General features: G+C 46.1%; 1 protein-coding gene and 2 pseudogenes across 3 annotated transcripts; 2 read left to right on the plus strand and 1 right to left on the minus strand.

Annotated features, from left to right (window-relative positions):
* Positions 1 to 27,554: 27,554 nt before the first annotated feature.
* LOC311176181 (terminal nucleotidyltransferase 4A-like) lies at positions 27,555 to 30,232 on the plus strand (annotated as a pseudogene). Its single transcript has 2 exons — positions 27,555 to 28,507; positions 28,731 to 30,232. The product of its transcript is annotated as a terminal nucleotidyltransferase 4A-like (transcript).
* Positions 30,233 to 36,087: 5,855 nt separating this feature from the next.
* On the plus strand, positions 36,088 to 36,989 carry LOC311176182 (olfactory receptor 2T27-like; the record flags this gene model as incomplete). Its single annotated transcript, XM_084241488.1, is given in 2 exon segments — positions 36,088 to 36,886; positions 36,889 to 36,989. Coding segments are annotated over 2 exon segments (900 nt in total).
* Positions 36,990 to 39,272: 2,283 nt separating this feature from the next.
* On the minus strand, positions 39,273 to 119,119 carry LOC311176183 (olfactory receptor 2T27-like; annotated as a pseudogene). The gene is made up of 3 exons: positions 118,547 to 119,119; positions 40,033 to 40,953; positions 39,273 to 39,307 (listed from the first exon to the last, which is right to left on the minus strand). The product of its transcript is annotated as an olfactory receptor 2T27-like (transcript).
* Positions 119,120 to 144,179: the final 25,060 nt, after the last annotated feature.

Raw genomic sequence — 144,179 nt, forward strand, 5'->3', positions numbered from 1 at the left:
CTTAGATGTTTGACACACGAAAGTCAAATACTTGACTCCACCTACATACCAGGAGAAAGCCATAGAGTGAAGTGATTTAGGGCTGAATTATATTCATCAGGTCTCTTCACAATATCTCAAGTATGGTTGATAAAAAAAAAAAAGGACAAAGAAAATAACTATACAGTGCCCCAAACCATCGTCTTGAACTCTTATTTATTTTTTTAAAGATTGATTTTATTGATTTATGCATACAAGAACAGAGGGGTAGGCCAGAAGTGTACGGGGTGAGAGGATTCCCCAAAGACAGAGTGCAGAGCAGAACAAGCAGATTGAAACACACTGCTGAGGGGAGCAGCAGATAAGTCAGGAGAGGTCTGCTGTTTCATGTGGTCAGCTCCCTGGCCAGGGACCAAACGATAGCTTCATAGTGCTGTTACTTAACCCTCTGCACCACCAGGAAGGCCCTCAGACTTTTCAGTTATGCTAATATTTAGTGTTTTAATGTTGGCTTATGTTCCATAACAATTTTATGACTTAAGGAATGTAAAGTGTTTCTCACTTCCTGCTGTATTGCAATATCTTAATATGAATCTAAATTTCATTGTAAAATACTTAATCATATTTTCACTTCTTTCAAGTTTCCAGTATGAAAACCTGGTGGCTTCAAAATTCATATTTGGACAAACCACTCATCACTTTCCATTTACAGTTTCTCTTGGTTTGCACTCTCTGATGTTTAGGGTGATCTGACTTCTGGTTAATCACTTTGACACTTCTGGTTAAACTTCTGGACTTCTGGTTAAAGACACCAAAGTTGGGACCTCACTGGTGGCACAAGGGGTTAAGACACAACCTATGTAGCTATACGCAGCCACTGCAGTACGAGTTGGATATCAGGTCAGGGAGCAACCCATATGGTGCAGCAGGCCCCTCCTGTCTCGCCTGCTGCTCCCCTCAGCAGTGTATTTCATTCAATAGGCCTGTTCTGTTCCCCACCATGCCTCTCATGAATCCTATCACACACACCCACCTCTGGCAGATACCCCAGTTCTTGTATGCATAATAAAATAAATCTTGAAAAAAAAGACTAAAGTAAAAAAATTGACTTCACAATTTTAACATTTCTCTCTGATGTTAATTCTCTAATGTAGAGTAACACTTGACTTGCGGTGAAAGGCTTTGCCACATTCTTCACATTTGTAAATTTTCTCCACAGTATGAATTCTGTGATGTTGACTTAAATGTGATGGATGGTAGAAGGCTTTGCCTACATTCTTCACATCTGGAAGGTTTCTCCCCTGTATGAATTCTATGTTGTCGAGTAAGACATGACTTATTGTTAAAGGCTTTGCCACATCCTTCACAATTGTAAGGTTTCCCCTCAGTATGAATTCTGTGATGCTAAGATAGTTAAAGGCTGACAGTTGTTTAAAGGCTTTCCCACACTCCTCACATCTGTAAGGTTTCTTGTTGGTGCCTTACCTCGTGGCATCAGGATACTTCCCCCTTCCGTGATTGGCTGTGCTCCTTTCGGCCCAGTGCACATGACGACCTCCAGCGCACCAAATAAGGGCATGTGCCCTTCCGGGATTAGCTTCTTTTGGCCCAGTGCGCATGACGGCCTCCGGCGATCCGTATATGTGTTTGATCATTGGCTAGGCACTGTTGGCCTGCTTCTTCCGCTTCCGGTCCCCAGCTATAAAGCCCCACCGAAACCGAAAGTAAACGAGACCTGTGATAGCTGAACGAAGAGTGCACGTATCTCCCTCCGTGGTGTACCCCTGTTCTTCAGGTCGCTGCTCTCCCCTCGAGAACATCGTTGAACAGTCCGCGGGCTGGGCAGTTTCTCCCCTGTATGAACTCTCTGATGTCGGGAAAGGTGACATAGCACAGGAAGGTGTTACCATAATCAGGACGCGTGTAGGCTTTTCTCCAGCATGAATCCTTAGATGGTTAGTCAGCTGTGGATGCCAATACAAGGCTTTACCATGCTCTTCACACTTGTGAGGTTTCTCTCTGTGATGTTCAGTAAGTCTTGGCCACCATTTGTTAGCTTTGCCATATCCTTTACAATTGTAGATTTTCTCATGAAGTACACGATGCTGGAAAAGTATTGAGGACTTTTCAATAGGATCCTGTGTAGATTTTTCATATTCCTTTCTAATTCTCTGATGTTGAGAATGACATGACTGAAAGTTTAAATCTATCCCACATTGACAGTGTTTTGAATAATCACTTGTCCTTTATTGGGAATCTTCATTGCAACAACTGTTGTGCCCTTCACATGTCTCTTGACATGTCTGGTCTATCAATAATTGTAAATTCTCAAAGGTGCCAATTCATCTCCTCCCGGGCCCACATTTAGCAACAAATCTTCTGTGCCTGACTGTGGCATGGAGACCTGGTTGTCTTGAGAAGACAGGGCAGGAAGACAACAAGGAAAAACTACCCCACACACAGCACTCAAGACAAAATACTTTAAATATTTAAGACATAAAATTAATACCATATAAAGACCCCCGACATGATGTTTGGATAGGTAACATCAGCACTAGACAGCAAGAGACATGCTTATGAATAGGTAACATCCTTAGGGAAAGGTAAATACATAGAAAATACTGATATAACCCTATAGTAAAAATATTGTTTCTGCTTCAGAATTTGGAAATATGGCATACACAAAAAAAATCATAGATTCATGTTATAGAATACAAATATCATGAGATATAATTTGTGATGTCAGTAGGGGTAGAAATGTTAAAGAGTGGAGTTTTGATATGCAGCTGAATTCACATGGTTTTCACTTTAGAAAATACTGTCATAACTATTCAACATGCTATGGAATGCCCGTGAGAAAAAAAGATACCGTAAAATACATGGAAAAGAAATGAAAACAGAGACTGATGTTATGTGTACATAGGTTGGATGACAATGCTTTACAATGTCTGTAAATAATATTACAAACCAATATACTTCCATTAACATCAAAATGTGTGAAAGTGGAGGGAAATCACCAACAAGAAAGGAGAGAGGAATTAAAGCATATAAGAAAAGGTCAAAAAATATACAGTAATGCAGGAGGTTGGAAATGGGGTATAAAATGGCTGAGAATACTGCATCCGCAGTGGCGCAGCAGTTGAGTGCTGGGACACGAAGCTGCCTGCAGCCTCTGCAGTGCTGGTTAGATCTCTGGCCACCAGTGAGGGAGGGTCCCACATGTTGCGCAGACCTCTCATGCCGCCCACTGCTCCCCTCAGCAGTGTACTTTGTCAGTCTGCTTGTTCCGTTCTCCGCTCTGGTTCTGGTGAATTCTCTCACCCCCCCCGTGCTTCTGACTGCACCCCGTGCTTGAATAAATAATAAATAAATCTTACAAAAATTAAAAAAAATAAAATGACTGAGAATAGAGGAACCATTCTCTAATAAAGTTAACGCCTCCCTTTCAGTAATACTTTGGTGTAAATAAAAGTCCACAATACAATGGGAAATGTGTCTGAATGAATTAAAAATAACACCAATTCAATCTTACCTATATAGCCTTCAGCTCACTATGTAGAATGTAAGGATGGAACTAGATTCTGTAAACACTAATCATGAAAATGGAGCCGTGTGGATCACTCTAATGATATGATCTGAGTCTAAAGCATCACAGAATGAAAAGAATGACCCCAGAAAATAACAGAAAACTACCTGTATTGAGAAGTCATTGTAATATTACCTATACACTAAGATGAGGTCCTGAATGTGTGCCACAAACAAAGACAGAACTCAATGCAGAAGATGAAAACAATAAAATCAAGGAGAGGTTCAAGGCCCAATTGCAATTGGAAGGAAAATAATGTTATAAATTCAGGAATCAGAGTTGACAAACGGGTGAAAAATAATTTGAAAAGAAAGATGTGGTATATAGACAGGGTGAAATACTACTGAGCTATGAAAAATGATACATCTGGCCATGTGCAACAACAACAATGGAATGCTGGGGGAGGATTATGCTCAGTGGAAAGAAGCAGAAGGAGAAAGACTTACTGGATGAATTCACTCCTATTTGGACTTTGGAAAAACAAGGCAAAGTAACTGACAATACAAACCAAAATAAACTCTAGAAATAGGACTGCAGAATGAGGGTACAAGGAGGGAAGGACAGTGGGTGTGAGTACAAAAGTGGCAGGGGATTCAAAGATTTATGGAGAAGCCCACAATGCACTGGTGGTGGGTATGGTGGTGACAGACATCTGAGGATATGAGAATTTGTTCCCTGAATCACAAAGAGTGAGGTAAACCCATGGTTCCTCGTTTCAAAAATACTGAGCAATACTGAGAAAACAATGCAACAAAGCAAACCCCCCAAAACTTGTCATTCAGAAAACAATACTAAGAGGTAAATTTAAAACATTAAACAATTACACTAGCAATAAGAGAGATCTCAGTTGAGCAATGTAACTTCACACCTCCAGGAATTAGAAAAAGAACAATTTTAGCTCCATATTGGCAGAAAGGAGGACATTGAAAAAAATAAGAAATGCATAAATAGAACATTATGGCCAAAAAGCATTTGCTTCTCTATGAAAGGAAGTCTGATTTTGAAAGATCAACAAAATGGACAAAACCTAAGTTCAATTCAGTAAGAAGGAAAGACAGAGAACTCAAGTGTCAGAGAGGAGACACCCCCAGGGAGAGCAAGACTAAGACTTCTCTTCACATCCCAGGGCTCCATTATTTTTTGCTCTAACAAGATGACCAGCTCAGGCGTAGACACAGCAAGACCTGTTTATTAGTACAGGTGATATGAGATGGCCTGAAGATTCTCAAATCCCCAATACAGTAGTGTGTTCAGTAGAGGGGACAGTATAGAAGGTTCTGGAAAAGGATCACTGCAAATACTTTTTCTGACAGCACCTTTACCAGAAATCATTGAAATTTTCATATCCTAAGAACCATTTCTACACCTCTGAGTCCTAGCAATGTGATAGAGAAGCTGGGATTTTGCTTGTAGCAATAACGCTTAAGTCACATATTTTCTTGATTGAGCACTCATACAGAGAGCAGGCTGCAGATCATCCTAAGACAGGAGAAATTTAAGCCATGATGAAACATCATGAGACTTTCCAACAAACCCACACTGTTTTTCTTTAAAATAGGGACTTAAAAGTATCCGACAATCTTGGGAATCCCTAGAGCACATCCACACATGGTACAGGAAACACTGAGGGCAGATGGGGAAATCTACAGGGATATTCTCCTCACCCAAGGACACCACATTTCTGTATGTCTCTAGCACCACGTCCCTGTACAATTTCCACTGTAGCTGGTCCAGGCCCTCCTGCTCCTTGTGTGAGAATTCAATGGCCACATCTCTGAAGGTCAAGGGTTCCTGAAATCAAATTAAACTGTTACTACATAGCCACCAGCAGAACTCTACATAGGACACAAGGTGAAAAGAGATTTGTGAGGGGACCCATGGTGGCACAAGGGGTTCAGTCTCAGCACTATGAAGCTATGACAACCACTTAAGGACAAGTTTGATCCCTGGCCAGGGAACTGACTCACATGGCGCAGCAGACCTCTCCTGTCTCGTCCGCTGCTCCCCTCAGCAGTTTATTTTGGTAGATCTGCCTGTTCTGCTCCCCACTCTGTCTCTGGTGAATCCTCTCACTCCCCCAAACCCTCACCTTTGGCCCATACCTCACGAATTTATGTATAAGTAAATAAAATAAATCTTTAAAAAAAAGGGGGAGACCTGGTTCTGAGAAAGAAGAATGCCCTTATGCAGTGACATCCATGTTTACACAGCAACAGTCTAATGCACCCACTGAGCCCAGAGGATCACATATGCCCACAAAACCACTGTGGACACTATAATTTCAGTGACGTCAAATCTGACCCAGGGAACACATCTGTACAACAAGGAGGCAGGACAATTGGAAAATTCATAGTAGAAACGGAGATGAAAGACTGAAAGGAAATTGTAGGTAATGATCAAATACTAAGCAAAGCGACAACAAAAACGATCATTTTTAAAGATTTGTTTTTATTTATGCATACAACAACTGGGGTACAGGTCAGAGGTGCGGGAGGTGAGAGGAGTCACCACAGAGACAAAGTGGGGCGCAGAACAGGCAGACTGACCAAAGTACACTGCTGAGGGGAGAAGCAGATGAGACAGGAGAGGTCTGCTGCGCCATGTGGGCAGCCTCCTGGCCTGTCAGGGATTGAACTCATGCTGTAGAGGCTGCGGACAGCTTCACAGTTCTGTGCTTAGCCTTTGCCCCACCAGGGGGACCCCGTTCCCACAGCATTCATTAGACTCATGTATGAACCAGATATAATTTTCTGAGCTTTTAATATCCTTTATCTTTTATGTAACCATTTCCTCAAACACCCACAATATTACAGACCAGGGTTTTCCCTACAGATCTGAGCTAAAATGAATCAAAGAGGACCTTAAATGAATGAGCACAGCTGGTTTTATAGCCGGCAAGAATGGTTTGGTTAAAAAAGGGAAAGACACAGGATACAGTATATAATGTTACGTTTCAGTTAATAAAAATGGGACCACATACATACTACATGGATGAATGTAGTCTTGTCAACGAATTCAAGATTATCCAAATACTATGAAGGAAACCGAACTGTGGGTGATACTATGTGCATACTTCAAACCCACTATGTAGACATACACTGTGGAATCCATTATAATAAAAGCTACTGTTTTGAGTGTAATTTCTCAAAAAAATGTTACATTATGTAGGTTCAACTATTTTAAAATTTTACTACAATTCAAAACATGATAACATTTTTGGTTCACTTCTCTGGAAGTATAAACAAGCTATGAGAGAGAACGTGTGAGAAATGACTGGCATTTCCATGGACATTCACACCAAAAGGAATGAAATAACTGTGACTGTATCATTCAAGTGAAAGAAGGAGGTGAGGGACCTGAACCCTGAAAATTAAAAAAACTCTATTAAAGGAAATAAAAGACACAGAGAAATATAAAGATGTCCCATCCTCCTAGGTGGGGAGAATTAACATCATAAATGGCCTCATTGTCTAGAGCAATTTACAAACTTATGCAATACCTACCAAATACCAAGGACGTTTTTTATAAGGAAATAGAACAATCCCCACATTTATATGAACCCACAGAAGGTCCCAAATAGCAAAAAATCTTGGGAGAAAAGAAGAAAATGTAAGTATTACATTTCCTGACTTCAAAAATATATAACGCCAACAATAATCACAACATTATTTTACTGGAACAAAACCAGAACTCATAGCAATGGAAGGCAACTAAAAACCCAGAGAGCAAATGATATAAATATGAAGAGTTCAATCTTGGATAAAGGAGCTAAAATCATACCATTCAGACAAGACAGCCTCTTTAATAAATAGTACTGGGATGGGCCCCCTGGCGGCCTAGGGGTTAAGAGTCAGTGCTATCACGGCTATTCCAGGCCAGAGAGCTGACCCATACGTGGCACAGCCGACCTCACCTGTCCCTCTCACTGATTCCCTGAGGAGTGTATTTCAGTGGATCTGCCTGTTCTACTCTGTACTGTGTTTCTGGCTAATCTTCTCAAACCCTGAACATCTGGTCTACACCCCAGTTCCTCTATGCATACATATATAAATATATATTTTAAAAAAATGGTGCAGGGAAACATGAATAATGACTTGCAAAAATAAGAACCAAGACCCATTCAAAACTCCATACAGAGCCTCCCTGGTGGCACAACATATGAAAGTATCCATAGCCACTGCTGCATGAGTTTGATCCCCAGGTAGGGAGCTACCCATATGGTGCAGCAGACCTCTCCTGACTCGCCCGCTGCTACCATCACCAGTGTATTTCAGTCAGTCTGCCTGTTTTGTTCCTCACTCTGTCCCTGGTTGTGATACATATTGAATCCTCTCACCCCCCACACCTCCGGCCTGTACCCCAGTTCTTGTATGCATAAATAAATAAATCTTTAAAAGAAAAACTCCACACAGAAAACTAATTCCAAATGGATTAAAAGTTTGGACACCCTAAGAGCCCAAAGCATGAAGCACTGAAAGAAAATAAAAGGGTACACTACGGGACATCTGCTGCAAAATGTACGAGGGAACACAACCCCAACGCCAAGGGAAACAAAAGCAAGTTTCACAAGTGGGCCAACCCCAAATCTAAAAGCTTTTAGAACTCAAAAGAAACCAGCACAGAAACAGAAATGCATCCTACAGAATAGAACACACGCAACACATCTGACAAGGGGTTCATTCCAAAATTTGTAAAGTTCCCAACCAGTGTGAAAAACCAACCAATGAGTCAACTGAAAAGGGCAAAGGAAATAAACACTTTGCTAAAGAGGAAATTCTGAGGCCCAACAGACATAGGAATGTTCACCTTAATTTATTGTTAAGAGAAATGTCAATTAAAACCACACTGAGATGCCACCTCAACACTTGAGAATGGTCCAAATAAAAAAGAGTGAAATGAACAATGCTAGAGAGGGTGCAGAGAAAAGGGAGCTCTCACCCATGGCTGGTGGCCATGAGAGTTGTACAGTCCCTGCAGATAACGGGGCAGAGAATTCTTAAAGAAATAAAAATGGAAATTTCATATGTCAGCAATACTTCTACAAGTTATTTATCCAGGGCCTCCCTGGTGGTGCAGGGGTTAACACACAACCAATGAAGCAATCCACAGCCACTGCAGCACAAGTTCGATTCCTGGCTGGCCAGGGAGCAGCCCACATGGCGGGACAGACCTCTCCTGTCTTGCCTACTGCTTCCCTCAACAGTGTACTTCGGTCTGTCTGTCTGTTCTGTTCCTCACTCCGACTTTGGTGAATCCTCTCACCCTCCTGTGCATCTGGACTGTACCCCGGTTCTTGAGTAAATAAATTTAAAATATAAATAAATAAAAATTTAAAAAAAGAATGAATTATATATTTTGGAAAAAATCAATTGACTTTATTAAAACCTTCATTAGGGTCACATATAGTCTAAATATTTAAATATCACTGTATGTTCCATGCTGAAAATAAAAATGCAGGCATTTAAGAAGCATTCTTGTTCTTTTGAAACCAGGATCCCTAAGTTGGTGGTCAACAGAGTCATTACGTAGCTACTGTGCATGCACAAATTCTATACCCAGTACGGGACAGTCACCTCTTCTGTCATCATATGTCTGTGAAGTTTTCTTTTGGCAGTGATATCAAATAATATTCATCTCTCTGTTAATACCATAAAGAAACATCACAATTTTATTAAACTGTCCATTTCCTCAAGGAGTTCATCGTGATATGATTTGACATGTTCCTCTGTCTGACTTCAATGGCAACATTAAGGCCCAGAACTCTTCTTAGTGATTTAGATCAATGTTTTGAGTCAACCAGAAGCAGCATGTCCATTCATATGTTCCTGATACATGGCACATTACTGTCCTAAATTTACCCTGCAAGTTAGATATAAACAAATCCATCGACTAGGACAGTCTCTCAGATGTTTGAGGCAGCAAAAAAATAATCAAACACCGGACTTCACATACACAAGGGGACAAAGCCAGAGAATGAACTGATTTAGAGCAGAATTATATTCATCACCTCTTCATAATATCTCAAGCATGACTGACAAAAAGTATGTGGAATGTAATTATACTGGTCCCCAACACATTGTCTTGGACATTTAAATGATACTAATACATACTTAGTGCTTTAATGTTGGTTTATGCTCCATAAAATATCTGATTTAAATATCAGTGAAGTTTTTGAATTATTATTGTACTGCAATTTTTAAATGTACATTTAGAGTTGATTATTATACAACAACTTAATTTTCCAAATCTTTACTTCTTCAAAGTATCATGCTAGCATGAAAATGGTGGTTGCAAAATATCTATTCGTACAAACCACTCATCACTTTACATTTGCAGGTTTCTCCCCACTGTGCATTCTCTGATGTGCAGAGTGATTTGACTTCCAGTTAAACAGTGGGCCACATTCTTCACATTTTGAACATTTCACTCTTATATGAATTATCCGATGTTGAGCAAGTTTTGCCTTCTGCTTAAAGGCTTTGCTGAATTCTTCACATTTATAAGCTTTTTCTTTCACCTTTGTATAAAATCAGTGACGATGAGTAAGACTTGACTGCTGGTTAAAGGCTTTCCCAAATTCTTCACATCTGTATGTTTTCTCAGCATTATGAAATCTCTGGTGTTCAGAAAGGTGACACAGGTAGAGAAAGGCTTTACCACAGCATGGACATGTGTAAGCCTTTTCTCCAGTATGAATCCTTACATGTTTAGTGAGCTGTGGATGCCAACAAAAGGCTTTACCACACTCTTCACATTTGTGCCATTTCTCTCTCTGATGTTGAGTGAGTCTTGAGCACCATTTGTTAGCGTTGCCATATCCTTTACAGTTGCAGGGATTCTCCTGAAATGTGTGATGTTGGAGTAGTTTTGAGGACTACTCAATATGATCCCACATAGATTTTTTTTTTATCTTCCCATTCGCATTTCTGATGTTGAGTACTATTTGACTCAAAGTATACACCTTCCCATATTCACAATGTACTGAATGATTATTGCATGATGGACTATGGGACTGCCTATATGTTCTAACTGTCTTCTCAGAGAATATGTATTATTAAAAATCTGGTAGAGATCTCTGCTTACAGAAACACCCTTATCTATGCAAGGAACAGACATAAAATGCGGCTTGACCCAAGACATTTCACACACATGATCTTTTCTTGTGGGAAGAGTTGTATTCTGGGTCACTGTTCCAGCTTGGCTATCTTCATTTCAACAAATGTTCTGCCATTCAATTGATATTTGGCGTGTCTGGTCTTCCACTAATTGCAAATTCTCAAAGGCACAGATTCCATCTCCTCCCAGTTCCATATCTGGAAGCAAATCTTCTGTGCCTGACTATGGCATGAGGACTTGGATGTCATGAGAAGAGATGACTGGAAGAAAGCAAGTGACTATTTACCACATTTACAGCACTCAAGACAAAATACATTAAATGCATAGTCTACAAAATTAATATCAAGTAAAGGACATAGGCATGATGTTAGAATAGGTAACACTATGACTTTGCTCCTCCTATAAAGCCTAAAGGATTCTAGACAGCAACAAAAAAGTTTATGAAAAGGTACTATCCTTAGGGAAAGGTAAATTCAAAGAAAATATACAAAATTGCATGATAGAGTCCTGTAGTAAAAATATTGATTCTGTTTGAGCATTTGGAAAGGCCACGTCAAAAATACCCATGGAATTATGTTCTGGAATACACGATGTAGTGAGATGTTGTGATGGCAACAATGTTGGTGTAGGGTAGGAATGTCAAAGAGTTGAGTTTCTTGTGTGCAATTGAAATTACATTATTTTCAGTCTAAAAGGTTTCATAGCTTTTCAATATGGCATGTAATGCACATTATAACAATAAAGACACCAGGAGAACACATGGGAGGGAAATGAACATGGCTTTGTCCTGTGCACACAGGCTAGATGTCCTGTGCACACAGGCTAGATGACAATACTGTACACAATAAATAGTATTATGAATCAATATACCTCAATAAGCATAAAAAATATGATGACATATTAGACAAAAATCACCAGATAAAAAAGGAGAAAGGAATAAAAGCATGTCACAGAAAGTCAAAGAAACATAGAGATGCAATCGAGAGGAAATGAGGTATGAAAAAGGCTGAACATAAAGGAAACATTTTTAAATAACAATAACTGGGCCTCCCTTTCTGTAATTAGTTCATTCATAAATGAAAAAAAATCCACACTGAAATGACAATGTGTCTGAATGAATAAGAAAACGACACCAATACAATCTTATCCACATCACAACCACCAAAGATTTAAGTGCACCATGAGGAATGGAAGATGGAACTATATGATGGGGAAAATGATCATCAAATATGGAGCTGTGTTGAACACACTAATATCAGAAGAATATAAACTGAGTCAAAACCATCACAGAATGTAAAGTAGATCACAACAATAGAAAATGACATATTTTGGGTAGTTATTAAAAATATTCCACATGCACTAACGTGAGGTCACTGAATGTGTGCAGACCACACAGGCAGGACTGAATGCAGAAGAGGAAGACAATATAATTCTAGGAGAGGTTCCAGCCCCAATTGCAATTAGAAGGAAAATAATAATGTAAGTTCAAGAAGGTGAGTTGACCAATAGGGCCAAATTTAAATCTGAAAGCAAGGTACACGATAGAGTAGAGACAGCTAAGCTATAAAAAAGGATGAACTCAGGCTATTTGCAACAACAGGATGGAACACAGCAGGAGCACAGCTAATGTAGAAAATCAGGAGAAAGACATTTGCTGGATCACTTCACTCCAATTTCAAATCTGGAGGAAAAAAGAAAGGAACCGACAAACCAGAACAAACTCTAGAAATATGACTGCAGAATTGTGGGTATTAGAGAGGGATGGAGAGTGGGTGTGGGTACAGAGGTGGGAGGGTGTTCAAAGATCTATGGAGAAGGCCCACGAGTGCACTGGTGGTGAGTGTGGTGGTGGCAGACCTCTGAGAAGATGAAACTCTATTCCCTAAATCAAATGTTACCTCGATTCAAAAAATTAAAGAATATATTGAAAATATGGAGATGAAACAAATTTCCCAAACACTGTGGACACAGAAAACGATAAGATGTAAATTTCAAGCACTGACACACTAACAATAACACGGATCTCAGCTGCTTAAATTAACTCTAAAACTCAAGAAACTAGAAAACGAACAATCTAAGCTCTAAATTTCCACGAAGAAGGACATTTCAAAATAAAGAAGAAATACATAAACGTAACATGATCGCAAAAATGTTTGGGCTTCTCTATGAACGGAAGTCTGGAATATGAAAAAAAAGCAATAAATTTAACAAAATGATAGTTCAGTTCACTGGAAAGGAAAGGCAGAAGACCAAGAAAATCAGAAAACCCATAAAGATATTTCCTTAGTTTTTATGTCTCCTCGGCACTGGCTACAGTCATCTGCAGATGTTTTCAAAGGCATGTACTTCCCTTCATGGCAGGGAGCGACCTTGCTGTCAATTCTTATTTAAATGTTACATCACGCGCTGCTCAGAATGACAGCATATGCAGCAAACTCTGCCTCATCTTTTGTCCAACTTTCTCCTGCTCATCGAAGGGAAAAAAGTTCTGCATCCAGCCTGTGGTCGTCACTGTGAAAGGCTTTCTGCACATCCTTCTGACATCAACACTCCTTGGCTGCTACTGGAGTCACTGCAATACTTGGTACCTGTTTCTACGTAATTCATAGCAGCTCAAGTTTTTATCTAGTATGTTAGTTGCACTATATCATCCTTTCACTGATGCTTTTGCTTTCTTCCAGATGATTCCCACAAGAAGGTGGAATTGCACAGATCAAACTGCTCCCAAGGTATGAGCCCCCAACCTGAAACTCTTGGTTCCATGGCTTTAGAAACCACAACCTTAGGTTTCCCCTCGCATGTCAGAACATCCCGTCCCTCACTGAATGATTTCAGAGTTCTCCTCAGCCTCACAAAGGCTGACTGAAATCCACTGCTGAGGGGAGCATCAGACAAGACAGATGAAGTCTGCCTTGCCATGTGTATAGCTCCCTGGCCGTTCGGTGATGGAACTCATGCTGCAGAGGCCACAGATAGCTTCACAGTGCTGTGCTTAACCCCTTGCACCACCAGGGAGGCCCACATTTTCCTTTCTCACAGCATATCATTCAACAAAGCAAAGACCACTTCCATGATTACTGTTCTTATCCCCACTCATAGATAATTTATCACTGTCAAAAACTTCCCATGAACATAGCCACATCCTCCAATGACACCATCCCCTGTGAGGGAACGTTTCTCCTCATTTCAGGGCCGTCAGCCTGGTTCACACAGCAACAGTGTAAACGCTCCTTCTTGTGCTCTTGTACAGGAGGCACCATCTTCCTACTCATACTGTGTTGTGAACAGAATTCTCAGGGGAAATAGTCTTACCTCTAGATTAACCCATTTGCTCCTAAAAGAACCACAATAGTTTATCATACAATTTGGAAGTGTCTTTCAGTGTATGAATACAAGGATGAATAAAATCTTCTCCTTGAAGAGCTTATCACCTGGTTGGCACTTAGAATAGACACAAATGTGGAATAACGTGCTATGTAGTGGTATGAAAAGCCTGCTGAATGCAGACACAGTACAAAAGAAGAAAAACCAACACTTTGTAGTGCTGGGTTACACATCTCTGAAGACCCAAACACTTAGCTCTTCCTTTTAAATCACACTGTCATGAGGATGAGACAACAGCAGATGTCATAGAGTGAGAAAATAAAAAACACTCACCATGATAACTTAACTGCAGAGAGCACGCTGCCAGGCAGAGTCCCTAGCAGTAAGGCATTACCCCAGGAGCGAGAGGAGGGAAAGCCGAGGGAGACAAGGAAAGGGAAGTCACGCGGCAGCGGCAGGTGGCAGTGTCAGGGGCAGATCCAGAGGCACCCTGAGGCCCCAGTCCCTGCACACCCTCCACTGGCACTGCCATCTGCTGTGTGCGGAGCAAACACCCCCTCACGTGAAAGCCCTGCCGTGGAAAACAAAAGGGTTGGGGTGCAGGGGAGAGGAGAAAGGACAGGGTTAAACAGTTTCCAGGGAACCAAAGCCTCCCGGGCATGTGGGGTCAGTCCCATGACCCCCACAGTGATGACCCCAGCTTTGGGCACCACCTGCCACATCCTCTCTGCAAGTCTCCCCTCCAGGGGCTGTTGGGGGAGAGGACACACCTGCCCTGACCTCAGGCTCCTGAGTTTTCGGGGACTTGCTGTCGGGGTCTCCGCCGTCTCGCATGTCTGTCCTGGAACGGACCTGCCCCAACAAGGGGCCTGAGCCATGAGTGGTCTCTGTTCCCCTCCACCCCCACCTCTTTCAGTCCTGCCCATGGTGCAGAGTGAATCCCAGACCCACTGCGGGGACATCCCTGGGGCAAACACCTGCCCAAGAGGGTGGCTTCTGCACGGGAGTCTCCAGTTCGCCAGGGAGGTCCTCGGGAATGTGGAAGGGGAGACTCAGCAGGCGGCACCTCCGTGCACCCCTCTACCTGCAAGGGAGCAGAAGGCAGGAACTGAGACCTAGAGCGCAGCATTTGGGGGTGGGATCCAAATAGCTGCGGGCATAGTGCCGTGTGAATATGCAGCAGACACAGCACCCGGCTTGATGGACAGCCCCTGTGTTGAGCCCTCCCCCCCTTTTCTCAGAGAACCACTGGGGAAAAGCACAGGACAGCAAGTGCAGGTCTCTGGTGCCACCCGGTGACTAGAACAAAGCCACCGATGAGCTGATTCCCTGCTGGAACTGAGTAAACACAGTGGGTGGGAACCGCAAGGGGCAGAGCCCAGCAACAGGGCATCAGCGCCCTGGTGGCGTTTTGGCTCATGGTGCTGGATTCGGTCTGTGAACAGATGTCAGCAGGTTGACTCTGTGTTGAGGACTCTCCAGGCCAACTATATGGAACTTAAGCATCTGTGGACTTCTGCTATCTGCTGGGGGTGTGGCGGTGTCATTCCTAAATCCAATTCCCCCAGATACCAAGGGATGACTGTAAAGTTTCTGGGGGCTCAAAAGTCATACATGGATTTTCCACCGCCCGTAATCAGCACCCCAACTCCATGTTGCTTAAGGGCCAGCCAACTGTAAAAGCAAAACCAATCATGAGAGCTGAAAATACATGTGGTTCTGCTGGCAGGAAATCACAGACACTGCTGCTACAACTGTAATGTGATGCCACCATTAAATAAAATGCTAAATTTCAGTTAGAATTAGGGAAAATCAAGATGCATTTTACCTCTTCCCTGATTCCATACTCCCATCTAATTGAAGGATAAAGGGCTGAGTTCAGTGAACAGGGAGTGTTCAATGTGGGGAATCTGAGCAGGCTGGAGACCAGCTCCAGCTAGATGTCCTGTCAGGGATCTCAGCAGGAGAGGACACCTTGGTGAAGTTTTTCGGTGGGCTGAGGGGAAGTGGAGCCAGGTAGGAGTGAGGAAGACACAGACACCGTCTCTCGTGCAAGTACCTCCTCCTGAGTGTCTCAGCAGGTTTTTTTTATACCTTAAGGCCAGCGGTGAGATGACATCAGCATAAGCATCATAGCAGAACATAGACAATCATTACATATTTTCTCATGAAAATACAAAGACCCCCTTGATCTCATACTACAAAAGGACACTTCCTTAATCTGATTAAGAAAATCTACAGGGACAATGACTACCTTAGGTACAACTCTTTTTCTAACGTAATCCATTGTCTAAGACATTACAATGTTCAGTAACAATCAATCACCCTGTCAAGCCTTCCGAATTTCTGAGTGGACATGAAAGTCCATTGTTATGCTGTATTACTAAAATCAACCCATTCCCTAGTACTCAATTCCTCTAGCCAATTATCAATTACTTCAAAGTGATCTAAAGGAACTCATCAATACTCTTCAGTTCTACAAAAATCTAACTTCCGGTCCTCCCCGGTGGCACAGCGGTTGTGCGCTGTGTTGTGAAGCTGCCTGCAGCCACTGCAGCGCCGGTTCGATCCCCGGCTTCTCCCAGGCCACCGGAGGGGGGTCTCAAATGGCACGCAGATCTCTCCTGCCGCCCGCTGCTCTCCTCAGCAGTGTACTTCAGTCCTTCTGCCTGCTCTGCTCCCTGCTCTGGCTCTGGTGAATTCTCTCACCCTCCCGTGCTTCTGACTGTACACAGTGCTTGTCTAAATAAATAAACCTTTAAAAAATATCTACCTTTCAACAAGAAATACCGAACGTCCACACAACCTGCGCACTGTTAACTTTTTGCATACACCAGGAGATGTACTGTTGCCCCAAATAGGTACCCCCAGGTTAGGCTATGGTTTCCAAGCACAGCTGGTTCAGGGAAGCTTGTTCTCCATAGTTCTCAGGGCCAAAACCTTTCTTTCCTAACTATACCTTTAACAATTTTTACCTCTTTTGTGACAGTTCATGCATAAGAACAATAAGCCAGTTGTCACCTGGTTCCCAATTAGGTTTTCACAGGCCAATGAATAACTAAGTTACTTCAGCATTAACCAGGAACAAAGAGGAGAGCTTTAGCAGGCTTTGCCATGGAGACTCCCTTGTTCAGATCTTTTTTGGGAGGTGCAAGAACTGCCGTCTTCTGGGAAGTAGAACTTTCCCTCTTCAGGGGAGCACAGGGACCCCGCTTCTCAGAGTCTCTCCTAATGCCCCGACGATGTCAAGAGACAGCATGGGAGGTGCAGCCTCCCGCAGAGCAGGCTGGGAAGGGTGAGACTAAGTGATAGAATAGAGGGCTGCCTTCACTTGCTCATGCAAAGAGGAGGATACCAATGTACAGAAATGTCCAGAAAAACAGGTCCGGAGGCACATGTCTGAGGCCTGAGTTCCAATGAATGAAAGCAAGAAGTCACTATAAACAAGTGGGGGACACACTTGGAGGTCACAGGCCAGCTGGTGAGAGGGAAGACCCCGGAGAGGTCTGAGGACAGAGCAGGGAGTCTCAGGACAGCTGAGACCAAAGACTGACACAGCTGAGGCATGTCCACTCCTGCTGGGCTCTTCCCAGGGATGCTCTTCATAAATGCTCTGGTGCAGTGGCACGGGATGAAATGTTACTCAGGGATCAAGAAAGACAAACTCTCGCCATCTGCGGTAACAAGGATGGAGCTGGAAGGGTACACTAGCCCATGGAGTCACAAGGAAGAAGATAAATACCGGATGGTCTCACTGATATGTGGAATATAGAGAAAGCAAAAAAAAAAAAATCAAGAAAAAGACAAAACTAGAAAACTGACCACAGAGCTGAGGTGCACAGGAAAGGAAGGAGAGTGAGGGGGGCGAGACAGGAGAGGAAAACACGGTGATGGTACACGGGTGATGTGGCGGTGGGAGAGCTAGGAGGACTACTGAAAGAAAAAAGAAATGCTTTGGTGCCGAGTGAGGCCTGGAGGCAGGGCACCTGAGAGCTGAGAGGAGACAAGAGGCTGCCCACACAGAAGAGCCTTCATGACTGATGCCTGAGGGGAAAGTGTGTGCAGGGGCCTGGGTTAAGGGACTGATGGAAAGGGTGACGTGGCAGGCGACGAATACTTGAAGACCTCGGGTTTGGGAAAATCACAACTGGAAAGCACCATAAAGGGAGGATGTGATCCCAGGTCCACCCGGGGCGTGTGGCACTCCATGTATGGCTGGTGTTAAAATTCTTCTAGCAAACGCCAACAGCTTGGTAGCTTTGATCAGCTCCAGAAGTGAATCAGCCAGACTTTTGAAAGTTCCCGGAAGAATTCCTCCCCCATTCCTTCTCCTGTGTCATCCCCCTCATGCAAGCTGCTCTCAGAACACAGATAAAGGCCCGTCAGCCAGAGAGGAGCCATGCTCCAGACATCTCATGTAATGCTCACTTATCTCCAGAACCTTCCATGTCTTAGATGTGCCTTTCATCTGTCCCCCCCTGATCCATTTACCCTTGGCATGGACTCCAGGTCAGCTCTTCCCTCTAGCGCCCATGCTGCCTCCCATCACCTCCAGCGATCCTCTTTCCTCATCCCTTCCCTCCCACTGCTTCTTCTCTAATGCATGTAGTTCTAGCACTTCAGAGCCAGACTGATTCACAGCTGCTCTTCCTAGATACTCTTTGGTGCCTGAGGAAACCTAAATGTCAAGTCCAGATTCCTTAGCCCAGCACACTGAAGACTGACCGACTTCTCCAGGCTCCCCTGTGAACGCCCATGTTTCAGGTGGGCAGTCTCAGAAGACCTAGAAAGACTGGGTCACAGGTCTTGTTCCCACCAATAATCTCATTAGCTACTGTTCCTGCTGGTCCTTGATGTTGGGGTCACGAGTGATTCACCAGGCCCAAAGCAATCTCAGATACCCCATGTCTGATTTCCACCCCTCAGTGTGCTCTGAAAGGATATTAGAACTTGGGGGAATTCAAGACTGAGGACTGCTAAGCGCCCGCAGGCTTTGTGGACATAGGCCCTATTAGCTGCTGTTACTAAGGACCCCTTGGTGTTCTTGAAAATTGCCAGTATGGGCCTCCCCAGTGGCGCAGGGGGTGAGTGCTGGGTTGCGAAGCTTCCTGCGGCCTCTGCAGTGCCATTTCGATCCCCGGCTGCTCCACAGCCACTGGAGGAGGGTCCCACATGGCAGGCAGACCTCTCCTGACGCCTGCTGCTCCCCTCAGCAGTGTACTTCGGTCCTTCTGCCTCCTCTTCTCCCCCCTCTGTCTCTGGTGAATTCTCTCACTCTCCTGCGCTTGACTGTACCCAGTGCTTGTATAAACAAAACAAACAAACAAATAAATAAATAAATCATGCCTCTATTAAAAAAAAAAATTAAGGGCTTCCCCAGTGGTGCAGCGGTTGAGTGTTGGGTTGTGAAGCTGCCCGCGGCCTCTGCCGTGCAGGTTCGATCCCTGGCTGTTCCCCGGCCACCAGAGGAGAGTCCCACATGGCGCGTAGACCTCTCCTGCCGCCCGCTGTTCCCCTCAGCAGTGTCCTTCGGTCCTTCTGCCTGCTCTGCTCCCAGCTCTGGCTCTGGTTAATTCTCTAACCCTCCCACGCTTCTGACTGTACCCAGTGCTTGTATAAACAAACAAACAAACAAATAAACAAATAAATAAAACATGCCTCTATTAAAAAAAAAAAGATAAGAAAATTGTCCAGTATGTCCTTCTTCCAAAGCATTGATGGCCAGTGTGCACAGGTCAGAGACAATGGGACTTACATACATAGATGTTCTAGGACATAATTCTGGAGTGGAACCCCCATCAAATTTGAGCACAAATATTGATCAAGAAATGAATTAATCTGTAATTGCTTAAGAATCACTCCTAACATTTTTTAGTGTTTCATTTTCACTCAAGGCTGAAGGGAGCGTTTGGTTGTTCAAAAGAAGACAGAACTCGAGTAAAATCAGGAGAGAAATGTGTTTCCAGAATTAGGACGCCATTCAGAGGAAGTCCAAACACCAACTTCGATATGGTGATCTCATTTTGCACAGCCTTGGCTGGGCCACATCCCTGCTGCAGAAGCAGTCACAGGTCAAGTCACCTCACAGGAATTCACCCAGCAGATGTAGACTCAGAGAGTGTTCAAGAAGAAGCCTGAACTTGAATGAACATGACAAAGGACTCTGAATGTTGTGCATCAGCATTTCTGTAGAATGTAGACGTTTTGGTCACACACGCCGTACAACATCTACCTGGTTGTGACTTAGCCCAAACTCTGCGAAATGACATCTTTGTCATCTGTTGTCTAGAATTCTCGGACAGTCTTCTGGCAGGGGCCACTGCAGCTGCCAAATGTAGAGATGGCCCAGGTATATCTAGGCAGAGGGATCTTCTCTGCTTAGATGAGATTAAGGTAAACATGGACTATAAAGTGGGAGCCTACTACTTGGAACGAGGTGAAGTGATTTTTTCTTCATTTCTACACAAAATTCGACATACTTTGTATATGTGTAATTCATTCTCATGACAACTACTGCAGTCATGTCATTTTTCATATGGAACCACCCAGACTTGTCACACCAGGTGCTAAAAAGGCATAAGAGAAAAGCAGCAGGAAGTAAAACTGGAAACTGGTTGTCCCTTCTCTGTGTGCAGCAGGAGAGGGTGGGGGATACATGGGCATGGCAGGACACAGACTTCTCTTTGACCAGGAAACAAAAACCTGAATGACTTGTAGTATAATGCATGCGTTCTAATTAAGCAAGTGCCCCCAAACTATGGAAGCAACACTGATCTAGTAGAAGAAAATATAATTCCTGGTCTCCAAAACAAGAATTGGGCCTAATTTGAGAGAAACCAACATGACAAACAAATTCCAGATTTGGGAAGGAACGACGAGCTCCTGCATTGGATCTAAAACTTGGGACAGTGGAGTCTTCCATCAAGGGCTGCCTTCCAGGCCACCCCGATGGACAAAATTCATCATCACATTTTACTGTTGAGCAGTTGGCACTTTGACCTTTTGTAACTGGGTGGTCCCCAGGAAAGGGGGAGGTTCCAGGTTCCCTGCCCCACCCAAGGGAGGGTGGAGCTGAGCAGGGAGAGAAGAAGCTACAGAAGACTGAGGAAGGAAGGAAGCAGGATGGAGCCAGGAGACCTGGAGGTGGCGCATGGAGCCTAGAGACACGTGCAGAAACTGCACTTGTCCTTTGGTCGTGGACGGGGTGACACATATGTGGGTGAGACCCGTGGGGAGGTGACCATGGCGGTTTTTGTCTTGATATTGATTTTGCTCTTTTCCCTCCAGACTTGTCTGGTTGTTTCTGCTCCTTTTCTGTGGGTCCCCACTGGAAGGTGCTTTAGACCATGGCAGGCTTTGGGGCCTTGCTCTGGGCCAATTCCCTTTGGATGGAATTTTACCCACGAGGGGACGGGTCACTTTGAGTGCTTGATTTAGAAACTAGTTTCTTTGCCTTTCCTGTATTGTTTCCTAATTGTATTAAAGTTCCATCCCATTAAAGTCTCATATGTTTTGTGCTGATGAGGCGGTGGCTTTCTCTTGTGCCCCGCCCCTTCCCTCCCTCCTGCAAACCTGCCGCACTTTCTAAGTCTTGAGACTCCTCTCTCTTTTCGCCCTCTCCAGACCCTCTTCTGCATTCTCTGATCCTCTAGATTCTCAGTCTTCACCTCCTCCAGCTCCACAATCCAGCCCCTCCCCCCATTTATTTTCACCTCCCAGCCACCACACCCTCTCCCTGCTGATCCTCTTCTCCCTCCCCGCAGGGAAGTGGGTGGGAACTGGAGGAAGAGTTAGAGTCCATGTCCCTTTCTCTGTCTGATCTCTACCAACTTGAAAAGCATCTTGGCTCTTTCACAAACGATCCCACTACCTACACCTAAAAGTTTCATCATCTTACCCAAGCCTATGACCATACATGTCATAATTACATGTTCACTTCTCTTCCACCCTGACCTCTGACCTGTCCCCTAGCCGGTCTCCAACCAGCAGCGCCTAAACCTATAAACTTTCATAAGCTCAGAAAGATTACCCCACCTGCCTCAAAAAACCCTCCTGATTTCCAAAGGCTGAGGACAGTCCTCAAACCCCTATCCGGGACCTGCTGAACATGGCCTTTACCGTATTTAACAACCGGGAGGAATGGGACAGGGCAGAGAGGGAACTCCACAGTCACCAGAAGGCTGAGCTTCAAGCTCAGGCCCAAGTAGCTGCCTTGAGACCGCCAGGCCCTGCTCCTCCAACGACCACAGTGCCTGCTGCCCAACAGAGGACGACAATGGGCCCCATGGGCCCCAACCAACCTACCGCTGCCAAAGCCTGCTTCAAATGTGGCCAAGAAGGCCACTGGTCCAGACAATGCCCAAACCCCCGCCCTCCAACAGGACCGTGCCTCATCTGCAACGTCCAGGGTCACTGGAAAAGTGACTGTCCCTCCACACCTGGCTGTGGTGGGCCAGTCCTTCCAGTCCCTGCAACTCTTGCCACTGGCGGTCTTGGGTTTGGCGGCTGAGGACTGAAGAGGCCTGGACTCATCAACTACAATAACCTTTGAGGAGCCCAGGGTAACGGTCAAGGTAGCAGGTAAGTCCATCTCCTTTCTGGTTGACACGGGGTCTACATTCTCTGTCCACCCCTCCTATTCCGGTCAAGTTTATCCTTCTCAGGTCTTGGTTACGGGTGTTGACGGCCTTCCTTCTCGGCTCAGGACCACTTGTCTGCTCTTTCCTAGTCATGCCTTCTTGCCCCACACCACTCCTGGGTCACGATCTTCTGACCAAACTCAGGGCTACTCTCTCATGGTTCCAACACCCTAGCGCTGCTCTCATCCTCCCACAACTCCAAACATCTCCTAATCCTTCTCAGGACTCCCCACTGTCTCCTTCCACTGTCAACCCCATGTTCTGGAATATCTTTATCCTGATTGTTGCCACCCATCTTACCCCAGTCCTCACTCGCCTTAAGAATACCTCTTCTTTTCCCTCTCGCTCCCAGTTTCCAATTTCCCTCACTCACCATCAGGGTCTCAAACCCATCAGCCAACGACTCCTGGGAAAGGAACTCCTTACTCCTATCAACTCGCCCTGTAATACTCCCATTCTCTCCATTAAAAAGCCTGATGGTTCTTATCGCCTAGTTCCAGACCTTCGCCTCATTAACAAAGTCGTGGTGCCTATCCATCCCGTAGTGCCGAACCCCTACACCCTTCTATTTCATATACCGTCTCCTACCACAAACTTCTCTGTGCTTCACCTCAAAGATGCCTTTTTTACCATCCCTCTGGATCCTCAATGTTACTTACTATTCACTTTTACTTGGGAAAACCTGGACACACACCTCCCAGCAACTGGCCTGGACAGTCCTGCCTTAGGGTTCCCGGGACAGCCCTCATCTGTTTGGTCAGGCATTAGCCAGTGATCTCTCGACATGTCATACTCCACCCTGCACTCTCCTCCAGTGAGTTGCTGACTCCTCCTCCTCTGCCGTCCTTCTCGGCCACTGTCTCAGCAACACACTGCACAACTCCTCAGCTTCCTGTGCTCCAAAGGATACTGTCTCCCCATCCAAAGCTCAACTTTCTGTTCCCACAGCCGTCTATCTGGGTCTTCCACTAACTCCTTCCTCCAAACAGCTGATGGTGGACCACAAGCAGACAATCCAGGACCTTCCCTCCCCTGAATCAGCAGAACAAATCCTTTCTTTCCTAGGTTTGGTTGGATTCTTCTGACACTGTATCCCTAATTTTGCTTCCTTAGCCAAGCCAATATATGATACAGCAAAAGCCTCCCTGAAGGACCTCTCCAATCCCCTGGAGGGTCCACAGGGTCACACATATCCTTCTTCAGGCACCTGTCCTTACCCTTCCTGATCCAGAAAAGCCTTTGCTCCTGTTCACAGACGAACGTTGGGGTACTGCGGCAGGTGTCCTTTCCCAGCCTCTTGGACCAGCCCTGCATCCTATCCCTTATCTCTCCAAGCAGATGGACCCCACTGTTAGGAGCTGGCAACCCTGCCTTAGAGCCCTGGCGGTGACAGCTCTACTCACCCGGGAATCCCTCAAACTTACTCTGGAAAGACCCACCCAAGTATATTCCTCGCACCACTTTCAGGACCTCCTGTCTCGCCGCTCGCTCTCCACTCTTACTCCTTCCTGCTTACAAAATTTCCATGTATTTTTTATCAAAAACCCTCTAGTGAGTCTCACTCAGTCTAATTCTCTCAACCCAGCCACTCTCCTATCTGTCTCTGGCCACCTTATGCCATTCATTCATGCCCTAAAATTCTGGAAGAAATGCAAACCTCCAGACTGACTCTCCTTTGTCAGATGCCTCCTGTGTTTGTAGACTGGCAGCTCTTGAGAAGGTGCGCGCGTTCAGCGGAGGGCTGCCTAGGCCACTGTTACCATTGATCAGGTAATCGACACAGGAAAACTGCCCGGAAAAACCACCTCCCAAAAGACAAAACTCATAGCACTTAATCAGGGACCTTACCCTCAGCAAACATAAGAAAGTCAACATCTATATAAATTCAAAATATGCCTTCCTTATTGCTCACAGTCATGCTGCAATTTGGCAGGAAAGGGGGTTCCTTTCCACCAAGGGGTCCCTCATCATAAACACTAAACTTATCCTTAAGCTTTTAATAGCCTTGCAGCTTCCAACTGAAGTCGCCATTCTCCACTGAAGGACACCAACTGACAATTCTTACGTTACCACAGGGAAAAACAAGGTGGAGGCAAGGGCTTTCGCTCTCACAACTGAATCTGCTGCAGACCCTGCCCCTATTCTCTATCTGTCCCCTCCATCACTCTGACTTAGGAGCCTAATGAACGCCAATTCCTTAGTCTGCTCTTCTTCCAACCCTCCTTGAGTGCAAAAGTCTGACAAATACGTTCCCGTCGTCAAACCTGTGCTCGCATGTCACCTCAAAAGGGAGTTCGCCTACCTTCTTTTGCAGCTCACCAACTGTGTGGACACCTACCCGGACAGCATTGACCTCTCCCTACTCAGCCAACTGCTCCAGGAACACGCAGACCGGTACTTACCCAGTCCTGCCTCAGATCTCGACCTCCTCAACCAACCTTCCCTACCACTGCATCCTGGAGACCAAGTCCTGCTCTAATCGCTTCAGCCAAAGCCACTGCAGCCTCGGTGGACCGGCCCACGCACGGTTATTCTCACCATGCCTACAACGGTAACACTTTTGGAACACCCCTCCTGGCACCATCTATCACGGGTAAAACGTGCCCCTGAAGACAAACAGTATTTATGTCGTAACCTGGGTCCTACTAGGATGTGCATTTCTTGTCAAAATCTCCCCTAGCTCAGTGTCCTGTGTATGGAAATTCAAAGTTAGGGAGACCTTTGTCTCAGGATCCACTGAGACCACCTACTAGGTGGGTACTGCGAGTGCCCACAGGCCAGATGCACAGCACTTATCACTCTCACCCCAACTCTTTCATCGATTACTAACCTTATGAACACCTTGTTTTGTTTCTTTACCATCAAACCTTAGATCACTGCAAAAATACCTATAGAGAATATGGGGGGTGCCCTTACCAGTCATGCACAGTGCACCTTCCAGACAAAGGCCAAATGTTCTCTCTGGTCCGTCATAATCCGGGCTTCAATATAAATCAAGTTAGCTATGCTATTTCAGATCCTTGGGACCATCGTGGGGTATGGGGTGTCCAAGACGCAGTGTACACTGGCTGGCATTCCTATCCAGTGGCAACACTGTCCATCTCAAGGGAATATGTCCCGACACAAAATGCCACAGTCCAAGTCTCCCAGGACATCCTCCATTCAGAACAAATCCTATAAAATTAGCTAACATCATCAGAGAAGACCGAGACACCCTCAACCTGGATTCATATAATCCAAACGCTATAACCTTCCTAAATGACTCTTTTGGGACTAACACCTCCTCTTGTTTCCTCTGTGCTTCCCTTCAGAGGCCTCTACTGGTGGCAGTTCCAATTAATCTCACTACCACTACCACCAAAATAAAGGACGCTGCTTGCCAGACTCCCCAACTCTCAGTCCCCCTATGGGACTCCTATCACAGCTACCCCTGCTATCAAACTGATGCCCTTGTCAGCTTTCATTCCTGTGCTTCTAACATTTCAGTTACTTCTGTGCTCCGAACAACAGCAAAGGGAAAATTTTTCTGTTGCAATGGCTCTCTCTCTCAGTGTATTCATTCTGCTACTCCAGGCCCATGTATCCAAGTCCTCGTGGTCCCAGTTAGCTCTGTACAGATGGTCTGAGCTAGGTTGGTTATTCTCACCACATCGGACTAAGCGGGCAGCCTTTCTTCCAATCATGGTTGGAATCAGCCTGTCATCATCGATAGCAGCTGCAAGTATGGCAGGTGGGGCCCCGGGACACAGCCTGATTACTGCCCAGAAATTTCATAAAAGAATAGATACCTCCTTAGGAGAAACCTATGTGTCTTTAGCATCATTACAAAGACAGCTCACCTCCCTGGCACAGGTCAGTCTCCAAAGCCAGCAGGCTCTGGACTTGTTAACAGCTAATAAAGGGGGTACCTGCCTGTTTCTCAGAAAAATGTTGTTACTATATCAACAAATCGGGGATTGTAGAACAAAATGCAGAAGACTTAATAAAACTACGCAAAGACATAGAATGGGAAACCAGGGGACTCCAACTCTTTGCTGACATGGTTTCAAAGTCCTAGTGTCATGGCTCCTCCCACTCTTGGGGCCAATACTAATGATAACCTTATTTTTTTCTTTTCGCTCCTTGCCTCCTAAAGTTCATACAGGCTCGCATTCGGGAAATGTCTCCTACCACCTTTAACCAGCTCCTGCTCCATCCGTATTCTCGCATCCCCGCAAAAGACCCTCATAACCAGGCCTGAGCCACCCCCTTGATCTTCGCCCCTTTTCAGCAGGAAGTAGCCAAAGAAAGAGCCGTTGCCCCTTTTCCCATCAACAAAAGGCTGGTATGAAAGGTTCATGCAGGAGGCCAGAATGCAGGAGACAACCAGGAAGCCCACCTGGGGGGCAGGAATGGGGATACCTGCCTGGAGGACTCAGACAATGAGGCTCCCCCCTCCCCCCACGAGTCTCTTCTCAGAAAAAGAACCTCTATGTGCCCTACAAACTTCTCCCGCTGCAGGAGCCCAACTACCCACCTGACCTCTCCTCGCCCTATAAAACCCTGCTTCCCCCTAACAACGTGCGCAGCTTCACTGACCCCCGCCTTGGGTGCATGAGGTCCGCCCGGGGCGCAATAAACTTTCCCTCCCTTTGAGAAATGTAGCCTGGCTCTCTTTGTCTTTACCGCACTGAACCTTTCACTATCAAAGTCTTCTTTATTTTTCTATTATTTTTTTTTCAAATAAAAAATTTATGTCTCCCCGCCGCCGCCCGCTGCCCCCGCCCATGGCCACGCCCCGCCGCCTGAGCCGCCCCGCCCCCGCCGAGACCCAGAGCCGCGTGTCCGTCCATCGCCGCCTGCACGTCCATGCTCCGCGCCAAGCAGGGCGGGGCGGGGGGGGGGGGGGGGCGGGGGGCCGCGGCACGTGGATGGATCCGCGCGTGGCCTGGACCCAGCCCGAGCAGAAGGGCCCGGCCAACGCGCTGTGGATGCAGATCTGGGCGACCTCGCAGGGTGTGGGCTGCGGCGGCGCGGGCTTTGCATCCCTGCTCTGCCTCAACTGGCGCGGTCGGGCGAGGGGGTGGGGGCGCGAGTGGAGGCCGCGGGGAACCCCCGCCGCGCCCCCGCCGCCCGCGCCCGCGCTGGCCCCGCCGAGCCGCCCCCCGCGGCCCAGGGCACGCGCCGCCCGCACCAGGCGCAGTCGCCGTCCTCGTCGCCCAACGCCGAGTCGAGCGCCGAGAGCCCCAGCGGCTCGTCCTCGTCGTCTGGCGGCGCCGCGCAGGCCTGGGCAGGCGGCCTCCCCAGCGGCCCCGCCAACGGCGCCCCGGCCCGCGCGCCCACCGCGTCCCAGCCGCCGCCGCGCTTCCACCCGGGCCGCCGGCTGCGCAAGAAAAAGGCGAGCACCTACGTCCTCAACTTCCTGCTGTCCGGTAGCCGCGGCGCCGCGCCGGGCACGCCGTGGAAGAGCCGCGCCTACAGCCCGGGCATCCAGGGGCTCCACGAGGAGATTATGGACTTCTACAACTTCATGTCCCCGCGCCCCGAGGAGGCGGCCATGCGCAGGGAGGTGGTGGCATGCATCAAGACTGTGGTCAAGGACCTGTGGCCCACGGCTGAGGTGCAGATCTTTGGCAGCTTCAGCACAGGCCTCTACCTTCCTACCACCGACATCGACTTAGTGGTCTTTGGAAATTGGGAGCGCCCTCCCCTGCAGCTGCTGGAGCAGGCCCTGCGGAAGCACAATGTGGCCGAGCCATGCTCCATCAAAGTCCTGGACAAAGCGACCGTGCCCATCATCAAGCTCACAGACCAGGAGACGGAGGTGAAGGTGGACATCAGCTTCAACATGGAGACGGGCGTGCGGGCGGTGGAGCTCATCAAGAGCTACATCCGGAGGAGGGTCCCACATGGCGCGCAGACCTCTCCTGCCGCCCGCTGCTCCCCTCAGCAGTGTAATTCGGTCCTTCTGCCTGCTCTGCTCCCCGCTCTGGCTCTGGTGAATTCTCTCACCCTCCCGCGCTTCTGACTGTATCCAGTGCTTGTATAAATAAATAAATAAATAAATAAATAAATAAATAAATGAATAAATCTTAAAAAAAAAAAAGAGCTACATGAAGAAATACTCCTTGCTGCCGTACTTGATTTTAGTTCTGAAGCAGTTCCTCCTGCAGCGGGACCTGCACAAAGTTTTCACAGGCGGGATCAGCTCCTACAGCCTGATTTTAATGGCCATCAGCATTCTGCAGCTGCACCCAAGAATCGATGCCCAGAGAGCAGATGAAAACCTTGGAATGCTGCTTGTAGAATTTTTTGAACTCTATGGAAGAAACTTTGATTACTTAAAGACTGGTATTAGAATAAAAGAAGGAGGTGCTTATGTCGCCAAAGAGGAGATCATGAAGGCCATGACCAGCGGGTACGGGCCGTCCATGCTGTGCATCGAGGACCCCCTGCTGCCAGGAAACGACGTTGGCCGCAGCTCCTATGGGGCCATGCAGGTGAAGCAGGTTTTCGACTATGCCTACATCGTCCTCAGCCATGCCGTGTCGCCTCTGGCCAGGTCCTACCCGAACAGAGACTCTGAAAGCACGCTGGGGAGAATCATCAAGGTCACGCAGGAGGTGATTGACTACCAGCGCTGGATCAAGGAGAAGTGGCTTGGCAAGACCCCCCCGGGCCCCGACCTCGACCACAGGGTCAAGACAAGAGAAGGGATCAGCCCCTGCGAGGGGGACCAGACCCAGCGCCGAGACCCCAGCTCGCCCTCCAGCCAGCGCTGGTGCCGTCTCTGCCCAGCCCCCAGCTGCTCTTGTCCGGCTCGTCCGCGTCCTCTGTGTCCTCTCTCTCTGGCAGTGACGTCGACTCAGACACGCCACCCTGCTGCGCGCCCAGGTCTACCAGTTCAGTCTCCAAGCCCCGGCACCCCTGCTCGCCAGCCTGCCGGCCGCCCTACCCATGCCCAGCGGCAAACCTCAGGCCGCCACGTCCAGAACGCTGGTCATGACAACCAACACGCAGACCAGGTTCACTCTTGCTGCATCGGCCCTCAGGGTGGCCCCCGTCCCTGGCAGGCAAGTGAGCGTGGAGGGGCCGCCAGCGCTGAAGGCCATCCACCACCTGTCTGCCCCCGCCGTCGTGCCCACTTCCCCCAACCCGCTCTCCAGCCCTCACCTGTCTCACAAGCACAGCGGCATGAAGCTGTCCGTGAAAGGTGCCCACAGCCATGACCAGAGTGGCGGCTACGGCTCGGTGGGCAGCGGCGGAGTGCGGCCGCCCGTGGGCAACTGCGGCCGCCACCAGTCCAGCCGCACCGGCGGGAGGAGGAAGAAATGCGCACACGCGGGACAGCCTGCCCGTCAGCCTCAGCAGAAGACGGCGCCCCAGACCAGCCCCGCACGCCCGCTGGCCCCTGCCTGTCCCCGTGTGGCGTCATCCGCCACAGCGGCCCTGGCCCCGGAGCCTCGTCCCGCGGGCCCTCCTGGGCGCTGGCTCCACTGCCCTGGGCGGCGTGTCCATTCCACGGAGTCGGCGCTGGCCGGCCGCCGGGCCAGGCCGTGGTTACTACCCTTGCGTTTCCTTGCAGACTTCCAAGCTGTTTTCTGTGTAAATATTGAAAACGTATGATGTGTGCAATAACTCAGATATTTTTTATTGAATTTCATATTTTCACATCAGTTATATTTAAGGGATGAGGGAATTTTTTTAAACCGCTTATAGATCCTTTCCCAAGTTGCATTTTCTAAGTTGGGTTCGTCGTGCTAGCCGGTGGTCTGACGAGCACCATGACGGATGCCATGACTGAGGGTTTGAGTTTGACTCTTGGGTTGTTTCTTTTGGTCAGACGGAGGGGGAGGCTTTGCGGCCGCGGGGCGGAGCGGCCACCCAGGCTCCGCCATCTGCTCTGACGCGGGGTTTCAGTCTATCGGTTCTTTTAAACTAGACAACAAATCCAGCATTTCAAGTGCCAGAAGCATGACTTTCTTTTATTTATTTATTTATTTAGTTAGTTATTTTCTCAATAGAGTCATGTTTTATTTATTTTATTTGTTTGTTTTTGTTTATACAAGCACTGGGTACAGTCAGAAGTGCGGGAGGGTGAGAGAATTTACCAGAGCCAGAGCGGGGAGCAGAGCAGGCAGAAGGACCGAAGGACACTGCTGAGGGGAGCAGCGGGCGGCAGGAGAGGTCTGCGCGCCATGCGGGACCCTCCTCCGGTGGCCGGGGAACAGCCGGGGATTGAACCGGTGCCGCAGAGGCTCCGGGCAGCTTCGCAAGCCAGCGCTCAACCGCTGTGCCACCGGGGAGGCCCAAGAATTTTTTTTTTAAAGATATATTTATTTATTTATACAAGCACTGGGTACAGTCAGAAGCGCGGGAGGGTGAGAGGATTCACCAGAGACAGAGCGGGGAGCAGAGCAGGCACAAGGACCCAAGTACACTGCTGAGGGGAGCAGCGGGCGGCAGGAGAGGTCTGCGCGCCATATGGGACCCTCCCCGGTGGCCGGGGAGCAGCCGGGGATTGAACCAGCACTGCAGAGGCCGCGGGCAGCTTCACAACCCAGCGCTCAACCGCTGCGCCACCGGGGAGGCCCCAGAAGCATCACTTTCTAAGGGGAGAAGTGGTCGCGGCCTACAACCTTACCAAATGTGAACTCGGAAGCGCCTCGGTTGGGTCTCCTGACCCTGCCTGTGATGACGGGCGCCGTGGCCAAGTTGCTGTCTCTGGCGAGGCTCCTCCTCCCACCCGACACGGGGTTCTGCGGCCCCACCGGGCTCCGGCACAGCTGCCTCCCCTCGTCTGACCGCCGGCCCTCTGGCCCGCTCCCGCGACAGCCCCTCAGGGTGGACGTGCCGCGGGCCGAGGTGGAGGGGACGCCGCGCCTGACGGTGCGGGGGCCTGTCCCCGCGGGGGCGTCGCGAGGAGAGCAGCACGTCGGCTGCGGTTCCCCAGGATGGAGCGTTATCAAAAATATTTAAAAACATTTAAATTGTGAACCTATTGTTAAAGAAATATTTGTAAAAACTGACTGTAGGCCTGTACTAATCTCCATGTATTCGTGGTCTGGACTGTCCCCCACGAGGACGCTGCTGGGCCGGACAGTGTCCCGGCTGAGCGAATGAATTGGCCCGGCCTCCCTGCCCGCCACGGCGTCACAAGGCATCATGTCTCTATTGCGTGTCTTTGAACGATAATTAGAAGCTAAAATTGACATATTTTTATGTAACGTTTTTCTAATAGAGGCATGTTTTTTTTATTTATTTATTTGTTTGTTTGTTTGGTTTGTTTATACAAGCACTGGGTACAGTCAGAAGGGCGGGAGGGTGAGAGAATTCACCAGAGCCAGAGCGGGGAGCAGAGCAGGCAGAAGGACCGAAGTACACTGCTGAGGGGAGCAGCGGGCGGCAGGAGAGGTCCACGCCATGTGCGACCCTCCTCCGGTGGCCTGGGAGCAGCCGGGGATGAACCGGCGCCGCAGAGGTCTCTGGCAGCTTCGAAACCCAGCGCTCAACCACTGCGCCACTGGGGAGGCCCATATGTAAAGTTTTTCTATCCTTTGATTTTTAATAAACTTTGGAAAACAAACAAACAAAAAATATGTCTCCTCTTCATAGTGTACATTTTATTCCTCTTACTAGTGACAATGATTTATTTCATCTTTGTTTAACTGTGTATTATAATGTTTTTCACTTGAAGCATTTTTTAAAAAGTGGAGCTCATGTTAATTTACATCTTCCATCTGTTTATTTGCAGTGATATCATGTTTTTATTGTGTAATATATCAATTGGATTCATGAGCATAGTATTTGTGGTTGCTTTAATTCCTCCTGTGATAATTGCAAATCAGTCTACTCTCTGCCTCTGCTTCTATTGCTAATGGCCACCTTTGTAATTTTCTGTTAAATGAGAGACATGATTTGTTGGTAATAGAGACTGAGCTAGGACTTTTATTGTGATATATCGTGTAATCTGCAAGACGTTCAGCTGGGTTTTAAGTTTCAATAGTTCTTGCTGCCCCCCAAGTTCAAACACATCTAGTGCCCACACATGTGTCCCTGCTTCTCTTTGTGTTTCTATAGGAACTCGTCCTTAGATATCTTCCTTGTTTGGCATATAATACACTGTTATATACTAGAGCTCTATACCTGTAGTGATGTTGTATGTATGTGGAGTTCAGCCTAAGATTTAGGTATAATGTTAGGCATGCATAGGGCATGTGTCCCCAAGAGTGACCTTCAAAATTGCATTGTAGCCTTCCCTGTTTCTGAGGTGAATGAGCAAAGTGTGTTGAGCAGTTGTTGGGGAAATACCCGTCTGTCATCTGGGGTAAGGCTCAGGTCAAGAACATTCTCCCAAAGTGTTTGTTTTTGCTTCAATGAGAATGCTCTTAGTTATTTCACTCGGCCAGGAGGGAACCTTTCATTCCTCTTCGTCTGTCTTGAGGACCTGGTGTGGATCCTGTTCCTAATCCATATGAATATGGTTCACACCACCAGCCAAGCACCTTCATCCCAAAGACTGCCATCACAGGAGTTTTCACTTTCAATTGCCACACCTTCAACTTGCAGCATTTCAAACCTAGCTTTTGTGAATGGCCAAAAATCATGAAAATATTCCTACAACATAACAAGTTAAGGAGTGATTAAAAGTGATTTTTAATTAGTTAATGGTGTTTATAAGTAGTTTGTTTTTCACACAATCAGCAAGTATTTAATGTATCTTTGCTTTGAAATTGATATTTGCTCTAAGTTTTGAACACATATCACTTCAGCAAAGTGTATTTCTTGAGGGAGAGACTGCACATACTTGTGAGATAGTGGTAACTATTTCTTCAGTGCCATAAAGGACAGGGAGATAATTGCTACAGGCTTTGCCTGAGGGACCAAGCTGCAGCTGGGGACAGTCACTTTGAGGGATGTTTGTGCAACAGTAAATTGACACTTTCCTCTTGAAGCAATGGTTTCAAGGTATTTAATCTTTATGTTCAGGTGGACTGTGTGTCTCGCACTGGAAGAAGCAAGACATGTATGGGCAGCACTGCATAAACAGCGTTAATTTTGTTCCTATGAGTAAGTAGGAGCATGTTTCTCTGGAAGAGAAGTTTGTTATGTTTCCTTAAGTTGCCTGTTATACGATGCTGTTCCCTAGCATATAATGGAACAACTAAGACAATCCCATCCGTTTAAAATTAATGGCACATCTATCAAATATCAATATTAGCAAGTTTTATTCCATCCAAGTAAGCAGTTTAGTTATGTTAGAACTGGCATTTATGTACTAGTACCACATGAAAGGCAATTTCTGATTCTGAGTGATAATCATGTTTCCTTTTATTTTCAAATAGGTGCAGTTTTTTACTGTCAGTCTTCAGGGCAGTGGTCAGTTCTATGCAAGAAAGAGGGGTGAAGTGTAGAAATACCAGCTGCCTCTCCTCTCTGGTGTTCAAAGACTTTCCTGAAAGACTTTTGAAAACCGGAGGGAATGGATTTGTTGCAAATGGGTAATTAAGTTCTTTTTCAGATATATGAGCAGTCACTTAAGTAAAATTATATGACATTTCCCTTGGGCTACTCTCAATAGACCCCGTTGGTTGATTTCAGTTATTCATGTCCTTTATTCTAAAGTGATGGGATTCTCAGTTTGGAAGTCAACTACAAATTATTTTTTTCTTTGTGTTTTTAGGTACTTTTGCATATATATGAATAGAATGTTTTCTCGGCTTCTCTAAGCACCACAATTGAAATACAAATACAAATACTGGTCATGAAATTATCTTTGACCATTTTGCATTGTTGGCTTTGATGCATGCCACTCAGGAAAGATTTGAGGAGCACCTGTTATGAAATTTTGGGAGCCGTCAAAAAGTATTTAGGAAAAAGTGTAATGTTAGATTCCTTGTAAAAATTTATTTCAATAATCCCATAAAAATATTATTTGAAATAGAACCATTGTTTAGCTCTCTCTGGAATTGAGAATTAAGTGACAGGTCTGTTTTCTTAGAGATAAGGAGCATGTAAAGCCCCATGAATGTCTTCTCTGTGAACCACCAGCTCGCATGTCCCACCTTGTGAAACATACTGTGCTGTTACATTTGCCTTAGAGTTTAGGGCTGAGGAACAGGAAATTTTGTATACAGTGTGGTAGTGAAGACCCTAGACCTACCGCTTTGTCTGGTACATTGGGTATGAAAATGATAATGGAGTTTCTGAAGCCTCCATGTGCTATTTTACATATAATAATATTGAATCTATGAACTTCAGCACTGGGACTGTTGTGCGTTCATGTAAGGATCCCCCCATATTCAACCTTTGCCCCACACCAGGCCCCACTGAACTCCGTATCATCTCTCTGTAGGACTGATGGCAAGGATGGCAGATCCTTGTCGCTGTGTGTCAGAGATGTTAGTGGCAGGCACCTGGCAGCAGGATTCAAGTGTTGTCAGCAGAACTGACTCTACTTAATAGCTGCTCTTGCTATCAGTTAATACAATGACATTTTAATATGAAGAATTTTTATGTCTTATTATTACTTTAGCTCATGAAAGTTCTTCATTTGCATCCTATCCAAGAGAAAAGTAGCTTAGATAAATGTAAAAATATGAACATTTTTCATTCAGCATGGAACTGATGCCCAAAATAATCTCAAAAAGTGTGCTTTCTATTGCCCTTGTCACTGGAGATGTTGCTTTAAGTTCATGTTGGAAGAAGAACAAGAAGGAAAGAAAAGAGGAGATGGGAAATCCCTGGGGATCTTATAGTCCTGAGTTTGCTGCCGCTCCCCCATCTGCAGGGCAGTGAGTCCCCTTTGCTTCCCACACAGAAGTGCATTTCAACATGTGTCTGCTCCCTCCAGGCAGGGCTCTGTGCCAACTGCTGCCCTTGTATCTTCTTCCTTTCCAGATTCATTGTGTCCAGGTCTGCATGCTTGAGTCCTCCATACTCTCCTCCCCAGGCAGCTTGCTTGATTGACTGGATCCACAGACTCAGTATAACTGTGGAGCTTCTTGCAAAAGTCCTGTTTAATTACATGTATGTTTAATGAATTCCCAGAGAAAAATGATTTCCTTTTTACAACATGGGAGTTGTGGAGTTAATTGGAAATTATTGTGAAAAGATTTAATTGATGAAATCTTTATTGTGACCTTGAAATTTTCTTTGTTTTTTCCACACATGCTTTATCCCCCTGATGAGTAAGGAACTGAATCAAATATTGACTTGTGCATTTCAGTGTATAATTAGGGTAGAGGCAGCTTGATTGTAATTTCTTCAGAATTTCAATTTCTAGAAAACTTTTCATAAGAAAAATGTCCTTAAACTATCTATTACTAAACTATGAAGAGTAGGGACATAAATGGACATGAGATATCAGAAAGCTAGGCATTATTTAATTTGGTAAAATTTCTATGGACTGTGAACAGAGTACTTCTGAAGAAATCTCCAAAGTTACAAGTTAGGAACACAAGCATGGTATGGGTGAGCAACCAGACATCAGGCAGTGATTTCATCCTCCTGGATCTGTTCCAAAGCACCCAAGTGCCTTGGGTCCTTTTCACACTCACCCTGCTCAATTTCCTGGTGGCCCTGTTTGGCAACACCATAATAATCATCCTCATCTGGGCTGACCCTCTTCTCCACACCCCCATGTACTTTCTGCTCAGCCAACTGTCCCTCTTAGATGTCCTCTGTATCTCCGCATTAGTACCCAAAATGGCGGTGGACTTCCTGTCCGGGGATCACCGCATCTCCTTCGTTGGGGGTGGCTTCCAGATGTTCCTCTTCTATCTCCTTGCTGGCTCAGAGTGTCTGCTGCTGGTGGTCATGGCTTATGACCGCTATGTGGCCATCTGCCAGCCTCTGCGCTATCCCATCCTCATGCGCCCCAAGGTCTGTGTGCTCCTGGTGCTTGTGACCTGGCTGGGTCCTCTGATCAATGCCTTTATGCAAGTGGCCTATAGTTTGTCACTTCCCTACTGTGCCTCCAGGGAAATCCATCATTTCTTCTGTGAGATGCCATCGCTCCTGAAGGTGGCCTGTGCTGACACTTCCCAATATGAAAAGGGTGTTTATGTCACTGCTGTGATTTTTTACATCCCTCCCATCTCTGCGATTGTGGACTCCTATGGAAGGATACTCTCCACTGTTCTGGGCATGGGATCAGGCCAGGGACTCAGGAAAACATTGTCTACTTGCTCGTCCCACATGACTGTGATGTTGCTCTTCTATGGGGCTGCCACTGCCAAGTATATTGTGCCAAAGTCCTACCATTCCCCAAGCAGGAAGAAGTGGTCTCTGTGTTCTACCCCCTCATCTACAGCCTGTGGAACAAGGACGTCACTAGAGCTTTTCGGAAGGTTTTCAGAGTGTGAGGCATTGGAGTTTGCTTGTGTCTACTGTAAACCCATAATAGCATTGCCATTTGTTGTAAATGTGAATAGAATATGTATTTTTTACTTACATTTAGTATGGAAAACAATTATGTTGAGAAATTGAGTTCAAAAACATATAATTTTGCACTGAATGAAATGTAATATTTAAAAAACATATCATGTATACCTTCTGTAGTCAATGATGACATATATTCGAATCTTCATTACTCATTGGCAGTTACAATATATTTTTTCTTTGTAATTGTCTTATTTATTGTATTTTCAAAATGCGTGTGCTCAGAAACATGAACTGTGATGCCTGTAAGCAGTTGCCTGTACTGAGAGTGTAGATGTATCATCACAGTGATGGATATTCTGAAGTATTTATTCTTTCTAGATTTATAGACATTTCCCCAAATGATGCTTTCTCTCAAACCTGGCTTGGAAATTTAGAGTGAAACTGTGCTGTATTATATGTGTTGGTGTACATTTTTTAGTGTCTGGACTGTTTATTTTCCAGACCTAAACTCTTCAAGCAATAAACTGGCATAAAATATTGCATGGCTTTATGATGTGACATGTAGACACTCAACTACATGTTGAAACGACCACAGTGTAGTCACCATCCCACCCATGCAGACTTAACTGTTAGGATGGCACCTCTTGACCTCATCTATTTCACACTCTTCAACCCCCACTTCCATCTGGACACCCCCCTTTTTCTCTCTGTCTACTTTTGTTTTCTTTATGATGTGACATGTAGACACTCAACTACATGTTGAAACGACCACAGTGTAGTCACCATCCCACCCATGCAGACTTAACTGTTAGGATGGCACCTCTTGACCTCATCTATTTCACACTATTCAACCCCCACTTCCATCTGGACACCCCTCTTTTTCTCTCTGTCTACTTTTGTTTTCTTTGTCAATTTCCTTTAAATGAAATCATGGGTATTTGTCTTTTCCTGCTTACCCATTTCCTTGGCATTTTTCGTTCCAGGCTCACCCGTGCTGTCACATATGATGACACTCAGCCTTTTTAATAAAATCAGCAGTTTAAGTTTTCTATGATTTATAATAATCTGAATGAGTGTGAGATTGTATTGAAGTCATTATTTAGAAATACTAAGCTTCACCCATTAGAGAGGTTTTTAGTAGACATCTTTAAAGTTGAGTTTGCAAGCTGACACAAGCTATGGTGCACATGTCAGCATTTTAGTGATTAAATTTTATGGTGAAGAAAACAGCAAAGGATCCAAATAGGCCTTCGCCAAGGAAGCCACAAAGGTGGCGCTCAGGTGCACGAGAGGGCACTCAGTGTCCCAAGTGGTGAGGGCACTCAGTCTCCCCACTCAAAGCCATGTGAGCTGCCCCATCACTCCCGAGGACTGGCTGTGACTTCTGCTATGGTCAGCAGCCCTGGAGAGATCTACTTGGAGGAACTCTAAATTACTCTCTTACAGTAAGATATTTTTAGAGATCAACAGTTAATACAACAATCTTTTCTAACTTTACTAATTATGAGTGTCTTACTTTGCCTAATTTGTACATTAATCTTTCACACAGCTGAGTATGTTTAGGAAAAATAGTTGTTGTCCAGTTTTGTATGATCTGATTTTTAGGCTTCCACTTGGGGACCTTGGAATGATGGGCCTGGATAAGGGGGAGTACTGTGGTAACAAAAAAAAGTGACAGCAAGTGTGAGCAAATGTGTGGGGATAGGGGACCCCCATGCACTGTGGGGGAACAGTATATTACAACACATATTCCTCAGAAATTATAGCAAAACTCATATGATCCAGCCATTCCACTTCTGGGTATTTATCCAAAGGAAAAGAAAAAAAAAACTGATTCCAAAATGCATATGTTCACCTATGTTCCTCACACCACCACACATGGGAATCAACGGAGGTTCCAATGATGGGTGGGTGGGTAGGGAAGTGGTGTGGGGTGTGTGTGTGTGTATGTGTACATGTCTGTGTATGGGGAGACCATCACACAATTTTTAAAAAGATTAAATGTCACTATATGTGACACCATGCATGTCCTGGGGGGGAGCGAGTCAGAGGAAGAGACAAATGCCCTGTGGGTTCACTCACGTGGAAATCTAAAAGCGAACGAGACACAGAGCAGAGGGATGATGCTACGTGAAATATGTCAGATGGGAAGGGCAGATACCAGATGGGCCAGTAATATGCAGAATCTAGAGATGCCAAACTGAGAGTCAGAGAAAGACCAACTTAAAAACTAACGGTAGAAGCCTGACTACAGAGCTGAGCATCTAAGGGTGGGTACAGGCGGGGGCTGGCCCCTGGGCTGTTGTGGGGGTATGGGTGATTGGTGGCAGGTGCACCAAGGTGGCCTGACGCTTGACTGGGAGGCTCCTAGTGTCCCCACAGTTAAGAGAATAGATGATCAGTAATAAAAGGTGGCTACCAGATGAAAGTGGGCTTGGGGTGTGGGTGGCATATGAAGTAAGGCAAGAGGATGAACTCTCACATTTACCTTGCGTGGTGTGTGGGGTAAAAAGATGTGTGGTGAGCAGTTCACAGGGAAATCACCATGCTGTACTTTGAAAACCAAAACTACTATTGCACATTAATTATTTCTCAGTGTGAAAACCCAAAATGCTAAAAAATGTGTATTAGTATATATATATATATTAGAGAAATAAATTTTCATTCAGAAATTCCAGGTTATAGAATTATAGCAACTAGTATTTTAAGAGATATTTCAAAATTTATAAAAACAATGTATACTTTAAAATATACATCATTTATATATTTACAATGGTAGTTTTGGAATATATCTAAAATTTCAAAGAAAAAATTTTCAAGATAACATGGCTCCTCTCCCTTATGAACCATACTTTTTGAAAATTGACAAATAGGAAAATTACATAGGAATAAAAATATATTTTACGTATCATATTAACAACCAGGTCTTCACTGATGGTGACATTGGCTGCAAAAGAATATAAAAACAGGTCCTGTTCCATTTCAAAGCATACACCATCACTGTTCTGGATTTACATTGGGTACCAGGAATCCTTATATTGTCATATTCTGAAAACCTTCCTAAAGCTTGATTGATGTCCTTGTTCCACATGCTGTAGATGAGGGGGTTGAGCATGGGTGAAATGATGGTGTAGATCACAGAGACCACTTCTTCCTGCTCGGGGGAGTGATAGGACTTTGGCACCAGGTACTTAGTGATTGTAGCTCCATAGAAGAGCAACACCACAGTCATGTGAGAAGAGCAAGTAGCCAAGGTTTTCCGGAGAGCCTGGCCTGATCCCATGCCCAGAACAGTAGACAGTATGCTTCCATAGGAGCACAGAATGGCTGAGACAGGAGGAATGAAAAAAATCACAGCACTAAAATAAATCCCCTTTTTGTATTGTGAAAGGTCAGCACAGGCCAATTTGAGGAGCGCTTAGATCACACAGAAGAAATGGTGGATTTCCCTGGAGGTGCAGTAAAAAAGTGTCAGAGTATAGACCACATGGATCAAGGAATTGAGCAGGGCACCCAGCCAGGGCACAAGCACCAGGAGCACACAGACCTTGGGGCGCATGAGGATGGGGTAGCGCAGAGGCTGTCAGATGGCCACGTAGCAGTCATAAGCCATGACCGCCAGCAGCAGGAACTCTGAGCTAGCAAGTGTGGTGAAGAGGAACATCTGGAAGCTACACCCAACGAAGGAGATGTGGTGGTCCCCAGACAGAAAGATCACGGCCATTTTGGGGACAAATGTGCAGATATAGACGAGATCCATGAGGGACAGCTGGCTGAGCAGAAAGTACATGGGGTTGTGGAGAAGAGGGTCGGCCCAGATGAGGATGATTATTATGGTGTTGCCAAAAGGGCCACCAGGAGATCAAGCAGGGTGAGTGTGAAGAGGACCCATGGCACTGGGGTGCTGTGGAAGAGATCCAAGAGGATGAAATCACTGCCTGAGGTCTGGTTTGCTCAGCCATGCCAAGCTTGTGTTTTGAATTTGTAACCTTGGAGAGTTTTTCACAAGCATAATGTTCATTGCCCCTGCAAGATTTTCGCAAATAAAGGCATGTGCCACTTTTAATATTGCAAGTCTATTTTACTCCATGTGCTTCACCCTTCAGCTTTATTAGTTAAGAAATATATTTACCTTTCACTGGACTTTACTAAGATATCTTAAGTTACCATCTAGGATTCTTGCCACACTGAGAAAAGGCAATATTGGCTAGCTTTAAAATGTTATTTTGAAACATTTTTGTCATTAAAATTTTTAGAAATTGCATTCCTCAAGTAATTACTATTAAGTTATTCTTTAAGTAGCATACATAAATAATGCATTAATTAATGAACACCTGCATCATTATTATGCACTTCAATAATGTGGAGTGTCAGGGCCTTCCTGGTGGTGCAGGGGCTTAAGACACAAACTATGAAGCTCTCCACTGCCACTGCAGCACAATTTCAATCCTGGGCCAGGACGCTACACACATGGTGCACCAGACCTTTCCTGACACCCCCGCTGCTCCCTTCAGCAGTGTATTTCAGTCAATCTGCCTGTTCTGTTCCCTACTCTGTCTCTGGTGAATCCTCACACCCCCACACCTCTCGTCTGTACCCTGGTTCTTGTAAGCATAAATAAATAAATCTTTAAAAAAAAACAATGGGTAATATCAGTAGTTCAGGGCTATATGTGCTGTGTGGACAGAGCTGCAAGGTCAGGGTCAAGGCAGCCTTTAATTCTTTTCTACAATGGCTTCCAATTAACCTGGAAATCTCACCTCTTGTGAAATGGAAATACCTTTCTTCTCTAAGGAGCTATTTATAAACATGTCATTAAGGAGGTATTGTTTGTGAGCTTCGGACAGGACAAGGGTCCAGTGGGCAGCAGGCGGCAGGGCAGAGACCTGCCTGGCAGGAGCGGACTACGTGGGAAACGCACTTCTGCATGTGAAGCCAGGTGGACTCACTGCCCTACAGGTGGAGACACAGCAGCAACCTCAGGGCTTGAAAATCTCCAGGGTTTTCCTTCTGTCTTATTGTCTTTGTTCTGTTGCAAAGTGAAGTTAAGGTCATTTGTGAAGTGATGGAGGGAGTAGGACTCTCGCTTCATGACATTATTTCGAGCATCAGTTTTTTGTTGAATGTGAAGAGCTGGCACTTGTGTTTTGACTTGCAGCACTTTTTCTTGGGGAGGATGTATCATAAAGAACTTTCATAGACTTTAAGTGGACATGAGACTTAAATTTCAAACGTTTTTAATAAATGTCATTGGGTAAGTGCGCAGTTACGGCAGCTGTGGTAGACACAGTTTTTATTAGTACCAGAGGAAGTCCCTGTGAGGTGGCTCAGCACTGAGTTCCCAGCTGTCTGCCCAGGTGACAGGAGCGTCAGCTGCCCCTGTCCTCACCACCTCATGCCACAGAGGGATGACATGGGGTTTGTAGAATGCGTGGAATGTAGGGTTGGTCATATGGGGAAATCTAGACGCAGGCACTCTCCAATCCCTATGCTGAATTTGGTGCTTAAAATGTCATACAGAAAGAGCTTTAAATAGATAGGGGGGCGGAGCAACATGGTGGCGAGGAGACGCTGCGAGTAAGATCTCCCATTAAAAAAAAAAAGTTAATAGGGAGGAAAAGCAGCAGGTCCCAATGAGAACTGGGACACGGAAGATAAACGGACGACTCCAGCAAACTACCCGAAGAAGAAAGTTGCCATAAAAGAGGACTAGAAGGGAGGAAAGTGCAGAAACCTGCTACCCTCCCCTACCCACAGAGTAGGCACTCTCCGACCAACAGAAAGGAGGAAAAAAACAAATTAAAATGACAAACAAGAACAAACTATGCATCCAGTGGGACTGTGAGTGGAAAGGAACTATTTCATCCACCACACCCGTGAAATGGAGCTGTGGAGAACTCTGCAGGATTCGCTGTGGCAGTGAGCAAACGACTCTGGGCACTATTAGAGAACAACAGAGACTCTGGAGACCTACACACAGCCCCTGGTCAGCCGGTAAGCTTGCGTGGAAAAGTGGCGCACTTGAAAAGCAGACACGGATCGCAGCTGCCCAAGTCCCCGAGCCTGCGATCTAGGCTTGAAGGGAGACGCGCGGGGGCCCTCACTGAGGTGAAAGTCCCTCACTGAGTAATCAGGAACCAGGCGCCCAGACATGGGAGCATGGTGCAAAAGGCACCATTCCGGCGGCCACTGTACTGGGCTACAGCCCGCGTCCTGGAACTGAGGGCTTTGGAACTGAGACCCGGGGCACAAAATTCGGGGCATGGGCCTCCACGTCGGTGGGGCACAAGGCAGACACAGCACCCCAAAGCCGTTGAGGTTTTCCCTACCATTCCCACTCTGTTCCCTGTCCCATGGGGTGAAAAAGAGAGCTCCCCAAGAACAATAGGAGAGATCTCTGGCACCACCTAGCGACTAGTCACTAACATGTTTTTTCAGAAAAGACTACTTGAAAGAGGCAGAAGGATCCTGGAGGAGCCTTTGGCCAGCTGGGAAGTGAGCCCAACCCAGGCCCCTTCAGACCAGCAGTCTGAGCCCACAGGGGGAGCAGGCACCCACGGCCAGGGCAGACCGGGCGCGCAGAAGAGTGTGCCTGAGACAGAAAGCGCAGGGAGTGCATCCCGCATCGCCACTTTAGGACAGGGACATTTCTTCAGTAATGACTGTCTGCAGAAGGTTCCCTCAGGAGCCAGAGGTGAGCGGGGAAGCTCGCCCATGCCAGGCCCCTTCTGGCCTGCAGTGCAAACCCAGAGGGGGAGCGGGAACCCTCCGCCAGGGCAGACCAAGTGCACAGGGGAGTGTGTCCCCACATCACCATTTTAGAACAGGGACCTTTCTTCAGTAAAGACTGCTTGAAACCTACAGATGGCTCCTGGAGGAGCCAGAGAGGAGCGGAGACGCTCACCCAAGATGCCGGCCAGTCCTAGCAACATAGTGTCCCAATGCATACAACAAATTAGAAAACAGACAGTAGGGAGTAGAAGAACCACACGCAACCTAATACCTACTCAGGAAAAAAGCACACCGCAAAAAGGAAACCACCCCCCAAAATGCAATGACAGTAACTTGGAAGAACTTCTAAGAATTCCAGAAAGAGAATTTAAAATTGCCGTGATTAAAAAAAATGACAGAACTCATAAAGGAAAACAATGATCAGAAGAAGGAAATTGAGTCCCTAAAGAGGGAAAACAATGGTCAGAAGAATGAAATTGAGTCCCTAAAGAGGGAAGCAAAAGAACTGCAGGCTATCAAAGATTTAATGGAGGAACTAAAGAAATCTGGGAAAAGCAATGAAAGAAGAATAGATGAAATGGAAGAACAAATAAGTACTCTTGAAGACACAGAAATAAAAAGAACCAAACACAGAAAAGGAAAGAGAAGTATGAAGGAAAAAGAATGAAGAAAGACTTCGGGAACTATCTGACTCCATGAGGAAAGGAAATATAAGAGTTATAGGAATACCAGAAGGAGAGGAGAAAGATGTAGGAACAGAGAAAAAATTCAAAGAGATAATTGAAGAGAACTTCCAAATTATGAAGAAGGAGCTGAAAATTGATATAAAAGAAGCAAGAAGAACACCAAACTTCTACGATGAAAGGAAAAATACAGCAAGACACATATTAGTAAAGCTCCCAAGAATCCAGGACAAGGAAAAAAATAATGAAGCTGACAAGAGGGAAGAAACAGATAACATTCAAAGGAAAACCAATCAGGCTGCCATCAGACTTCTCTGAAGAAACACTATGGGCAAGGAGAGAGTGGAGGGACATAGTCAACAGACACCAAGTAAACTGATGCCAACCAAGAATACTCTATCCCGCAAAGCTCTCCTTCCTCTATGAAGAAAGAATAAGGACCTTACGAGACAAACAGAAACTCTGGAATTCCATTAAGACTAAACCCCCATTCCAAAAAAAAATACTACAAGGAATCCTAAAGCCAGAACCTCAGAGTGACGAATAACAACGAAAGAAGGCCAAAAAAAAGTTATTAAAAGAATAAATAAATAAAATCAAAGGAAAGACAAACACAATGACAAATACAGATGCTAACATATCAATATTAACTCTAAATGTAAAATGACTAAACTCTTCAATAAAAAGACACAGAGTTACAGCCTGGATTAAGAAACAAAACCCAACCTTTTGCTGTCTCCAGGAAACACATTTAGCTACAAAAGATAAAAATAGACTCAAAGACAAAGGATGGAAAACAATCCTACAAGCAAATGGACCAAAAAAGAAAGCAGGAACAGCTATATTTATATCAGATAAAACAGATTTCAAACTCAAAAAAAAATAAAAAGAGACCCCAATGGTCACTAGATTATGATGAAGGGGACAATACTTCAAGAAGAAATAACACTTATTAACATATACTCACCAAACGAAGGAGCACCAAAATATATCAGACATCTGTTGTCATCTCTGAAAAGAGACATCAGAGAAAACACATATGTAGTGTGAGACTTCAACCCACCACTATCAACAATGGATAGATCAACAAGACAAAAAATAAGTAAAGAAACTAAAGCTCTAAATAAGGACCTAGAGCATTTGGGCTTAACAGACATCTATAGAACACTAAACCCCAAAAAAACGGAGTACACATTTTTCTCAAGCGCACATGGATCATTCTCCAGGATCGATCACATACTGGGGCACAAGACACACATCAACAGATACCCCAAGATTGAAATCATACCAACCATCTTTTCTGACCATGAAGGCATCAAACTAGAAATAAACCATAAAAAGAAGGCAAGGAACTTTCCTACCTTATGGAGACTAAAAACAACACTACTGGAAGACAACTGGACTAAAGAGGAGATCAAAGAGGAAATTAAAAAATTCTTTGAATTGAATGACAAGGAGGACACCAATATCCTAAATGTATGGGAAGCAGCAAAAGCAATAATAAGAGGAAAATATATAGCAATAGAAGCTCACATCAAAAAACAAGAAAAAATTAAAAGAAACAACGTAATCTCGAAGCTCAAAGATCTAGAAAAAGAACAACAAAAAAAAAACCCAAAACCAGTAGAAGAAAACAAACAATAAAAACCAAAGCAGAAATAAATGAAATTGAAACTAAAAAAAACAATACAAAAGATCAATGAAACCAAGAGCTGGTTCTTTGAAAAAATCAATAAAATAGACAACCCCCTAGCCAGGCTCACAAAGGAAAAATGGGAGAAAGCACAAATAAACAGGATCATAAATGAAAGAGGAGAAATCACAACAGACACAGCAGAAATCAAAAGAATAATCAGTAACTACTATGAACAGTTATATGGAAACAAGTTCAACAACCTAGAGGAGATGGACAAATTCCTACAACTCTACAATCACCCAAAGCTAGATAAAGAAGAAATAGAACACTAAACAGACCAATTACAAGCAGCAAAATTGAAATGGTAATCAAAAACCTCCCCAAAAACAAAAGCCCAAGACCGGATGGTTTTACAAATGAATTCTACCAAACATTCAGAGATGAATTAGTGCCTGTCCTTCACAAACTCTTCCAAAAAAATTGAGAAGGAAGGGACAATAAAAAACACGTTCTATGAAGCCAAAATTACACTAATACAAAAACCGAATAAGGGCAACACAAAAAAGGAAAACTACAGGCCAATCTCCCTAATGAACACTGATGCAAAAATCCTCAACAAAATTTTATCTATCAGATTCCAACAATGTATCCATAAGATAATTCACCACGACCAAGTAGGATTCATGTCAGGGACACAAGGATGGTTTAATATCCGAAAATCAATCAACGTTATCCAACACATCAACAAAAGGAAATATAAAAACCATATGATAATATCAATAGATGCTGAGAAAGCTTTCGACAAAGTGCAACACCCATTCATGATAAAAGCCCTTGGAATTCTTGGGATACAAGGAACATAACTCAACATCATAAAGGCCATCTGTGACAAGCCAACAGCCAGTATCTTTCTCAATGGTGAAAAGCTGAAAGCAATTCCATTAAGAACTGGAACAAGACAAGGATGTCCACTCTCACCACCGCTTTTCAATATAATAATGGAAGTCCTAGCCAGAGCAATAAGACACGAGAAAGACATACAAGGAATCCAAATAGGAAAAGAAGAAGTCAAACTATCACTATTTGCAGATGATATGATAATATACAAAGAGAACCCCAAAAACTCCACAGAAAAACTAATTCAACTCATCAATCAGTTCAGTAAAGTGGCAGGATACAAAATCAACACGCAAAAGTCAGTAGTCTTCCTACCACAAACAATAAATCTGAAGAAGAAGAAATAAAAAAAAATCCCTTTTATTTTTGAAACAAAAAAAAATCAAATATTTGGGCATAAATCTAACAAAAGAGGTAAAGGACTTATACAAAGAAAACTATAAAACACTGTTAAAAAAAAAATAGAAGAAGACACAAAGAAATGGAAAGACATCCCCTGCTCATGGATTGGAAGAATAAACATTATTAAAATGGCCATCCTACCAAAAGCAATATACAGATTCAATGCTATTCCAATCAATATTCCAATGTCATTCTTCAAAGAAATAGAACAATTATTGATGAAATTCATATGGAATCACAAAAAAACCCGAATAGCCAAAGCTCTCCTGAAAAAAAAAAAAAAAGAAGGGAATGGAGGCATCACACTCCCAGACTTCAAACCATACTACAAAGCCATAATCATCAAAACTGCATGGTATTGGAACAAGAACAGACATACAGACCAATGGAATCAAATAGAAAATCCAGAAATAAACCCACAGATTTATGGTCAACTAATCTTTGACAAAGGAGCAAAGACTATGCATTGGAGCAAAGAAAGTTTGTTCAATAAATGGTGCTGGGAAAACTGGGTCGCTACATGCAAAAGAATGAAGCTTGACCACTACCTCACACCACACACAAAAATCAACTCAAAATGGATTAAAGAACTAGACATAAGACCTGAAACCATAAAATACATAGAAGGAAATATAGGCGAAACACTACGTGATTTGCACATCAAAGATATCTTTACAGACACATCACCCAAAGCAGTGATAGTGAAGGCAAAGATAAACAGCTGGGACTACATCAAATTAAAGAGCTTCTGCACAGCAAAAGAGACAATAACAAAAACCAAGAGAAACCCCACTGACTGGGAGAACATTTTTGCACCCAACACTAATGATAAAGGACTGATCACAAAAATCTGCAAAGAGCTGATGAGACTCAACAACAACAAAAATAATCCAGTCAAAAAATGGGCAGAAGAGCTAAAAAGAAACTTCTCTGAAGAGGAAATACAAATGGTCAACAGACATGTGAAAAAATGTTCAACATCACTTGTAATCAGGGAAATGCAAATCAAAACTACCATGAGATACCATCTTACACCAGTGAGAATGGCACATATTAAAAAAAAAAAAAAACTAGCAACAACAAATGTTGGCGAGGGTATGGAGAAAAAGGAACTCTCCTGCACTGCTGGTGGGAGTGCAAACTGGTCCAACCACTATGGAGAGCTGTGTGGAGATTTCTGGACCTACTAAACATAGAGCTTCCATATGATCCAGCAATTCCACTATTAGGTATTTACCCAAAGGACACAGAAGCATCAATTCCAAAGAGCACCTGCACCCCTACGTTTATAGCAGCACTATTTACAATAGCTAAGCTTTGGAAACAGCCCAGATGCCCAAAAATAGATGACTGGATCAAGAAGATGTGGTACATATATACCATGGAATATTACTCAGCATTCAAAAAAGATCAAGACATGCAATTTGCAGCAACATGGATGGCGCTGGAAGGGGTCATGCTCAGCGAAATAAGCCAGAAAGAAAAAGAAAAATACCAGATGGTCTCACAAATAGCAGAAATCTAGAAAACTTAAATAAGGGACCAGGAAAATGAATAACTATAAGAAAGTGAAAATCAAAAACAACAAAAAACTATGAACCAGAGACACTTTTTTGGGGGTGGCGGGCGGGAGGGGAGGGATTGGGGTCAGAATGGGGGGGTTGAAATTGTATGGGGAATATAAAAATAAAATTTATTATTTAAAAAAATAAATAAATAATCTGATAATATCATTGACAAGGAAATTTGTTGAATATTATAACCTATAGCATTCCAAAACTACAATAATCAGAATTGACAAGCAATATTATACCAGAATATAGTATATACCGAAGAAGTCTCACAAAAATTTTAGAACCCAATATTAATGCTCATTTACATATTGAGGTTAAATATTTCCCTCAAGTGAAAATACTTCCCACTAAGTTCAACTTCATCTGATAAATGTCCAGTAGGTAAGTGTGTTTAATGTCATTCCCATAAAGAGAAAGAGAAATTTTGTGGGGTGGTTTAGCAGCTCCATGGATGTTCCATATAGTTTCCTCTGATCAATGAAATAAAAGACAACCATTATTTCCTGAGTTAGATTTCTGGGGACCTTTCCCCTAAATGCTAAGGGGGGTGGCATTTAATTACTCAAAATTGAAAATTTGTAATATCAAGCTCTGGATAGTCTCAGCATCACTGTGGTGACAAAACGACCTTTTCCATGTTCCTATATTATATCATTCCAAAAGTAACCATTTTCCTTCCACAAAACATTCACTGATGAGAAACCTTACTTGTGAAATTTATAAATCCAGGTAAAATAAAAAAAAAAGTGTTCTTCCTAATTTTATAACTCTGCATGCAAACAGTTTCCAGAATAAATTCTTATATTTCAAATTATATCTTTTAATCACCCACTATCAATGGAAAAGCAGAAACATACAGAAATACAGTTGATACCTCTTAGTTTTCGTTAAGCCAGGTGTATACTCTTGTGTAAACTGAAATTTAGTACATTTTGCAATAGTTGGAGGGTTTGTTCTCTGGCTGCTTTGACCTGCAAATGAAAAAGGGACAGAATGGGAAAAAAAGGGAAAAAAATTACAGAAGTTCCGCAGAAGTCAAAACTCAAAATCAAAGTAAAATTGCTATGTCCAAAAGTGGGTAGGGGTGGAGAGGGAAGATCACACAACTTTGTCTTGCAGTGGCACCATGCCAAACTGTTCGCAAAACCGGGTGGATTTGCCAGAAAAATGGCCTTGGCCTGGCAGAGAGTTTGAGTGTGTCTGTGCAACTCATCTCTAATTGCTCGTTCAAACATTTGATGATTTGGAACTCTTCCTGTGTGGGAGTGAGCGGTCCTTGTGTCCTCCTTGTTGAACACTTGTCTTTTTCAAGATGGCATTGAAACCATGTGGCAACATTTTCCACTTTTTGAAAGTTCTCAGGTAACCGCCTGCAAACGTCAAGGTTCTGGAATGCATTCCTAATTCCCTCGGAGGGCATCCTCCAAACAAACCTCTCTTAGTATCCAGCAAGAACCTTAGAAACTTTCCTCTAAACAGCAATCAAACAAATCCAAAGATTCAAATGGCAAACATGCCCTGGTATAGACAACAGTCACAGTAGAACACCTTCACCTGTAATTTGGATGAAAATGCTCTATTTTTCCATCCAGAACTTGCAAAATCCCATCACTCCAAAAGGCCTAGAGACCAGAGCAAAATCACCAACATCCTGATAGTTGGAAACCAGGGATCCCAAAAACACACTCAGGGTCTGAGAAAGGATGGACCATGCAAACGGGGCTAAGAAGGGAAATAAGGCGTGGAGCAAGACCCCCATTCTGGAACTGAGAGCCAGGAGCAGGATCCAGGATGAGGAACGTGCCATAGCAGCAGGCACTGCAGAGTGACAGCCAGCGTTTTGGATCTGATAGCCCTGGAACGGAGACCTACAGCACAGAATTCAGGGCACGGGATCCCTATAGTTGTGGGCACAGCACCCGGTGAACATGGGGCAGACAGAACACCCAGCTTGAATAAGAGTCCCTGGGTTGAGGTGCTCCCCTCCGCCCCTCCTCCATTTCTCAGAGAACCACGGGGAAAAAGCACAGGTCAGCAATTATGGTCTCTGAGGCAGTAATCAAAGCACTCCCCAAAAACAAAAGCCCAGGCCCAGACAACTTCACAAATGAATTCTACCAAATGTTCAGCAGTGAATTAGTGCCTATACTACACAAAATATTTCGAAAAATTGAAAAAGAAGGAATACTACTAAATATGTTCTATGAAGCCAACATTGTACTAATACCTAATCCAAAGAAAGACAGCACAAAAAAAAGAATATTACAGGCCAATTTCCCTAATGAACACTGATGTAAAATTCCTCAACAAAATCCTGCCGACAGAATCCAGCAATGCATCAAAGGGATAGTACACCATGATCAAGTGGTATTCAGTCCAGGGACACAAGGATGGTTCAACGTATGAAAATAAGTGTAATCCAACACAGTAAGACATCAGTGTAAAAAATAATAATAACAGTACAAAACACAACAAAGTGGGCCTCCCCAGTGGCATGGCGGTTGAACACTGGGCTGTGAAGCTGCCCACAGCCTCTGTAGCACCTGTTCGATCCCTGGCTGCCAGTGAGGGTCCCATATGGCGCAGACCTCTCCTGCCACCCGCAGCTCCCCTCAGCAGTGTACCTTGGTCCTTCTGCCTGCTCTGCTCTCTGCTCTGGCTCTGGTGAATTCTCTAACCCTCCTGCACTTCTGACTGTACCCAGTGCTAGTATAAATAAATAAATAATTCTTTAAAAAAAACACAACAAAGCAAAATAAGACAATTATAAATCAGAGACATCCTGCAGGGGAGGAGGAGGGAGAGGGATCAGAAAGAGGGATGGAGGAGCACAGGGGTCTGAGGTGATGGTGCACAGTGCCTTGGGAAAGGAAATTCTATGGGGACTCAACCTGAGGGGGTGGGGGAAAGCAAATTTTGTTTAAAAATAAAAAATATGTATTATAAAATGTTAGTGTAAAATAAAAAAAACAGATAACAAGAAAAAGTCATGAATTTCTGTCTGACTCCCTTTATTGTCATAATACTTTAGGGATGAGGATGTGTACCTTCCCTTTTTAAACAATAAGCAGTATTTTAAATTTCCATTTAGATTTTCCCCACTGCCCTCTAAATACTTCCATTAAATGTGATTTCATGTAACATTATATACTTTCAACTCAGAGTGCTAAATGTTAAAAAATTACTTATGAAACAATAATTGCCCTATATACCCTAGGTCAGAATATTATAAAATAATTAATGCTTGAAAGATAATAATCTGTGGAACACCTTAAATTAATATTATCCCAAAACAGCATGGCATTCTGAAACTGAACTATATCCACCTTTATAATTTATTAGTTTCCATTAATAAGATGAATATTCTAGCTACTGTTCTCCTGAAATACAATATGCATTTTGAAGTGATTCTGTGTTGTAAAACAGTGTTACCTCAAAAAAGAAACAAAGTCACCATTGGAAACACACACAATAACATAAATATTTCATGTTGAAATGCCAACACTTTGATGTATGGGTTAAATGGAATGTCAGAAAATTAAAAATTTAAGATTTAAAAAACTTTATTTTTAAAATTATTTGACAGATACCTCAGTCTGGTGTGACACACCCACTGTCCCAGAAGTTTGCTTCCTACAAAATTCTAACCCTCACAGAGACTGGAGGAAAAGCAAACCTCACTTGATGTCCCAGTCACCCGCTGCCCTCTGCTGTGCTGGCCTCTAGTGTCTGGGGTCCAGGCCTCTGGCTTGCAGACTCCAGCAGACAGGCCGCAGGGCTCACTATGTCCTTCTGCTACTGCCCCCCCAGGCCCTGACACCATCCCCAGGTCCCCTTCCTCAGGGACCTCACCCTGAGAGGACCAGGTGTCCATTGTCCCTGTGGACTTCTTAATGGTGTCCCCAGTAATGAGCCTCCTGAGTCATCAGCACAGCCAGGGGGTAACAGGAGACTCCACAAGCAGGACTGTGGTTCCCCCTCCTCAGGCTCCATCAGCCTCCAGTGAGTGCCATGGGGACCCAGGTGTGGCCCTGTTATCATAGCCATGTCCACAGGGAAATGCAAAGTCACCATCATCCCCTGTGCTCCCTCACAGGGAAACCTGCAGAGGCGGTTGTGAAGAGGTTGGAGAAGGAGGAAGGGAAATAAAGTAGGATGGAACTAAGGGAGAAAGGAAAGTGGGAAGGAAGACAAAAAGAAATTCAACATAACTGAACGAATGATGGGAAGAAAACAATCTTCTGAAGTAGAAATGGTTCATGTCATCACAAATTTACCAATGTGTGCTTTGCTTTATTTTTTAACGGTCCGTTCTCAGCATGTACAAGTCTTCTTTAAACCTGAATCACTAATGCCGGTGAGTGTGTGTCCTTTATCTTCACAAGGAGAGGGGCCATTGCAGTTGGAGTGGTTCTGGTGGATGGTTCTTCATGGTTTGAGATTCCTGGGGTTTGATGTCATGACCATTGTGTCTTCAAATACATGGTAAGAGACCTTTTGTGGGTGGCCTTCACTGAGTGAAATGCTTTGGAATTCAGAGTGACGCTACCCTTACACCACCTCATCCCTTGGTTTACATACAAACATACCCAAAATCCATTGGGCCCAGGTGTCCACACTCACTTGTACATGTACAAGACTTTGGGTGCCAGCCACAGAGGCTAATGGCAGGAGGGGGCAAAAAGCCTGACATTTACCTCATTATACCCTCCAATAAACCACTTCAGGATTTTTTCACTGCTCCCTAGTGTCTGGCACAGCCACCCTGTGGCCCTGGGAGTGCCAGGCAGCAGATATGTTTGCTTTAAGCCACCAAGGCTGACAGGCACATCCTTTGCTCTTCATCTCCTGTGGTGGGCAAATGATTCTGTCCACCCCCAGGTACCAAAGTTCTCCGCCTTCTGGCTGGATTGTTTGTGCAAGTCAGTCAGTGTCATCTTTGTCACAGGGCAAGCTCCAGATGATGGATGGGGTCCTCTTTTTTTTCTTGACAAGTCTTCTGCCTCAGGGGTATGGTTGGCTGGGCCTTGCAGGGTTTTCTTCTCCTCCCCACAAGGTCCGAGATGATTCCCAGGGCTTGTTCTCCATCTCCCAGACCTTGTCCACCTTCTGTGCTCCTTCATCATCTTTAGATCTTCTTGGACTTTGGCCACCACCTGTCTCCAGCAACTCTGCTGTTGTCTTTCACTCCATTTGTAGATGCCACTTGGTATGTCTGCTCTCGGAGTCATATCCTGCCAACTGTGCCAATTGTTTTTCAAACATTCAAAGACAGGTAGGTTCATTGTCATCTCTTACAGATGTAAAGATAATTTTAGAGACTTCAGTAGATATTTACAGAGCTTTCATGCTGTATCAGGGAACACACTCAGGTGTACATGTACAATCTGTGAAGATAAAATGAAAATGTTGTAAAGTATGTACTAGATGTGATGAATTAAAACACCATAATTTGCATCACTCAAAAATCACAAGAAAACAGTATGACAGAAATAATCCATCATTATTAGTTTATATTATGTAATTATAAAATTATGAAATAGACTACAGCTATTCCATGGAAGATGTGCTAATCTCTGGGGATTTAACAAAACACATTCGAGGTCAGCCAGTGTCATGACATGTAGACAAAGTTCAGGAGTAGGCATGGTTTAGAACCCCAATCACATCTGCCGACGACTCTGCCGGGAAACTGGTGGTCCTCCTTGGAAATGTCTATGTTGGTTTCTTACTCACTTCTTGATTGGGGTGTCTGATTTTTGTTGTTGGGCTGTGACATACCTTGTATGAATGGAAACCAGCCCCATGTTAGATACATGATGTGCGCATATTTTCTCCCAGTGCAGGGGCCTGATTTATAGTGGTTTATGAACTCTCTAGTGTGGTGGGGCGCATTTGTTCCTGCATGCTCATTTCTCTTGTCCTTGGGGCCTTGGAGATGTGTCCCCAATTTCATCTGGATGTGCAATAGGGTGGCACAGTTCCTCAAGTATTTATGGCTTTGTCACATCCAAATCTTTAATCCAAATAATATTGTTCAGTAGCTCAAATTATAAGGGGAACAAAAACACAAACTAAAACTGCAATGACTTGTCACCTACCCCTATGAGAATGGGCCAATCAAAAAGACTGAACACAACTGATGTTGTTTGGATGTGGAGAGAAAGGAACCCTCACCTCTGTTGGTGGGAATGTAAGTAGGTAAAGCCTCTAGGAAAATGGATTGGAGATGTCCTAAGTAAATAAAAATGGGAATCCCATAGGGACTAGCAATCCTTTTGCTAAGTTTTTATCCCAGAATGTGAAAACTCTACAATACAGAGACACTCATGTGCACTGGTGTCAAAACAGTGCCGTGCACCATTGAGGAACCAGCCCAAGGGCTTTCAACAGAGGAGTGAATAAAGTAATTGTGGGTCCATAGTCAGTGGAATTGTACACAGCGATTAAAAAAATCAAATCATACATTTGGAACAAGGTGAGTTGAACTTTAAGTTATCTTGTTAAGTGAAAAAAAAAAAAAACAGATAGTGAAAGACAGATAGCAGATGGTCTCACTCATCTGTGGGATAGAAAATACAGAAAACCAGGCCTCCCTGGTAGCCCAAGGGGTTAAGATGCAACCTATGAAGCTAGCCACAGCCACTGAAGCACGAGTTCGATCCCTAGCCAGGGAGCTATCCCACGTGGCACAGCAGACCTCTCCTGCCTCGTCTGCTGCTCCCCTCATCTGTGTATTTCAATCAGTGCACCTGTTCTGTTCTTCCCTCTGTCTCTAATAAATCATCCCACCCCCCACAACTCTGGCCTGTGCCCCAGTTCTTGTATGCATAACTCAATCTTTTAAAAAAAGATAATACAGAAAACTGACATTACAAAATACAGCAAAACCTATTTGCACTAGTAAATAAATTCACTGTTACCAGTTGAGACTGGGGATAGGAGAGGGATAAGGAGTGGAAACAAGTGGGTATTCATGTGGGTGTTCCCCGGAGTGTGAGGGGAGACGCGCACACACAGAGGGGCAGAGATACAGCCCACAGTAAGAAAACAGAGATGTGACAATGAGTGTTTCCTTTAAGTGACAATTGTTAATTAACATGAGCCCATGTTACCCCACTCCTGAAGTCAGATCCTCTTCTCAACAGAGTTTAGAGTTTTCTTCAAAGGAAAGACAGAAAGTATGTAAAGGATGTGAGCAGAGAGTGATGAAGTCCCGGGAGGAGAAACATAAGAGCAAGGTCTTTCATTGGAAAGATTATTAACTTGAGAGATTTTCTGACACAGATTTTATTCTGAAATCTGAATGGAGTCAGCCTGGTCATTAACATACATTTTTTAAAAGAAGTATTTTCTGGACGAGTATGCTATGATCCCTCAGGAGCATTTGGAGACACAGTGACATTCTCTAGAGAAAATGCTTGAGCGAGGAGCATCCCCCCAGCTCATGTTCTCAGAGTGGGTAAACAGTCATGAGGCTTCAGGGTTTATAGCACAGAAGCTTCTGGAGAACAAAAATTCATAAATATTGCAGTGTTTTACTTTATATAAAGTTTTCCATCATATAAAAAGATAACATGGTTTGTGAAGTAGAAAAAGAGTGAACTTAAGTGTTATCTAAAAGAATGTCAAGTAGAAAATCAGGTAGAGTAATCAAGATACAATTTGGAAAACTCAGGGAACTTGAAAATGAACACCACCACAACAATGGTCTTGACATTAAATTTTGAATTAGAAATGCACTGAATCAAAAATAATTCATCTACTTTAAAATAAGAACACTGCATCACAGGAGTACAGTGTGATAGGATCAAGTCAGACAGAAAGTGACAGTCACATCCATGTTTTCCCCCTACCCCCTCAGGTGTAGTCCCCATAGAGTCTAACAGCCAGGAGTCAGGGCTCAGGACCACGCCAAGTTCTTACCAGCAGAATTGGCCTGCAGTACCTGTATCATTGGGAAAATTCCTCTTGAGGCTCCCATGACAATTGGGGTTTCTGGTTGTTAGGAGCTCTCAGTCTGAGGGTTCCTGTATGAAGGTCTGACAAAGCAAGATTAAAACTCTGCATAAAACTTTCTGTTCCTGATGAATTCATGCAAACTGACTGTGGCAGTGTAGTGTCTGGGTGAGGCCAGGGGCTGATAACCAGTACTGGACGCTGAACATAATGGATACCAGGAGCACCAGCTGTGACGGGCTGTTCTGATGGTTGTTTGCTGTGACTGTCTGTGTGTGACTGATTATAACGAGGCCAGCTGGAGATAAGATGGGGAAACAGGTCCTTCAGGGTGCAATGCTCCCCATTTTCTCAGATCAATGCCCTGTAATCTGAGAAGTGAAAGTGTTACAGGGCAGCCCCAAAATAAAACGGGTTACCTGACTGTGGGTCCTCACCCGTGCACTTAAAAGGGACTTATTAATACTCCACTGCAGGCACACACAAAGGTTAATAAAAGGTTTATTTACAAGGGAAGGGGAAATGAGGAAATGTGCAACTCGGGAGAAAAGAGGGAGATAAAGTCTTAAATGCATCCTAACCATGTTCACTGACCTGGAATCCCAATGGCACACTGAGACCTGAGCCTGAGCCAAGAGCCATGAAGACAAGGGACATGTACCACACCCCCACGGCCCACGTGTCTGGTTTTATACCAAAGCTGGCTGCTTAACTCCACCCTCAGGTCCCAGCAACCCTCCCTTGGGTGATGGTGGGATTTGTAGTTCTCAGTGTCTTCATGGCTTTGACTGGAGTGGGGGTGGAGTCCACAAAGCCTGTATGAAATTAGCTCAGGACATCTTTTCCCCCTAGCAATTCCCCCCTTTCACTTTGTGTCACCATTTCCATGGTGATGAGGATCAAATATATGGATGCTGGGATACAGTCTCAGATGAAAATTTTTCAGGGTTCCTGTGTGAAAGAAAACCAGTCTTTCCAGGTATTGTCCATTGTGGAAAGCAAAAGTCCTCCATTCCTGGAAAATGAGTTCATCAGTGCAAGCCAAAACAAAAAAACAAAAACAAAAACAAAAATATGGAGGCATTAGCCAAAACAAGACAGCAAAAACGTCAAAATCACAAGAAAAAAATCTTAAAATTGGTTCAACTTATGTAAAACCATGTTCTCTCAACCTTGAGCCCAAATTCTTTCAACCGCATAGCAACAGTTTGCAAACTAAATCTACTTGTAAGCCATATTACCTATTTTTGCATAAAATCATAGGGCAAAGTAACTAAACAGCAATTTTAGCTGGCTTTTGGAATAGTCCATATAGGATCAGAGTGAACTCTTGACATTTGGTCCATGTAGGCTTCAGGAACAAAGTTGGTCTCATCAGACTCCGCCTGGGCTTTCCTCTTCTTGAGGATACCAGGACTTTTTCATTTGCCATGTTGTCCAGTCCTGCCAATGGAGGCAAGCTTCCTCACCTTCTTTGGAGGTCTCTGGAACACTACAAACAAAGCAACAGGTTCTCCTCTTCTTGTTTCAGCTCTGCTTCAACTTCCTGGAAGAACTCCACTCAAAGCCACACAATGAAACTCATGTCCAATTTTTTTTAGTTTAAGCAGACAAAATCCCTATGGAATGTATGCAAAAACAGTCTCTGAGATAAGTAGTAAAAATAAAAAATTACTACCACTATTTTTATGCTGTGTTGGTATGAAGGGAAAAGAAAATGTGAACACAAGTTAGCTCTGCTGAAAAAAGAAAAAAAAAATCAACATTGCTGCACGTCCTGGTCAGTCAAAACAAGAAAATTTTTGTGGATTCAGAATGAAAGGCAAAAAAAAAAAATTACCAGTATTATGTCAACACTTAGTAAAACTCAGGTGAATCTCCAGATCTATTCAGTCCTTTGTAGGAAATTTTTACTCTCAACAATTCCATCACTAGGAATCCGTTGAGGCCTTTTACCCCTATTTTCTCCAGAAACCATTTCTGTCGACAAACAACTGAAGTATACAATATTACAAGGCGACAATCACCATTGACAATTTACATACATAATCAGGTCAAGGGGTTACACGTTTTCCCAATTGACAATGCTTCCCTTCTAGTTTTCTCTACAATGTAAGCCAAATAGGACAAATTCATCTAATACCTTTCCCAGGAGGAAAGGGAGGAAATGTGGAGTATCTCAGGAGCTCTACTGAGGTTCCACAAAATTTCCTTGCATTGGCCAAATGACAGGCTACCAAATTTGTACTTGAATTAAGATTTCTGGGAAGCTTTGCCATAAATATCAGAAAACAGCAGAAACAGCAATATTCAATCTCTATGAAGGCACCAGCTTAGTTAAGTATTACAATGTTGACAATCAAACCATAACCTTTAGCTTTTCCTCATAACTGGAGATTTTTTTTTCAATGTCTATAGGCTCTATGCATACCAATTTGTCAACCACTAGAGGCCAAGACAAGGACACAAGGAAAGGACATAAAGACATACAACATATAGACACAAAGAGCTCTTCAGTAACGATTTATCACGCATGGGGTATCTTATACAAATGCAGTTTCACTCATAGGCCAAAGTAACAAAAACAAGCAGAAAATCAACCTTGAAGTTAAAAAAAAAGCAAAAAGTTAAACGGCAATACCAAAATCAAGATTGAAAGCCTTTCTGTGTAAAAAAAAAAAAAAATACTGCCAGCATATGCGTGATTCTAGATGTTATTTCACATCTCCGAAATTTGAAAGGAAGATTGGTTTGAGCATGTTAGTCATCCTAGGGTTTCTTCAGAAAAGTGAATCTGGGCCTCCCCTGGTGGCACAGTGGTTGAGCGCTGGACTGTGGGGCTGCCCGCAGCCTCTACAGCACAGGTTCAATGCCGGCCACTGGCGAGGGTCCCACATGGCACAACAGACCTCTCCTGCCACACCCACTGCTCCCCTCAGCAGTGTATTTTGTCAGTCTGCCTGTTCTGTTCCCTACTCTGGCTCTGGTGAATTCTCTCACCCTCCCGCGCTTCTGACTGTACCCAGTGCTTGTATAAATAAATAAAGAAACCTTAAAAAAAAATCCAGAAAAGTGAATCTTTGGACATCCTGCAACCATAATTGGAAAAGAAGTCAATAACAATCAAGTTTTTGTGTTTTTCTTAAATAAACATCTCAAGTCCTCAATGGGTTCACAAGACCAGTGGGATTTTGTCTCTGCATCAGTTTCTTCTGGTGCTTGCTTAACTCTGGAATGATGTACCCAGGGTTTTATGCCTGCCAGTTTCAAAGAAGTATGCATGCTCAGCAAAACGTCATGTGGACCAGTGCATATTTTCTGACAGCTGGTTTTTGGCATCCCCACTCTGCCAAGTCTTGAGTAAGACCTGCTCTCCAGGTCTGAAGGGATACAATGGTTGATCAGGTGGCATAGAGATCCTCGAGGTTGCAAAGTTGTGAATTACTGCCAGAACCTCCTGGATATGTTTCGCATCTTGTATGATGTGGCAATCTTGTGCAATTTATGGACCGCCTTTCCGAACTGAGGCCTGCAAAAGTCTTCCAAACACAGTTTCAAAGGGGTTTAATTGTAGCCAACTTCTAGGTGCCACTCTTATCTGGAGGAGGGCAAGGGATAGTACTTGGTCCCAACGAACGTGTGTTTCTTTTTTATTTTTTTTAAGAGGCATGTATTTATTTATTTATTTGTTTGTTTGTTTGTTTGTACATGCACTGGGTACAGTCAGAAGAGCGGGAGGATGAGAGAATTCACCAGAGCCAGAGCAGGGAGCAGAGCAGGCAGAAGGACCAAAGTACACTGCTGAGGGGAGCAGCGAGCGGCTGGAGGAGCAGCCGGGGATTGAACGGCACCACAGAGGCTGCGGGCAGCTTTGCAAGCCAGCGCTCAACTGCTACGCCACTGGGGAGGCCCGAAGGTGTGTTTCTTGGCACAGTTTTGCCAAGGTTTTCTTTAAGGTGTGGTTCATTTTTTCCAGAAGACTGTGGTCTCCATGCAGCATGCAGTGTCCAGCTGATCTGTAACACACTGCATACTGCATGAGTAAAGTCAGAGATGAATGTTGGCCCATTATCACTCTGGATGGAGTTGGGCAGCCCAAAGTGAGGTATTATCTCCTTCAGCAGCTCTTTTGCCACCTTGGAAGCTTTCTCCATCTTTGTGGGAAAAGCTTCCACCCATCCGTAGAACATGTACACAAAATCCAGTACGTATTTGAAACTGTGTGTTTTTCTAAGTATTTGTGTAAAGTCCACCTACTAGTCCTCAAAAGGGCACTTGCCCAAATATTGAACCCCAATGGCTTTAGGGTGGGAGTCAGTCTTGGGGTTATTCCTGGCACATTGTTGACAGCCCCAGGTGTGCTATTTTATGTAAATATGGGTCCTTCAATTAAGGGCACACTGTTTCTAATAAGGTATCTCTCCCATAGTGAGATCCTCCGTGAAGATGATTTAGCACCGGATATACCAGGGCCTCCGGGAAGAGTATCATCCCATGGGAGTTTACTCTCCAAGTGGAGCTGGGGTCAATTTCAGTAAATCCCCATGCACGAGCTCTCTCCTCATCCCGCTCAGTGTAGTCAGGAGCATACTGAGTCAGGTCCACAAGAGGGATGAGTGCACTCTGAGGAAAGTGGAAATGAGGAAATGTACAACTCAGGGAGAAAATAGGGAGATAGTCTTAAATGCGTCCTACCAATTCTGCCGACCTGGAAACCCAATGATACTCTGAGATCTGGCCGAGAGCCAAGAGCATTGAAGCCAAGAAGGGGCCCCCAAGACCCATGTGTCTGGTTTTATACCAAATCTGGCTGCCTAACTCCACCCTCAGGTCCCAGCAACCCTCTTTTGGTGGTGATGGGATTTTTCTTTCCCACTGTCCTGATGGCTTTGGTCTGGCATGGGGGTGGAGTCCACAAAGCCTGTGTGGAATTAGCTCAGGACTTCCTTTTCCCCTAACAATTTGATGGGCACATGCTTTAATATTTGGTAAGTAAGCATATGGCTTTGACAGGGAATTAGCAATAAAACATAAAGCAACCCTATTCACCCCTTTTGCTGCTTTTGATTTCACCATAACTTACAATTTAATTGTCATAAATTCTCTCTTAAGAAAGTGTAGAATTGCTTCCATGTTTAGCCTTTGGGGATTTGGGCTTCTCTTTTTGGTAATTTATTTGACACTTATTGATGTAAGAGTGTTAAGTCATAAAGTGCATGCTTTGAATTGTCTCTGTCACCAGATACTTCTGAATTTAATGGATGCAGACAGGTGAAGACCAGGAAGAGGGAATGTAAATCACATATAGGAAAGTATCCACTGTGGTAGGAAAACAGAAACCAAATGGTATCTGGTGGGGTAGCGTTAAATAAGGTTAAAATTAAACCCCACCCATTGCCCAGCAGGAAGGTTTGGGAGGCTTGAACACGGAGAGAATTGATAAGGCTGCTCTGGGTCCCAAAACGTAAGATGGATCCCTCTGACAAGAAATGTGGAGGCAAGGCCAGGACACATTCTGTTCAAAGATCAACCCCCCAGGATCAGACAACCCTGCACTAACCAGCCCAAAACATACTCCCCAAAGCAAAACTGACAAAACCAGTTATAAAAGGGAGCCCCAAATCTTTCTTCACTTGCAGATATTTCCTGTCTCCCCAGCTGCTTCTCTTAGCAGTGTATTTGAACAAATGTGCCTTTTCTGTTCTCCAGTATGCCTCTGGTGAAATTTTTCACCCCTGTACCTCTGGCCTGTCAAAGTATCATTAAGAATTTGAAATCCGGGCCTCCCTGGTGGCGCAGTGGTTGAGCGCTGGGTTGCGAAGCTGCCCGCAGCCTCTGCAGCGCCGGTTCAATCCCAGGCTGCTCCCCGGCCACCTGAGGAGGGTCCTACATGGCGCGCAGACCTCTACTGCCACCAGCTGCTCCCCTCAGCAGTGTACTTCGGTCCTTCTGCCTGCTCTGCTCCCCGCTCTGGCTCTGGTGAATTCTCTCACCCTCCCGCGCTTCTGACTGTACCCAATGCTTGTATAAGTAAATAAAAATAAATCTTTAAAAAAAAAGAAAAAAAAAAGAATTTGAAATCCAAGCTCCCACTCCTTGGCCAGCAGGCAAGTATGGGAGGCTGGAATGATAAAGGGAGTGGATGGGACTGCCATGGAAACATGGACCTTAAGCTGGTGAAGACCTGAACTGATGACCCTCTATGCTGATTCAAATCATCAGTCAGGACACACCCAAGACTAGTCACACTAAACAGTCAATGGTGTCTAGAGTATAAATAGAGACTTGGGACCCAAACTTTGAACAGTACACCCCTCCTGTTTCGCCCTCTGCTTTATTTAGCAGTGTATTTCAATAAATTCACCTGGTCTGTTCTCATCTGTCTCTGGTGAATTCTTTCACCCCTGCAACAGGGCCTCCACCTTGATTCTTTCCCACAACATTATATATCAATAAATCTTTGTTAGAGTGGTGTGACTTCTTATAAAAGAAGATGGAATCTAACCTCTTCAACTACACCAATCTTCTATTTACCCAAACCTCTACTCTTTGTTCTCTGAATTCAGCAAATAAAAATAAAACTTAAAAAAAAAGCAAATAGCAATTACATCTACCAAGTTGCTGAGGATAGAAAGTTTGGCAGCATCTTTAATTTCTGTCTTTCCCTCACTTTCTATACCCATCCAAATCAGCCCTATTATCTAATATCCTAAGCAACGTACCACTCTGACCCACTCCTCTCTCTTTGTCTAGTTCAAGTTTCTTGGTTGTTTTCCCTGTTGCATTCTTGTTCTCCTACAATCTAGTTTCCCCAATGCAAAGAGATTTTTCTCAAACACAAATTATTCAATTCACTCCACTCGCCAAAAACTCTCTCCATTATCAAAATTATCATGAAGGTCAGGCCATCACCCTGAATTAGGAAGTGCTAAGTGCCTTGTTTCTGTGAATATCTTTGACCTTATCTCACAATTCCTTCTCCTTTGTCCACATGAAACACTGACCTCCTTTTTCTTACTGCAGGGTGATTCAGTCATTTCTGCCTCTCTGTGCTCCCCTCTGCAATTGTGCTTTCTCCCAAACTTTGCTGTATGCATCCTGGTCTGTAAATAGAGTTCATATTGTCATTTATTAAACTCTTATAATTTCCATTAAAGAATAATGTTTTCATAACTTTACAGATACATACATTTTATTAAAAATATCCTTAAGGGTTTCATATTTTGATGTTATCCTAAATGGCATTGAAAAAGAAAGAAGGGAATGGAGGCATCACACCCCCAGACTTCAAACTCTACTACAAAGCCATAATCATCAAAACTGCATGGTATTGGAACAAGAACAGACATACAGACCAACGGAATCGAATAGAAAATCCAGAAATAAACCCACAGATTTATGGTCAACTAATCTTTGACAAAGGAGCAAAGACTATGCATTGGAGCAAAGAAAGTTTGTTCAATAAATGGTGCTGGGAAAACTGGGTTGCTACATGCAAAAGAATGAAGTTTGACCAAAACCTCACACCACACACAAAAATCAACTCAAAATGGATTAAAGAACTAGACATAAGACCTGAAACCATAAAATATATAGAAGGAAATATAGGCGAAACACTACGTGATTTGCACATCTAAGACATCTTTACAGACACATCACCCAAAGAAGTGATAGTGAAGGCAAAGATAAACAGCTGGGACTACATCAAATTAAAGAGCTTCTGCACAGCAAAAGAGACAATAACAAAAACCAAGAGAAACCCCACTGACTGGGAGAACATTTTTGCACCCAACACTAATGATAAAGGACTGATCACAAAAATCTGCAAAGAGCTGATGAGACTCAACAACAAAAAGAAAATAACCCAGTCAAAAAATGGGCAGAATTGCTAAAAAGAAACTTCTCTGAAGAGGAAATGCAAATGGCCAACAGGCATATGAAAAAATGTTCAACATCACTTGTAATCAGGGAAATGCAAATCAAAACTACCATGAGATACCATCTTACACCAGTGAGAATGGCACATATAAAAAAAAAAAAACTAGCAACAACAAATGTTGGCGAGGTTGTGGAGAAAAAGGAACTCTCCTGCACTGTTGGTGGGAGTGCAAACTGGTCCAACCACTATGGAGAGCTGTGTGGAGATTTCTGGACCTACTAAACATAGAGCTTCCATATGATCCAGCAATTCCTCTCCTAGGTATTTACCCAAAGGACACAGAAACATCAATTCCAAAGACCACCTGCACACCTATGTTTATAGCAGCACTCTTTACTATAGCTAAGCTTTGGAAACAGCCCAAATGCCCAAAAATAGATGACTGGATCAAGAAGATGTGGTACATATATACCATGGAATATTACTCAGCATTCAAAAAAGATAAACACATGCAATTTGCAGCAACATGGATGGCACTGGAAGGGATCATGCTCAGTGAAATAAGCCAAAAAGAAAAAGAAAAATACTGGATGGTCTCACTCATAGCAGGAATCTAGAAAACTTAAATAAGTGACCAGGAAAATGAATAACTATAAGAAAGTGAAAATCAAAATCAACAAAAATCTATGAACCAGAGACACTTTTTGAGGGGTGGGGGGCAGGAGGGGAGGGATTGTGGTCAGAATGGGGGTTTGCAATTGTATGGGGAATATAAAAATAAAATTTATTATAAAAAAAAAGAAAAGACTATCACTTAAAAAAAAAGAAAATTCAATGGGTTTGTTTCGATCCTTTGTACAGATCCTATCACCATTTGTTATTTCTCTGTGTTGGATTATTTTAAAACTTATTTATATTGCTTTTTTTTCCCTGTCACAGAGAAGTCAGTTTTATCACAACATTCTCTCTATATCTTTATCACTAGAACACTATCAATTCTGCAAAAGTACAGTGTAGTTTCTCAATTATTAGTCATTGTTTCTTCTGAGTGAATATCATATATAGGTAACCTTAGAAAAAATGATTAACCTCGCTTCTCAAAATCTCCTTCCTCATATACTTATAATGTACTTGTAAGTGCACATATTGATATATGTAATATATGTAGAATTAAAACAATGATACTTATACTTCCTGATATTTATCACTATTAAATCAATTTTGGCAAAAGTGTTAAAAGCAACCTAAATAACAAAGTATTCTGAATTACCTAACATTTTTGTGTAGATTTTAAGCCCATTGGTATTGTTATGAGCTATTGTATTTGTAGTTTGTTCCTTCTCAAAGGAACTATTGTGTATATTGTATTATTATTTAATGTCATTTTTCTACTAAGCTAGATTCCATGACACAATTATAGCCCCCAAAAAGAAAGACAGGCTGAAAAAGAAATCTGAAATTACCTCTTGAAAATTTTAGAATTTAAACCTTACTAGTCCACTCCAAGAGTAGTAACTATGCCTTTTTTTTAATTTTTTTGAAAGATTTATTTTATTTATTAATACAAGCACCGGGTATAGGCCAGATGCGCGGGAGGGTGAGATGATTCCCCAGAGACAGAGCCGGGAACAGAACAGGCAGACTGACTGAAATCCACTGCTGAGGGGAGCAGCGGGTGCGGCAGGAGGGGTCTGCGCACACACCACGTGGGCCCCTCGCGGGCGCGGCAGAGGCTGTCGACAGCTCCGCAGCACGAGCCCCACCGCCTGCGCCCCCTGTTTGCTGTTCTCTCCACAGTGTGAGCGCGACAGTAAAGCATCTGCACAAGGCAGGGCCAGGATGGGGACGCCTGGAAAAGCCAAAACCCAGGACGGGATTGCTCAGGACAAATGAAAGGGCCTCTTGGGCATTCCAAGGGTTGTCGTTAAGGGGCGGCTTTTTTGTTAAGGCCGAGAAACCGCTGGGGGTTCTCTCTGCCAATGGCTGTGTCCTCTGGCTCTGATGCCACAAAGAGCCCTTGTGACGGCACCGGCACTGCCTACATCAGGCCCACCCGGACTGCGCCTGTGTCCTCAGGAGCCGGGAAGCTTTGGACAGTGACCTGTGCACTCTGGACGCGGACAGGGAGAGTGAGAGTGTGTTTTGGATATTTGGTTTTCTTTTGCTTTATTTATTGTTTTATTTATTTAATTATTTGTTTAGGCTATTTATTTTAGTTATTTTATTTTTCTTTCTTTGTTTTTTCCTTATTTTCCTTTTTTTATTTGCTTATAGTTTTTTCTACTTTTTCTTTTTCCTTTTATTTCCTTGTTTTTTATTTTCCTTTATTGTTTGGTTATTGGCTTTTTTTCTTTATTCTTTTATGTCAGTTTTTAGTTTTTTGATTTTATTTTTGAGTGATCTCCCCCATTTTCCCTTTTGTTCTTACTTTGTTGTTTGTTCTTCCTTCCCCTTTGTCGTTTCTCTGGGTTTTTATTTTGGTTTGTTTGTTTGTTTCAGGTTTTAGTTTCTAATTGTTGTTTGTTCTGTTGTATGTTCTATTTGGATTTGTTGTTCTGTTTTATTCTTAAATTTAGTGGTTAGTTTTAAATTAGTTTGTTTTTAATCACATTTTTACATTTATATCTCATTTGTCATTTTTTGTTTGTGTAGTTTCATTCATTTGTAGTGTAGTTAGTATTGCCAGTAAGCTGAGTGAGGTTAGTATTGTTGGTGGAGTTAAGTTAGCATTGTTAGTATTTAGTGAGCTTAGTGAATACTTTCTGAGTACTATTAATTCTAGATTAATAGTACATTTGTTAATATCATAGGAGAATCAGCTGTCAGCGGAGGTAGCACAAGGGCTGGGAGCACAGTCAGGGCTGGTGAGGGCAGTCAGCGTAGTCAAGTGCATAGGCACTATGTTCCAGGGACGTCAAGGGAAAAGCTACCTGGCGCTGGGGGAGCTGGGGCGGGGCTCCCATGCCAAGCTGACACTGGCTGTGCACGTGCTCACGGGCACGAAGGTGCTCATCAGGGAAGTCCGCAAGCCTGAGATGTCCAACCTCCACCTCCTGGCCCACGAGATGGGGTGCATGAAGGCCCTTCACCACCCTAACATCGTAGAGGTCTTCCAGGTGGTGGACACCGGGCCGGAGCTGCAGCTCGTCATGGAGTATGTGCAGGGGGAGGACCTGAAGGACTTCCTGAGCAGGCATGGGCACCTGGACGAGAGCGAGGCCTGCCCGCTCTTTAAGCAGATCCTCATGGCCCTCAGCTACTGCCATGCCAAAGGCATCGCACACCTGGATGTGAGGCCCGAAAACATTCTGCTGACCCGAGAGGGAAAAGTCAAGCTGGTGGGCTTTGGGCTCAGCATCCAGGCCTTCAACCGGGTGCTAAGCACATGCTGCTGTTGCCCAGAATACAGGGCCCCCGAGGTCTATCTTGGCCAGCAGTACAACGGCCCCAAGGTGGACGTGTGAAGCCTGGGCATCGTGTTCTATAAAATGGTGACTGGCACACTGCCCTTCAGGGGCCCAAACCTCGAGGCGATCAGGGTGCGTGTCCTGGGAAGTTGGGTCCATCTGCCTAACTACCTCACGGAGCAATGACAGGACCTACTGGCCAAAATGCTGGCACCAGACCCCTGAGGCCCAGCACCCTAGAGAAAATCCAGCAGCACGCCTGGGTAGCAGAAACGAGTGAGGGACTCCTGCCCTTCAGCGAGCCATCGCTCAGCCCCCAGGACCCAGCCATAACCAAAGGCAGAGGCAGGAAATTCGGGAGACCATTGACACTAACAAGTACGATGAGGTCATGACCACCTACCTGATCCTCCGCTCCAGGAAGCAGGCTGGGGAGGAGGACTATGAGGAGGAGGGGAAGGAGTGGCCGAAGCGCGTCACTTTCCAGGTGCCGAAGTGCTTTAACTTCCGGGAGCCTGGTGACCCGAGGTTTCGGGAAATACACAAAGCCAGTTATCCTACGAAAGCACCCAGTGCAAAAGAGCGGAAAGGATGCCCACCTGACCCCTTCCCGCAGCCTGAAGTTTTGGGGAATACCCGAAGGCCAGGTATCCTGCGAAAGCTGGAAGTCCAAAAGAGGGGAAAGGATGCAACCCCGGGCCACAGGGTCATCTCCGCCAGGTCCCTGAGCTGGAGGATGCCCAGAAGCACACCACTGCCACAGGGCCAGGCCCCCTGCTAGAGGACACTCCAAAGGGCAGACCCTCCATGATAGGCCCAGAGCTGGAGGACGCCTGGGGTGACACCAGCACCTCTGTGGCCAGACCCCAGCAGGAGGATGCCGGGGAGCACAGCAGCACCTCGGTGTCAGTCCTCCAGCTGGAGGACGCTGGGGAGCACGGCAGCACCACTGAGACAGGCCCCCAGCTGGAGAGGGTCCAGGAAAGCAGGGCAAAAGCAATCTGTCCAGCTCCCCAGCCCTGCAGCAACACCCTAAGACCTCCGCCAAGACGTGGCTCGCCTTCCAGTGAAGTGGCCCCTTCAGCAGTCATCAGGGCCAGAGATAGAGTATTAGAAATTATCCCCGAATTTTGTTGCTATTGTGCAGCATTGGAACTGGAGAGCAACAAAGATTGAAAATAGTGCCATACTTGGCAGAAGACACCCACACCCAAAGCACTACCACTCAGTGGCCATGGGGAACAGGAGTACACCAGGGAAGGTTGAGGCTGGGCCCAGTCAGAGGGTCCAGGAGCAGCATGAGACTCACAGGACTGCAGCACAAAAGTCTGGGCAGCACAGATGTCCCTGGAGCACAGATGTCCCTGTAGCAGAGCAGGTGAAGGGCCAGGAGGGGAGAAGTGTGGGTGAGGGGTAAGGTGTGGAAGGGTTGGGGAGAGGTGAGCAGGTACAGGACCAGGAGAGGGGTGTGGGGCTGTATGGGCAGAGCCTCCAGTGGCCCCAGGGCCAGAGGTGGGGAACCCTGGACCTCTCTCGCCCATCTTAGGTTCTGCCCCCTTGGTAGGAGAGACCTGCTGCTCACCCCTGGGCACACGGATGGTGAAGAGGATGCAGGAGCTCTTGCAAAGGCTTGGCCCCAGGTGGTAAAATGTGCAGATTGCAAGGAGCAGATAGTGAGGCTCTCTAGCTCCCCTTAATAAAGACTCGGGGACCAGTATATTAGAATCCAAACGGGACTCTCCAAGGTGGGCAGGGGTTATTCACAAAGCAGCCCTACTCCACCACGACCTGCTCAGCTGGAAAATCCACACATCTTCCTGCTCCGCGAAGCCTAGACTATGATCAATCTCAGTCCCCCAGCGAGCACACCTAGGTGTCCAGTGATCCCTGGGCCGAAGCTGCAGCTTGTCATGGAGTACATGCAGGAGGGATTTTGCAGCTTGGGATTCTTACACAGTGTCAGCCCAGCTGGAATTTCTCCTTTTAAAAATCCTCTCCAGATGGCCACCCACCCCTCCTCCTCCCTAGATTCAAACCCCACAGTGTGACCTTAGCCAAATTGGAAACATTAATGGCACCCAACAGATGCGGACTTGGGACACCTGTCTCTGCCAATTAAATCACTGGGGATAGGAACAAAAATTTACAGGGGCTATCTACCTTAAATTTGTGTTTTTTTCATCATTGTTTAGATGGTGTTAAATTCTCTTCTAAAACTAAGGTTTAGCTAAGTCTGGTAAATGCAAGTGAGGTGAGGTATGTGTGTTTGAAAAAAGAAATGTATGAAAGAGGGATATTCTGAAGGGCCTTAAGATAATGTAAAGCAGGATGAGTCAAATGAAATGGCATAAGAAAGAAAGCAAAATAAAGTGTTGAATGTCTGAGAGGGAGATTTTGGTGAGAATCCGTGTGTACTCAGGTGTCTCCCCCTCTTTCAACACATTCATGGGCTTGCTCATCTGACCAGCAAAGCCCCCTCTGATCGATACTTTGTCAGCCGAAGCTGGGGCCAGGACAACCAAACGTGGACAAGCTCTCCCTTACTGCCATGGATGCTGCCCCTAGTAGGCCCAGTGATCATGATTAAGCTTTCCTTTGTTTCTACACCCCGTTTTTTCTGCTTTATCCATACAACGCTCTCTGAGATGAGCTTTCTCTCTCCCAGACCCGGGAAAGCCATTCCTGTTATGGACAGATGAGCAACAGGGCATTGCTCTAGGGATTCTGGACCAACTTGGGCCAGTCCAGCAAACAGTTGCTTATTTCTCTAAAAAAATGTATCCCACTGTAAGAGGATGGCAGCCCTGCCTGCGTATACTTGTGGCAGCTGATTGTCTCACTATACAGGCCTTAAAACCCACACTGGGCCAACCTATAAACGTTAGTTCTCCACCTAGGCTCCAGGACCTGCTCATTCAACAGGCTCTCTCCCCTCTATAACCTTCTTGTCTGATAGATTCTACTCTCTTTGTCAAAGAACCTCTTATCTCATCTCCCTCTCCCAATCCTCAACTCTCAATCATGCCAGGCCTCAAGGGTGTCCCACACCCTAACGCAGATAACACCCACTTCTTACTATGGTGGACACCATCACCAGTCGGACAATGGACCCGCCTTTATCTCAAAGATTACTCCACAGGTCTCCTCCCTGGGCATCGCATGGAAATTACACATTCCCTCCGGACCGCAATCCTCTGGTAAGGTAGACCGGTTGAATGGTCTTACCAGAGATCACCTAACGAAACTCTCCACTGAGCTGCATAAATCCTGGGTAGAGCTGCTCACACTGGCTTTAGAGCACCTCTGAGCCACTCCCTGTGGCCCCTTGTTCCTGACCCCGCCTTGAACGGATGTATGGCAGACCTCTTCTTACTAACCATGAACTCCCCATCCAAACGACACATTGGCTGGATATTTTCATACTTCTCTTTGCTCAGACAGCTGCTCCAAGCATACGCAGACTGTTGTCTGCCACAACCTGTGCTTCTGTCCCCTGATGCACCTGTCAACCTGCTGTGCCCTGGAGAACAGGTTCTTCTGAAAGCCATCTCTCCAAAACAACTTCCGCCAAAGTGGATGTGTCCATACATGATCATCCTGACTACACCAACGGCTGTCAAGGTCTTGGGCAACACATCCTGGCATCAGCTGTCCAGGGTCAAACTGGTCCCTGTGGACAAGCAGTATGTATGTTAGCACATGGGCCCAACTCGGGTACACATCACTGCGCCCCTGGTCCACATCCGACTCACCCTATAAAGTAGAGGCCCTCTGATTCACCTTCCTCTGTTTTTTTTTTTTTAAGATTTATTTATGCAAGCACTGGGTACAGTCAGAAGCACAGGAGGGTGAGAGAACTAACCAGAGACAAAGCGAAAAGCTGAACAGGCAGACTTGACGAAGCACATTGCTGAGGGGAGCAGTGGGCGGCAGGAGAGGTCTGCCTGCCTTGTGGGACCCTCGCCTTGAGGCCAGGAATTGAACCGGTGCTGTAGAGGCTGTGGGCAGCTTGGCAATCCAGCGCTCAACCGTCCACCGCTGCACCACCTGGGAGGCTCCTCTCCTCCCTCTGTTTCTAATCCTATCTCTTCAAGCCACTTCCCTTTCTTCTGTCTATGCCTGGCAATTTCAGATCAACACAGCCTCGGGCAAAGTATTACCACTCATAGGGCCTCTTATCCTAATCTCCTATTTTTTTTTTCTTTTTGCCCCATGCTTACTCTGTTTCATCCAACACCGGATCCAAGAACTGTCCCATACCACCTTTAACCGACTCCTTCTCCACCCATATCCTCGCGTCCCTGCAAAGACTATCTCATAACCAGCCCTGAGCCCCCACCCTGGTCTTCGCCGCTGTCCAGCAGAACGTAGCCAAAGAAAGAACCATTGGCCCTTTTCAACAAAAGGCTGGTATGAAAGGTTGATGCAGAGGCCAGGAATGGGGAAGCCCACATACAAACAACAAGATGGTCCTGACACCAGTATCCCTGATTCCATCAAACCGAAACTGAAGCCATAAGCAGGAGAAAACAATTCGGCTCCACGAAAAAAAAAAAAAAAAAAACTTTGTTCCCCCTAAACCTGTCCCCCCCCCCGCCAACCCAGTTTTCCTGCCTAACCACTCCTCACCCTATAAAATGACATCTCCCCCCACAACGGGCACGACTTCAGGGACCCCCCCCCCCTTCTTGGGACCCCAAAGCTCGCCCAGGGGTGCAATGAATTTTCCCTTCCTTTGAGAAAGTTTAGCTTGGCTCCCCCTTTCTTTACTGAGCCAAACTGTTACAGGGCAACCCTGGTATAAAAAGGGTTTTCTGACTGTTTCCCGATTCTGGTGGAGTGTTTCAGATTCTGGTGTAGCTGCAAGGACAAGGCCGGTTCTGAAATGGGAAGATTTGGGGTTCCTGGAGGGCAGCATCCTGGTGGTGAGATGCTCTGTGAGGATTCAGAGAAGAAGGGCTCAGAGGAGAGGAGACTCGGGGGAATGCCCTGGGTGTGAGGTTTCCAGCTTTGCTCCCCAGAATCACTCTCTCCAGCCTCTTGATAACAAAACCTGGGGAAACAGGAAAGTAGATTGTTTTTTCCTTTTACAACCTATTTAGTATTGAGGACATTAAAACAAATATAACATTTAATGAATACTGTTAAATTTACAGAAAAGTTGCAAAGATAGTACAGTTCTTATTTATCCCACACCATTTCCACTTTAACATCTTACATGATTTTTTTTGTATTTTTTTACAGCTAATGAAGCAATATTGACACAATTACCAAACTCCATGCTTAATTTCATTAGTTTTTCCTAATGTACATTTTATGTTCCATAATCCAAATTGCCTCATTCAGTTACAGCCAGTTCTCTTTGATGTGCCTCTTGCTGACTGTTTCTCTGACTTTGCTTGTTTTTATAACTTTGACATTGGTGAGGAGTGATATTTTGGAGAGGTGTTGGGGTCACAGTTGGAGTTCTTGGGTCACGTATGAGAAAAGTTTCACCAGATTCCCCCTTTCACATACACAGTGAGTTTCCCCACAAGACAGAGACTTTTAGTCTCTGCCAAAGAGAAGTTTTATTATTTCTTTTTTTTTTTAAAAAAGGGAAAGAGTCAGAGCCCTGCTACCTCCTCCACCCACTGAGTAGGCACTCTCTGACCAACGGAAAGAAGGAAAGAAAAAAAACCAGCAAGAACAAACTACAGATCAAGTGGGACACTGAGTAGAGAGGAACAATTTCAGGCACCTCACCCCACAAATGGGAACTGTGGAGAACGGTGATGAAATCACCACAGAGGTGATCGAGTGGCTCCGGGCGCCATCAGAGGAAGACAAGGACTCCACGGAGACCTACAAATAGCCTAAGGCCAGCCAAGAACCACTGTGAAAAAGCAAAGGTCAGCAAGGACAGGTCTCTGGTGCCCCCTCATGATGAGAACAAAATCACCAACTAACTGATTCCCTGTTGGAACTAAGTAAATACAGAGGGAGGAAACTGTAAGGGACAGTGCCCAGCAACACAGCATCAACACTCTGGTGGAGTTATGGCCTACCAGTGCTAGTCTCAGTCTGGTGAACAGTTTCCGACACCCCTAGAGGAGCACTCCAAAGAGATGCTCGCCAACACCAGTGGCACAGCGTCTCAATGCATAGAACTAAATAGAAAGCAAACAACAGGGAGAAGAAAACATACACAGGGGACGCAAGGCTTCTCATTCTGGCTCAGTCGTCTGGAGCACCCAGAACAACTCAGATTTATGGAGACAGAGCACCTCCTAAGTTAGTTACAAAACAGTGGATTATTCTTTTGTTCCTTAGTATTCAGCATTATTCTGGCACACATGCACAGCCAAGGTTCTGTGTTATCAGATTATTCTGTTCTCTCTTTGAATCTAGTTTCTCTCACAGGCCTGGTTTCGCTGACACAACATGCTGATCTGTAGGAGGGCCAATCTTCTGACATGGGCTGATCCATCTTTTATCCATGCCCAGTCTTTCAGCCATGACCGTGATAGTTTCCTTGCCTCAGCACTTTATGCCATAGGGGTCTCCACATCTCCCCCCCTTTTTAAAAAAATATTTATTTTTTATGCATACAAGAACTGGGGTACAGGCCAGAAGTGTGGGAGAATGAGAGAATTCACCAGAGTGGAGAACAGAACAGGTGGACTAATGGAAATACACTGCTGAGGGGAGCAGCAGGGTGTCTGGATAGGTCTGCTGTGCCATGTAGGTAACCCCCTGGGTGGAGATCAAACTCGTGTTCACTGGCTTTGGACAGCTTTATAGGTTGTGTCTCAACCCCTTGCACCAGCAGGGAGGTCCCCTTTTTTTTTTTGTTTTGTTTTTTAGTGTCGCCTTGACAATGGCTATGGCAGCAACATTCAGTTGTTTTCACTCCCACATGCTTCTTCCTTTACTTTTGTAGAAGAGGATTTAAAGTAACAGATATGCAAAAATAAGGATTAGTACAATTAACATGAAGATAATTCCCAAAGCTTTTACATAGTTCAGTTTATTTAAATTGGCTAACCCCCATCATTACATTTACAACATATTTCCCTCCTACTGCTGATAAGCATTTAACAAATGTCCCCTGTGTATTTTGTTGCAAGTGTTGCATTTGCTCAGACATATTTACATTTCCTTGAAATTGTAGCTTAATATGTTTCCGTACCTGGGTCTGATTATATACAAATGGAGTTACACAGATGGATGTACAGGTCCAGTCACAGGGCTAAGACAGTTGGGTCTGTACAGTTTTTAGCTGATCTCTTGACAATTTTACCGTCTGTTGTCCTTATAGTTTGTCTCTAAGGTCCGTGACATCAGAATAGGAGTTTCGTAGAACAGTGTCACAACAAAACACAACAGAGTTGATGGTGTCTAGGGGGCTTGTTGATGTCCATCATGACAGCGTACAGCAGCCTGAAGGGCATCGAGTCTTGATCTGAGGTTCCAGAGAACAGCACAGTCAGTGGGAAGGGTCCTCATTTCTCCTGTCAGCCTACATAGGTGGCATCCCAGGTGGCAGCTAGATAGCTAATGGCTGGAGCTCTGGAATAAGATGGGTCCTTTTCTGCTGGAATCCAAAGTGGTCCTGTAGGTAATGAAACAGTAACATACACTCTCCCCCATGTTCAGTGTTTTTTTTAATATTTAATTATTTATGCATACAAGAGTTGGAATACAGGCCAGAGGTGTGGGTGTGTGTGTGTGTGAGAGAGAGAGAGGATTCACCAGAGACAGAGTGGGGAACAGAACATGCAGATTGACCGGAGTACACCACTGAGGGGAACAGTGGGTGAGTCAGGAGAGGTCTGCTGCACCATGTAGGAAGCTCCCTGGCCAACCGGGGGATCCAGCTCCTGCTGCAGTGGCTGCAGACAGCTTCATAGGTTGTGCCTTAAACCCTTGCGCCTCCAGAGTGGGCCCCATGTTCAGTGTTTTAAGGTCCCAGCCAAGTTGGCCCTTGCGATGGACAGTAATCTATGACCAAGGGCCCAGGGCTTGGTGTTGCTGTCATAAAATGCTGCTCCACTGCCCTGAGGAAGTAGGAATGAGATGTTGCTCAACAGTTGTTAGACCAAAGCAGTTGCACTTCAAGAATTTAAAAGTAAATAAAATGTTGTGTATAAGTACCGATAAGCACACATTTTCTTCTAGACACCCACTATTTTTTGTATTTTAAACCCCGATCTCAGGATTTTAGTGTATGCTAGAGAATAACAATCAGCTGCCAGTGTTGTCCGTACGTGTCTAGTATGATAGTCCTTCATTCCTGGAAATTACTCAGTCCATGGGGGTGGGGGTGAGAAGATTCACCAGAGAGAGTAGGGAGCAGAACAAGAAGATCTACTGAAATACACTGCTGAGGGGAGCAGCAGGTAAGGCAGAAGAGGTCTGCTGTGCCATGTGGGTAGCTCCCTGGCCAGCCAGGGATCGAACTCATGCTTCAGTGGCTGGCAATAGTTCGATAATGCTGTCTTTAACACCCTGCGCCACCAGGGAGGTCCGGTTTTACTTTTCTAAAAACAAGTTTTCTCCACCTTGACCTAATTTTATACAACAGTATAGCAAAATATTTGCAAACTGAATCTACTCTCAGACCAATTTACTGATTTTTGCATAAAATCACAAGGCAGAGTAACCAAACAGCAATTCTAGCTAACTTTGCTGGAAAACTCCATATAAGATCAGAGTGAACTCTTGACATCTAGTCCGTGTAGGCTTCAGAAACAAAGTTGGTTTCCACCTGGGGTTTCCTATTCTCCAGGTTACCAGAACTTTTTTTTTCCCCAGTTGTTGAGTCCTGCCAATGGAGGCAAGCTTCCTCACCGTCTTTGGATGTCTCTGGAACCCCACAAACAAAGCAGCAGGTTCTTTTTTCTTGCTTCAGGTCAAATTCAACTTTCACAAAGAATTCCTATAGAATCCACAAAATGAAACATGTCCATAAGAGCTGGGGTACAGGCCAGAATCTCAAGGCGTGAGAGGATTCACCAGAGACAGAGTGGGGAACATAACAGTCAGACTGATGAAATGCATTGCTGAGGGGAGCAGCAGAGAGACAGGAGAGGTCTGCTAAACCATATGGGAAGCTCTCTGGCCAGAGATCGAACTTGTGATGCATGACAGCGGATAGCTTCATAGATTGTGTCTCATGCCTCTGCGCCATGAGGGAGTCCTACATCTAATATTAACAAGAAGGTGTGACTTTATGTGTTACTTTACAAGGGATCAAAATTTTATGAAAGATCTCTAGAATTTTAGAAGATTCTTTCTAAACCTTTTGTTTAGAAACTTTACCACATTCATCTATATCTCTTGTCTTTGTTTATCAATTGACCCACAATCGATCGATTGATTGATCTCTACATCCATCCCTCTATCATCAATCAGTAATCTATCTAGTGTTTTCTCTTTGCTTTTTGTTTTCTTCTGTACATGCACAACAGCAGTTTTTATGTTGAGTTTCCATTGGTTATGCTCACTAATTACAATTTCATTTCATGTCTGTAATTAATTTGTATTTTTGTCCTCAAAACTATGAGATTTTTCTTGGGCCTCCACGGTGGCGCAGCGGTTGAGCGCTGGGTTTTGAAGCTGCCCGCGGCCTTTGCGGCGCCAGTTCGATCCCCGGCTGCACCCCGGCCACTGGAGAAGGGTCCCACGTGGCGCGCAGACCTCTCCTGCTGCCCGCTGCTCCCCTCAGCAGTGTACATCAGTCCTTCTGCCTGCTCTGCTCCCCGCTCTGGCTCTGGTGAATTCTCTCACCCTCCCGCACTTCTGACTGTACCCAGTGCATGTATAAACAAAACAAACAAACAAACAAATAAATAAAACATGCCTCTATTAAAAATAATAATAATAAAAAAAAACTATGATATTTTTCTCAAACAGATTCTCAATGTCTGTCATTCATCTTTATGTTTTAATTCTGTTGTTTTCTCCTCCTGATCATGTTTGTAAATTGTATAGTAGCATCACATCTTAATTTCATTCATACATAATCTTTTAATCACTTATTTTTTTTTCAAAAGAGATGGGCAGACTCTTGTTTTTTGTAAAGATATATTTATTTATTTATACAAGCACTGGGTACAGTCAGAAGCGCGGGGTGTTGAGAGAATTCACCAGAGCCAGAGTGGGGAGCAGAGCAGGCAGAAGGACCAAAGTACACTGCTGAGGGGAGCAGCGGGCGGCAGGAGAAGTCTGCAGGCCATGTGGGACCCTCGCTGGTGGCCGGGGGTTGAAGCAGCGCTGCAGAGGTGGTGGGCAGCTTCGCAGTCCAGCGCTCAACCTCTGCACCACCGAGGAGGCCCTAATTCATTTCTTGATCAATATTTGTGCTCAAATTTGATGGGGGTTCAGCTCCTGAATTATGTTCTAGAACACCTATGTATGTCAGTCCCATTGTCTCTGATCTGTGCACACTGGCAATCAATGCTTTGGAAGAAGGATATACTGGACAATTTTCAAGAATGCCAAGGGGTCCTTAATATCAGCAGCTGATAGGAACTATGTCCACAAAGCCTGCGGATGCTTATCAGTGCTCAGTCTTGAATTCCCCCAAGTTCTAATGTCCTTTTAGAGCACACTGAGGGGTGGAAATCAGACAAGGGCTATTTGAGACTGACTTGGGCCTGGTGAATCACTCGGGACCCCATCACCAAGAACCAACAGGAACAGTAGCTAATGAGATTATTGGTGGGAACAAGTCCTGTGACCCAGTGTTTCTAGGTCTTCTGAGGCTGCTCACCTGGTATGTGGGAGTTCACAGGGGAGCCTGGAGAAGTCGGTCAATCTTCAGTGTGCTGGGCTAAGGAATCTGGACTTGACATTTAGGTTTCCTCAGGCACCAAAGAAGAGAAGAGCAGCTGTGAATCAGTCTGGCTCTGAAGTGCTAGAACTATATGCATTAGAGAAGAAGCAGTGGGAGGGAAGGAATGAGGAAAGAGGATCGCTGGAGGTGATGGGAAGCAGCATGGGCGCTAGAGGGAAGGAGTGACCTGGAGTCCATGCCAAGGGTAAAGGGATCAGGGGGAGACAGATGAAAGGCACATCTAAGACATGGAAGGTTCTGGAGATAAGTGAGCATTACATGAGATGTCTGGAGCATGGCTCCTCTCTGGCTGACAGGCCTTTATCTGTGTTCTGAGAACAGCTTGTATGAGGGGGATGGCACAGGAGAAGGCATGAGGGAGGAATTCTTCCGGGAACTTTCAAAAGTCTGGCTGATTCCCTTCTGGAGCTCATCAAAGCTATCAAGCTGTTGGCGTTTTCTAGAAGAATTTTAACACCAACCATACATGGAGAGCCACACGCCCCGGGTGGACCTTGGATCACATCCTCCCTTTTTGTTGCTTTCCAGTTGTGATTTTCCCAAACCTGCAGTCTTCAAGTATTTGTCGCCTGCCAGGTCACCCTTTCCATCAGTCCCCTAACCCAGGCCCCTGCCCACACTTTCCCTCAGGCATCAGTCATGAAGGCTGTTCTGTGTAGGCAGCCTCTTGTCTCCTCTCAGCTCTCAGATGCCCTGCCTCCAGGCCTCACTCGGCACCAGAGCATTTCTTTTTCTTTTAGTAGGCCCCATAGCTCTGCCACCGCAACATCACCAGTGAACCATCACTGTGTTTTCCTCTCCTGTCTCGCCCCCCTCACTCTCCTTCCTTTGGTCTGTACGTCAGCTCTGTGGTTAGTTTGCTAGTTTTGTCTTTTTCTTGATTTTTTTTTTTGGTTTCTCTATATTCCACATATCAGTGAGACCATCTGGTATTTATCTTCAACCTTCTGACTTATATCGGCTAGTGTAGCCTTCCAGCTCCATCCTTGTCACCGCAGATGGCATGAGTTTGTCTTTCTTGATCCCTGAGTAACATTCCATCGCGTGCCACTGCACCAGAGCATTTATGAAGAACATCCCTGGGAAGAGCCAGCAGGAGTGGACCTGCCTCAAGCTGTGTCAGTCTTTGGTCTCAGCTGTCCTGGGCCTCCCTGCTCTGTCCTCAGACCTCTCCGGGGTCTTCCCTCTCACCAGCTGGCCTGTGACCTCCAAGTATGTCCCCCACCAGTTTACAATGACTTCTTACTTCCGTTCATTGGAACTGAGGCCTCGGACATGGGCATCTGGACCTATTTTTCCGGACATTTCTGTACATTGGTATCCTCCTCTTTGCATGAGGAAGTGAAGGCAGCCCTCTTTATTCTATCACTTGGTCTCATCCTTCCCAACCTGCTGCACCACTCAGGCTGTCTCTTGACATTGTCAGGGCGTAAGGGGAGACTTCAAAAAGTGGGGAGTCCCTTTGCTTCCCTGAAGAGGGAAAGTTGTACTTCCCAGAGACGGGAGTTCTTGCACTTCCCAAAGAAGATCTGAACTAGGGAGTCTCCATGGCAAAGCCTGCTAAACTTCTCCTCTTTGTTCATAGTTAATGCTGAAGTAAGTTAGTTATCCATTGGCCTGTGAAAACATAATTCGAACCCAGGTGTAATTGGCTTATTGTTCTTCCGCATGAACTGTCACAAAGGAAGTAAAAATTGTTAAAGATATAGTTAGGAAAGAAATGTTTTGGCCCTGAGAACTATGGAGAACAAGCTGCCCTGAACCAGCTGTGCTTGGAAAACATAGCCTAACCCGGGGGGGTACCTGTTTGCGGCAACAGTACATCTCCTGTTGTATGGGAAAAGTTAACAGTGTGCAGGTTGTGTGGAGGTTCGGTATTTCTAGTTGAAAGTTAGATTTCTGTAGAACTAAACAGTATTGATGAGTTACTTTAGATCACTTTGAAGTAATTGATAATGGGCTAGAGGAATTGAGTATTAGGGAATGGGTTGATTTTAGTAATATAGCATAACAATAGACTTTCATGTCCACTCGGAAATTAGGAAGGTGATTGATCATTACTGAACATTGTACTGTTAGACAATGGATTACGTTAGAAAAAGGTTGTACCTAAGGGAGTCATTGTCCCTGTAGATTTTCTTAATCAGAATAAGGAAGTGTCCTTTTGTAGTATGAGATCAAGAGGGTCTTTGTATGTTCATGAGAAAATATGTAATGATTGTCTCTGTTCTGCTTTGATGCTTATGCTGATGTCATCTCACCGCTGGCATTAAGGTATAAAAAAAGACCTGCTGAGACCCTCAGGAGGAGATACTTACACGAGAGATGGTGTCTGTATCTTCCTCACTCCTACCTGGCTCCACTTCCCCTCAGCCCTCCGAAAAACTTCACCAAGGCGGTCCTATCCTGCTGAGATCCCTGACAGGACATCTAGCTGGAGCTGGTCTCCAGCCTGCTCAGATTCCCCACCTTGAACACTCCCTGTTCACTGAACTCAGCCCTTGATCCTTCAATTAGATGGGAGTATGGAATCAGGGAAGAGGTAAAATGCATCTTGATTTTCCCTAATTGTAACTGAAATTTAGCATTTTATTTAATGGTGGCATCAAATTACAGTTGTAGTAGCAGTGTCTGTGATTGTCCTGCCAGCAGAACCACATGTATTTTCAGCTCTCATGATTGTTTTTGCTTTTACAGTTGACTGGCCCTTAAGCAACATGGGGTTGGGGTGCTGATTCCGGGCGGTGGAAAATCCATGTATGACTTTTGAGACCCCAGAAACTTTACAGTCATCCCTTGGTATCTGGGGGAATTGGATTTAGGAATGACACCGCCACACCCCCAGCAGGTAGCAGAAGTCCACAGACGCTTAAGTTCCATATAGTTGGCCTGGAGAGTCCTCAACACAGAGTCAACCTGCTGACATCTGTTCACCAGACCGAGTCCAGCACCATGAGCCAAAATACCACCAGGGCGCTGATGCCCTGTTGCTGGGCTCTGCCCCTTGCGGTTCCCACCCTCTGTGTTTACCCAGTCCCAGCAGGGAATCAGCTCATGGGTGGCTTTGTTCTGGTCACCGGGTGGCGCCAGAGACCTACACTTGCTGACCTGTGCTTTTCCCCAGTGGTTCTCTGAGAAAAGGGGGGGGGCGCCTCAACACAGGGGCTGTCGTTCAAGCCGGATGCTATGTCTGCTGCATGTTCAACCGGCGCTGTGCCCGCAGCTATATGGATCCCACCCCCAAATGCTGCGCTCTAGGTCTCAGTTCCTGCCTTCTTCTCCCTTGCAGGTGGAGGGGTGCAGGGAGGTGCCGCCTGCTGGGGTCTCCCCTTCCACATTCCGGAGGACCTCCCTGGCGAGCTGGGGACTCCCGTGCAGAAGCCACCCTCTTGGGCAGGTGTTTGCCCCAGGGATGTCCCCGCAGTGGGTCTGGGAATCACTCTGCAGCATGGGCAGGACTGAAAGAGGTGGGGGTGGGGGGGAACAGAGACCACTCGTGGCTCAGGCCCCTTGTTGGGGCAGGTCCGTTCCAGGACAGACATGCGAGATGGCGGAGACCCCAACAGCAAGTCCCCAAAAACTCAGGAGCCTGAGGGCAGGTCAGGTGTGTCCTCTCCCCCAAAAGCCCCTGGAGGGGGGACTTGCAGAGAGGATGTGGCAGGTGGTGCCCAAAGCTGGGGTCATCACTGTGGGGGTCATGGGACTGACCCCACAGGCCCGGGAGGTTTTGGTTCCCTGGAAACTATTTAACCCTGTCCTTTCTCCTCTCCCTTGCACCCCAACCCTTTTGTTTTCCACTGCAGGGCTTTCACGTGAGGGGGTGTTTGCTCCGCACACAGCAGATGGCAGTGCCGGTGGAGGGTGTGCAGGGACTGGGATCTCAGGGTGCCTCTGGGTCTGCCCCTGACACTGCCACCTGCCGCTGCCGCGTGACTTCCCTGTCCTCGTCTCCCTTGGCTTTCCCTCCTCTCGCTCCTGGGGTAATGCCTTACTGCTAGGGACTCTGCCTGGCAGCGTGCTCTCTGCAGTTCAGTTATCACGGCGAGTGTTTTTTTTTATTTTCTCACTCTATGACATCTGCTGTTGTCTCATCCTCATGACAGTGTGATTTACGAGGAAGAGCTAAGCGTTTGGGTCTTCAGTGATGTGTAACCCAGCACTACAAAGTGTTGGTTTGTCTTCTTTTGTACTGTGTCTGCATTCAGCAGGCTTTTCACACCACTACATAGCATGTTATTCCACGTTTGTGTCTATTCTACCTGCCAACCAGGTGATAAGCTCTTCAAGGAGAAGATTTTATTCATCCTTGTATTCATACACTGAAAGACACTTCCAAATTTGTATGGTAAACTATTGTGGTTCTTTTAGGAGCAAATAGGTTAATCTAGAGGTAAGAATATTTCCCCTGAGAATTCTGTTCACAACACAGTGTGAGTAGAAAGGTGGTGCCTCCTATACAAGAGCACAAGAAGGAGCGTTTACACTGTTGCTGTGTGAAATAGGCTGACGGCCCTGAAATGAGGAGAAATGTTCCCTCACAGGGGATGGTGTCATTGGAGGATGTGGCTATGTTCATGGGAAGTTTTTGACAGTGATAAATTATCTATGAGTGGGGATAAGAACAGTAATCACGGAAGTGGTCTTTGCTTTGTTGAAGTGATATGCTGTGAGAGAGGAAAATGTGGGCTTCTCTGGTGGTGCAAGGGGTTAAGCACAGCACTGTGAAGCTATCTCTGGCCTCTGCAACATGAGTTCCATCCCCGACCGGCTAGGGAGCTATACACATGGCACGGCAGACCTCTCCTGTCTTGTCTGCTGCTCCCCTAAGCAGTGGATTTCAGTCAGCCTTGGTGAGGCTGGGAGAACTCAGAAATCATTCAGTGAGGGACGGGGTGTTCTGACATGGGAGGGGAAACCTAAGGTTGTGGTTTCTAAAGCCATGGAACCAAGAGTTTCAGTTTGTGGGCTCATACCTTGGGAGGAGTTTGATCTGTGCAATTCCACCTTCTTGTGGGAATCATCTGGAAGAAAGCAAAAGCATCAGTGAAAGGATGATATAGTTCAACTAACATACTAGATAAAAACTTGAGCTGCTATGAATTACATAGAAACAGGTACCAAGTATTGCAGTGACTCCAGTAGCAGCATGGGAGTGTTGATGTCAGAGGATGTGCAGAAAGCCTTTCACAGTGACAACCACAGGCTGGATGCAGAACTTTTTTCCCTTCGATGAGCAGGAGAAAGTTGGACAAAAGATGAGGGAGAGTTTGCTGCATATGCTGTCATTCTGAGCAGCGCGTGATGTAACATTTAAATAAGAATTGACAGCAAGGTCTCTCCCTGCCATGAAGGAAGTACATGCCTTTGAAAACGTCTGCAGATGACTGTAGCCAGTGCCGAGGAGACATAAAAACTAAGGAAATATCTTTATGGGTTTTCTGATTTTCTTGGTCTTCTGCCTTTCCTTTCTAGTGAACTGAACTATCATTTTGTTAAATTTATTGCTTTTTTCAAATTCCAGACGTCTGTTCATAGAGAAGCCCAAACATTTTTGCCATCATTTTACGTTTATGTATTTCTTCTTTATTTTGAAATGTCCTTCTTTGTGGAAATTTACAGCTTAGATTGTTCCTTTTCTAGTTTCTTGAGTTTTAGAGTAAATTTAAGCAGCTGAGATCCGTGTTATTGTTAGTGTGTCAGTGCTTGAAATTTACATCTTATCGTTTTCTGAATCCACAGTTTTTGAGAAATTTGTTTCATCTCCATATTTTCAATATATTCTTTAATTTTTTGAATCGAGGTAACATTTGATTTAAGGAATAGTGTTTCATCTTCTCAGAGGTCTGCCACCACCACACTCACCACCAGTGCACTCGTGGGCCTTCTCCATAGATCTTTGAACACCCTCCCACCTCTGTACCCACACCCACTCTCCATCCCTCTCTAATACCCACAATTCTGCAGTCATATTTCTAGAGTTTGTTCTGGTTTGTCGGTTCCTTTCTTTTTTTCCTCCAGATTTGAAATTGGAGTGAAGTGATCCAGCAAATGTCTTTCTCCTGATTTTCTACATTAGCTATGCTCCTGCTATGTTCCATCCTGTTGTTGCAAATAGCCTGAGTTCATCCTTTTTTTAGCTTAGCTGTCTCTACTCTATCGTGTATGTGAACTGCATCTTGCTTTCTGATTTAAATTTGGCCCTATTGGTCAACTCACCTTCTTGAACTTACATTATTATTTTCCTTCTAATTGCAATTGGGGCTGGAACCTCTCCTAGAATTATATTGTCTTCCTCTTCTGCATTCAGTCCTGCCTGTGTGGTCTGCACACATTCAGTGACCTCACGTTAGTTCATGTGGAATATTTTTAATGACTACCCAAAATATGTCATTTCTATTGTTGTGATCTTCTTTACATTCTGTGATGGTTTTGACTCAGTTTATATTCTTCTGATATTAGTGTGTTCAACACAGCTCCATATTTGATTATCACTTTCCCCAGCATATAGTTCCATCTTCCATTCCTCATGGTGCACTTAAATCTTTGGTGGTTGTGATATGGATAAGATTGTATTGGTGTCGCTTTCTTATTCATTCAGACACATTGTCATTTCAGTTTGGATTTTTTTTTCATTTATGAATACACTAATTACGGAAAGGGAGGCCCAGGTATTGTTATTTAAAAATGTTTCCTTTATGATCAGCCTTTTTCATACCTCATTTCCTCTCAATTGCATCTCTGTGTTTCTTTGACTTTGTGTGACATGCTTTTATTCCTTTCTCCTTTTTTGTCTGGTGATTTTTGTCTAATATGTCATCATATTTTTTATGCTTATTGAGGTATATTGATTCATAATACTATTTATTGTGTACAGTATTGTCATCTAGCCTGTGTGCACAGGACATCTAGCCTGTGTGCACAGGACATCTAGCCTGTGTGCACAGGACAAAGCCATGTTCATTTCCCTCCCATGTGTTCTCCTGGTGTCTTTATTGTTATAATGTGCATTACGTGCCATATTGAAAAGCTATGGAAACTTTTAGACTGAAAATATTGTAATTTCAATTGCACACATGAAACTCAACTCTTTGATATTCCCACCCTACACCAACATTGTTGCCATCACAACATCTCACTACATCGTGTATTCCAGAACATAATTCCATGGGTATTTTTTGACGTGGCCTTTCCAAATGCTCAAGCAGAATCAATATTTTTACTACAGGACTGTATCATGCAATTTTGTATATTTTCTTTGAATTTACCTTTCCCTAAGGATAGTACCTTTTCATAAACTTTTTTGTTGCTGTCTAGAATCCTTTAGGCTTTATAGGAGGAGCAAAGTCATAGTGTTACCTATTCTAACATCATGCCTATGTCCTTTACTTGATATTAATTTTATAGACTATGCATTTAATGTATTTTGTCTTGAGTGCTGTAAATGTGGTAAATAGTCACTTGCTATCTTCCAGTCATCTGTTCTCATGACATCCAATTCCTCATGCCATAGTCAGGCACAGAAGATTTGCTTCCAGATATGGAACTGGGAGGAGATGGAATCTGTGCCTTTGATAATTTGCAATTAGTGGAAGACCAGACACACCAAAGATCAATTGGATGGCAGAACATTTGTTGCAATGAAGATAGCCAAGCTGGAACAGTGACCCAGAATACAACTGTTCCCACAAGAAGAGATCATATGTGTGAAATGTCTTGGGTCAAGCCACGTTTTATGTCTGTTCCTTGCATAGATAAGGGTGTTTCTGTAAGCAGAGATCTCTACCAGATTTTTAATAATGCATATTCTCTGAGAAGACAGTTAGAATATATAGGCAGTCCCATAGTCCATCATTTAATAATCATTCAGTACATTGTGAATATGGGAAGGTGTATACTTTGAGTCAAATAGTACTCAACATCAGAAATGCGAATGGGAAGATAAAAAAAAAATCTACGTGGGATCATATTGAGGAGTCCTCAAAACTACTCCAACATCACACATTTCAGGAGAATCCCTGCAACTGTAAAGGATATGGCAACGCTAACAAATGGTGCTCAAGATTCACTCAACATCAGAGAGAGAAATGGCACAAATGTGAAGAGTGTGGTAAAGCCTTTTGTTGGCATCCACAGCTCACGAAACATGTAAGGATTCATAATGGAGAAAAAGCTTACACATGTCCATGCTGTGGTAAAGCCTTTCTCTACCTGTGTCACCTTTCTGAACACCAGAGAGTTCATAATGCTGAGAAAACATACAGATGTGAAGAATTTGGGAAAGCCTTTAACCAGCAGTCAAGTCTTACTCATCGTCACTGAATTTATACAAATGTGAAAGAAAAAGCTTATAAATGTGAAGAATTCAGCAAAGCCTTTAAGCAGAACGCAAAACTTGCTCAACATCGGATAATTCATATAAGAGTGAAATGTTCAAAATGTGAAGAATGCGGCCCACTGTTTAACTGGAAGTCAAATCACTCTGCACATCAGAGAATGCACAGTGGGGAGAAACCTGCAAATGTAAAGTGATGAGTGGTTTGTACGAATTGATATTTTGCGACCACCATTTTCATGCTAGCATGATACTTTGAAGAAGTAAAGATTTGGAAAAGTAAGTTGTCGTATAATAATCAACTCTAATATACATTTAAAAATTGCAGTACAATAATAATTCAAAAACTTCACTGATATTTAAATCAGATATTTTATGGAACATAAACCAACATTAAAGCACTAAGTATGTATTAGTATCATTTAAATGTCCAAGAAAATGTGTTGGGTACCAGTATAATTACATTCCACATACTTTTTGTCAGTCATGCTTGAGATATTATGAAGAGGTGATGAATATAATTCTGCTCTAAATCAGTTCATTCTCTGGCTTTGTTGCCTTGTGTATGTGAAGTCAGGTGTTTGATTTTTTTTTTTTGGTGCCTCAAACATCTGAGAGACTGTCCTAGTCGATGGATTTATTTATATCTAACTTGCAGGGTACATTTAGGACAGTAATGTGCCATGTATCAGGAACATATGAATGGACATGCTGCTTCTGGTTGACTCAAAACATTGATCTAAATCACCAAGAAGAGTTCTGGGCCTTAATGTTGCCATTGAAGTCAGACAGAGGAACATGTCAAATCATATCACGATGGACTCCTTGAGGAAATGCACAGTTTATTAAAATTGTGGTGTTTCATTATGGTAGTAATAGAGAGATGAATATTATTTGATATCATTGCCAAAAGAAATCTTCACAGACACATGATGACAGAAGAGGTGACTGTCCCGTACTGGGCATAGAATTTGTGCATGCACAGTAGCTAAGTAATGACTCTGTTGACCACCAACTTAGGGATCCTGGTTTCAAAAGAACAAGAATGCTTCTTAAATGCCTGCATTTTTATTTTCAGCATGGAACATACAGTGATATTTAAATATTTAGACTATATGTGACCCTAATGAAGGTTTTAATAAAGTCAATTGATTTTTTCCAAAATATATAATTCATTCTTTTTAAAAATTTTTATTTATTTATTTTTTAAATTTATTTATTTACTCAAGAACCTGGGTACAGTCCAGATGCACAGGAGGGTGAGAGGATTCACCAAAGTCGGAGTGAGGAACAGAACAGACAGACAGACCGAAGTACACTGTTGAGGGGAGCAGTAGGCAAGACAGGAGAGGTCTGTCCCGCCATGTGGGCTGCTCCCTGGCCAGCCAGGAATCGAACTCGTGCTGCAGTGGCTGCGGATTGCTTCATTGGTTGTGTGTTAACCCCTGCACCACCAGGGAGGCCCTGGATAAATAACTTGTAGAAGTATTGCTGACATATGAAATTTCAATTTTTATTTCTTTAAGAAATCTCTGCCCCATTATCTGCAGGGACTGTACAACTCTCATGGCCACCAGCCATGGGTGAGAGCTCCCTTTTCTCTGCACCCTCTCCAGCATTGTTCATTTCACTCTTTTTTATTTAGACTGTTCTCAAGTGTTGAGGTGGCATCTCAGTGTGGTTTTAATTGATATTTCTCTTACAATAAATTAAGGTGAACATTCCTATGTCTGTTGGACCTCAGAATTTCCTCTTTAGCAAAGTGTTTATTTCCTTTGCCCTTTTCAATTGACTCATTGGTTGGTTTTTCACACTGGGTGGGAACGTTACAAATTTTGGAATGAACCCCTTGTCAGATGTGTTGCATGTGTTCTGTTCTGTAGGATGCATTTCTGTTTCTGTGCTGATTTATTTTGAGTTCTAAAAGCTTTTAGATTTGGTGTTGTCCCACTTGTGAAACTTGCTTTTGTTTCCCTTCGCGTTGGGGTTGTGTTCCCTCGTACATTTTGCAGCAGATGTCCCATAGTGTACCCTTTTATTTTCTTTCAGTGCTTCATGCTTTGGGCTCTTAGGGTGTCCAAACTTTTAATCCATTTGGAATTAGTTTTCTGTATGGAGTTTTTATTTTAAAGATTTATTTATTTATGCATACAAGAACTGGGGTACAGGCCGGAGGTGTGGGGGGTGAGAGGATTCAATATGTATCACAACCAGGGACAGAGTGAGGAACAGAACAGGCATACTGACTGAAATACACTGGTGATGGTAGCAGCGGGCGAGTCAGGAGAGGTCTGCTGCACCATATGGGTAGCTCCCTACCTGGGGATCGAACTCATGCAGCAGTGGCTATGGATACCTTCATATGTTGTGCCACCAGGGAGGCCCTGTATGGAGTTTTGAATGGGTCTTGGTTCTTATTTTTTGCAAGTCATTATTCATGTTTCCCTGCACCATTTTTTTTTAAATATGTATTTATTTATTTATGCATAGAAGAGCTGGGGTGTAGACCAGATGTTCAGGGTTTGAGAATATTTGCCAGAAACACGGATCAGAACAGGCAGATCCACTGAAATACACTGCTCAGGGAATCAGTGAGAGGGACAGGTGAGGTCGGCTGTGCCAATTGTGGGTCAGCTCTCTGGCCTGGAATAGCCATGATAGCACTGACTCTTAACCCCTAGGCCGCCAGGGGGTCCATCCCAGTATTATTTATTAAAGAGGCTGTCTTGTCTGAATGGTATGATTTTAGCTCCTTTGTCCAAGATTGAACTCTTCATATTTATATCATTTGCTCTCTGGGTTTTTAGTTGCCTTCCATTGCTCTGAGTTCTGGTTTTGTTCCAGTAAAATAATGTTGTGATTACTGTTGCCATTATATAACTTTTGAAGTCAGGAAATGTGATACTTACATTTTCTTCTTTTCTCCCAAGATTTTTTGCTATTTGGGACCTTCTGTGGGTTCATATAAATGTGGGGATTGTTCTATTTCCTTATAAAAAACGTCCTTGGTATTTGGTAGGTATTGCATATGTGTGTAAATTGCTCTAGACAATAAGGCCATTTATGATGTTAATTCTCCCCACCTAGGAGGATGGGGCATCTTTGTATTTCTCTGTGTCTTTTATTTTCTTTAATAGATTTTTTTTTAATTTTCAGGGTTCAGGTCACTCACCTCCTTCTTTCACTTTAATGATACAGTCACAGTTATTTCATTCCTTTCGGTGTGAATGTCAATGGAAATACTAGTCATTTCACACACGTTCTCTCTCATAGCTTGTTTATACTTCCAGAGAAGTGAACCAAAAATGTTATCATGTTTTGAATTGTAGTAAAATTTTAAAATAGTTGAACCTACATAATGTAACATTTTTTTGAGAAATTACACTCAAAACAGTAGCTTTTATTATAATGGATTCCACAGTGTATGTCTACATAGTGGGTTTGAAGTATGCACATAGTATCACCCACAGTTCGGTTTCCTTCATAGTATTTGGATAATCTTGAATTCGTTGACAAGACTACATTCATCCATGTAGTATGTATGTGGTCCCATTTTTATTAACTGAAACGTAACATTATATACTGTATCCTGTGTCTTTCCCTTTTTTAACCAAACCATTCTTGCCGGCTATAAAACCTGCTGTGCTCATTCATTTAAGGTCCTCTTTGATTCATTTTAGCTCAGATCTGTAGGGAAAACCCTGGTCTGTAATATTGTGGGTGTTTGAGGAAATGGTTACATAAAAGATAAAGGATATTAAAAGCTCAGAAAATTATATCTGGTTCATACATGAGTCTAATGAATGCTGTGGGAACGGGGTCCCCCTGGTGGGGCAAAGGCTAAGCACAGAACTGTGAAGCTGTCCGCAGCCTCTACAGCATGAGTTCAATCCCTGACAGGCCAGGAGGCTGCCCACATGGCGCAGCAGACCTCTGCTGTCTCATCTGCTTCTCCCCTCAGCAGTGTACTTTGGTCAGTCTACCTGTTCTGCGCCCCACTTTGTCTCTGTGGTGACTCCTCTCAACTCCCGCACCTCTGACCTGTACCCCAGTTGTTGTATGCATAAATAAAAACAAATCTTTAAAAATGATCGTTTTTGTTGTCGCTTTGCTTAGTATTTGATCATTACCTACAATTTCCTTTCAGTCTTTCATCTCCGTTTCTACTATGAATTTTCCAATTGTCCTGCCTCCTTGTTGTACAGATGTGTTCCCTGGGTCAGATTTGACGTCACTGAAATTATAGTGTCCACAGTGGTTTTGTGGGCATATGTGATCCTCTGGGCTCAGTGGGTGCATTAGACTGTTGCTGTGTAAACATGGATGTCACTGCATAAGGGCATTCTTCTTTCTCAGAACCAGGTCTCCCCCTTTTTTTTTAAAGATTTATTTTATTTACTTATACATAAATTCGTGAGGTATGGGCCAAAGGTGAGGGTTTGGGGGAGTGAGAGGATTCACCAGAGACAGAGTGGGGAGCAGAACAGGCAGATCTACCAAAATAAACTGCTGAGGGGAGCAGCAGACGAGACAGGAGAGGTCTGCTGCGCCATGTGAGTCAGTTCCCTGGCCAGGGATCAAACTTGTCCTTAAGTGGTTGTCATAGCTTCATAGTGCTGAGACTGAACCCCTTGTGCCACCATGGGTCCCCTCACAAATCTCTTTTCACCTTGTGTCCTATGTAGAGTTCTGCTGGTGGCTATGTAGTAACAGTTTAATTTGATTTCAGGAACCCTTGACCTTCAGAGATGTGGCCATCGAATTCTCACACAAGGAGCAGGAGGGCCTGGACCAGCTACAGTGGAAATTGTACAGGGACGTGGTGCTAGAGACATACAGAAATGTGGTGTCCTTGGGTGAGGAGAATATCCCTGTAGATTTCCCCATCTGCCCTCAGTGTTTCCTGTACCATGTGTGGATGTGCTCTAGGGATTCCCAAGATTGTCGGATACTTTTAGGTCCCTATTTTAAAGAAAAACAGTGTGGGTTTGTTGGAAAGTCTCATGATGTTTCATCATGGCTTAAATTTCTCCTGTCTTAGGATGATCTGCAGCCTGCTCTCTGTATGAGTGCTCAATCAAGAAAATATGTGACTTAAGCGTTATTGCTACAAGCAAAATCCCAGCTTCTCTATCACATTGCTAGGACTCAGAGGTGTAGAAATGGTTCTTAGGATATGAAAATTTCAATGATTTCTGGTAAAGGTGCTGTCAGAAAAAGTATTTGCAGTGATCCTTTTCCAGAACCTTCTGTACTGTCCCCTCTACTGAACACACTACTGTATTGGGGATTGAGAATCTTCAGGCCATCTCATATCACCTGTCCTAATAAACAGGTCTTGCTGTGTCTACGCCTGAGCTGGTCATCTTGTTAGAGCAAAAAATAATGGAGCCCTGGGATGTGAAGAGAAGTCTTAGTCTTGCTCTCCCTGGGGGTGTCTCCTCTCTGACACTTGAGTTCTCTGTCTTTCCTTCTTACTGAATTGAACTTAGGTTTTGTCCATTTTGTTGATCTTTCAAAATCAGACTTCCTTTCATAGAGAAGCAAATGCTTTTTGGCCATAATGTTCTATTTATGCATTTCTTATTTTTTTCAATGTCCTCCTTTCTGCCAATATGGAGCTAAAATTGTTCTTTTTCTAATTCCTGGAGGTGTGAAGTTACATTGCTCAACTGAGATCTCTCTTATTGCTAGTGTAATTGTTTAATGTTTTAAATTTACCTCTTAGTATTGTTTTCTGAATGACAAGTTTTGGGGGGTTTGCTTTGTTGCATTGTTTTCTCAGTATTGCTCAGTATTTTTGAAACGAGGAACCATGGGTTTACCTCACTCTTTGTGATTCAGGGAACAAATTCTCATATCCTCAGATGTCTGTCACCACCATACCCACCACCAGTGCATTGTGGGCTTCTCCATAAATCTTTGAATCCCCTGCCACTTTTGTACTCACACCCACTGTCCTTCCCTCCTTGTACCCTCATTCTGCAGTCCTATTTCTAGAGTTTATTTTGGTTTGTATTGTCAGTTACTTTGCCTTGTTTTTCCAAAGTCCAAATAGGAGTGAATTCATCCAGTAAGTCTTTCTCCTTCTGCTTCTTTCCACTGAGCATAATCCTCCCCCAGCATTCCATTGTTGTTGTTGCACATGGCCAGATGTATCATTTTTCATAGCTCAGTAGTATTTCACCCTGTCTATATACCACATCTTTCTTTTCAAATTATTTTTCACCCGTTTGTCAACTCTGATTCCTGAATTTATAACATTATTTTCCTTCCAATTGCAATTGGGCCTTGAACCTCTCCTTGATTTTATTGTTTTCATCTTCTGCATTGAGTTCTGTCTTTGTTTGTGGCACACATTCAGGACCTCATCTTAGTGTATAGGTAATATTACAATGACTTCTCAATACAGGTAGTTTTCTGTTATTTTCTGGGGTCATTCTTTTCATTCTGTGATGCTTTAGACTCAGATCATATCATTAGAGTGATCCACACGGCTCCATTTTCATGATTAGTGTTTACAGAATCTAGTTCCATCCTTACATTCTACATAGTGAGCTGAAGGCTATATAGGTAAGATTGAATTGGTGTTATTTTTAATTCATTCAGACACATTTCCCATTGTATTGTGGACTTTTATTTACACCAAAGTATTACTGAAAGGGAGGCGTTAACTTTATTAGAGAATGGTTCCTCTATTCTCAGTCATTTTATTTTTTTTAATTTTTGTAAGATTTATTTATTATTTATTCAAGCACGGGGTGCAGTCAGAAGCACGGGGGGGGTGAGAGAATTCACCAGAACCAGAGCGGAGAACAGAACAAGCAGACTGACAAAGTACACTGCTGAGGGGAGCAGTGGGCGGCATGAGAGGTCTGCGCAACATGTGGGACCCTCCCTCACTGGTGGCCAGAGATCTAACCAGCACTGCAGAGGCTGCAGGCAGCTTCGTGTCCCAGCACTCAACTGCTGCGCCACTGCGGATGCAGTATTCTCAGCCATTTTATACCCCATTTCCAACCTCCTGCATTACTGTATATTTTTTGACCTTTTCTTATATGCTTTAATTCCTCTCTCCTTTCTTGTTGGTGATTTCCCTCCACTTTCACACATTTTGATGTTAATGGAAGTATATTGGTTTGTAATATTATTTACAGACATTGTAAAGCATTGTCATCCAACCTATGTACACATAACATCAGTCTCTGTTTTCATTTCTTTTCCATGTATTTTACGGTATCTTTTTTTCTCACGGGCATTCCATAGCATGTTGAATAGTTATGACAGTATTTTCTAAAGTGAAAACCATGTGAATTCAGCTGCATACCAAAACTCCACTCTTTAACATTTCTACCCCTACTGACATCACAAATTATATCTCATGATATTTGTATTCTATAACATGAATCTATGATTTTTTTTTGTGTGTGCCATATTTCCAAATTCTGAAGCAGAAACAATATTTTTACTATAAGGTTATATCAATATTTGCTATGTATTTATCTTTCCCTAAGGACGTTACCTATTCATAAGCATGTGTGTTGCTGTTTAGTGCTGATGTTACCTATCCAGACATCATGTCGGGGGTCTTTATATGGTATTAATTTTATGTCTTAAATATTTAAAGTATTTTGTTTTGAGTGCTGTGTGTGGGGTAGTTTTTCCTTGTTGTCTTCCTGCCCTGTCTTCTCAAGACAACCAGGTCTCCATGCCACAGTCAGGCACAGAAGATTTGTTGCTAAATGTGGGCCCGGGAGGAGATGAATTGGCACCTTTGAGAATTTACAATTATTGATAGACCAGACATGTCAAGAGACATGTGGAGGGCACAAGAGTTGTTGCAATGAAGATTCCCAATATGGAACAATTATCCATAACACAATTCCTCCTGTACAAAGGGATTCTGCGTGTAAACCATGCTGGGTAAAACTCCATTTTATGTCTGTTGCAGGTAGAGATAAATATGTTTCTGTTAGCAAAGATCCATGTGACATTTTTAACAAGACACAATCTCTGAGAAGAATGTTGGAACATATGGGAAGTCCCCTAGTCCATAATGCAAATGATTATTCAAAACACTGTCAATGTGGGATATATTTAAACTTTCAGTCATGTCATTCTCATCATCAGAGAATTAGAAAGGAAGATGAAAAATCTACACAGGATCCTATTGAAAAGTCCTCAATACTTTTCCAGCATCGTGTACTTCATGAGAAAATCTACAATTGTAAAGGATATGGCATAGCTAACAAATGGTGCCCAAGACTTACTGAACATCACAGAGAGAAATCTCACAAGTGTGAAGAGCATGGTAAAGCCTTGTATTGGCATCCACAGCTGACTAACCATCTAAGGATTCATGCTGGAGAAAAGCCTACACGTGTCCTGATTATGGTAACACCTTCCTGTGCTGTGTCAACTTTCCCGACATTGGAGAGTTCATACTGGGGAGAAACCTTACAGATGTGAGGAATGTGGAAAAGCCTTTAACCAACTGTCAGCCTTTAACTATCTTAGCATCACAGAATTCATACTGAGGGGAAACCTTACAATTGTGAAGGATGTGGCAAAGCCTTTTACAATAAGTCATGTCTTACTCAACAACATAGAATTCATACAGGGGAGAAACCTTCCAGATGTGAAGAATGTAGGCAACGCCTTCTACCATTCATCACATTTAAGTCAACATCACAGAATTCATACTGGGGAGAAACTTTACAAATGTGAAGAATGTGGCAAAGCCTTTCACCGCAAGTTAAGTGTTACTCTACATTAGCGAATTCACATCAGAGAGAAATGTTAAAATTGTGAAGTCAATTTTTTTTACTTTAGCCTCTTTTTTTCAAGATTTATTTTATTATGCATACAAGAACTGGGGTATCTGCCAGAGGTGGGGGTGTGTGAGAGGATTCATCAGAGGCAGGGTGGGGAACCGAGCAGGCGGATTGACTGAAATACACTGCTGAGGGGAGCAGCAGGCGAGACAGGAGGGGTCTGCTGCACCATGTGGGTAGCTCCCTGGCCTGGAATCCAACTCGTACTGCAGTGGCTGCATAGCTAAATAGGTTGTGTCTTAACCCCTTGTGCCACCAGGGAGGTCCCAACTTTGGTGTCTGTAATCAGAAGTCCAGAAGTTTAACCAGAAGTGTCAAAGTGATTAACCAGAAGTCAGATCATCCTAAACATCAGAGAGTGCAAACCAAGAGAAACTGTAAATGGAAAGTGATGAGTGGTTTGTCCAAATATGAATTTTGAGGCCACCAGATTTTCATACTGGAAAATTGAAAGAAGTGAAAATATGATTCAGTAATTTATAATGCAATTTATATTCATATTAAGATATTGCAATACAGTAGGAAGTGAGAAACACTTTACATTCCTTAAGTCAGAAAATTGTTATGGAGCATAAGCCGACATTAAAACACTAAATATTAGCATAACTGAAAAGTCTGAGGGCCTTCCTGGTGGTTCAGAGGGTTAAGTCACAGCACTATGAAGCTATCGTTTGTTTCCTGGCCAGTGAGCTGACCACATGAAACAGCCGACCTCTCCTGACTTATCTGCTGCTCCCCTCAGCAGTGTATTTCAGTCAATCTGCTTGTTCTGCTCTGCACTCTGTCTTTGGAGAATCCTCTCACCCCGTACACTTCTGGCCTACCCCTCTGTTCTTGTATGCATAAATAAATAAAATCAATCTTTAAAAAAATAAATAAGAGTTCAAGACGATGGTTTGGGGCCCTGTATAGTTATTTTCTCTGTCCTTTTTTTATCAACCATACTTGAGATATTGTGAAGAGACCTGATGAATATAATTCAGCCCTAAATCACTTCAATCTATGGCTTTCTCCTGGTATGTAGGTGGAGTCATGTATTTAACTTTCATGTGTCAAACATCTAAGGGATATAGGTTGAGTCATGTATTTGACTTTCGTGTGTCAAACATCTAAGGGATGCAGGTGGAGTTATGTATTTGACTTTTGTGTGTCAAACATCTAAGGGACCCTCTCCAGTTGATGAGTTTCTTTACATCTTAATTGCTTGGGTACATTTATGATGATGTCATGTATCATTGATGAAGAAAATCTAAATGGATATGCTGTTTGTGGCTGACTGAAAAGATTGATCTAAATCACCCAGAGTCGTGGACTTCATTGGTGGCATTAAACTTAGACACGGAAACGTGCTGAAGTTCAACTCATTTCATCATTTTCTCCTTCAGGGAATACACTAATAGTTTATTAATATCCTCATGTTTCTTCATGGTAGTAATGGAGCCATGAATATTATTGGATGTTGTTGCCAAAAGAAATCTTCATAAACATGTGATGAAAGAGCAGCTGAGCTTTTCATAACAACGTAGAATTCTTGTCCATTCACATTAGCTAAGCAAAGCATCTTTATGTTGAACACCGACTCTGTGATCCAGGTATCAGAAGGTCAAGATGCTTCTTGAATAGCTCAATGTTGATTTTAATGAAATGTGTCTTGGCATCTGAATGTCTTATTTAGACTATATGTGAACTTTTTGTGTATATTTTTAAAATTTATTCATACAAGAGCTGGGGTGCAGGCCAAAGGGGTGTGTGTGTGTGTGTGTGTGTGTGTGTGTGTGTGTGTGTGAGAGAGAGAGAGAGAGAGAGAGAGAGAGAGAGAGAGAGAGAGAGAGGATTCACCAGAGACAGAGTGGGGCATAGAACAGGCCGACTGACTGACATACACTACTGAGGGGAGCAGTGGGCAAGAAGGGAGAGGTCTGCCATGCCCTGTGGGAGGCTCCCTGCTGTGGAGGGGGCAGATAGCTTGTCAATCAGCGCTGTGCTTAACCCCTTCAGCCCCATGGCGGCCCCGTTGACCTCTCTTCCCTCAGAGCCCTGAACCCATTATGGGCCCCGCAGTTTTCACGGGCCTCGCCCACCTGCCGGTTCTCCTCAACCTGCACTCCTCCCACTTCCCGGCCGCAACCCCACCCCGATGACGGCCCGACGGGCTGCGCAAGGGGTTGTGGGAAATGTAGTCTCCAGCCCCTGTGGTTCCCGTGGAAGTTTCTGGGCGGGGCTTCTGCGATCTGAGCAGGCGCGGCCCCACCCCCATCATTTCAAACGTTCTGGCTCCTCCGCGAGCGCTGGGGCGCCCCAAGGTGAGCGGGGGTTTATCCCGGGAGGCCGGGCTCGGGTGAGCGGCGGCGCCGGGGGGTTGGGGAGCGGGGGGCGCAGGCGAGCTGGGCCCCGGCCACGTGGAGTCGGGCGCTTTGGAGCCGATTCCCCCCGGAGCGCGCGTGGGGGCGGGGCAAGGCGGTTGGGGAGAACGTCCCGGCCTTTCCAGGGTGTTCCCGGCGCGGCCGCCCGGCCCTGATCCCGGACGCTGCCCGAGGTCTTCCCGGGGCGGGGGGACGGGTCCCCAAGGCGGGGGCACTGGGGAAGCGCGGGTCCGCCTGTGCGCATGCGCGCTGACTCCTCTGGGCCCCCGAAAGTCGGGCGGTGAGGGAGGGGAGAGCCCGGCGGCATTTCTGGGGGGGGTATTGCGCCCGGGGAGGGATTCACGGACCTAAGGTGGGCGGGTGACGTCGCGGGGTTGCCAGGGGGAGGCGACCCCTGTGGGGGCCGGGAGGTTGGCGGGAAACTGGGTTTGCAGGGCTGGGGGTGGTTGGGGGAGTTCCTGGGGCTTTAGAGGCTTGTTGTCTGAATTTCCGGGTGCGCTTTGCGTTCCCGCCCCCAGGCGGCGTCCTGCTGGCTGCTGCATTCAGGCCTCCTGCCTGGACGTGCGCACCCGGGGTACCAAGTCACTGTCCAGGTGTCCACGGAGAGGAGGCGCGGAGCCACTGCGGGGTGTCCTGGCGGAACAGTGCTTTCGGGGCGTCGTCTCGTTGGAAATCGTGTCCACACTCTGAAGTGACTCATCAGCTTTGAGACGGTTGTTCTTGGCGTGACTGTTGACCAGGCAGTGGGCAGTGTCACCCTTTGTTAAGTTATGGTGAGCCGTAAACACAAGTTCTGCCACTCATGGACTCGCGGGGCCTCTCCTGCCCCTGCTGGAAGTGTCACACGGCCGGCACCTCAGTGACTCTCTGGTGTCTCCAGGCAGCGTGTGGCGGGCTCTGGACAGGAGACTCCAGGACCCCGTGCAGCTGCCTCCCTCCTCTGTGCTGGACCCCATTGCCCCTCCCAGCGCCGCCTCCAGAGCCCTCATGCCTCTGTGAGAGCAGCGACAATGGATCAATCTCTGGTGAGTGCTGTGTTTGCTACAGCTTGGGGTGCATTGACTTTATGCGAGTACCTCAATGGACACGTAAATTAGAAACATAGTTTTCTCCAGGGACACATTCCTCACCAGAGAAAGGTTTGGCGTAGATCCAGGCAGTTCACATGTCTAGCATGTGTGAAGATGGGGCTCTGCCCTGGTGCTCATGCAGCACTGAGTCAGAGTCTGTACCTGGGTCGCGGTTGATGATGCTGAAGGTGTGGACTGTGGCTCTTCACCCCGCTGGACAGAAACACTTCCCAGCTCTGCGCTGGTCTGGTGCGGGGTGAGGGAGGAGGGGGAGGATGGGGCCTGAGGACCTGAGTGCAGAATGGGGGTGAAGGAGCCACATGTCTTTTAAAAAAGACAACTGATTTTTTTTTCAAGATTGGTTTTTTAATACATGCACTGGGCACAGTCAGAAGCGCGGGAGGGTGAGAGAATTCACCAGAGCCAGAGTGGGGAGCAGAGCAGGCAGAAGGACTGAAGTACACTGGTGAGGGGAGCAGCGGGTGGCAGGAGAGGTCTGCGCGCCATGTGGGACCTTCGCTGGCGATCGAACTGGCGCTGCAGAGGCTGCAGGCAGCTTCACAACCCAACGCTCAAACCCTTGGGCCCCCCAGGAGGCCCCAACTGAATTTTTAAGGTTTCTGTACAGTTGCTAAAATCATACACTATGTCCTACACAACTCTAGGAGACTTTCATGGAGGCATCAGTCTTGGCATGTGTGCCGTTGAGTCCAATGGGGGATCCTTACACACCTGCCCCTGCCTTTCTCTCAGGTGGCCTGCAACCCGAAGGTGCCCAGTAGACTCTTCAGAGTCCTTTTTTCTGGCCGTTGTTTCCACTGCCCCTGCACATTTCTCCTTGGTGTGGTCTGAATGCATTTCTAGTGACACTCACTACACCCTAAGTTGCTCTCCAGGCCAGTTACACTCTCCCAATATTCCTGCCATGTTTGAGAACACCGTGTGTGACCTTTGGGAAATTTCATTTTTTTTAATTGATTTAAAGCTTCTAATACTTTTTTCTTATTCTTTTACTTAATTTCCCTCCTCGATCTGTCATTGACATGTGTAGCACTAAAAGCCTTCTGCTGAAAGAGTTGCCAGATTTTTCCTACAATCCTAATGGGTCTTGCCCTACCCCTTGTTCGCCTCTACCAAACCACTCTGGCCCGTCCCCCATCTGCCTCCCTCCCTAACTTCTCCACCCATTCCCCTGTTCCCTCTGGTGGTCATATTTACCTTCAGATGACCCTGCTCAAGTTTTATTCAAGTATTTTGACTGTGAATGATTTTTGGGTATTTATTTTCCACAGATGAGTGAAGCCATCTCATACGTGTCTTTACTTTTTGGCTTATTTCACTCAAGAGTAGCACCTCCCAGGGCCTCCCTGGTGGCACAAGGGGTTGAGATGCAACCGATGGGGCTGTCTGTAGTCTCTGCAGCACAAGGTCCATCCCCGGGCCAACCAGGGAGCTACCCACATGGCACAGCAGACCCGACTGGCCTGCTGCGTCCCTCGGCAGTGTATTTCCGTCTATCTGCCTGTTCTGTTCCCTGCTCTGTCTCTGGTGAATCCTCTCACCTTCCTCCGCTGCACCTCTGGCCTGTACCCCAGCTCCTGTATGCATAAATAAATAAATAAATCTTTTTTTAAAAAAGAAAAAAACAATATCACCTCCTTGCCCACCCATTTAATCCTCAGTGTGGCACTTTACTCCTTCCTCACAGCCCTGCAGTGCTCCCCTGCGTGTGCTCCACCCTTCCTGCCCTGCCTCTGCCAAAGGGATGTAGATTGGGCCATGACTGGGCAGTTGGAAACACAGCTGCTCCGCTCATGGATGGGATAAATCTTTTTGTGTTTGAGTTTTCCCATGACGATAATGTGTAGAAGTATTGCAGATGATAAGGAATTTCCGTTTTTATTTCCTTAAGAAACCTCTGCACCCTCATCCACAGGGTCTGTTCTGACTGTCATGGCCACCAGCCGTGGGTGAGAGCTCCCTTTTCTCTGTGCCCTCTCCAGCGTTGTTCATTCCATATTTGTTTTGTTTTTTTTTTTAGTGTTTCACTTTTTTAAATACTATTTTACATATTTTTACATCATTTTTATATTTGCACAGTGTAATCATTTACATCTTCGTTGTAGTCCCCATAAAATTCTCACCCCACACCCCCCGTTTTGTATAAATCCATTCATTTTCATTTGGGCCTTCTCAAGGGGTGAGGTGGCATCTAAGTGTGCTTTTAATTTACATTTCTCTTAAAATAAGTTAAGGTGAACATTCCTATTGTCCGTAGGATGTCAGAATTCTCTCTCTAGAGAAGAGTGTATGTAGTTCCTTTGTCCATTTTTTAATTAAGATTTATTCATTTATGCATACAAGAACTGGGGTACAGGCGAGAGGTGCAGAGGGTGAGAGGATTCGCCAGAGACAGAGTGGGGAGCAGAACAGGCAGACTTACTGAAGCACACAGCTGAGGGGAGCAGTGGGGTGTCAGGAGAGGTCTGCTGTGCCATGCGGGTTGCTCCTGGCCAGCCAGGGATCGAACTCGAGCTGCAGAGGCTGTGGAGAGCTTCATAGGCTGTGTCCCAACCCCTTGTGTCACCAGGGAGGCCCCCCCTTTGTCCATTTTTAATTGAGTCATCAGTTGGTTTCTCGCATTGTTTGGGGATGTTATAAATTTTGGAATGAACCCCTTGTCACATGTGTGGCATGCAGGTTCTTTTTCTGTTCTGTAGACTGCCTTTCAGTTTTTGGGGCTGGTTTCTTTTAAGGTATGAAAGCTTTTAGGTTTAGTGGTGTCCCACTTGTTGATTTTTGCTTTTGTTTCCCTGGGTGTTGGGGTTGTGTTCCCTAGTACACTTTGGGGCAACTGTCCTTAGTATATGTCCCTATATTTTCTGTCAAGTACATCACCAAATATTTACTCCATTTGGAATTTTATAGATTAATTTATTTATCTATATAAGAGCTGGCGTACAGGCCAGACATGTGGTGGGTGAGAGGATTGACCAGAGACAGAGTGGGGAACAAATCAGGCAGATCTGGGCTTCCCTGGTAGCACAGCGTTTGAGCGCGGGGTTGCGAAGCTGCCCGCAGCCTCTGCAGTGCCGGTTCGATCCCCGGCTGCTCCCCGGCCACCGGAGGAGGGTCCCACATGGCGCGCAGACCTCTCCTGCCGCCCGCTGCTCTCCTCAGCAGTGTACTTCGGTCCTTCTGCCTGTTCTGCATCCTGCTCTGACTCTGGTGAATTCTCTCACCCTCCTGCGCTGCGCTTCTGACTGTACCCAGTGCTTGTATGAATAAATAAATAAATCTTAAAAAAAAAATTTGGAAAAAAATGTATCTTTAAAAAAAAAAAAAAAACAGGCAGATCTGGTGAAATACACTACTAAGGGGAACAGCAAGGAGACAGGAGAGGTCAGGTGTGCCGTGTGGGTGAGTTCCCTGACTGGGGATCGAACTCATGCTGCAGGGGCTGTGGATAGCTTCATAGTGCTTTGCCTTAACCCCTTGCTTCACCAGGGAGACTCCATGTTGCTGTATTAACTCGGTTGGAATTTGTTGAGGATTTTCGCTTCTCTGTACTTTGGTGGTGTTGGTCTATTTTTCCCTTTTATGCTGTCTTTTTTTGGGGGGATCAGGGCAATGTTGACCTCATTGTATGTGTTGGTGAGTTTTCCTCCGTCTTCAGTGTTTCGGAAGTTGCAAATTTCTTTGTGTTTGCTTCTGTCATGGTCTCTCTGATGATTTCTTTTCTGTGTCCCTGAATGCTTGAGTATCTTGTGCTTCTGAATGTAGCTAGTCCCTCAGTTCCGATCTGGTCTCCCGTCTTCAGTCTGCACTTCTCCTGAGTGAGTCAGTCAACTGTGTTTTGCCATTTCTGCCAGTTACACTTGCGTGTGGGCCTCCTGCCCAGGTCTAGTACCACAGGCTCGGCTCCCACCTGACTGTGCCTGTAGCCGTCCCGATGGCACCTGCTGCTCATGCAACATGCAAACCTCGTCCTGTGTTGTGCCCTCCCGTGTGGAATTAGATCCTTCTCAGCCCAGGTCTCCCGCCACCAGAAAGGGATTTCTCTGTTCCAGAGTTTAGTCTCACCCAATGCAAGTTACTCTTCAGTATTACCTGATATCTTTTTTTTTTTTTAAATAGAGGCATGTTTTTATTTATTTATTTTATTTGTTTGTTTTGTTTATACATGCACTGGGTACAGTCAGAAGCGCGGGAGGGTGAGAGAATTCACCAGAGCCAGAGCGGGGAACAGAACAGGCAGAAGGACCGAAGTACACTGCTGAGGGGAGCAGCAGGCGGCAGGAGAGGTCTGCGCGCCATGTGGGACCCTTCTCCGGTGGCCGGGGAGCACCCCGGGATCGAACCGGTGCCGCAGAGGCTGCGGGCAGCTTCGCAACCCAGCGCTCAACCGCTGCGCCCCCGGGGAGGCCCAACCTGATATCTTAATGGTTGCTAACAACAGCACCGCCGTGCGTGCATGTGTGTGTGTGTGTGTGTGTGTGTGTGTGTTCACTTTCTTTCACATTACAGTTCTCATTCTTGGCCAAACCTGATGGATGCATTTTCTCAGTGATGAGGTTGCTCCCCTTCCTGCCTCTGACTGGGAGGGTGTGGTGACGCCTCCGAGTTCAGGGGGAGAAAGTACTCAGGGGTCAGTGGGACACGTTTGAACAAGGGTCATGACACAGACACTCGCTGAGTAAAACCAGGTAGCGCAGATGTTCATCATTTGACCTTTGGTTGTTGGGAATTTATGTCAGTGATGCTCAATGTACTTTTTAATAAAGAGCTTCAGGTTTCTGTCATCGAGTCTGGAGTATAGTAGGTGTGTTTGCATTTGTCATACGTATGATTCTTGCTGAAGTTACGGTTAAGGTAGTTTTTTTTTTAATTTTGATAGATGTTTATAGAATATTAATAGAATGAATATATTTTGCAACCTAATTTTGCCAGCTCTTCTGTCACCTGTGACCATGCAAGTGTTTCATTTTATAAAGCTTTGCACTGTGGGGAGCAGCAGTGGCTGCTCTTGTGCCCAGCATGACTGTTGCTTCTTTTTCTCCTTTTCCTAGAAAACGTGGCCCTCCATTCATTCATTCATTCATTCATTCATTCATTCATTCATTCATATTTTAAAAGATGAACTTATTTATGCATACAAAAACTGAGGTATGGGCCAGAGGTGTAGGAGGGGGGAGGATTCTCCAGAGACAGAGTGGGGAGCAGAACAGGCAAATCTATTGAAATACACTGCTGAGGGGAGCAGTGGGCGAGTCAGGAGAGGTCTGCAATGCCATGTGGGTAGCTGTCTGGCTGGGGATTGAACTTGTGCTGCTGTGGATGCGGTACAGCTCCATAGGTAGTGTCTTTACCTTTGAGCCACCAGGAAAGCCCCTGACCCTTTATTTAAATGTAAAATAAAAAGTCTCCTTTCACTGTTATTGCATGTGGTGTTCTTTGGATTTTAGTATCTGACCTTGTTATACAGCCATCACCACCTTCCAGATTTTTTCATTTCCCAGTAATGAACTGCTGTACTCATTAAACTCTCGCTCCCAACTGGTCTGTCCCTGAGCCCCTGTGTCCACCATTTACTTTCTGTTTTCAAGAGTTTGACAACTCAGACCTGTATGAATGGAGTCTTATTACACCTTGTTTTCTTGGTGAATCTCTTATTTTATTGCATTGTTAACTGTTTTGTCATTTCATAGGTATCATACAGGAGTGCATTCATATTGTAGTGTGTGTCATTGTTTAGTTCCATTGTGAGACTCATTAATAATCTCTTATGTGTATTTTCCAGTCTTATTTATCCATTAATCCATCACCTGGGGCTTGGGTTGATTTTGCTTTGGGCTGTAATGACTGGTGGTGCAGTGACAGTAGGTGAGCAAACGTCTCTGCCCGTTCCTGCTGTCCCTGCTATTGGTGAACACTGCGGGGTGGGGGTGGGTCCTCCTGTCATTCTGAGTTCCCTTTTCCCAAGAATCACCTTCCTGTCTTCCCTCCTGGCTGCATCATTTATGTTTGCCCCAACAGTACACAAGGGAGCCTGGTCCCAATTTTTGCCAGTACTTGTTCTTTTCTTTCTTTTTTAATCATTGCGATCCCAGCAGATGTAAAATCTCATCTCTTGTACTTCTCATTCATTTTTCCTTCATGACTGGTCCTATTGAGCACATTCATGTGTTAGGTCCCGCTTGGTTATGTGATTTGCAGAACTGTGTATTCCAGTCATTTACTCATTGCTGCGCATTTCCATTTTGAACAGGGTCGAAAGCACAAGGGGAGTGTATTGTCCCATTTCGTCATATGGTCCTTTTATGTCATCCTGAGCCCACTCCTGCTGGGAGGTCCCTGTGAGTTTCTGTGCGCAGAAATGAGCCATCCACCTTCTCTCTGCTGTTGTTTTATTTCTCATATTAGTGTTTTAATCAATGAGCCTGTAAATAAACACATTTTTGTTTTCCTAGAACTGGGATGTGCCGGGTTACCTTGCGAGAGTTGCTGTCAGTGCAGCAGGCTCTTAGTGTCCTGGATGCTGTTGTGTCTTTGCATTTGTTTAATTCATTGTTTAACCCTTCGGGTTTCTTTATTCCAGCGAGTCTCTGCCCTTGGTTCCACTACATGCATTGCTTACTGTTTTGTCATTTCACTGGCAGCATACAGGAGCTCCTGTCTGTGTGTACACAGGTGTGTGTTATAGTCTGCTCACTGGGTTTTCCTTTCCACAGTCGCTTTACTTTGGCTTTCATTAGTTTTCCAAGAATGAATTATAACTAGATATGACCATTTTTATGTATTTTGTCTTTTTGTTGTTGTTGTTGTTACGTTGCGTCCCCCAAACCCATTGTGAATAGGGGACACTGAGCGTCTTTGTTAGTCCTTCTCTCACTGGGAATGTTGATGTCATTGTGGCTGTCAAGGACTTGTTTTGTGTTGAGGAAAAATCCTCTGAATCCTTTTTTAGCTAATACAAATGGAAATTTATTTTAATGGGTTCCTATTCTATATGTATGTAGAGGTGCACAGGATTTACTACACAGGAAAGGAAATGATGGAATAAGTTTAGGAATTTCTTAAGATGTTTGTTTTCTTATACCCTGTATCTTATTTTTCAAAACTCTTTCATTGCTATGATCTATTTTTTTCTTTCTCCAAAAGAAATAATTGTCTCTTCTAGTTGTTTTTCCTCTTCTTTCAATACCTTTTGTTCTGGTCACCATTTTCTCCCCTACGGTGATGAAAACTATCAATAATATCCTGGAGATATTACTTTAATATTTATTTTATGTATGCATATAAACGCTTGGGTGTAGGCCACAGGTGCAGGGGGTGAGAGGATTCACCAGAGACAGAGCGGGGAACAGAACAGGCAGACTGACTGACATACACTGCTGAGGGGAGCAGCGGGGTGACAGGAGAGTCCTGCTGTGCCTTGTGGATAGCTCCCTGGTTGGGGATCGAATTCTTGCCTCAGCAGCTGCCGATAGCTTCATAGTGCTGAGACTTAAACTCTTGTGCCACCAGGGAGGACCTGATTTCTAAATTTCTGTTTTCACCTTAGACCTCCTGATCTATCAGACACATGTCCAGTTGCGTGTGGAATTCCAGTATCTACCAGCCCATCATGCGGACAGCATATTAGCAAAACATTCCTCGTACCTCAGCCACCAAGTTATATCCAAGTTCTCCTCCCCTTTGTCCTTCCATTTTAGAAGTGATGACCTGTTCTGTGTTCTTCTGACTCTGTCAGCTGAACATCTTTTCTTAAAATTTTATATATATTTTACATCATTTTTTTTATTTCTGCACAAGTTATGCATTTTCATCTTGTTTATAGTCCCCATACATCCCACCCCCCTTATTTTAACCCTAATCTCTCCACGCCCCCATAGTGCATCTCTGGTTTATGTTTGCTTGTAGTTGAACATCTCTTACCTTTGCTTTTTTCCCACCTCATTGCTTGAACATCCTGGTTTCAGGTTCAGTTTTTGTTTACTGTGACTTGGAGATAGCAGGCTTTGAGGTCACGGGAGTAAAATATTGGCACAAAGTTGCACATGCTTTTCATTTGTTATGAAGCTCCTTTAGCACATGATTCCGGTTGTGTATCTGTTACACCTGCCAGCCAGGCTATCAGCTCCTCAAGGAGCCAATTTTATTCATCCTTTTATTCTTAGAATCATAGACACTTCCAAATATATAAGGTAAGCTATAGTTCTACTTGTAGGACCAAAGGGGTGAATGTAGAGGTGAGGCTCTTTCAACTGCAAATTCTGTACAGGACTGAAGACCCACAAAATAAGATGTGTTTGCACTTGCTCTGTCTGACCCAGGCTGCCGGTCCTGAGATGAGAAATGATCCCTCAGAAGGGACGGTGTCATTTGAAGATGTGGCTGTGAACTTCACGTGGCAGGAGTGGCGGTACCTGAGTGAAGCTCAGAGGAACCTGTACCGGGATGTGATGCTGGAGACCTGCAATCATCTGGTGTCCCTAGGTGAGGAAGCTCCAATGTAACACTCTAGTGCAATGTTGTCTTCTGCACTGATAAGTGTGCACTTGCTTATGAAACTGAGTGTTGGTGAGGTTGAACATGGCAGGCAGTGTACATTGTGGGTGTTTCGGTTTTCGTTTGGAAAGATTCAGATTGGCCTCTTTTGCACAGCTCTTCACACTGCATTTGTTAGTTTTCAAAGACTGAAGTTGAACTTAATCGAAAACCAACACTGTTTCTCATCACAGGGCACTGTGTTACCGAACCTGAAGAGAGCATCAGGTCGGAGCAGGGATTACAGCCGTGGACTGTGGACAATCTCCCAAACCAGGACCTCTCAGGTTAGTCAGTGCTTGCCAGGTCGGGAGGCTGAGAGGAGACTGGGAGTGTGGCCAGTGCTATTGGCCACACTGATATGCTTTTCCAGTGTCCAACCTTGGAGAGTGTGTCTGCATATATCAAACTGATTCTTTATTCAGTTTCCAAATATTACTCTCTTGTGAATTTTGTCCTGCAATTTTAATAATGGTTGTCTATGTTCTTAAACCAGTATGCAATCTCTGATACATGGGCATGATTCTGCAGTAATCACATATCTCTATACTGTCTCTTAGTGTATTCTCATAGACTGTTTTCTTTAGGTTCCTGTTGAGGAATTTTTTTATTCTTTCCGTATATTTATGGGAAGTTTAGCCAGTGGTAAATTTTCTGAGAGGGGAGAGCAACAGTACTCACAGAAATGATCTTTACATTCTGAAGTTATACACTCTGTGAGGAAAGAATATGTAATAAATACATTTATTAATAGAGAGGTAAAGCCACAGAGGATGTTTGACCTGCATGAGTGAAACAAAGTGGAGGATGTTGTTTTTGTGTGTGCTCCATACACATCGATATAGAGATTAATTCTTTTCTTTCAGAGCTCAGGTGAGGTGAATGGGTTGCACTGAAATGTCATATCTATAGTTCCTCTGCAGTCTGGGATAGCGGCTATGTATTGCTATTGGAGATGTCACTGAGCAGGTGACTAACTCAAAAGGGATAGAGAGGCATTGACTGGAGAGTTATTTAGAACATGAGTAGTGTTTCAGGGGCAAGCCTTGTGACCACCCTCATAGTAATTGTGAGGCTGGGGAGGACCCAGAATTGTTCTGCTTTGGAAGGGATGTTCTGTGACATGGGAGGGGGAACCTGAGGTGGTGGTTTCTAAAGCCATGGCACTAAGAGTTTCAGGTTGGGGGCTCATACCTTGAGGAGCAGTGTGACCTGTGCAATTCCACCTTCTCGTGGGAATCATTGGGAGGAAAGTAAAGGAATCTACGACAGTGTGATGTAGCTGAGAGTCACACATGACATAGAAACTGGAGCTGCTATGAACAAAGCAGAAACACAGGTTTCAGGGAGTGCGTTGAGAACACCAGGGTGTTGCTCTCAGAAGGATGTGAGAAAAGACTTTAATGCTGATAGCACAGGATGGATGCGAACTTTTTTCCTATCACTTAGCAGGAATGTGGGACACAATGATGAGGCGGAGTTTGCTGCATGTATTAGGATTCTGAGCCTTAATGCGATATGATATTTAAATATGAACTGACTGGTCTCTTCCGTGGAGGGAAGCACATGCCTCTGAGAACCTCTGCAGGTGACCGTGACCTGGGCCAGTGTCGAAAGAAGAACTAAGGAAATGGAGAAGCTGAATCTTTATGTCTCAGCAGGCCTCTTGCTTAAAGTGCCTGGGCAATGACTGGGTCTCTCAGTCCACAGGTTTCTGGGAAAGCCATGGCCTCTGCAGGGCTTGGTTATTCAGAAAGTACCCTCAAGAGTTGCACAGGGTCAGTCTAAGAAAGAAAGTGTGTAGGATCTATGTTGGGTGAAATGCTGGTTGAAATCAACAACTCTAGTTAAAAGACTATATGTACCAAATATTTATGATTTTATAAAACCGTTGTGAAATTATGGGCCTCCCCGGTGGCGCAGCGGTTGAGCGCTGGGTTGCGATGCTGCCCGCGGCCTCTGTGGCGCCGGTTCGATCCCTGGCTGCTCCCCGGCTACCAGAGGAGGGTCCCACATGGCGCGCAGACCTCTCCTGCCGCCCGCTGCTCCCCTCAGCAGTGTACTTCAGTCCTTATGCCTGCTCTGCTACCTGCTCTGGCTCTGGTGAATTCTCTCACCCTCCCGCGCTTCTGACTGTACCCAGTGCATGTATAAACAAAACAAACAAACAAATAAAAAAATAAAGCATGCCTCTATTAAAAAAAAAATTGTGAAATTAGATTTACTGCTTTGTTATCCTGGTTGGGCATTAGAAAATCTGTTAATTGGGGCCTCCCCAGAGGCCTAGGGATTAAGTCTCTTAGCTCTCACTATTATGGCCTGAGTTTGATCCACAGTGAAGGAGTTCACCGACTTTGGCACAGCAAATCTCTCCTGTCTCACCTGCTGCTCCCCTCAACAGTGTATTTCAGTCAGTCCGTCTGTTCTGGTCAACACATTCCCCTACAGCACGCTCCCCTACAGCACCCCCACTCCTGCACCTCTGGCCTACACCCCAGATCTCCTATGCTAAAGTAAAAAATACCAAAAAATCTATTCTCCCCATTATTTACTATGGGCAAAAAGCATGAATCAGAAAATCAATACCTGTAAATTATGTTGTAATATAGGAACTTCCGTGCCGCTTAGTAGTATTCACTCAAAATGCTTACTTTTTAGAGACATGGTCATTTTTATCTCACTTTAGATGTCCATACTGTGGATCACCTGACTCAGGACAGCCCTGAAAATCAGGGCAGACATGTGTGGCAAGTTCTTACCACCAGCAGCAAAATACCATCCAACAAGAGAACTGACTTAATGGAAAAAAGCAAGTTGCACTCAATTCATTGTTTGAACCATAGTATCAAAAATGAAAACAATTCAACAATGATGCCTGAGAACTTTACTGTACATAGGGCCATGATGATCCCTGGTGAGCCTCATGAAGGGCATCCTGTAGAGAACGAGGAGGTCTTTAGTAGAATGAGGGAACTCATCAAGTATCCTGAGCACCTTAGTCACCAGGTGATTCAGAACTTTCAACAGCCTTTTGAATTTCGTGAACAAGGAAAAGTCGTGAGTGAAGAAACAGTATTTACACCTACAGGAGCCCTTCTGGAAGGGATTGTGCATAAATGCAATGAGTGCAGGGACACCTGTGATGAGGTACCTTTCGTTGTCCGAGACAGAACCCAAGGAAGACAGACTCCCTGCAGTTGTAATGAAAAGGGGAGAGCTGTGGACATGACTCCATTGCATTTTAATCCTCCTAGGTATGTTGAACATGAGCAGTAGGAATGTTGTGAAAGTGGGGCCAGTCTCAGAAACACATTTCACACCTATCCGCGTGAGAGTACCCATTTAGGAAAGAATAATTTGGGATATAAGAGATATGGTGAAGTGGCCTCTAAAACCTCTGTTCTGACTGAACATCAGAAAACACAAGCAGACGATCAACCTGATGAGTGTGGGGGCACCGCTGAGATTTCCTTACAGAGGGGATACCAGAGAAATCTCACTGCAGTGAAGTTGTTTGGCTCTAACAATTATGTGAAAACTTACTCATGGAAGACTGCCCTCACTTTACATCCACAGTCTCAAACGGGAGTGAAGTGCTACCCATGTCAGGTGTGTAAGAAAACTTTCAGGCGGAAATCTGCTTTTAGTGTCCATCAGAGAACTCATACAAGGGATAAATCCTATGAATGTCAGGTGTGCAGGAAAATGTTCTCCCGTAAGTCAGTTCTTGTTCTACATGAGAGGACTCACACTGGAGAGAAATGCTATGAATGTGAAGGGTGTGGGAAAGCTTTTTCCAGGAAGTCTCACCTTACTGAGCATCAAAAAATTCACACTGGAGAGAAATGTTATGAATGTGAAGGGTGTGGGAAAGCTTTTTTCAGGAAGTCTCACCTTACTGAGCATATGAGAATTCACACTGGAGAGAAGCCTTACGAATGTCAAGAGTGTAGGAAGACTTTTACCTTGAAATCATCCCTCAGTAGACATCAGAGAATTCACACTGGAGAGAAACCCTATGAATGTGAAGGGTGTGGGAAAGCTTTTTCCAGGAAGTCTCACCTAACTGAGCATCAGAGAATTCACACTGGAGAGAAGCCCTACGAATGTCAAGAGTGTAGGAAGACTTTTACCTTGAAATCATCCCTCAGTAGACATCAGAGAATTCACACTGGAGAGAAACCCTATGAATGTGAAGCGTGTGGGAAAGCTTTTTCCAGTAAGTCATCCCTCAGTCTCCATCAGAGAATTCACACTGGAGAGAAATGCTATGAATGTGAAGGGTGTGGGAAAGCTTTTTCCAGGAATTCTCACCTTACTGAGCATCAGAGAATTCACACTGGAGAGAAGCCTTACGAATGTCAAGAGTGTAGGAAGACTTTTACCTTGAAATCATCCCTCAGTGTCCATCAGAGAATTCACACGGGAGAGAAACCTTATGATTGTGAAGGGTGTGGGAAAGCTTTTTCTAGTAAGGCACACCTTATTAGACATCAGAGAATTCACACTGGAGAGAAACCCTATGAATGTGAAAGGTGTGGGAAAGCTTTTTCCAGTAAGTATTACCTCAGTGAGCATCAGACTATTTACAGTGGAGAGAAGCTGTATGAATGTCAAGAATGTAGGAAGACTTTTATCTTGAAATCAGCCCTCAGTAGACATCAGAGAATTCACACTGGAGAGAAACCCTATGAATGTGAAGGGTGTGGGAAAGCTTTTTCCAGTAAGTGTAACCTCAGTGAGCATCAGAGGATTCATAGTAGAGAGAAATCCTATGAGTGTCAAGAATGTGGCAAGGCTTTCCGCCAGAAATCATCCCTCAGTAAACATAAGAGAAGTCACAGTGGAGAAAAGCCTTATGAGTGTCAAGAGCTAGGGAAAACTTTTTCCAGTAAGCAAGCTCTCACTGGACATCAGAGATGTCACTGGACAAAATCCCTATGATTGTGAAGAGTGGGAAAACTTTTCAGGAAGTCAGCCCTCACTAGGCATGACAAACTCCACACTGGAGGGAAATGCTATGAATTTCAAGAGTGGACAGGCAGGCCTCCCCTGGTGGTGCAGGTGGTTGAGAACAGTGCTGTGAAGCTGTCCGTGGCATTTGCGGTGGGAGTTTGATTCCCTGGCTGGCCAGGAGCAGCCCCATGGTGGGGCAGACCTCTCCTGTCTGGCCCGCTGCATGTATTTCAGCAGTGTATTTCGGTCAGTCTGCCTGTTCTGTTCCCCGCTCTGTCTCTGGTGCATCCTCTCACCCTCCCACACATCTGGCCTGTACCCTGGTTCTTGTATGCTTGAATAAATAAAAATCTTTTAAAAAATATTCAAACTTAGGAGCTCAAACCACATCATGCAGCTGAGATCAATGGGAACTGACATAGTTTCAATCTTAATTGCGTGGAGTTACCTGGTTCACTCTGTTCTCTGAAGTTCATGCAGTGATGATATCGTTGTTCCTGTTGCTGTTGCTTCCAGTATCCTCTTAAGTTCCTGGGCGATGCTATGCCTGTCCACAGCAACTGTCTGTCTACATGGCACATTGTATGTTGTGTGGGTAAGTGGTCTCTCTGTGTTTTCTAACTTAGTCGCCACGTTCTGTCCAGTACTCTAGGTCTCTGTGGTGCCCCCCAATGCTGGAACGGCTCACCACCAAAATGTCCTCCGCTAGAAGGAAATGTTGAACTGTGTACTCTCGGTTATAGGTTGAGGTCTGCAGGTGTCTTTACCTACCTTTCATGATGAAGGTTTTTCGGGGCCTCCCTGGTGGCCTCGGGGTTAAGTCTCAGCGCTACTGCCTGCTCTGGCCAGGGTTTCAGCCCCAGCTAGGGAGCCGCCCCACATATGGCCGCAGCAGGCCTCTCCTGTGTCATCCGCTGCTCCCGTTAGCCGGGTATTTCAGTGGTTCTGCCTGTTTGTCACCACACTCAGTATCTGGTGAATCCTCTCACCGCCGAACCTCTGGTCTACACCCCAGTTCTACAAAATAAGGGAATTTTGTTGGAAGATTAATTCTGTATACAAGATCTGGGGTGCAAGCCGGAGGTATGAGGGGGTGAGAGGATTCTCCAAAGAGTGAGTGGGGAGCACAACAGGCGGATCTACTGAAATTCACTGCTCAGGGGGGCAGTGGGGACACAGGAGAGGTCTAATGTGACATGGGTCACCTCCCTGGCCAGGGATCGAACTCGTGTCTGCAGTACTGAAAACAGCTTCATATTGCTGAGACTTCACCCCTGCACCAACAGAGGCCCCTGAAATTTTGTTAAAGGAAAGGATTCTTGCCTGTAATTTTTTTTAAATTGTTGTTCATCTTTGTGCAATATTGGATTGCTCCCCTTCTGTATAATTCTTGCAAATGTCCTGTCTGCACCGCCCCTGTGACCCGTCACCCAAGGCCCTGGTGCTCCTCCTTCCCTCCTTGTCCCTCTTCTACCCCATCCCCTGCTGGCGTCTCAGCTCTGTCATCTGCCTGCTAGTTTTGTCTTTTTCCCCTGACCCTTTCTTCGTTCCCCTGTATTCCTCCTGGAGGTGATGTTGTAATCCAGGTCTTTTTTCTGCACTCTTTGTTCTGAATATAATCCCTTTCTCAGTTGCTGGCCATGCCCTGAATGTGGTCTTTGTCTGAGTCAGTTCATAGCTTGGGGTGAGTGCTCGGTGTGGAAAGTGGTGGCCGAGGAAGTCCTTGATGTCACTCTCGCTACCACTCCCCCATCAGGGGCCCCGGGGACCTTCTGGTGTGTTTCTTTGGCTCCGTGGTGATGCCGAGCGGAGAGTTTGAGCAGCAGGCCCGGAGTCTGAGGCCTCGGGTGTGCTCTTCCTCATTTCTTGTCTTTGGTATGAAAGTACTTCCAAGTGGAGCCCAGAGTTCCAGAAGAGCCAGACATTTACTCACAGGAGTAAGGACAAGAAAGCTCCCTGAGCAGAACGGTCCCTAGGGGTGGCCACTGGGGCCGAGAAGCAGGGGCTCCCACGACTGTGGTGGGCAGGGAGCAGGGGCTGGTCGTGGGGGTCTCTGTGGCGTGTCTCTTGCTGAAGGGCTTGGCCTGAGGCCTCTCCCGAGGCTCCAAGGCCCTCTGAGTTTGCCCCCATTACTCGCCTGCATGTCCACCCCTAGCCTCGGTCTGTGGATTTGCAGTCGTGCCCTGTGTTGGCTCCGCGGTGTCCTCTCCGCAGGGCCGGGCTCGGGGCCTGTCCGTCGGGGATTGTTTCTCTGATCGTGGATTTGGGACTTGGGCGCCCGCTCCTCCCTGGCGCGCACTCTACGCAGCTTCCTCCGTCAGGAACATCTCTACGGCCAGAGCCCCCGTCCTGTGTTTCCAGGTTGGTGACTGACGGGGTGTCTGTCCCCTGAAAGCATCTTCTCTGATTCAGGGGGAGGTACTTTGGTGTCTTCAAACTCCACCTGGAGTGTCGGGGCCACGGGCCATACTCCTCAACGCGCCGTGGGTGGTCGCTAAGGTATTCACCCCTAGGCCGCAGGCCGCTTTCCACGATGCTGCAGGCTCCTAGGTGTCCTTGAGCGCCCATTAAAGATGGCATCAGGCCCCTCAGCCTTCACCTCAGACCTGGTCCAAAGAGGCCTGCAGGGTTTGCTAAGCCAATGCTCCTCTGCTAGTACCACGTTCCCTGGAAGTGTGTGTTGCTGTGACATGACCCATGTGGGCTGTTGCAGCAAGGGTCACTCTCGGCTCCGAAGGTGAGGGTTCAGTGGACTCGTGTCACGTCCCCCTGCAGGTGTGTTGGGGTGTCCAGGGGTGTGGCGGGTGAGGCCTCTGTGGATGGGTGGGCGGCCATGCTGTCAGCGGTGGCCCAGGAGAGGCCTCCACCAAGCTCCATGGGGACCTTGCCCAGCTCAGCCGCATCCCGGCGTCAGGACGCGCAGCATCAGCACAGCCCAGAGACACTGTCCACGCTCTAGCGGTGAGGACACTACAGGAGCCTTGATCTCCAGGGACAGGTTGTGGACCAGAGCAGGGGAGCACTCCCCAGAGACGAGTGGGGAGCAGAACAGGCAGATCCATTGATATCCACTGCTGAGGGGAGCCGCGGGGAGACAGGAGAGGTGCTGCACCCTGTGGGTCAGCTCCCTGGCTGGGGATGGAGTTCTTGCTGCAGTGGCTGTGGAAAGCTTCACAGTCTGAGACTTACAGAGCAGGGAGGCTATGGGTCCGTTCTTGTGTGGGCGCTTATCCTTCGGATATGGGGACAAGAGGTGTGTGCTACTTGCAGGTCTGTGCCATCTCCCTTGGTCGCCCCCACCCCTAAGTTCATCCCCTGGATGAAAAGGAGTGTACCCATAAGATACCGAGGTGGATGGCCGCTCTTGGGCTGCGAGGTTCTCTTTCTCTGGAGAAGCAGAACTGCTCTGGAAGAACATCTTCGTCTTGGTAATGTTGCCAGGCTAGAAGACAAAGAATAGTTTGACTTTTAACCCTTTGCACTCCGAACCATTCTGGACATTGGCTACCAGCTACTCGATGCTATTTTGCGGCGGAAACGTGCATTTGCAGACCCTTGTATTATTTAGTATAATTTTAGAACCAAGTAACGTATAATAATGATATTGGACTTATATGAATTTGGTGACATCGAGGAATGTATATTTGCAAAAAAAAATATTTTATTGTTTATAATTTTGTACAGTATGATAAGTTTTGTAACACTCCCCAATATGCATTGCAGGCTGATTAGTGGAGCTCATTTTTACTACTACTTGTGTCATGAGACTCATCCGTGGTTGGACGCTTTGCCATTGTTCTAATAAAAATATAAATAAATGCATGGGTTGAAAGTTTCTAATTGTTATTACTAACTGACAATGATATTTACCAAAATAGCTTTAACCAAACAATTTATTCACTAAGAAAATAATCACTTTTCCGATTTTCTCCTCATTAGATCTATGTGCACTTCTCGAAGCTTCAAACCAAAATGACCTCAGCTTTGAAAATCTTTTCCTCCAGATGTAGACTTGTTTATCAGTGCACACTATGTTTGAAAACCGACCTTTTTTTCTACAAACTGCCCTTATCACTCTTTTCAAGTGGTGTCGCAACGTGCTCGGACCATCGTGAGCACGCATATCACATTCTCGTCCGACACAAAATCCGCTGACATTTCTTGTGTATATCTTAGTAATTTTACAATATTTTGATTTAATTTCTTGTGCCATTTCAAGATAAAACTTCAGGGAAACATGCATGTCTCAAAAAGTTGCATTGAAATAACTCAATTCCCCATAATCACTAATAAATTGCAATGTCCCCTGAGAGCGGACATCCAAGTGATATGTTAGAATTCCGATGTCCCCTGAGAGGGGACAGCAGAGTGCAAAGGATTAAGCAATGAGCAGAAAGATTGCAGGTCTATTTTGGGGATGTATGTAAGCCTTTGGGACACCCTGGTTTCAGAAATAAGAGTTACACGACAGAGTGAGTGTATGTAATGCCACCAAACTCTGCACTGAAAAACATATGCCTTCCTAAGTACAAATAATGAACTAGAAGTGGAAATTAACAAAGCCATCCCACCTACAATTGCACACGCAAAAAAAATTAACTGGGAATAAATTTAACAGGAGGTGAAAGACTTTTACAAGGAAAACTATCAAACATTGTGGAAAAAAAAATAATAGAAAGTGTAGAGAAATGGAAAGAAAGACCCAGCTCATGGGGTGGAAGAATCAACATTATCCAAAGGGCCATCCAACCCAAAGCCCCTTCTAGATTAACTGCAACCCCAATAAATATCCCGATGGCATTCTTCAGAGGAATATAACAAAGATTACTGAGGTTCATATGGAAACACAAAAGACCCCAAATAACCAAAGCTTTCCTGATTAAAAGTGGGGGGATATGAAGGAGTCACACTTCTGATCTCAAACTAAAGGTAAGGGGCCTCCCTGGTGGCCCAGGGGTGAAACACAGTGCTCTCAAACTACTGCCAGCCACTGTGCACAAGTTGGATCCCCAGCCAGCCAGGGAGCTGACTGCCATGAGCCTCAGACCTCTCCTGACTGGCCTGCTGTGCCCCTCAGCAGTGTATTTTGTCAGTCGGCCTGCCCTGCTCTGTCTCTGGTGAATCCTCTCAACCCCGGCATCTACGGCCTGTACCCCAGCTCTTCTGTGCATAAATAAATAAATCTCAAATATTCGTTAAACGAGTATTTTGGAAAGCTAAATAAATAATTGAGCTAGAGTTACCTTATCAAATCCTTAGTTATAAATTAATCTGACTTGTGATATCATTTTGAAGAATACTAATAATAAGTATGTGTAGATTCATGAAACAAATCTGTAAAAACTTGGATGTGTGCAAGAATATGTGGAACATCCCGAGAGAAAGGAAATACATCCCGAGAGCAGGCCAGGAGGAGCTGCTCACCTTCTCACAAGCAGGGATGAGCACCAAGCAGTCTCGGGCGGGGAGAGGCGCGTTGTTTCCAGCTAGTGTCATGAGACTTTCCTGGGCTTGGCTGCGGTGACCGACATGTCGGCCAAGGTGAGGTGAAGTGTGGACTCTCTCAGTCCTGAGGAGAGTGTGATCGGGGTCGTCCTCCTGTGGAGAGCTGGGGTGGAGGACGTGGACGCCGCTCGGGGCGACGTCTAGCTGTGACTCTGCACACACTACTCGGCGGCCTTTCGGGGTGAGCTGAGGAAACAGTGTGAAGGGCACGTGAAGTCTGTGAAAAGGCCCCTGGCGCTCGCCGCAGTCACTGCTGAGTAGCCCGGGAATATTTTCCCTCTGAGGCGAGCCCTGTGCTGGCTCCGACTGCTCCCGGCCCTCCAGGGAAGCCCTCGGGGAAGCCGGAGCCGCCGCCTCCAGGGGCCTGAGTCCCGAACTCGGGGGACGGGAGGGCGGGGGGAGGAGGTTCCTGGGCCAGGTGCAGTCGGGCTGCGGAGGCGAGTCGGCCCAGAAAGTGTGGTGCCGGGAGCGGCCCTCGGTGGGTTCCTCCATCGGGCACGAATGTCCTCAAGGCGCTCCCGGGCGATACTCTCCACAGCGGCCGGCGAGGCCTGCAGAGGAAATGGGTGATGAGAAGCCAGGGGCGGCGGTGGGCCGGGGCACCTGCACCCGCCCGGGCAGAGGCGACCCTGGCACCGTCGCCCACAGGGGCTCGCGCCATCGCGGGGCGCTCCGCGGGGGAAGGACCATCCCGGGTCCCGGGCAGGACAGTCTCCCCCCCCAGCTCCCCCGTGACCCGCCTGTCCTCCCAGCACCGCGACGGTCTCAGCGCCTCCGGAGCATCACCCCGTGCCGGCCACGTCCTCCCCGCGCGCGGGTTCTGAGCTGGCGGCGCCTCCTCCGGGTTCTCAGTCCTCCCTCGACTCTCCCGGGGCGCTGCTCCTCCGGCGCCGCTGGACACGGGGTGTCCCCAGGGGTCGTGCGGGCGGCTGTCCTCAGAGTGTGGAGAGACGTGCGTGCGGGCGTTTTTCTGTGTCTGTCACTCACCTCCTTCGTCTTCTGGTGGGTGTGACGTCAAAATTGGGAATTTTAAAAGTCCTGTTGTTACAGGAGGTGGGGTGAGCACAAAGCCCCCAGAATATCCGCTCCATAAAGGGTCTGCATCTGCTGCATCAAGAAAAATCATAAAAAGGGGCCTCCCCAGTGGTGCAGCAGTTGAGCGCTGGGTTGCGAAGCTGCCCGCAGCCTCTGCAGCGCCTGTTTGATCCCCGGCTGCTCCCCGGCCACCAGAGGAGGGTCCTGCATGGCGCGCATACCTCTCCTGCCGCCCGCTGCTCCCCTCAGCAGTGTCCTTCGGTCCTTCTGCCTGCTCTGCTCCCCGCTCTGGCTCTGGTGAATTCTCTCACCCTCCCGTGCTTCTGACTGTACCCAGTACTTGTTTAAATAAATGAATAAAAAAATCTTTAAAAAAAAAGCATAAATTTAAAACAATCTGGCCAAGCGTCTTGAGGAAGGGATGGTTGCTGGAGCCCCATAGGCAGGAGGGGAGCGGCTGAGCCCTGCACAGTGGGACCAGGGCAGCTGCCCCTCTGGTGGCCCAGACTGCGGCCACGGAAGCAACAGCATTTTGCTGCCCCCAGGCCCTGCATGCAGAGCCCCTCAAGACTCTCAGCACCGCAGAATGTGTCCAGGTCAGCCGGCCCCTCAGGAAGGCTCTGAAACATAAACTGGGCAGTCAACAGAGTCCTAGGTCAAGGAGCTTTCATTTCTCCTTGTTTAAGGAGAATGATTCTAACAGTGAAACCGGAGTTGTTTAGAGCCAAGTGGAGTTTTGGTTCATAAGAACATCCAGAAGTTTCGGATGACAGTAATTATTGGCAGTTTTCTCAGTGGAGAGCTATCATCTCAGTTTGGGAAAAATTTACATGTTGGGCAGATCGGTTCCTGGGAGATGATACTTAGAAGGACAGCACGGGATGGGTGCACCAGTAAAGGGAAAGATATTTCATGCGGTGTCCAGGATGTCGTCGTCATTCAAGACACCATTTGCATCGCTCACAGTAAAGGACCCCAGGTGCTATAACGTGGAACCTGGAACACCGGGTGCTTCAGCCTCTAAACTCCCTCCCTCTCTCATGGGGGTGCCTGTCTGGCTGGGGGCCTCTACGTGATCATTTGGGAGCTCCGGCACCTCAGGTGTTGATTCCGTCCTCCTGCTTGTCTGTGGAGTCCTCTGGCTGCAGCCAAAGGATGGGTGGGGAAGGACACTGTGGGTGAGGTGGGGAGGTTTCACTAGCAGACCTCTCTCCTGCCCCTGCTCAGGTGGCTACAGCTCCCGCAGGCACCGCTGCGGTGGAGACCCGTGATGTGATCTCATCGTGGCGCGCAGAGACCGCGTGCCAGTGAGCATCTGGCCGTTCTGCTCGCTTCCTTCCTTGAGTCCTCTGTTCACCCTCGAAAACTCGGGGTTTTAAGTATTTCCCTTATTTGTACTCCGGAGCCAATGCTGCGTATTGTTGAGGGTCTCCAGTAGTTAAATATTTCTTGTCTATAACAACACTTTATTGTGTCCTTGGTTCTCGTGGACCAGGTGCTCCCAGCCCTGGACACCTGGAGGGACATGTTGGCCACGGTGCGGTGCGATACATCCCCTCTTTCCTTCCTGATCAAAGAATGAGATCGTGCCATCCTCCTGCAGAGAGCTGTGCATTGAGAACATGTAGACTGCTGGATACGGTCTTTTGGGGGGGAATGACCTCAGGCGATGCTTTCCAATGCTGATGAAATCTTCCAGTGTGACAGTGCTCACCAGCCGTGTCTTGCAGTAACAAATCACTGGAGATGATGTCTAAGTGCAACCGCGAGGACGGTTGGACAGAGGACAGTGGACCGTGTTCCTGACTGCAGTGGGGCAGCTGCAGGTGGACGGTGGAGCGGGCTGAGGAGGATGCGGGTCCCAGCAGGGGCCTCGGTCTGCGCGGGACAAAGAAGAGGCCGCTCCACCTGGTGCCGAGAGGCGGGGATGCCGCGAACACGGAGCTGCAAGGGCGCGGGGTGTTGCTAGGGTGGGGAGCCTGGTGCACGGCACCCCCGTCCGACAGCACAGAGTGCCCACCTGTCTCTCCGGGGAGGGCCGGTCTGGCGCGTCCGTGGTCCCCGCTGAGGAATCCTGAGCAGGTGCCCAGCTCGGGACAGACGCCTGTCGCCTCTCGAAAGGCTCCCGATGTGTCCGTTGCTGTGTTCGGAGTAGACACGGGCCATCTCCTCCCTTCCGGGCGTAACTCCCCGACGGGCGCCCCCACGGGAGGCTCCCAGGTGTGCCGGCCCCGCGGCCGGCAGGACCCCAGTTTCGGAGCGACCCGTCTCCTTGGGCCTGGGGCCTCTGCTGTCGCGGAAGGAGCAGGTGAGTGGGGGAGGCGTGGGAACACCCCCGTGCGGCTGCCCGCAGATAGGGGCCTCGAGGCCCTGGCGTGGGGGCTGCGGGTGGGAACCGGGGGGCTTGGCTGGCGTCTTCCTGGGCCGAGAGCACCCTGGGGGTTGGGGCTCATTCCTGAGTGTGACCCTCCGGGACCCGCCTCCGCGGACCGGTCTCCCGGCGCGTCGTGGCGAGTGGGTGCTCCTGGGGTGGGTGCACCGGGCCAGTCCTGCTCCCCATCCGTGTGTTCATCTCAGGGACGCGCCTCAGGGTTTGGGGACCGCGGGGTGACATAGTCCAGGGCCGTCGCCCCCTCCCCGCCCAGGTCTGGCTGGCAGGAGAGCACCCCACCCCCAACCGGGTCTGAATGGCGCCCCGAAGGAAGGGGAGCTGGTCTCTCCACCCCACCGTGTGCCCTGGGGGCAGGTGATGAGGCTCTAACCTGGGGCGGCCAGCCGCTACTCTCCAGAGAGGACCTTCAGGAAGGAGGCCAAAGGGCCTCCCTGGGGAGCAAGGGTCAGATGCAGCTCTGTGAGGCTGTCCGCAGCCTCTGCTGCACGAGTTCGGTCCCGGCCAGGGCGCTGCCCACAGGGTGCGGCAGACCCCTCCCGTCTCCCCGCTGTTCCCCTCAGCAGTGTTTCAGTAGATCCTCCTGTGCTGCTCCCCACTCTCTCTGGTGAATCTTCTCACCTCCCACACCTCTGGCCTGTTCCCAAGTTCTGGTATGTATAAATAAAAAATGAGGAGATGAACCCTCCACATGATTAGGTCACAAAGGGCGGGAGGCAAAGTCCCTCTGTGCTCACACTACTTTTCCACTAGGGTAAATTCAAACTTTTTTTGGAAGAAAGGGGTCAGGCGTCTTCCTGGGTGCAAATCGAACTGGCAGTCTGACGAAATACACTGCAGAGGGGAGCAGCGGGCACAACAGGAGGGTTCTGCCGCACCTTGTGAGACCCTCGTAGGCTGGCCGGGATCGAACTGGCGCTGCAGAGGCCACGGATAGCCTCAAGGAGTCTGCGCCACCAGGAGAGGCCCCAAAATCAGACTGCGGGTTCACAATGATCTGTGGCTCCCCTCTTGGCTCCCCTCTTGGCTCCCTGTTGGCTAGTTGCTTTGGTAACTATCAGTTCAAAACCACATCTGATAGAATGAAAGTCTCCCAGTAATTTGAGCAGAGGCCATGCCAGGGACTGTATTGGTTCAGGTTGTCCTAAATTGCCTTCTGAGTGGAAACAAGTTTTTTTCTAGCTGGCCTACGAGGCTGTGATTGAATAGGGAGGGAAACCAGTGACTCTCTGCATTTCATTTTTCTAAATTGTTGATAATGTAAGTTGGGATATTCCTCGGATTTTCATTTTAGGTTTCTCCACTTAGCCATGATACTTGGGAGGTTTCTCCCACAAGGCCTCTGAGCTCCATGTCTAAAACAAAAATTCTCATTTGAGGCTGGGGTAGATAGAAAGAGAATAGACTTTTAGAGAACCATGAAAAGTATTTTAGTAAGTATATTCCAGTTTTGTCTGCTGTAACAAATGTAGTAGGTAGATGAATAAATGGGACGAATAAAGCCCCAGATAGTTGACTTTTTAATACAAAACTCACTGCGACTGGGCTTGGGATACACGTTAGTGCTCTGTTGGTCCCAGTCTTACCACTTGCAAAGCCTTGATTGGGAGTCACAATAGGAAACGGACATCTTCAGCCCTCGACGGCACTCTGCGGAAGGCTTTGTTTTAGCCCATATGGACAGTAGTGCCCTGAGGTGTCTGGGCATATCCACTGACTGACCTGGGACAAAGTCCTGGTGATAATCCGGCGCCTTTCAGCTTTAAGATGTAGCAAGGAACCTGTGGGATGGAGGCAGCACTTTCTGGTTTTCACATCTAGTTCTGCCGTTCCCTGGTTTACTTTCTGCCACGTGTGTCTGCTTCTAGTACTGAAAATGTGGCTGATGCCACTGGTTGCTTTCACAGGGATCCCAAATTCCAAATCCTGACAGAGGGTGTAAGTCTGATGTTCTGGTATCCACTGGTGTCAAGTGTTTGGAAATGCGCTGGGCTTATTTGGAAAGTTTGTATTCTCTAATCTTTCTTCTGGAAAGTCTAAATCACTGCCAGTCTCTCCATGATGGGAGAGGTGTTGCAGAGTCCAGCCACATTCCTTAGTCTGCCTGGCCTTCATTACCTATGTCAGGTGTATCTGGACACTTCAGGGGCAAAGTTGGCCCTCTGCAACTCAAGACAACTCCTCCCAAACACTTTATCTGCAGAGAGCTATTGAGGAACCCCCTGTGCGCCAACATTTCTTGATTTTTCTACTGCGTGCAGTGTTGTGGATCTGTGATTTCATTCATCTGTAAACCACACTCAGTAGTGGGTATTGTGGGACCCATTTTATACATGAGAAAATTGAGACTTGAAGGAAGAGCAGCTTGCCGAAAGTCCACAGCTATTAAGGAAAATGGACTCTGAGCCTTTCCTCTCCATCAAACCAGTTTGCCTCCCTAGTAGTAGGATTTGTGACTCTGTACTTCTCCTGGGCAGGAAAGCACTCCCTGCGGACTCTAGGGGGCTGCCCTCCTGCTCTGTGGAGCAGCTGTGATTAGGGCTCACTGCAACCTGCAGGGGGCTCTCAGCACTTCTGTGAACATCCTCCTGTGAGCAGGAAGCCACACTCACATTCCTCCAGGAGGTTAGTGAGAGAGCTGCAAGTAGGAGTTGATTATTCTTTCCCTTCCGAAACAGAAATATCGCTAAACTCCTTTAAAAATTGACTTCCTAGTTGATTTTGAGTGTAGGTGATGCAGCAAGCCTCAGACTTAGGATTTTCAAATGTCCTTGGCCGGTTATTACCAATGACTGTCAAATGTGTTCTCGGTGTCTGGGTGTATCCCATGGGAAAACGCCTTTTCTCAGGGAGTGGAGTTTTTACAGTTCATTTGTGACTTAGTTTTTAGCTGTATATTGAATTCATACCTTTATCCGCTTTTAACTATCTTGTCTCATAGCAGAAGCTGTTGAATGTGTTCTGGGCTCATACATTAGGTTTCTGATGTGATTGTCTTTATTCTCGTGGGTTGGGCTGGGAAGGGGTCACTTCAGCCGTGGCCAGTGAAATCCTGGGGAGAAAGTGAATTCATTTGCCCTGGATTCTGTGCAGCGTATTCACTTCTTTTATTTTACATCCTAGGGAGGTGACATGATGGTCAAGGTTACAGGACTTCTTCTTAGTGGTACCACAAGTCACCCAGATTTCTAAGTCACACTGTGCTCCTACCAGGATTTGGGGATCTCTGATAGGAAGAGGGAGGCTCAGAGGTGAAGTGACTTGGCTGAGGTCCTGGCTGATTGGTGTATGACTTGCAGCTAGAACTCAAACCTGATAAGGACTGTAGTGTAGCTAACTGTATGTTTAGCTACAGAATGTTTTTGTTGTATTGTAGCTAACTGAATGTTTTTAGAAACTCAATTATGTCTCGACTCTACCAAAAAAACTAGCTGTTTAAACTTTCCCATTGTGATTGTAAGGTGAACCTTTCTCTCCGATTTGTCTTAAAATAGGGAGAGCAGGGACAGCAATTCAGATGTTTACTTTTTGGATTTCCTGAGGCCAGCTCTCTTTAGGTTGCCCCCACCCCAATCCTAGATCCAGACCTAGGGCTCCACTGCCTGAGGACTCTGCTCCACCCACTGCCTCCGTTTTTCTACTGCAGAGGCTGTAGAAGTGGGAGCTTGTTAAACAAAAAAAGATCAAGAGTTCACCCTGCATTTCAGTTCCCTTTTGGAGCCAGGGTGGAGGGCAGAGAAAGAAAGGTGTGCTGCTCCACAATGTGGCTGCAGACTTTGCAGCCATTGGGCCGTCCTCCCCCAGGGCAGGAAAGTGGACAGACAGGGAGTGCTCCCAATTTCAGGGGTGGCCCTACTGAGTGGCTTCCAGCACTTCTTACAAGAACAGTGAAGACCTCCTGGGCAGCTGCAAGAGACGATAGGCTCGATGGCCTCACTGGATCTTGAGCTGAAGCCAGGACTGTGCTGAGTGACCCCAGTCAGTGAGCGGTGCAAAGCAGTGGCCTCAGAACCTTCCTCTTCCCCACATCCCAGTCTCTCTGTGCTGGAGTCCTGGACAGGGCACCGGAGCATCTGTCTCTCAGTCAGGCTACTAAAGTGTTGCACTGCTGAATACTCTTGAATCTGCTGCACCCTTTCTGTTTACACAGCGAGCAGACTAATAGCAAGACTGTGCTATAGGTGATGGCTCTGCACTTAGCTAGGCTGTCAGGCAGGCCGGGCTCTGCCCCATGGTGGCCTGCTGCCATTGCGTTTCCCTTCCTGTGCGGGTCTCTGCTGTCCCGGAAGCATCACCGGGACACCTTGGTGTCCTTCTGAATGTAATGACTTACTTGTAACTCTAGTCACATCCCAGGAAAAGAAACAAAGCAGGGACCTGACCAACTCCTTAGACCCTCTTTCTTGTTTAGGCAACCAAACATATTTAGAATTGGGCCCTGTGTCTAGCCCAGGGGAGGAAGAAGTTTCTAGCAGTTAGGGCTTTCTGTTAGCTGCCTGGTGCTTTCACAGAAATACTTCATTTTTTTTAAACCAAATTGCATTTGTTCAGTTGTCATTGTTGAGGATGTGTTTCTTGTGTTTTACAGACGTGAGTAAATATATGTATGTATTTATATATATGTATGTATGTATGTAGAAAACCATACGTATATGACAAGGTCAAGGCATGTATACTAGATATTTTGAAGTTATTTATCAAGGGGAAAGATGTGTGTTATAGAGTAAACAGAGTCTGTGTTTTTTATATAACGCGGGTAGCAAGAATAGCATCCACATTATACACAAGTTTCCTTTCCTCTTTTATTATTAAAGGAAAAAAAAAAGAGGACCATAAATGCAGCTGTTCTCAGGGTTGTCAAGGCCAGGACACAGTCGCGGGAGGGACTGCCCGGCCCTGGGGTATGCTCTGTGTTCAGCCCCAGTCCCACACTCCCCACCGGCTGGCTCTGCCTCCCCGGGGCTTCCTGCTCTCCCTCAAGGTCTGCATCGCTGGGGTGAAGGGTGAGAGTAACCAGTAAAGATTGACCAACAGAAGTGATTCTGTCTCTTCTGCTGGGTCGCCTCGGGGCTCTCCTTCGGGAGCCCGCACCTTGTGGGTTGTGGACTCTGAGGCAGCGATGGGAGTGGGTCGGTGGTGGTATTTAGCGTGTGCGTGGGGTTCTTAGGGGGGAAAGGCTGTCCTAAGGCTAATTCCACACAGGCTTTGTGGACTCCACCCCCACCCCAGGTCAAAGCCAAAGACACTGGGAACTCCACATCCCATCACCACCCAAGGGAAGGTGGCTGGGACCTGAGGGTGGGGTTCAGCAGCCAGGTGGATATAAAGCCAGACCCGTGGGCTTTGGAGGGGTTCCCCATTTTGGCTCTAGTCCAGCTCGCAGCGTCCTGCCTTTGGCTTTCCAGGTCAGCGGATCGGGTAGGACGCGTTAAAGACTTTATTTCCCTATTTTCTCCCTGAGTTGTACATTTTCCTTATTTCCTTTTCCCTTGTAAGTAAATCTTTCATTAACCTTCTGTGTGTGCCTGCAGTGGAGTATTAATGGGTCCCGTTTAAGCACAAGGGTGAGGACTCACAGCCAGGCAACCCATTCAGTATCAGGGCTGCCCTATAACAGGGTGGTGTGCGTATGTGACCATAGGTGCGTGTAGTTCATGTATGGTTGGTGTGCGTGTGTGTGTTTGTGTGCATGTGAGAGAGAAAGGCTGGTCCGCACAAGCCGATGACGGCACAGGCTTTAGATGGGAGAAACAAGTTTTAAAATTATTTATTATTCTGATGACTAGGTGACTACCTCCACTGATCTCTAAAGGACTTTCCTAAGTTGTATCTGATTATTCATAAGAGCATCTTTGCTTCCCTCTTTCTTAGCAGTGTTGAAGGGTCACCAACTTCAGTGATCTCAGGCAAATTGCTAATTGGCCTGATAGTGTAACAGGGTGGTCCCCAGGAAAGGGGGAGGTTCCAGGTTCCCTGGCCCACCTAAGGGAGGGTGGAGCTGAGCAGGGAGAGAAGAAGCTGCAGAGGAGACTGAGGAAGGAAGGAAGCAGGATGGAATCAGGAGACCTGGAGAAGGCGCATGGAGCCTAGAGACACGTGAAGAAACTGCACTTGCCTTGTGGTCGTGGATGGGGTGACACAGATGTGGTGACACAGACCCGTGGGAGGGGACAATGGCAGCTTTTATCTTGATGTTGATTTTGCTCTTTTCCTTCCGGGCTTGTCCGGTTGTTTGTGACACTTTTCTGTGGGTCCCCACTGGAAGATGATTTAGACTTGTGGCAGGCTTTGGGGCCTTGTTCTGGGCCGATCCCATATGGATGGACTTTAACCCACGAGGGGATGTGTGACTGTGGGTGCTTCATTTAGAAACTAGATTCTTTGCCTTACCTGTATTGTTTCCTAATTGTATTAAAGTTCCTTCCCATTAAAGTCTCCTATGTTTTGTGTTGATGTGGCGGATGGTAGAACCCATTTAGAATAGGCAGGTTTGCGGGGTTTGGGCTGCCCCTCTCCCTGCCCTATAACAGTTAGACTGGCCTCCCTTTCCACCCTCTGCCGGCCTGGAGCGTGCACGCAGGCAGGTCTTCTGGTGCATAGTCTCCCTTCACTTCACAACAATGGAAAATTGGAAATAATAATACAAAGATGAAATCTTTTGTTGCAAGCCATCCACAGCCGTCTGGGTGTCAGGGATTCCTGAAGGATGAGACTGCGTTTGCGCAATTGTAGAGAATGATAAGGGAGGGGGATGAGGAGACGCAGACACTGGGTCAGGGTGCAGGCCTCATCCTGCTGAGGGTCTCCGTAGCCCTTCATTTATGCGTTTCTGGCAACCCGGGAGAGCGCGTGAGCACAGGCATGAGTGAAGGGAACAGTCACATCTTTCCCAGAGCAGCAAGGGTTGATTGACCCTTTCGCAGCGGCTGTGACTGAAAGGTTCGGTGCGGTAAAGACAAGGAGAGCCAGGCTACATTTCTCAAAGGGAGGGAAAGTTTATTGCGCCCCGCGCCGACCTCACGCACCCAAGGTGGGTGTCAGTGAAGCCGCGCACTTTGTTAGGGAGAAGCAGGGTTTTAAAGGGTGAGCAGGGGTCAGGTGGGAAGTTGGGCTCTTCTGGCAGGAAAAAGTTTGTTGGGCAGGGGGAGTCTTGTGGGGCAGGTAGAGGTTCTTTGTCTGAGAAGAGACTCTAGGGGGAGGGGGGAGTCTCACTGTCTGAGTCCTCCTGGCAGGTATCCACATTCCTGCCCCCCAGGTGGGCTTCCTGGTAGGCTTCTGCATTCGGGCCTCCTGCATGGACCTTTCATATCAGCCTTTTGTTGATAGGAAAAGGGGTGAAGTTTCTCTGTTTGGCTACTTCTGGCTGAAAGGGGCGAAAATCAAGGGGGTGGCTCAGGCCTGGTAATGAGGGTCTTCTGCAGGGACGCGAGAATATGGGTGGAGAAGGAGTTGGTTAAAGGTGGTAGGAGACATTTCCCGAATGCGAGCCTGTGTGAATTTTAGGAGGCGAGGAGAGAAAAGAAAAAAATAAGGTGATCATTAGTTTTGGCCCCAAGAGTGGGAGGAACCATGACACTAGGATTTTGAAACCTTGTGAGAGGAGAGTTGGAGTCCCCACCCAGTTTTACTAGTAATAACATTCTTCCCTGAGGAACAGGCAGGTACCCCCTTTATTAGCTCTTAACAAGTCCAGAACCCGCCGGTTTTGGAGAGTGACCTGTGCCTGGGCAGTGAGCTGTCTTTGTAATGATGCTGAAGACACATAGTTTTTTTCTAAGGAGGTATCTATTCTTTTATGAAATTCCTGTGCAGAAATCAGGCTATGTCCCAGGGCCCCACCTGCCATTCTTGCGGCTGCTATTGATGATGCCAGGCTGATTCCAACCATGATTGGGAGAAAGGCCGCCCGCTTAGTCTGATGTGGTGAGAATAACCAACCTAGCTCAGACCGTCCATACAGAGCTAACTGTGGGACCGCGAGGACTTGGATACGTGGGCCTGGAGTAGCAGAATTAATACACCGAGAGAGAGAGCCATTGCACTGTAACAGGGGGGTCCCCAGGAGAGGGGGAGGTTCCCTGCCCCACCCAAGGGAGGGTGGAGCTGAGCAGGCAGAGGAGAAGCTGCAGAAGAGACTGAGGAAGGAAGCAGGATGGAGCCAGAAGGAGGAGTGACATGGAGCCTAGAGGCACGTGAAGAATCTGCCCTTGTCTTTTGGTCGTGGACTGGGTGACACAGATGTGGGTGAGACCCGTGGGGAGGTGGCCATGGCAGCTTTTATCTTGATGTTGATTTTGCTCTTTTCCTTCCGGGCTTGTCTGGTTGTTTCTGACCCTTTTCTGTGGGTCCCCACTGGAAGATGCCTTAGACTTGTGGCAGGCTTTGGGGCCTTGCTCTGGGCCAATCCCATATGGATGGACTTTTACCCACGAGGGGACGGGTCACTTTGGGTGCTTCATTTAGAAACTAGACTCTTTGCCTTTCCTGTATTCTTTCCTAGTTTTATTAAAGTTCCTTTTCATTAAAGTCTCCTATGTTTTGTGTTGATGCGGCAGATGGCAGAACCCATTTAGGATAGGCAGGTTTGCGGGGTTTGGGCTGCCCCTCTCCCTGTCCTACAACAGCACCAGAAAAAGTTTCCTTTTGCTGTTGTTCGGAGCACAGAAGTAACCGAAATGTTAGAAGCACAGGAATGAAAGCTGACAAGGGCATCCGTTTGCTAGCAGGGGAAGCTGTGATTGGAGTCCCATAGGGTGACTGAGAGTTGGGGAGTCTGGCAAGCAGCATCCGTTATCTTGGTCGTAGTGGTACTGAGATTAATTGGACCTGCTGCCAGTAGAGGCCTCTGAAGGGAAGCACAGAGGAAACAAGAGGAGGTGTTAGTCTCACAAGAGTCATTTAGGAAGGTTATAGCGTTTTGGATTATATGAATCCAGGTTGAGGGTGTCTCGGTCTTCTCTGATGATGTTAGCTAATTTTATAGGATTTGTTCTGAATGGAGGATGTCCTGGGAGACTTGAACTGTGGCATTTTGTGTCAGGACATATTCCCTTGAGATGGACAGTGTTGCCACTGGATAGGAATGACAGCCAGTGCACCCTGCGGCTTGGACTCCCTGTACCCTACGTTGGTCCCAAGGATCTGAACTAGCATAGCTAACTTGATTCATATTGAAGCCTGTATTATGATGGACCAGAGAGAACATTTGGCCTTTGTCTGGAAGGTGCACTGTGCATGACTGGTAAGGGCACCCCCCATATTCTCTATAGGTATTTTTGTAGTGATCTAAGGTTTCATGGTAAAAAAACAAAACAAGGTGTTTATAGGGTTATTAATCAATAGAAGAGTTAGGGTGAGAGTGATAAGTGTTGTGCATCCGGCCTGTGGGCACTCCGCAGTACCCACCTGGTGGGTGGTCTCAGTGGATCCTGAGACAAAGGTCTCCCTAACTTTGAATTTCCATACACAGGCCACTGAGCTAGGGGAGATTTTGACAAGAAATGCACATCCTAGTAGGACCCAGGTTATAACATACATACTGTGTCTTCAGGGGCACGTTTGACCCCTGACAGATGGTGCCAGGAGGGGTGTCCCAGAAGTGTTACCGCTGTAGGCGTGGTGAGAATAACCATGTGTGCGCCGGTCCACCGAGGCTGCAGTGGCTTTGGCTGAAGCGATTTGAGCAGGACTTGGTCTCCCGGATGCAGTGGTGGGGAAGGTTGGTTGAGGAGGTCGAGATCTGAGGCAGGACTGGGTAAGTACCGGTCTGTTTGTTCCCGGAGCAGTTGCCTGAGTAGGGAGAGGTCAATCCTGTCTGGGTAGGTGTCCACGCAGTTGGTGAGCTGCAAAAGAAGGTAGGCGAACTCCCCTTTGAGGTGACACGCGAGCACAGGTTTGACGACGGGAACATATTTGTCAGACTTTTGCATTCAAGGAGGGGTGGGTGGAAGAAGAGCAGACTCAGGAATTGGCGTTCATTAGGCTCCTAAGTCGGAGTGATGGAGGGGACTGATAGAGAATAGGGGAAGGGTCTGCAGCAGAGTCAGTTGTGAGAGCAAAAGCCCTTGCATCCACCTTGTTTTTCCCTGTGGTAACGTAAGAATTGTCAGTTGGTGTCCTTTCAGTGGATAATGGCGACTTTAGTTGGAAGCTGCAAGGCTATTAAAAGCTTAAGGATAAGTTTAGCCTTCATGATTGGGGGCCCCTTGGTGGAAAGGAACCCCCTTTCTTGCCAAATCGCAGCATGACTGTGAGCAATAAGGCATATTTTGAATTTATATAGATGTTGACTTTCTTATGTTTGCTGAGGGTAAGGTCCCAGGTTAAGTGCTATGAGTTTTGTCTTTTGGGAGGTGGTTCTTCCAGGCAGTTTTTCTGTGTCGATTACCTGATCGATGGTAACAGTGGCCTAGGTGGCCCTCCGCTGACCGCGTGCATCTTCACAAGAGCTGCCAGTCTACAAGCACAGGAGGCATCTGACAAAGGAGAGTCAGTCTGGAGGTTTGCATTTTTTTCAGGATTTCAGGACAGAAATGGTTGGCAGAAAGGTGACCAGAGATAGGCAGGAGAGTGGCTGGGTTGAGAGAATTAGACTGAGTGAGACTCACTAGAGGGTTTGTTTATAAAAAATACATGGAAATTTTGTAAGCAAGAAGGAGTAAGAGTGGAGAGCGAGCGGCGAGACAGGAGGTCCTGAAGGTGGTGAGGGGAATATACTTGGGTGGGTCTTTTTAGAGTAAGTTTGAGGGATTTTAGGGTGAGTAGAGCTGTCGCCGCCAGGGCTCTAAGGCAGGGTTGCCAGCTCCTAACGGTGGGATCCATCTGCTTGGAGAGATAAGGGATATGATGCAGGGCTGGTCCGAGAGGCTGGGAAAGGCCGCCTGCCGCAGTACCCCAACGTTCGTCTGTTTACAGGAGCAAAGGCTTTTCTGGATCAGGAAGGGTAAGGACAGGTGCCTGAAGAAGGATATGTGTGACCCTGTGGACTCTCCGGGGTTTTGGAGAGGTCCTTCAGGGAGGCTTTTGCTGCATTGTGAAGTGGCGTGGCTGGGAAAGCAAAATTAGGGATCCAGTGGACGGAAAAGTCCAACCAAACCTAAGAAAGAAAGGATTTGTTCTGCTGATTCAGGGGAGGGAAGGTCCCGGATGGCCTGTTTGTGGTCCACCGTCAGCTCTTTGGAGGAAGGAGTTAGTGGAAGACCCAGATAGACGCCTGTGGGAACTGAAAGTTGAGCTTTGGATGGGGAGACACAGTATCTTTTGGAGCACAGGAAGCTGAAGAGTTGTGCCATGTGTTGCTGAGACAGTGGCCGAGAAGGACGGCAGAGGAGGACTCAGCGACACACTGGAGGAGAGTGCTGGGTGGAGGATGACATGACGAGAGGTCACTAGCTCATGCCTGACCAGGCAGATGAGAGCTGTCCCGGAACCCCTGAGGCAGGACAGCCCAGGCCAGTTGCTGGGAGGTGTGTGACTGGATTTTTCCAAGTAAAAGCAAATAGTAAGTAACATGGAGGATCCAGAGGGATGGTAAAAAAAAGCATTTTTGAGGTTAAGCACAGCGAAGTGTGTGGTAGAAGACGATATATGAGACAGAAGGGTGTAAGGGTTTGGCACTATGGGATGGATGGGCACCACCACTTCGTTAATGAGGTGAAGGTCTGGAACTAGGCGATAAGAACCATCGGGCTTTTCAATGGAGAGAACGGGAGTATTACAGGGCGAGTTGACAGGAGTAAGGAGTCCCTCTCTCAGGAGTCGTTGGCTGATGGGTTTGAGACCCTGACGGTGAGTGAGGGAAATTGGAAACTGGGGGTGAGAGGGAAAAGAAGAGGGATCCTTAAGGCAAATGAGGACTGGGGTACGATGGGTGGCGACAATCAGGATAGAGATATTCCAGAACATGGGGTTGACAGTGGAAGGAGACAGCGGGTAGTCCTGAGAAGGATGAGGAGATGTTTGGAGCCATGGGAGGATGAGAGCAGCGCTAGGGTGGTGGAACCATGAGAGAGTAGCCCTGAGTTTGGTCAGAAGATCGTGACCCAGGAGTGGTGTGGGGCAAGAAGGCATGACTAGGAAAGAGCGGACCAGTGGTCCTGAGCCGAGAAGGAAGGCCGTCAACACCCTTAACCAAGACCTGAGAAGGATAAACTTGACCGGATTAGGAGGGGAGGACAGAGAAGGTAGACCCCGTGTCAACCAGAAAGGAGATGGACTTACCTGCTACCTTGACCGTTAACCCTGGGCTCCTCAAAGTTTATTGGAGTCGATGAGTCCAGGCCTCTTCAGTCCTCAGCCGCCAAACCCAAGACCGCTGGTGCAAGAGTTGCAGGGACTGGAAGGACTGGCCCACCACAGCCAGGCGTTGAGGGACAGTCACTTTTCCAGTGACCCTGGACGTTGCAGATGAGGCACGGTCCTGGCGAAAGGCGGGGGTTGGGACATTGTCTGGACCAGTGGCCTTCTTGGCCACATTTGAAGCAGGCTTTGGCGGCGGTTGGTTGGGGCGCATGGGGCCCATTGTCGTCCTCTGTCGGGCAGCAGGCGCTGCAGTCGTTGGAGGAGCAAGGCCTGGCGGTCTCAAGGCAGCTACTGGGGCCTGAGCTTGAAGCTCAGCCTTCTGGCGACTGCGGAGTTCCCTCTCTGCCCTGTCCCGTTCCTCCCGGTTGTTAAATACCGTAAAGGCCATGTTCAGCAGATCCCGGATAGGGGTTTGAGGACCATCCTCAGCCTTTGGAAGTCAGGTGGGTTTTTTGAGGCAGACGGGGTAATCTTTCTGAGCTTATGAAAGTTTATAGGTTTAGGCACTGCCGGTTGGAGACCGGCTAGGGGACAGGTCAGAGGTCAGGGTGGAAGAGAAGAGAACGTGTAATTATGACATGTATGGTCATAGGCTTGGGTAAGATAATGTATTTTTTAGGTGTAGGTAGTGGGATCGTTTGTGAAAGAGCCAAGACGCTTTTCAAGTTGGGAGAGATCAGACAGAGAAAGGGACATGGACTCTAACTCTTCCTCCAGTTCCAACCCACTTCCCTGTGGGGAGGGAGAAGAGGATCAGCAGGGAGAGGGTGTGGCGGATGGGAGGTGAAAATAAAGGGGGGGAGGGGCTGGATTGGGGAGCTGGAGGAGGTGAAGACTGAGAATCTAGAGGATCAGAGAATGCAGAAGAGGGTCTGGAGAGGGCAAAGAGAGAGAGGAGTCTCGAGACTTAGACAGTGCGGCAGGTTTGCAGGAGGGAGGGAAGGGGCGGGGCACAAGAGAAAGCCAGCCTGGCCCTATGGATCTCTGACCATGTTCCATTGTGGGGACAGAATTTTTGAGGTCTGTGTGGACCGAGAAGTCAAAAGTGCCATGTTTGGGCCAGTGGGAACCGTTGTCCAATTGATACTGAGGCCACGTAGTGTTGCAGTGAAAGACTAGACACTTAGGGCGTTAGACGAGACACTTAGGGTGTTATGTGGCCTAAGTCCCAAAGGACCGAGGTTTGAGAGAAGGCATCCCAGTGGAGTGGCCGGAATTTGGCTTGGAATCTGCAGATCCCATGACTAAGTGAGGAAGGGAGAGCACTTAGTCAAAGCATTATAGGACAGGGAGAGGGGCAGCCCAAACCCCACACACCTGCCTATTCTAAATGGGATCTGCCATCCGCATCATCAGCACAAAACATATGAGACTTTAATGGGATGGAACTTTAATACAATTAGGAAACAATACAGGAAATGCAAAGAATCTAGTTTCTAAATCAAGCACCCAAAGTGACCCGTCCCCTCGTGGGTAAAATTCCATCCAAAGGGAATTGGCCCAGAGCAAGGCCCCAAAGCCTGCCACAGTCTAAAGCACCTTCCAGTGGGGACCCACAGAAAAGGAGCAGAAACAACCAGACAAGTCTGGAGGGGAAAAGAGCAAAATCAATATCAAGACAAAAACCACCATGGTCACCTCCCCACGGGTCTCACCCACATCTGTGTCACCCCGTCCACGACCAAAGGACAAGTGCAGTTTCTGCACGTGTCTCTAGGCTCCATGCGCCACCTCCAGGTCTCCTGGCTCCATCCTGCTTCCTTCCTTCCTCAGTCTCTTCTGCAGCTTCTTCTCTCCCTGCTCAGCTCCACCCTCCCTTGGGTGGGGCAGGGAACCTGGAACCTCCCCCTTTCCTGGGGACCACCCAGTTACAAAAGGTCAAAGTACCAACTGCTCAACAGTAAAATGTGATGATGAATTTTGTCCATCGGGGTGGCCTGGAAGGCAGCCCTTGATGGAAGACTCCACTGTCCCAAGTTTTAGATCCAATGCAGGAGCTCGTCGTTCCTTCCCAAATCTGGAATTTGTTTGTGATGTTGGTTTCTCTCAAATTAGGCGCATTTCTTGTTTTGGAGACCAGGAATTATATTTTCTTCTACTAGATCAGTGTTGCTTCCATAGTTTGGGGGCACTTGCTTAATTAGAACACATGCATTATACTACAAGTCATTCAGGTTTTTGTTTCCTGGTCAAAGAGAAGTCTGTGTCCTGCCATGCCCATGTATCCCCCACCCTCTCCTGCTGCACACAGAGAAGGGACAACCAGTTTCCAGTTTTACTTCCTGCTGCTTTTCTCCTATGCCTTTTTAGCACCTGGTGTGACAAGTCTGGGTGGTTCCATATGAAAAATGACATGACTGCAGTAGTTGTCATGAGAATGAATTACACATATACGAAGTATGTCGAATTTTGCGTAGAAATGAAGAAAAAATCACTTCACCTCGTTCCAAGTAGTAGGCTCCCACTTTATTAGCCCATGTTTACCTTAATCTCACCTAAGCAGAGAAGATCCCTCTGCCTAGATATACCTGGGCCATCTCTACATTTGGCAGCTGCAGTGGCCCCTGCCAGAAGACTGTCCGAGAATTCTAGACAACAGATGACAAAGATGTCATTTCGCAGAGTTTGGGCTAAGTCACGACCAGGTAGATGTGGTACGGGTTGTGTGACCAAAACGTCTACATTCTCCTTTGTCATGTTCATTCAAGTTCACGCTTCTTCTTGAACACTCTCTGAGTCTACATCTGCTGGGTGAATTCCTGTGAGGTGACTTGACCTGTGACTGCTTCTGCAGCAGGGATGTGGCCCAGCCACGGCTATGCAAAATGAGATCACCATATCGAAGTTGGTGTTTGGACTTCCTCTGAATGGCGTCCTAATTCTGGAAACACATTTCTCTCCTGATTTTACTCGAGTTCTGTCTTCTTTTGAACCAACCAAACGCTCCCTTCAGCCTTGAGTTAAAATGAAACACTAAAAAATGTTAGGAGCGCTTCTTAAGCAATTACAGATTAATTCATTTCTTGATCAATATCTGTGCTCAAATTTAATGGGGGTTCCACTCCAGAATTATGTTCTAGAACATCTATGTATGTAAGTCCCATTGTCTCTGACCTGTGCACACTGGCCATCAATGCTTTGGAAAAAGGACATGCTGGACAATTTTCTTGTCTTTTTTTTTTTAATAGAGGCATGTTTTATTTATTTGTTTATTTATTTGTTTGTTTGTTTATACAAGCACTGGGTACAGTCAGAAGCGCGGGAGGGTGAGAGAATTCACCAGAGCCAGAGCAGGGAGCAGAGCAGGCAGAAGGACCGAAGTACACTGCTGAGGGGAACAGCGGGCAGCAGGAGAGGTCTACGCGCCATGTGGGACCCTCCTCTGGTGGCCAGGGTACAGCCGGGGATCGAACCTGTGCAGCAGAGGCCGCGGGCAGCTTCACAACCCAACACTCAACCGCTGCACCACTGGGGAAGCCCTTATTTTTTTTTTTTAATAGAGGCATGTTTTATTTATTTGTTTGTTTGTTTTGTTTATACAAGCACTGGGTACAGTCAAGCACAGGAGAGTGAGAGAATTCACCAGAGCCAGAGCGGGGAGAAGAGCAGGCAGAAGGACCGAAGCACACTGCTGAGGGGAGCAGCGGGCGGCAGGAGAGGTCTGTGCGCCATGTGGGACCCTCCTCCAGTGGCTGGGGAGCAGCCGGGGATCGAACTGGCACTGCAGAGGCCGCAGGCAGCTTCGCAACTCAGCGCTCACCCCCTGCGCCACTGGGGAGGCCCATACTGGACAATTTTCAAGAACGCCAAGGGGTCCTTAGTAACAGCAGCTGATCGGGCCTATGTCCACAAAGCCTGCGGGCGCATAGCAGTCCTCAGTCTTGAATTCCCCCAAGTTATAATATCCTTTCAGAGCACACTGAGGGGTGGAAATCAGACAAGGGGTATCTGACACTGCCTTGGGCCTGGTGAATCACTCGTGACCCCAACATCAAGGACCAGCAGGAACAGTAGCTAATGAGATTATTGGTGGGAACAAGACCTGTGACCCAGTCTTTCTAGGTCTTCTGAGACTGCCCACCTGAAACATGGGCGTTCTCAGGGGAGCCTGGAGAAATCGGTCAATCTTCAGTGTGCTGGGCTAAGGAATCTGGACTTGACATTTAGGTTTCCTCAGGGACCAAAGAGTATCTGGGAAGAGCAGCTGTGAATCAGTCTGGCTCTGAAGTGCTAGAACTACATGCATTAGAGAAGAAGCAGTGGGAGGGAAGGGATGAGGAAAGAGGATCGCTGGAGGTGATGGGAGGCAGCATGGGCGCTAGAGGGAAGGAGCTGACCTGGAGTCCATGCCAAGGGTAAAGGGATCAGGGGGAGACAGATGAAAGGCACATCTAAGACATGGAAGGTTCTGGAGATAAGTGAGCATTACATGAGATGTCTGGAATACGGTTCCTCTCTGGCTGACGGGCCTTTATCTGTGTTCTGAGAGCAGCTTGCATGAGGGGGATGGCACAGGAGAAGGAATGGGGGAGGAATTCTTCCGGGAACTTTCAAAAGTCTGGCTGATTCACTTCTGGAGCTGATCAAAGCTACCAAGCTGTTGGCGTTTGCTAGAAGAATTTTAACACCAGCCATACATGGAGTGCCACATGCCCCGGGTGGACCTGGGATCACATCCTCCCTTTTAGTTGCTTTCCTGTTGTGTTTTTCCCAAACCTGTGGTCTCCAAGTATTTGTCACCTGCCAGGTCACCCTTTCCGTCAGTCCCCTAACCCAGGCCCCTGCACACACTTTCCCCTCAGGCATCAGTCATGAAGGCTCTTCTGTGTGGGCAGCCTCTTGTCTCCTCTCAGCTCTCAGGTGCCCTGCCTCCAGGCCTCACTCGGCACCAGAGCATTTCTTTTTCTCTTAGTAGTCCCCCTAGCTCTCCCACTGCCACATCACCAGTGAACCATCACTGTGTTTTCCTCTCCTGTCTCGCCCCCCTCACTCTCCTTCCTTTGCTGTGCACCTCAGCTCTGTGGTCAGTTTGCTAGTTTTGTCTTTTTCTTGATTTTTTTTTTTGCTTTCTCTATATTCCACATATCAGTGAGACCATCCAGTATTTATCTTCTTCCTTCTGACTCCATGGGCTAGGGTAGCCTTCCAGCTCCATCCTTGTTACTGCAGATGGCGAGAGTTTGTCTTTCTTGATCCCTGAGTAACATTTCATTGCGTGCCACTGCACCGGAGCATTTATGAAGAACATCCCTGGGAAGAGCCCAGCAGGAGTGGACCTGCCTCAGCTGTGTCAGTCTTTGGTCTCAGCTGTCCTGAGACTCCCTGCTCTGTCCTCAGACCTCTCTGGGGTCTTCCGTCTCACCAGCTGGCCTGTGACCTCCAAGTGTGTCCCCCACTTGTTTATAGTGACTTATTGCTTTCATTCATTGGAACTGAGGCCTCGGACATGGGCCTCCGGACCTGTTTTTCCGGACATTTCTGTACATTGGTATCCTCCTCTTTTCATGATCAAGTGAAGGCAGCCCTCTTTATTCTATCACTTGGTCTCACCCTTCCCAGCTTGCTCTGCAGAAGGCTGCACCTCCCATGCTGTCTCTTGACATCGTCAGGGCGTTAGGAGAGACTCTGAGAAGCGGGGTCCCTGTGCTACCCTGAAGAGGGAAAGTTGTACTTCCCAGAAGAGGGCAGTTCTTGCACCTCCCAAAGAAGATCTGAACTAGGGAGTCTCCATGGCAAAGCCTGCTAAAGCTCTCCTCTTTGTTCCTGGTTAATGCTGAAGTACCTTAGTTATTCATTGGCCTGTGAAAACCTAATTGGGACCCAGGTGACAATTGGCTTATTGTTCTTATGCATGAACTGTCACAAAAGAAGTAAAAATTGTTAAAGGTATAGTTAGGAAAGAAAGGTTTTGGCCCTGAGAACTATGGAGAACAAGCTGCCCTGAACCAGCTGTGCTTGGAAACCATAGCCTAACCTGGGGGTACCTGTTTAGGGCAACAGTACATCTCCTGGTGTATGCGAAAAGTTAACAGTGCACAGGTTGTGTGGACATTCGGTATTTCTTGTTGAAAGTTAGATTTTTTTTTAAGATTTATTTATTTAGACAAGCACTGTGTACAGTCTGAAGCGCGGGAGGGTGAGATAATTCACCAGAGCCAGAGCAGGGAGCAGAGCAGGCAGAAGGACAGAAGTACACTGCTGAGGGAGCAGCAGGCGGCAGGAGAGATCTGTGTGCCATTTGGGACCCTCCTTGGGTGGCCCGGGAGCAGCCGGGGATCAAACCTTCACTGCAGTGGCTGCAGGCAGCTTCACAACCCAGCGCTCAACCGCTGTGCCACCGGGGAGTACTGGAAGTTAGATTTTTGTAGAACTGAAGAGTATTGATGAGTTCCTTTAGATCACTTTGAAGTAATTGATAATGGGCTACAGGAATTGAGTACTAGGGAATGGGCTGATTTTAGTAATATAGCATAAGAATGGACTTTCATTTCCAATCTGAAATTAGGAAGGCTTGACAGAGTGATTGATTGTTACTGAACATGTTAGGAGTTGGCGCCTCAACTCCGTCCGGGGTTACCAAAAACTACACGGAGCCAGAGATGCAAAAGCAAAAGGCTTTATTGCTAGCTTAAGCTAGGATCCGACTCTGCCTGGTGTACTGACACAGCAGTCTCATCAGGTTGAGAGAGGGACCCCGTTAAGTGTGACAAGCTGTTTTTTATACACTGTTGACAGCAGAAAAAGGGGACCTTTCATATCATAAAAAGGGGACCTTTCACAACAGGGACCAAGTTCAATCTGATTGTGTACCTTTCTTTGGCAACCTTTAAGTTTTCGCCCTTGCCTTGTGGTTCTCGTGGTTTTACCCTGCAACAGACAGCTGTGCTCTTTAAGACGGTCATTTTCCTTAAAATGGCTGTTGTCTTGCTATGTTTAGTCCTTCAATATCTTACAAACATTTTACTGTGTGAGACAATGGATTACATTAGAAAAAGAGTTGTACCTAAGGGAGTCATTGTCCCTGTAGATTTTCTTAATCAGATTAAGGAAGTGTCCTTTTGTAGTATAACATCAAGAGGGTCTTTGTATGTTCATGAGAAAATATGTAATGATGGTCTCTCTTCTGCTTTGATGCTTATGCTGATGTCATCTCACCGCAGGTCTTAAGGTATAAAAAAAGACCTGCTGACACCCTCAGGAGGAGGTACTTGCATGAGAGACGGTGTCTGTGTCTTCCTCACTCCTACCTGGCTCCACTTCCCCTCAGCCCTCCGAAAAACTTCACCAAGGCGGTCCTCTCCTGCTGAGATCCCTGACAGGACATCTAGCTGGAGCTGGTCTCCAGCCTGCTCAGATTCCCCACCTTGAACACTCCCTGTTCACTGAACTCAGCCCTTGATCCTTCAATTAGACGGGAGTATGGAATCAGGGAAGAGGTAAAATGCATCTTGATTTTCCCTAATTGTAACTGAAATTTGACATTTTATTTAATGGTGGCATCAAATTACAGTTGTAGTAGCAGTGTCTGTGATTGTCCTGCCAGCAGAACCACATGTATTTTCAGCTCTCATGATTGGTTTTGCTTTTACAGTTAACTGGCCTTAAGCAACATGGGGTTGGTGTGCTGATTCTGGGCGGTGGAAAATCCATGTATGACTTTTGAGCCCCCAGAAACTTTACAGTCATCCCTTGGTATCTGGGGGAATTGGATTTAGGAATGACACCCCCACACCCCCAGCAGGTAGCAGAAGTCCACAGATGCTTAAGTTCCATATAGTTGGCCTGGAGAGTCCTCAACACAGAGTCAACCTGCTGACATCTGTTCACCAGACCGAGTCCAGCACCATGAGCCAGCACCATGAGCCAGAATGCCACCAGGGCGCTGATGCCCTGTTGCCGGGCTCTGCCCCTTGCGGTTCCCACCCTCTGTGTTTACCCAGTCCCAGCAGGGAATCAGCTCATGGGTGGCTTTGTTCTGGTCACCAGGTGGCACCAGAGACCTGCACTTGCTGACCTGTGCTTTTCCCCAGTGGTTCTCTGAGAAAAGGGGGATGGGCGCCTCAACACAGGGGCTGTCGTTCAAGCCGGGTGCTGTGTCTGCTGCATGTTCACCGGGCGCTGTGCCCGCATCTATATGGATCCCACCCCCAAATGCTGTGCTCTATGTCTCAGTTCCTGCCTTCTGCTCCCTTGCAGGTGGAGGGGTGCATGGAGGTGCCGCCTGCTGGGGTCTCCCCTTCCACATTCCCGAGGACCTCCCTGGCGAGCTGGAGACTCCTGTGCAGAAGCCACCCTCTTGGGCAGGTGTTTGCCCCAGGGATGTCCCCGCAGTGGGTCTGGGAATCACTCTGCAGCATGGGCAGGACTGAAAGAGGTGGGGGTGGGGGCGAACAGAGACCACTCATGGCTCAGACCCCTTGTTGGGGCAGGTCCGTTCCAGGACAGACAAGCGAGATGGCGGAGACCCCGACAGCAAGTCCCCGAAAACTCAACAGCCTGAGGGCAGGGCAAGTGTGTCCTTTCCCCAACAGCCCCTGGAGGGGGGACTTTCAGAAAGGATGTGGCAGGTGGTGCCCAAAGCTGGGGTCATTACTGTGGGGGTCATGGGACTGACCCCACAGACCCGGGAGGCTTTGGTTCCCTGGAAACTGTTTAACCCTGTCCTTTTCCCACTCTCTTTCACCCCAACCCTTTTGTTTTCCACTGCAGGGCTTTCACGTGAGGGGGTGTTTGCTCAGAGCCAGAGCGGGGAGCAGAGCAGGCAGAAGGACCGAAGTACACTGCTGAGGGGAGCAGCAGGCGGCAGGAGAGGTCTGTGTGCCATATGAGACCCTCCTCCAGTGGCTTGGGAACAGCAGGGGATCGAACCAATGCTGCAGAGGCTGCAGGAAGCTTCGCAACACAGCACTCAACCGCTGCACCACCGGGGAGGCCCCAGGCATTTGTTTTTTCACTCAGTATGTTCATGGGAAGTTTTTGACAGTGATAAATTATCTATGAGTGGGGATGAGAACAGTAATCACGGAAGTGGTCTTTGATTTGTTAAAGTGATATGCTGTGAGAAAGGAAAATTTGGGCCTCCCTGGTGGTGCAAGGGGTTAAGCACAGCACTGTGAAGCTATCTCTGGCCTCTGCAGCATGAGCTCCATCCCCGACCGGCCAGGGAGCTATACACATGGCACGGCAGACCTCTCCTGTCTCGTCTGCTGCTCCCCTCAGCAGTGGATTTCAGTCAGCCTTTGTGAGGCTGAGGAGAACCCAGAAATCATTCAGTGAGGGACAGGATGTTCTGACATGGGAGGGGAAACCTAAGGTTGTGGTTTCTAAAGCCATGGAATCAAGAGTTTCAGGTTGTGGGCTCATACCTTGGGAGGAGTTTGATCTATGCAATTCCACCTTCTTGTGGGAATCATCTGGAAGAAAGCAAAAGCATCAGTGAAAGGATGATATTGTACAACGAACATACTCGATAAAAACTTGAGCTGCTATGAATTACATAGAAACAGGTACCAAGTATTGCAGTGACTCCAGTAGCAGCCAAGGAATGTTGATGTCAGAAGGATGTGCAGAAAGCCTTTCACAGTGACGACCACAGGCTGGATGCAGAACTTTTTTCCCTTCGATGAGCAGGAGAAAGTTGGACAAATGATGAGGGAGAGTTTGCTGCATATGCTGTCATTCTGAGCAGCGCGTGATATAACATTTAAATAAGATTTGACAGGGCCTCCCCGGTGGCACAGCGGTTGAGCGCTGGGTTGCGAAGCTGCCCGCGGCCTCTGTGGCATCGGTTTGATCCCCAGCTGCTCCCCGGCCACCGGAGGAGGGTCC

This window comes from Talpa europaea (genome assembly GCF_964194135.1).
Source record: "Talpa europaea genome assembly, chromosome: 8".
NCBI classification, from domain to species: Eukaryota; Metazoa; Chordata; class Mammalia; order Eulipotyphla; family Talpidae; genus Talpa; species Talpa europaea.